General features: G+C 37.6%; 8 protein-coding genes and 1 long non-coding RNA gene across 9 annotated transcripts; 4 read left to right on the top strand and 5 right to left on the bottom strand.

Annotated features, from left to right (window-relative positions):
• Positions 1-24,071: 24,071 nt before the first annotated feature.
• On the bottom strand, positions 24,072-29,672 carry LOC121234248 (PLASMODESMATA CALLOSE-BINDING PROTEIN 3). Its single transcript, XM_041130124.1, has 4 exons — positions 29,422-29,672; positions 28,538-28,777; positions 28,359-28,392; positions 24,072-24,686 (listed from the first exon to the last, which is right to left on the bottom strand). The coding sequence occupies exons 1-4, from the start codon at positions 29,471-29,473 to the stop codon at positions 24,419-24,421; spliced, it is 594 nt and encodes a 197-aa protein (XP_040986058.1). The 5' UTR covers positions 29,474-29,672; the 3' UTR covers positions 24,072-24,418.
• Positions 29,673-47,242: 17,570 nt separating this feature from the next.
• Positions 47,243-91,885, top strand: LOC121234209 (DExH-box ATP-dependent RNA helicase DExH14). Its single transcript, XM_041130060.1, is given in 51 exon segments — positions 47,243-47,517; positions 47,989-48,050; positions 48,172-48,340; positions 48,685-49,058; positions 49,061-49,137; positions 49,249-49,314; positions 49,833-49,937; positions 50,038-50,214; positions 50,217-50,339; positions 51,977-52,093; positions 52,181-52,240; positions 52,752-52,823; positions 52,950-53,066; positions 53,170-53,331; positions 54,137-54,202; positions 54,324-54,476; positions 54,550-54,633; positions 55,124-55,198; positions 55,285-55,416; positions 55,498-55,563; positions 56,384-56,449; positions 56,564-56,686; positions 68,584-68,733; positions 69,240-69,452; positions 69,704-69,859; positions 69,987-70,211; positions 70,296-70,397; positions 70,505-70,585; positions 70,700-70,780; positions 71,273-71,476; positions 71,587-71,703; positions 71,807-71,929; positions 75,992-76,081; positions 76,156-76,281; positions 76,418-76,480; positions 77,935-78,023; positions 78,725-78,815; positions 79,954-80,103; positions 80,184-80,375; positions 80,483-80,548; positions 85,921-86,076; positions 86,167-86,310; positions 86,531-86,598; positions 86,703-86,868; positions 86,944-87,006; positions 87,925-88,020; positions 88,123-88,290; positions 88,713-88,883; positions 89,478-89,627; positions 89,692-89,823; positions 91,495-91,885. Coding segments are annotated over 51 exon segments (6,267 nt in total). The 5' UTR covers positions 47,243-47,407; the 3' UTR covers positions 91,573-91,885.
• Positions 91,886-99,396: 7,511 nt separating this feature from the next.
• LOC121235358 lies at positions 99,397-99,876 on the top strand. Its single transcript, XM_041131707.1, has one exon. The coding sequence runs from the start codon at positions 99,397-99,399 to the stop codon at positions 99,874-99,876; it is 480 nt and encodes a 159-aa protein (XP_040987641.1).
• Positions 99,877-101,771: 1,895 nt separating this feature from the next.
• Positions 101,772-104,187, bottom strand: LOC121234234 (pentatricopeptide repeat-containing protein PNM1, mitochondrial-like). The gene is made up of 2 exons (XM_041130105.1): positions 102,892-104,187; positions 101,772-102,221 (listed from the first exon to the last, which is right to left on the bottom strand). Exon 1 carries the CDS (start codon positions 104,170-104,172, stop codon positions 102,970-102,972), a length of 1,203 nt encoding a protein of 400 aa, XP_040986039.1. The 5' UTR covers positions 104,173-104,187; the 3' UTR covers positions 101,772-102,221; positions 102,892-102,969.
• Positions 104,188-106,057: 1,870 nt separating this feature from the next.
• LOC121234243 (protein CANDIDATE G-PROTEIN COUPLED RECEPTOR 2-like) lies at positions 106,058-109,947 on the bottom strand. Its single transcript, XM_041130120.1, has 6 exons — positions 109,370-109,947; positions 108,779-108,970; positions 106,884-107,046; positions 106,694-106,796; positions 106,527-106,608; positions 106,058-106,233 (listed from the first exon to the last, which is right to left on the bottom strand). The coding sequence occupies exons 1-6, from the start codon at positions 109,643-109,645 to the stop codon at positions 106,156-106,158; spliced, it is 894 nt and encodes a 297-aa protein (XP_040986054.1). The 5' UTR covers positions 109,646-109,947; the 3' UTR covers positions 106,058-106,155.
• Positions 109,948-111,785: 1,838 nt separating this feature from the next.
• On the bottom strand, positions 111,786-115,609 carry LOC121234227 (flavonoid 3'-monooxygenase). The gene is made up of 3 exons (XM_041130095.1): positions 115,003-115,609; positions 113,983-114,429; positions 111,786-112,556 (listed from the first exon to the last, which is right to left on the bottom strand). The coding sequence occupies exons 1-3, from the start codon at positions 115,453-115,455 to the stop codon at positions 111,915-111,917; spliced, it is 1,542 nt and encodes a 513-aa protein (XP_040986029.1). The 5' UTR covers positions 115,456-115,609; the 3' UTR covers positions 111,786-111,914.
• Positions 112,823-114,851, top strand: LOC121234258. The gene is made up of 3 exons (XR_005934349.1): positions 112,823-112,863; positions 113,606-113,615; positions 114,726-114,851. It is a non-coding gene; the product is annotated as an uncharacterized LOC121234258 (long non-coding RNA).
• A 664-nt stretch (positions 115,610-116,273) lies between the features above and the next one.
• LOC121235357 lies at positions 116,274-117,167 on the top strand. The gene has a single exon (XM_041131706.1). It carries the CDS (start codon positions 116,274-116,276, stop codon positions 117,165-117,167), a length of 894 nt encoding a protein of 297 aa, XP_040987640.1.
• A 22,374-nt stretch (positions 117,168-139,541) lies between these two features.
• On the bottom strand, positions 139,542-143,904 carry LOC121234217 (chaperone protein ClpB1). The gene is made up of 7 exons (XM_041130074.1): positions 143,662-143,904; positions 141,990-143,175; positions 141,705-141,886; positions 140,981-141,603; positions 140,618-140,897; positions 140,326-140,523; positions 139,542-140,197 (listed from the first exon to the last, which is right to left on the bottom strand). The coding sequence occupies exons 2-7, from the start codon at positions 143,140-143,142 to the stop codon at positions 139,901-139,903; spliced, it is 2,733 nt and encodes a 910-aa protein (XP_040986008.1). The 5' UTR covers positions 143,143-143,175; positions 143,662-143,904; the 3' UTR covers positions 139,542-139,900.
• Positions 143,905-144,179: the final 275 nt, after the last annotated feature.

Below are 144,179 nucleotides of genomic sequence, written 5' to 3'. Positions count from 1 at the left end.
ACGATATAACATTCTGGGAAAAATCAGTACATGCTAATTTGTACCCAACACTTCCTAATATTTGCGTACTTGTAAAAAATGAAGCAAGATTCTCCAACTTCTTTCTCATTGGTTGATGATCACATATTAATAAGCAATCTAGAATATATTAATTAGCAATTTAGCATATAATATAAAATATTATATATAATATACAATATTTATATATATATATATACACAATTCGGTTCAAACCAATTTTCAAAATATGAAAATCAGTTTTGATTCTTTAGAACCGGTACTAGACTGGACCAATTATGAATCAGACCGAATAGGTTCTTAAGGCATTCAACATGTAGTGGAGGAGAGGGTTGACTAGTCTCCCTTCTACCTTCATGAATGGGGGCGACAGATGGAGTCAAGGAATGCCCTGAGGTACCCTCAGAACGAGGGGAATCACGAGATGAGCAATCATGACAAGCGCATCGATCACCATGTTGTCCCACATCTTTCGTTCAAGGTCTTTTTCCCCTTGGGGTGTGAAGGAGTAGGGAAGGCCCGATTGTGCTGGCAAGCATGCTCAAGACTAGCAGACATTGCAGCCCATGATGCGTGATCTATCCAGCATGACCAAGAAATGGTTGTCATTCTCTCGCTTGAGAACCACCTCAGAGTTGGTGGAGTCTGGGTTCTCCTTCACCCATGCATAGACATGGCATATGCACAACAACTCCCCTCTGGTGAGGGGTCACATCAAAGCAGTGACCTTCTAGGATAGAACCCTAAGTAGATCTAACAGGAAACTCTGGATAGGAAGCCTCCCCGAAAGGAAACTCCTAACCCTATTTGAGCATAAAGAAAATTTTGCGATCCCAATTTTTTACATGAGAATATCTAGACCCTAGTTGGATGACTCGATAACTAGTATGTGAATGGAAACTATATTGGTGCCCGCCACGTCTCCTCACACTGTGAACATTAAGAAACTCACGAGCTGTCAAATCCAGATTCTCAACCCCAACAACTTCAAGAGTTTGCCACCACACCACACAACAGGACAACAAGATTATTCAAGCATTAGGTAGAAGCTGAGCAGGAGCCATACATAAGTAATCTAGAATGCCACGGATGGGGTGGCGGAAAGAAAGCCTATATCCCATCAAGAACATTTTGATGTATAATCCTAGATTTCAGCATCCCTTTCAGGGTTTATTATGCTGTTGTGAGAGTCAGGAGGAATCTACTCGATAGAGTCGAGAATTCAAACGACTTCCTAACAGAGTTTGACTCTACCAGAGTGGTAGTCACATACCAGTGGCTCCCCTCAAAGGCAACAGGACAAAAAGGACACTAGCCATCTCTGGTAGAGTTTTTGGGAGCCATGAAGAATGCAGAGTAAGAGGAATGCAAAGACTGGCAGAGAAAGAGCGGAAGTCTATTGCCAAGCACATAAAGACATATAGGCAAAAGAGAGAAGGAGAATTCAGAGTCAGAAGAAGAAGAAGCATCGGTTATAGGGAGATGGAGTGGCAGTAAATGAAGAGGATGCACCCAAGGAGAAAATGCCACATCTTGGAAATAGGGAAGGCATGCCAAACAAAATCCCGAATTTCGTGATGCACAATGCGAAGGATACTAAAGGTGTCAGAGTGCATTCGGGAAATCAGCAGCGCATGTAGGGAGAATGACGCGTGTTTGTGAAGGAGTTTGGTGAATTCAAAAAGGAAAAAAGAATTTTAATGATACAATCCTCCCAGCACATGTGTGGCAAAAATATGTGGGATAATTGTTGGCTATAATACACAGGGAAGGCGAGAAAAACATTATGGGTGACAAATTATAAGGTCCACATGACAAGGCCAGGAAAGGATAAAGACAAAATGAAATGCATGATTTGGAACCACATGGTTTTGCACTGCACGAGGTGACGAAAGCTAAAGGTGTTAGACGAATAGCTGGACAGGTTACACTGTCAAGGAAATCAAGAATGCATGCGGGGAGAATGGTTCATGTCCAAGCAAGAGTATGGTGAATTCAAAAATGAAAAAAGAATTTTGATGACGCAAAATTCCACTGGCTCACATGTGGCGACAATGTGGGGGATAAATGCCGGCCATCAATATACAGGGAAGCTGAGAAGATAATAATGTGTGATGAATTATAAGGTCCATACAATAAGGCGATGAAATCATAAAGATGGAATGCATCATTTGGGATTGTACGATAAGGTCATCGAAACCAGCAAGAAACCTCAATTGAAGTCCCTATGATGCTTGTTTCAAGGTGAGCACAGTTGTGCGCTGTTATCTTCAGTAGGAGTGCTCGCTTGGGGATTTGCGGGTAATTGCCACCCATTAACACATGGAGAAGGAGAGTAAAAGAATAATGGGTGGCAAATTATAAGGTCTATTTGATAAAGCGATCAAAGGATAAAGATAAGACGAAACCCATCATTTGGAGCCATATAATAAGGTCCATAAGGATCCATTGGGGTAACTGTTAGCCATTAATACACATGAGAGGAAAGGAAATGATGACGGGCAGCAAATGGTAGGTCCATATGATAAGGCGAGGAAATGACAGAATGAAACACATTGTTTGGGACCATATGATAAGGTACCTAAGGATCTATCATAACCAGCAAAGAACCTCAACTGAAGTCCCCAGAATGCTCGTTTGGTGGGTAGCAAATTTGCTCATCATCATGTTCGGCAGGGATGATCGATTAGGTGCTCACTTGGGGGACAAGCACCTTTGCTTGCCTAATTGCTCATTTGCAGGGTAAGCACTATTGTTCTACTTGATGCTTACCCGAATGGCAAGTACTGTTGTATATCCATCCGTGATGAACGTCCCATTGGCGACCACTTTTGTTCTCATTGGTGCACCCTTGGGTGTTGGACCAAACAGAGAAGAAGCAAGAGAGGGATAGAGATTTTTTTCCAAAATGAAATGCATCGTTTGAGAATATATGATAAGGTTCCCAAGGATCCATTGTAACCAGCAAGGAACCTCAATTGATGTCCCCGCAATGCTCATTTGGTGGCGAGCACATTTGTTTGCCGTCATGTCACTTAAGTGCTTGATTGGACAACAAGCACCTTTGCTCACATGTAAGTTCATTTTCAGGGCAAGGACTATTGCTCCACTTGATTCTGGACTTATGGTGATGACTTTTGTTCGCATTGGTGCTTGCATGGGTGAAGGACTTTTGCTCTATTTGCAGTATGTGGTTACTACTCTATTTGAGTGAGGTGTCTATATAAATTTAGCACCAAATAGAGACGAATCAAGAGAGGGATCGTGATTTTTGTAAAGGACCATAAAACAATTTTTATGGGAGGCTCATCACGAACTCACAAGGGGTAAATAAAGGTAGATGAACATATGCATCTCCAGTAATGTGAGCACTCTTTTTGTTGCCAAGAAGGTTAAATTCAAACTTGCAAAAAATGTGACCTTATATTTAATATTGAACAGAGGAAGTTAACCGAAATGTTTACATATTTTGAAAATCTCATTGATTTTGAGTAGCCCAAACCAAAAGTCATATAACCTATTTTACTCTCCATGGTGCCCGCCTCGGGGAGAGCACCTTTGCCCCGTATGGGATAGTTCTTACATTTAACTTTTATTACTCCATACATATTAAACTCTAAAATAGAACACAATGTTTGCTGATACTATAAGTTTTATCATCCTTCACGGTGCTCACCTGGGGGTGAGTACTTCTGCTTTCCTTGGTTCTCTCCTTGGACCAAGTAGTATCAGCACTTCTCCAATGCTATGAGCTTCATCATTCTGCACCGCACTTGCTTGAAGGTGAGTACTTTTTCTCTCCTTGGTTCTCTCCTCAAACTAAGAAGGATCTGTGGTTCTCTGATGTTATGAGCTTTATGATCCTTCATGGAGCTTGCCACCCATGCAAGCACCACAGGGAACAAGGGTGCTCGCCACCTTGGCAAGCAACACGAAGGAGCATGAAGCTCGTCATCTTCATATCATAGGAAGGATCAATAGATGGACGATTGTCATAGGTAGCTGTAATGGAAGTCAACATAGATAGGAATTGAAAAACCCTCAATCAAGGAATTCATGTAGTTTGGTGGTTGTCCCATTGCGGCAAATAAGGATGTGCTTCTCTCTAAGGAGGCAAAGGCATGACTTATTCTTCATATTTATCAATATCTACTTTTTTTATTCTCCAACATGCCGCGTTTGTCCAAGAGAAAAAGACATGAGGCCAAACTTCTTGTTAACAAAAAGAAATATGAGATTACCTGTTGACGAAAATCGGCCCCCACTTTTTGTTTTATGGATGAGCATTGCATGTTAGATATTAAAAAATTGGAAACCAATAAATTTGAAGAACAAGACAAGCCTTCGCCCCCAAGCGAGCACCGCGGGCTTATTTGCCACATCTAGACAACCGCCGAACTACACGAATTCCTCGATTAAAGGTATCCGATTCCTACTTAAGTTGACTTTCAGCGCAGCCACCTGTGACAATCTTCCATTTATTGATCCCTCATGCAATCCAAAGATGGCGAGCTTCATGCTCCTTCACGTTGCTTGCTAAGGTGGCAAGCACATTTGCTCCTCGTGTTGCTTGATTGGGTGGCGAGCGTTGTGAAGGGTAATGAAACCCATAGCATTGGAGAATCATAGATACTGTTCGGTCTGAGGAGAGGAAACATATTTTTATATAGCCTGATGGACATGATCGAGGTTGGAAAATTTGACATCGAGATGGAATGAAGATACATGATGAGATTTGTTGTCTGAATAGTTATATGTCTGATGCATGATTGTTCAAATGGCACAAAGTAGACCATTAGGTCGGAATAGGACAATTATAAACTGTTGATTCGAATGACAATTACAACATGTTAAAGTTGTGTTTAATAGAAGTGGCTAGGCATAATGTGTTGTTTTTTACGGACTAGCATAGATCTTTTCTTGGTCTTGGGCTCATAATGGGATGGGCCAAAATATTAATATATGAGCAAGCCCTTTCTCTCACCCAGGGTCGGCTCAATAGATTTTGAGGCCTAAGGCAATAAATTAAAACGTGCCATTTTTCTTATATCAAATTAATTAAGTTATATCTAAATATATTTTAATTTAAAAATTATTCTTCTTGCTTTTTGAGATGCAAAATTACTAATTAAATTTTTATATTAAAGTTTTTCTAATATCTCATTCTCAATTGATAATATGACTAGTCCATTCAATCTTTCCTGCGACATTGTGGATCTTAGATAAGATTTTATCAATTTTAATTTTGAAAAACTTCTTTTTGCAGAAACAACATTAATAGGTATTGTCAATAAAATTCTGTAAGCGATACATGCATTTGGAAAAGAATCAAGTTTTTTTATATAATTTAATATATCAATAGCAGTACTTTCTACTACTTGTAAAATTTCTTTTAAAACTTTTAGTTCAGAAAATAAATCTAAACCATCAATATCATATTTCAAAAAGCTTTCAAGACTAAGACAATTTTTTTGAAACTACCATCGTCAAGTGATTTCAATTTCTTGATATTAAATAGAAAACCGAAAATATTTTCATATATTTGAAATTGTTCAAACCTATTTTGATATGAAGAAATTGCTTGATCTACTATAAATAAGAAATAATTAACTCTAAAAGATTCTTTAGCAGATTGTGTTGTCTCTTCATTGACATTTTCATCAAACTATTTTTTTCTATGAATTATTCGTTTTGCTTTAAATACAGGTTCTATTTCCATACTAATTGCAATCTCTTTCGATGAAATCATAGCATATTTAAATCCATTTTCTCTATAATCTTGAAAAAAAGAAATAAGACCTTTTAACTGATCAATGGCAACATCTGTATGCATATCTTTGGATTGCAGACTTTTACTTATAGTATTGACCGCAAAAATATATCATACCATATGGTCATGCCTAATATGAATTCAAAGTTCTCAATTTCATATGCTACTAAACAATTAGCTTCACTTTTTATTGTAGGATCTTCAATTATTTTTGCTAGTTGCAATAAAGCTTCTCTTATTTGTGGAGTTTGGAATTTTATTACTTTGATACTTTCAATTCGACTTTCCCAACATATTTGTGAGAATGGCTTAAGAGTTAGAATTGACACATTATCTTGTAAAATTTTCCATCGCTTTGTTGATGAAGAAAACAAAGAATAAATACGTTGGACTAGTCCAAAAAATGATATAGCTTTAGGATAAGAATTAGCCATGTCACATATAACAAGATTAAGATTATGACAAGCACATGGCGTGTAAAATGCTTTGGGGTTTATATCAAGCAATCTTCTTTGCACACCTTACTCTTTTCCTTTCATATTAGACCCATTATCATAACCTCGTCCTCGAACATTATTAATATCAAGTTCAAGACTTTTTATTGCATCTAATAATTCATTGAGAATACATTTTTCCACTTGTATCATCTACTTTAATAAATTCTAAAAAATGTTCATCTATTTTTATTGGGCTTGATGAAATACTAACACATCTTAGCATGAGAGACATTTGTTCTTGATGACTTGCATCTGGGGTACAATCAAGTATAATTGAAAAATATTTTGCTTTCTTTATTTTTGTAATAATATGGTTTTTAATTTAAGTTGCTAGCAAGTGTATTAATTCATTTTGTATATTATGCTCAAGATAATGATTATGAATTTCACCATCTTGAATACGTCAAATGTGTTCTTGCATTACTAGATCAAACTCAGAAATCATTTCAGTTAGACTTAAAAAATTTCAATTATTTTCTTGGTAGATCTTTTCATTTTTTCCTCGAAATGGTAAATTATTTTTACCAAGGGTTTTTACTACAACAACAATTCTCAGTAACACTTTTTTCCAAATGATCTTTTTCTTTGTTCATTTGTTTTTTGAATTTTTTGTCAATTTTTTTTATTTCTTAACAATCTCATTTCTAAATCAAGCCAAGCAATGTTAGTAATATGCTCGTTAGTTGTTTCATGGCTTTTAAGCTTAGCACTAATATTTTTCCAGTCGTTGGTTCATTCATTAGCTAGTTGGCTTATACTAAGTTTTGAATTAAAAAACTTGCAACAAAAACAGAATACTCTATTCAAGTCTTTTGAATACACTAGCCATTTCTATCATGCTTCTCCCCATTTAATAAGTTTCATATATAATATGTAGTAGAAAAATGTCTAGAGTTCTCATCTTTAGGAAAGTTTATATTGCTATATCTAATTGGATCTTTTTTTACTAATAAATCTCTTAATTTTATATCAACATATTTTCATTGAGCTGGGTCATAAATATTTGAAGGAATAGAATCAGATATGTCCTCAGTATTTTTATTTTCTTTTGTACTTTTCCCAAATTCTCCATCAATAATTGTAGCAGTACATGCTTGAGCACTATCCTCAGATCCCTTTTGTTGAGTTTGTTGTGTTGTTTCATTATCTCTATATCCCTTTTGTTGTATTTCTTGATTTATTTTGTTATCTTGTGGTCCTATTTGGTGTGTTTCTTGATCATCTACAAATGTTTCACCTAAATTTTCTACTATATTTTGTTTATTGGTAGTAACAAATTTATTTAAAGATCTTTTTTGGGATTCAATCAATTTTTCTATTCTTCTATTTTTTTTAAGTTTCTCATATCCATATGCATATTTTCTATTAGACATATTTTCTAGTAGAAAAGAACAATATCCACTATATAAAATCTTACTATGGTTATGAATATTCTAGAAAAAAATAAATATTAATATAAAATAATAGAATCTAATTTAGCAAATGAGATCCACTTTTATATAACTAATGACCTTCACTTTTACATAAAATTGTTAATCTGCACAATAAAATAAAATATCTTAATGTTAATATCCAAAATCAAAAAATAAATTATAGATTAGAAAGAATTAAAAGAGAAAGAATAAAAGTTTGAAAAATAGTTCACAGATGCCATGGCCCATGGGCGACGTAAATTGTGAAAGCATCGATTAAGTCTTGAAGAGGAAAAGAAAAAAAATAACCAAGGGACATGGTCCCATGGATGTTCTGGAAAAGTCTTCCAAGCAGTAACGACGTGGCTCTTTTATTGCCACATACCTTCACAGTTCACCGTATATATATAAAACAAAAACTTCACTTTATATACAAACATGAAACGGCAGCTCAAGCCTAAGATTAATTAGTGATTCAGCTTCATTTACCTTCCAAAACACAGGCTACACAACAAAACTGCTCAACGTTTGACGATGCGATTGGAGACAATGGAGAGGCTGCCAAAGCATACGAGCAAGATGGGCATGGATGCAAGAGAGAGATCAGAGAATGGATAATGGAATACAAAAGCTATGAAATAAGATTTGTTGACTTCAGGTATAAAAGTAGAGTTTTTGAGATGTTCCGTTGGATTTTTTTGGATTTCGTAGAGGTAGATTGAAACCATTAAATTATAGTCATTATTGTGAGTTTTGGCTTTCCTAAAGGAAGTTGCAGAGTCTGTAATCAAATAAAAATTTATATTTTCTTTTTATAATTGTTAGCATTTTTTTTTACCGTTGGCTTGTTTATTTTAGACATGAGTTTTTAATTTCTTTGTTTAGTATAGATAATTTTCTTTTAAAAAAAAATTTACTTAATTATTTTTTAATATTTTCTAAGGCCTTTTTCCATTGTGGGGCCTTAGGAAACCGCCTAACTCGCCTTATGGGAGAGCCGGCCCTGCTCTCACCCTATGTATAATAGAGTTAGCCCATTAGATTTTATTATGGTGTGTGGTTAGGGCTAAAGGGAAGTTTTTCCTCTCTTTAAAGTTTCAGTCATCACTACAGTGCCGCCACTACAGTGAAAAATGGATATTACACCATTTTCCCACAATTGGTATTAGAGTCTCGGTTTTAGATCGTTGTGGAAATGAAGTTTTTTGTTTATAAAATATCATTTTGGATTTGTTGTATTTTCACCATTCAAAACCCTTTTTGGTTCAATTTTGAGTGTTATGGGGTGACTAGAAACTTCCTCTCGGTCTGCTGTGGTGGTCGCCTATGTTTGGTTCACCAGATCTCTCCAAAATCGCCACTTAAGGTGGCCAAAATATTTTTTTTAGGTTTTTCAGCTTTATATTAAAAATATACATATATATGGCTACCAGAGGCACAAGAGGACGTTGAAATGTCCTCATCAGTGTCCCCTCATCCAAATATACTGAAAAATGGTGTTTGGTCAGCCAGAATAATGGCCGGAACAATGACTGAAATAATAACGACAGAGGTTGCTGCTTATGCTACAGGAAGTCGGATTACAACATTATAGAAACTGAGTCGTGGGTCTTTTTATAGTTCTGCTAGGTTTCTTCCTTGATGGAAATTGGACTTAAGCCTTCTTGGAAGGCTTGGACTTGTTGCTTGTAATTGGCCCAATTTTAAACCCAACCCTTCAATATGGTATTAAGTTGAGCTTGAGGCTTGGGTTATTTGTTTTTGGACTTTGAGCTTGTAGATATGATCTCATCCATTGTTGGGTCTAGCACAACCCTTTTGGGTTTAAGTTCATTGGGCTGAATCAGGTTTTATACCAAACCCACTACCATGGGTAGTCCCTGACCTGTTTGACTGTTGATTTTGACCTGTTAACCTGACTCGTTTGATCAACCCAGTTGATTGGGTCGTCCAGTTGAACCGGATCCAGATTCTGACCCGGATCCGACAAAATAAAATAATAAAATTTCTTATTTTAATAATTTTTTATTTAAAAAAAATTTGCAATCATCCTTATTTTCCAATAAATAATTGAATAAATGCATATTTACAATATTGTGCATGCTTGCATGCATTCTCTTTAAGATTTGTACATGTTTGCATACATAAACAATGAAAGATGGACAAAATCAACAATTCTGATTGGTTATGTTTTCATTGGTCGAGAAACAAATTGTGATGAATAATTGAATTTTGTTTTTTGTTTATAATTGGATATTAAAAGAATGAAAATGAAACTTTTCAGTGAATACCTGTTGTTTTCTAATATCCATATGAATAATTACTTTCATCTTGTCGGTGAATAATTATTTGGAATGATGTTTATAACGATAAAGAAAATTATTAAGTACATTGCATTTGATGACTCATATATATCCTATCGATAAAGGGGTCAGCTTAAGTCGTCGTATTTTTTTTTTTTTTTTGCTTTATCATGCGTAGGAGTCCATTATGTTTTTTGAACTCTAGCATAAATTAAGGCATGATTATGTGTAAGAATCTATTTTGTGTTTTGGATTATACCATATGTTTGAAATGAGGATTATATTTTCATTATGAGGATATTTATTGGTGTAGGTCTTGCGTATGCATAATTAATTTTGTGTTATCCTCACCTTTTGGGAATTACGTATGAAATGAAAATTATATTTTCATTATAAGGATATTTATGGGTGCATACTTCTTGTGTATGTATAATATATTTTGCGCTATCCTCAGCTTTTGGGATTTATGTTTGAAATGAAAATTATATTTTCATTACGAGGATATTTATGGGTGCGTACTTCTTGTGTATGCATAATAAATCTTGTGTTATCCTTAGCTTTTGGCAACCTTACTATGCTTTTATAATTATCTGCCATCAAAACGCTAACCGAAACCAAGCATGAAGATTGGTACAAGTCTCTCACTATCAATTTAGTTGTCATGAACTTGGATTTAGCTTTGAGGGTAGATACGCTTGCTCAACTCATTGAACAAGGCTATACTATGGAGAAACTTTTTATATGAGCATTACTAATGAACATTCTCAAGGGGGTTCAAACATTACTGCATATAACACCATTTTACTAAGTGTTTGTCATCATAAAAAAGGGAGGAGATTGTTGATATTTCAAGCAATATATAATTTCATATCTACTTATAGATTTTGATGACAACAAACGAGATGGAACATATGGTGTGCAAACTAAAAATGCCATTTTTATGGGCTTAAACGAACATCAAGATAGTGGTACTTGAAGTTTGATAAGATAGTCAACTTTTGTGTGTGTTTTTTTAAAGTGAATGTTGTTGATCAAAGTATATATTTGATGCTTAGTGAGAGTAAATATGTTTTTTCTCGTGCTATATATATATATATATGATACATTACTTGCGAAAAATGACACTGAGCTCTTGTTTGAGACAAAGCATATGTTGTCTTCTCATTTTGACACGAAGGATCTTAGTGAAGTATTTATGTATTAGGTATACAAATTAGTTGTGAGAGATTTAGTGGCACTCTTGGAATGTCTTTTCAATAGGTTTAATATACAGGATTGTTCTCCAGAGAAAGCATCTATTATGAAAGGTGATAGACTAGCTGAATCTCAATACCCTCAAAATGATAATGAGAGAAATCAGATGCAAGTTATTCCATATTCCTCATTTATTGGAAGTTTGATGTATGAATAAGCATGTACACATTTTGATATCGCCTATATTGTTAGTTTAGTTGAGAGATCTTGAGTGATCATGGTTTGAATCTCTAGAAACTTGCAAAAAGGTTACTGGGGTACTTACAGGGCACTAAAGATTTTTTGCTAACATATTTGGTGATTCAACATTCTAGATATAGTTGGATAGTCTGATGTCGATTGTGCAGGTTTTCCAGATGACATAAGATCAACTTAGGAGTATGTGTTCATGTGGTAGGAGGGGTTATTTTTATGCAAGTGTTAAAGAGACACTTACAACTTCCTCAACTATGGAGGTGGGGTAAGTTGCTTATTATGAGACTATATGCCAGGCTATATGGTAGTTGCTTGTTATGAGACTACATGCCAGATTATATGATAGTTGCTTGTTATGAGACCCTTAAAGATAATTTGTGATAATTTTGCAGCAGTTTCTTTCTCTCAAAATTCTAGGAGCTCTTCACACTCCAAGCATATCGACATTAAATATTTGTTTGTTAAAGAGAGTGGTTGAGTCTCACATTTGTTGTTGAGCATGTTTCCACATAACAGATGTTGGCTAATCCACTAACAAAAGGCTTGGCTCCAAAAATATTTCAGGAGCATGTGACCAATATGGGTTTGTTTGAACCTTCTGTTATATTTAGTTAGTGGGAGTTCTATATGTATGTGTGAATTGTGAATTTTGACTATGTTGTCATATGTTATTGTGTGCACATGCTATTTATGGAATTAACATACTCATCACACAAGACATTCAGATTTAGTCTTGTTGGGCTTCTTATGAAAGTGAGTGTTGACCACTATCTCATATTATTTCTCCATCACACTTGCATCTCACCTATCCAAGTCACGTGATTGTGAGTTCCTGTTAAGCTTCATACATCCTGTCAGTGTATGGTTAGCGTAACTAAATACTTGCAAACACATTTTGGACTTGTTATGTTATGAAGATGCTTGGTTGGTTTTCACATTGTGGTTGAATGATTTATGTTGTCCAAGTAGGAGATTGTTGTATTTTTTATGAACTAGCATAGATCTTATATTGGTCTTGGGCTCATAATGGGATCGGCAAAAAAATATTACTATACGAGGAAGCCCCTTCTCTCACCCTATGTATGATAGACTTAGCCCATTGGATTCTATTATGGTGTGTGGTTAGGGCTAAAGGGAAGTTCTTCCTCTCACTAAAGTTTTAGTTGTTGCTACAATGTCGCTGTTATAGTGAAAAACGAATGTGTGGTTCTTCAACTACGAAAGTAATCTCTCAACCCATTACACCATTTTCCAACATAATGGGGATAAAAAAAAAAAAAAATGCCCGTCTAACACTTATCGAGCTGTAGAAGCTACCTGGCTGCTTAATACTGTTAAAACATTCCAAAGCATACCACTAAAGCCAAGATAGCTATCGTGTCAGTGAAGTGTGAACACATTCTTCTCCTTCTCTCTCATTTTGAAAAGTTCTCTCAAAACTCATCCACTAAGATCCTCCCTCTGCCGTCCAAAGGGGGGTGGGAGCTTTGGCTCTCCCTCCCCTCTCTCCTTTCAATACTTTCTGACACTGTCCACCGGCTTTTGTCCTGTTTAACATTTGTTTTTCCTAAAATAGCATGGAGATAGGCCGATCTACTGCTTTCCAACCACCTTCGACCGTCACACGCAACTCCACAAGACTCCCTAGCTGCCGATCTATTGGCTACTGGAAGAACCGCATCCATTCGAGTAGTGTGTGAGATCCATGTGCCGCAGCGTCAAGATGTGTGTTTTGCCGCCATGCACTGTAGAAACGGGATCAACGGCCTTGGATCTTGCAGATCCAACATACCTCTTCTCACCAACAGTGGCATGTGATTCCCATGAGCCTTCACAGCCACTGACGACTATTTGTCGGTGTATCGAACCATCTACTGGATGCTATTTTCTTATGGTACTGCTTATCCTAACCAAAGATTGTAAGGAAAAGGAAGTGGGCATTTCTTTCAATCAAACTGGACTAGTAAAGAGCAGCACAACACAATCCACTGCAACTTTTAGTCGTCATTGTGCTGCATTCCGTTTATCAAAATACAAAAAAACCGTTTTAAGATGCATCCTCATGTGGGAAATGGGTAGGAACCATTGGTTTCAAAATCCTTTTTTTTTTTTTTTTTTTCTCATGTTGTATTAGCTGGTTTGGGGGTGATTGTTGGGGCCTCTCACCTTTTAACTCTTGTATCTTGTATTTGTTCAATATATATATATGAAGCTTGATTAAAAAATAGAAGCCGAGATAGATATTTACTACTATGAGGAATGTTACATACAATCGTGGAGTGCGCAATTGCAGTGCAATCATTTTGAAAAAGAGTGGGGGTCTGCTATTAAAAAATTAGTTTTTTTTTTTTCATTTGGATCTCATATTTTCTCTTTTTTTAAAGGGATTGCGCGACGTTTGTGTACTTCACGACTGTAAATATCATTTCTCTACGACTATTGATGCTAAGGGCAAAAATGACATGTCTCTTTTTATATAAGGAGTAGATATCTACTTCAACCAGATTCACCAAAAAAGAAACAGAAAAATATACTTCTACCATTGTCAAGAAGACTTGAACCAATAAATACCCAAATAAACATTTCACATAAAATGGCACTACTAAATCAGGTCATGGAGAAAGAAAGACAAAATAGAATAAGACAATGACATTGCTATAATAGTACAAGAGTGGTGTTACTTACAAGCCTATGCATAAATACATTGCTTTTTGTGAAATCATATTGGTCGTAGAAAATTCAAAACATAAATGATTTTCATACTAACTAATATTTTCATACTTTAATATTAATGATGTATTTAGTGTGTCAATAAAAAAAGTATAAAAATAAAAATTTCCGCAACATAATTATTAACTAGAAAGGGAAAGAAGTCTTTTTTTAACCAAAAAAAAAAAAAAAATTACAGTAGACAAGCACATAAACAATTATTATATAAGGGGGTTAGCAAGTAAATGCAGCCCACATTTTGTAGCTAAGGAAACAGAACTAGAGGGTTGAGACTCTGAGTCAGTATTTAGGAAAACTTAATTCCATGTGGGTGCCTATTGATCTTCCAATTGCTAAATATTTTGAGAAATGATAGTTGCAATCGTAAGTATATAAGTGACGTATAATTATTTAAAAAAAATTAAATAAATAAAGAATTCACATAAAAAAAAATTTTTAATTTTAAATCTTACTATTTTTTAAAATGATTATATGACGTTAGTGTATTTTACGATTACATGTAATATTATTCAAATATTTAATAGAACTCTTGTCCACCGCATTAGGTTAGGTTTGGTTAATTGGTCTAGTTATGGAAGTGATGACTGTGTCTTTTGAAAAGTTACAATGAGAATGACATCTCCAAGTCAGATTCCTCGGACACGTGCATGACACAGCCACCAAACGTGGCCTCCCACTCCACTAAATTAAGCTAACAACTATTTGGGAGAGAGAAGGTTTACTGTCTTTCATGGAAATGCTATCTTTTTTAGTTTTAGATAATGTTATCATGTAATTATTTTAAAAAAAGAGTGATATTTATTATTAAAAAATTATTATTTTTTTAAGTAGATTCTATATTTATTTATTTTTTTCAAAATAATTATATAACATTTACATACTCATCATTTTTCTTTAATTTTTGTTAGTCTTTCATGTGGAATCTCTCTGGTGCTCCTCTCGCCTATGTGGCCCAAAACATTTGTAATTAAACATCAATTTTAATCCTTATAACATCCTATGACAAGTTGAGAATACCACATGTTAATTGGTAGCAACCTAGGCTTGCAATTTATTAAGTTGCTACATGCTTAGTGATTTCCAAAATCATGTAGTTATGGCGATGGATTGCAATCAACTTTTTTTATGGCTTTAGGAGAATATTTCTTGTGGAGTGAACTGTCACGCACACGTGTTAGGTAGTAGATGTGTCAGATTGGTTTTAGTGGCTAATTAGAATAAAACGTGATAGATACATCCTCTGCCGATCTGACAAATTATCACCACCAATGTCAAGACAAAGCAAGTGACAAAAAGCTCACATGCCTCACATTTTATCCTTGACAAAGCAGCTTCCCCACCTCTAATCCAACCCAAAATGACCGATACCAACCGAGATAACTCAGTTTCACATCCATGATCCAACTCTTTCACAGCAAGGTAATATTTTAGCTGCTGTTAGGACTTTAGGTTGCTGTAACAATTGCTGCCAAGTTGTTTACAATCCACTAGAATTTGGAACAATTTCAATCAACAATATGATGTAACCAGGCCTCTAAAGTGTCTAAATCCTTACCCTCGTAGATCTATTATGGTACACAGCATAATCCCAGATCCTAAGATAACACAGAATTGTTCACAATGACATGCTTGGTTGCAATTAAATTAAGTACGGTCATGAAATGAAACTTTCTGGAGGAGTTAATATTAGTTTGGCCCAAACTGGGGGCCAAAGGTCCATCACCCCTAAAGGGCTCAAATGAGTCATGTGACTAAACGAAGACCTAGTTGCCGATCTATTAGGAATGGATAAATCTCACATTATGGATATGGACCACATGTGATTAGGCGATTCTGATACATCAGGGATAAATCTTTTGATGGCTGAGCATAGTACAAAGTTAATCAGTTTATAATACTCATCTTACATTCTCCATGCCTATATATAGGAGTCACAGTTAACCCTTGACCTCTCTGATTTTATGCATTCTAGAATTATTATTTCTCGTTACTGACTTAAGTATTAAAAAGGTCAATGGCACACTGTGCCGCCCACTCAACGATTTGCAGGTAAGCGATCACGACAGGTGATGGGACACGTCCTTTATAGTGGTGTCGTCTGTGGGATCCTGTAATCTATGATTTCAATTTTTCATTGGACTTCAACGTGGTTCCCCCATTCTCAGGCAACTCGTGAACCGGAAGTAGCACCTGCAGACATGGAAACACGGTTAGCAGCAACTGAAGAAAGCTAAAAATGGCGTTAGACGCCATGGAAAACCTAAGGAAAGAGAACAAGGAACTAAAGCGCCGCAACATTGAGCTCGGTGATGCTACCATACCCAACCACAGCAAACAGGGAGAAGGAGAATCACATAGCAACAGGGTAGTGAACGCAGAAGATGTGGAAAAAAAGAAGCTGCATGATGAGCTACATAGTCTCGCTGACAAATATGAGAAGATGGTGAAGAAAATGGGAGGATCTTCCTCGATGGAACAACTGCTGAGCCGCACAGATTTGCCTTATAGTGCGGAATTAATGGTTGTGCCGCTCCCGCCGAAGTTTAAAGTGCCCCAGAAGAGATGTATAATGGGTCCAAGGACCCAGTAGATCACCTGGAGAACTTCAAGGCACATAGAACACTCCACAGTTTTCCTAGGTGAAATCACATATGCCGATCTTTTTCCTTAACTTTGAGGGGAGTGGTGAGAGGATGGTTTGGAACGCTCCACCTAGGATCGCAGAGGCTACAAACAAAGCATTGTTAGGAATCTAGCAGAAGACGCAGGCGCCCAGCAGCGTACCTCCTGACCGTCAAGTAAATGGAAGAAGAAAGCCTAAAGGCATACCTTACCCACTTTAATAAAGAAAGGTTGACAATAGACGACCAAGATGAGAAGATAACTCTGGCCGCCTTGTTAGGTGGAATCTGGCCATGCAGCCCGTTCATGGCTGAATTGGCAAGAAAGACTCCCTCGACCCTGAGGGAGTTCATGGATAGGGGGGATGACTTCATCAACGCCGAAGATACATTGCAGGAGAAAATGGGAGCTGAAGGTGGAACGCAAAAGCAATATGGGAGACAAAAAAACTGCATTGAACCACCAAGAGAGGAGGCATGAAAAGCGACAAGAGCATAGTACCTGACTCATCCCCAATACTTTGAGTGTACAAGAAAAAGAGGAGTCAGAAAGAGAACACCACCAGCCTAGAACCGGCGGTGCTATTGCAAATTCCATCAAACAAGCTCACACTGGACAGAGGACTGCGCAACCATGACCAAAATAGTGATCGAATTGGCGGGCATGGGGAAGCTTGAGCGAGTGGTTGTGGAGCGAGTAAAATCCAAACAACGATTTGAGAGAGGATAAAATCCCAGAAGAAGCAACAGGCCAGATAGATCGTGCCCAACAAGGGAGGACGCCCGTAATAACGAAAGGGACAGAGCGGCTCAGAATAATGATAGGGACAGGGCCCCCCTAGGCTTTCGTAAAAATGGGTATAGACGCTACTAAGCTAAGACCCTCGCTGACACCATTGAAGGGCTTCTCTAGAGATCTGATCCAACCGGTGGGCGTCATTACCCTCCTCGTCACTACAGAAAAAGGGACGCGTACTGCAACCACCATGACCGATTTCTTAGTTGTGAAGGTGCCCTCATCATATAATGCTATACTAGGGCGACCAACATTGAACAGTCTCAAGGTAGTTACATCGACTTACCATCTCAAGCTGAAGTTTCCAACTGAAGGCGGAGTGGGGGAAGCTCGAGGAGAACAAGCCCTAGCACGAGAGTGTTATGTGCAAGAACTGAGGAGCAAAGGGGAAAAAGTATGCACTATTGGAGGCGGCGACAACCAGGCATTCCAAGAGGAAAATCAGAGCACGTTGCCCCCACCCCCCATAGTCCTTTTGGACAGGAGCATAAAGGTGAGGGATGAGCAAAACCTACAGCAAGCAGAGGCAAATGAGCCCTTGAGATCATAACGTTGTACCCAAATCGCCTCAACGCAACAACACAAATTGGAACTAGGATCCCCCAGTAGACCGAGAGGCCCTAAAGCAACTGTTAGTAAATCACTGAGATGTGTTCACTGGAGCCATGAAGATATGCCCAGAATTGACAACTGCGTTATCAAGCACCGACTGTGCGTGGATCCCATGCACAAGAAGGTACGTAAAAAAGAAAAGATCGTTCAACACAGAGAAATACACAGCCATAACTGAGGAAGTAGAACGCCTGCTCGCCGCGGGGTTCATCAAGGAAGCCTTTTACCCTGAATAATTGTCCAATGTTGTCCTGATAAAAAAAAACAAACAAGAAGTGGAGAATGTGCGTAAACTTCACCGACCTAAATAAAGCCTACCCAAAAGACAATTTTCGTATACCATGAAATCGATGTCATCGTAGATGCCACTGCAAGGCACAAGATGTTAATCTTGATGGACGCCTACTCAGGCCATGAGTTGTATTGCTACCAAGTCATGCCATTTGGCCTGAAGAACGCAGGGGCAACCTACCAGAGGCTAGTCAACCGGATGTTTAAAAACCAAATAGGGCAAACCATGGAGGTTTACGTGGATGATTTGTTAGTTAAAAGCAAAGAGCCTGCCCAACATCTGGCTGACCTAAAGGAAGCTACTACGATAGTATAAAATGAAGCTGAGCACATCAAAGTGTGCATTTGGAGTAGGATTGAGCAAGTTTCTGAGATTCATAGTGTCGGAGAGATGAATTGAAGCCTCCCCAAAAAAGACTAAAGTAATCATGAACATGAAGCTGCCAAAGAGCCTAAATGACATGCAATGGCTAGAGGGGAGAATAGCATACTTGAACGGGTTCATATTTAAATCCACACACATATGCCTCCCCTTCATTAGGGTATTGCGAAAAGTATACCCCTAGGTTGAGGAGTGTACCAAGTAAAAAGGGCGTAGAGGTCATCATACCATGCCGCCTTTAAACATCAATGACAACTGCAAAGACTCACAGTGCCAAGTAAAAAGGGCTCAGTGGTCATCAGACCAAGCCGCCCTTAAACACCAATGACGAGTAATAAACCTCGCGATGTCAAGTAAAAAAGGTGCGGAGGTCATCATACCACGCCACTAGGGGTGTAAGAAAAAATTGAAAAATCGGATGAACCGGTCTGGTGCGGTACCGGCTCTTAAAAAAGAAAATTGGTCCTAAACCGGTATGGTATCAGTTTTCATATTTTGAAAACCGGTTTAAATCGAACCAGACCGATACATATATATTTTTAATTTTTTATATTATATATGATTTTATATTATTATTATATATATTATATGCAACACTTCTAATTAATATAATATGAAATTCTAATTTTATTATTCAAGTATATATACTAATATAATTAGACACTAATTATACTATTTTAATCTTATTATTCAAGTTTATTAATCTCATTAATAAGTTAGACACTACTTATATTATACTACTATAATTGAACATTAAAGAATTAGTACTTATTAATAATAAATATTAAATTCTCACAATTAAGTTTATTATTAAAAAAAATATAATACTAAACATATATAGTGTCACATGTGTAAATGGTAAACCGAAAAATCGGATCTGACTGGACCGAAACTGGAAAAATCGAAAGTTTTGATTTTGGTGATGAATCGATCTATGTATCGGTTCTTAAATTTCCAAAACCGGTATATATTAGTTCGGTTTCAAAATTTCTCCAAAACTGGACCCAACCGAACTGGTTACATCCCTACACGCTGCCCTTAAACACCAATGACAAGTGCAAACACTCGCGGTGCCAAGTAAAAAGGACGCAGAAGTCATCAGACCACGCCGCCCATAAACACCAATGACAAGTACAAACACTCGCGGTGCCAGGTAAAAAGGGCGCAGAGATCATCAGACCATGCCACCCTCAAACATCAACATCGAGTACAAAGATGTGCAGTTCAAAGGAAAACGGTGTGAAGGACGACAATAACGAAATATAACAAGAAGCCACACAGAGAGTAGAAAGAAAGAGCCTTGTGAAATAAAAGCAAAAGGAAGCACGAAAAGGTCAAAACTGCCATAATGTTCCCAATGTACACGACTACAAAAGGGAAATATAAGAATTTGTATATTGTTTACAAAAAGTTGTTACAAGTGTAGCAAAGAGATAATCATTTATAGAAAGCTAAGTACTAGGATCGCCAGAAGGTGGAGGTGGATGAGGATGGTCGAAGGCATCGAGCATGGTATCCCGACCAAAGGCGTCAACCAATTGACGCAAGGCTGCATCAGGTTTGAACATCCCCAAATCTAAACGCCTCAAGTCAGTATGAGCATTGGCCAACAAATGCGATCTAAGTCGAAGCACGCTGACCCCATATCATAACCAAAAGCATGATACCTAATGCCAGGCGCTGACACCATCTGAGGATGAAGGTGGACAACTTCTTCTCTCGTAGCCGCCAAGTCAGATTCCAACATCTTCACCAGCTAGGTCTTTTCTTTCAGTCGTTTATCCTTGTTAATAAGCGTTTCGTTAAGCTTCTTTTGTTGTTCGTCTGCGTCAGCGCGAACTTTCTTGTACTGCTCGTGCCGTTTGATCAACTCTTCTAGAGCGTCACGCGCCTTAGAGAGGTCAAGATTAACTAGCCGCTTGCTATTCAGAGGCCGCCAAATGCTCCCCGAGTTCAATGCAGTGCCGCTAAGAACTAGATAACTCTTGGCGGACAGAATTGAGTTCCTCCTAGAGGGCGGATAGGTCAAAGCGAGCACGACCATGCTTCGACTCTAACTCACCCCGGGCACGGGAAAGCTGAGCTTTAACGGAATCATGTTCTAACTCCAACTGTCCTAATAAGAAGTTGTCTCAGACCCTCACCTGCATGGTGCGACGGAGTTCATCGCAAAGGTGAAAAACCTCGTCGCGAAGAATGTCCAAGTCATAGCGATCCGCTTGCTCAAGTAGGATCTCCAACTCCGCCCTTTCACCTTTCCATCTCTCAATTTCTTTTTTGGCGTAAAAAGAGAAGAAACGCCTAGAGCGGACTTCATCCTCGAAATCAGCACGATACGCCATGATCCAGACCGCCAAATCATCGACACCTTACAAAGATAAAACCCAAGACTGTTAAACAATCTTCTTGGAAAAATGGTGAAGAGAAATTAAAGGAGTAGAGTTGGAGATATCCCAGAAAGAAAATTCCTTAGCCGATTAGCTATGTTGCTAACAGCCTCATCTTTAGCATGACCAGAGGAGGTGGAAGTTAACTCCCCCGCCCCCCCCCCCCCCTCCTAATTGTACCTTACCTCAAACCTATAGTAAGGACCAAGGGGGAAAGCCTTAAGCCTTAGAAAGCACCCCCTATGAGTCTGCTCCAATCTTAGGGGCCTTACCCAAATCTCCCGTCGGGGAAACATTGTGGGTGTAAGCAAGTTCAACCTCTCCAAGACTGATGTCCTCACTCACGAGATCACCCAAAGGAACACCTTCCTCTAAGGGAGAATACCCATTGTCATCTCCAAAAGAGGAAGAAGAGGGAAAGGGAATAGAAACGTGGTCGCCACTAGCCCCCAGGTCGAGTGGAGGGGTTTCTCCCCCCAAGATGGTAGTAGGCAAAGAGTAGGGTGTTAAACCTTTGCCTTCACTTTCTTCTTCCACTTCTTCACAAACAAGAACGTCGCCGCCCTTCTCGCCTCCCTAGACACCACGGTCACCTAGGGCACCATCTCCACTACCCTGATTTCCCTCATGGGTGGTCAGCAAGACTCAATAAGAAGGCGGCGTCCATATCAACGTTGACCTCACCACCCTCCCTGGGAAAATAAGATGTTTCAAATGTAAGGAATTCGAAGGTGGGGCTAGACTCTGAATAAAATTATTGGGAAGGAAGATCAATGTCAAACTCGGTTGCCAAGTTAGAAAGAGCTTGACCCATCAAACCCTCGACATCATCAAGACTTGGAGAAGGCGTGTGTGTGTTGGTGAGTGATTGGGGGTAGAAGGAGAATATCTTAAGGTCGGTTAAACACGAGGGAGGCATCGTCGTTTGTGCATGCAGCCCCCTCTTTGCTACGGGAGAAGGTTTATCCGAAGTAGGTTGGCAAAAACGTTTCCTCGAAGCCTTTGGAGTAGACTCTAAGAGAGACTTGGTGGGAGAGATGGCGCCATGGCCTTGCTTAGGAAAGGCAACCTTTGCCCTTCGAGCAGTCAGACATCATCAAGAAACGATCAATATTGGCAGGCGTAAGGAAATACTCAGTCCAAAGGTCATCTTCATGATCATTCGCCCAAGCGGCAACCATGTCAACACGAGATTATTCCCATTCAGATAGGGGTTCCAAAGCCAACATTAGGCCTTTGTTGTCAGGAATTTTACCCCAGGTAGCCCTAATTGGAAATTCCCGAAGCATAACTTCTGAATGGGGAAATTCTCAATCGGCGCTCAAGACCAATAAAAACTTTATCGTCCATTGTTTGGCATTTGAGTGAGGACTTTCAAAACGGGCCAACTTCTGTTTCCTAATCTGAAAGCTGCAAATGTTACCCAAAGAGCTTCTCAAAGAATAAATCGCCGAGAATTCTTAGGCAGTTAAATCTGGGTATTCTTCCCTAGCAAGTTCCAAAACCAAACAAAACGCAATACAAGAACAAAGAAAAACCTGCCACACATGAGAATGAAGATGCACAGGGGTCAGCCTAAGAAGATCAAGAACGTCGTGTATTGGACGACAAAAATGAAATTGCAAACTATGGGTTAGGGCACAGATGAGAAGAGCAACCTTCTCGACGAACCCTTCTTCATCGACGCATCTGCGGCGAGGGAGTTCTAGGAGTATGGAGTCTGGGATCTCGTAGGTGTTGCGTAGACTCGACAAGTCTTTGGCAGTGAGGGTGGAGCGACACTCGAAATCTTTGAAGTATGGAATGCCTTTAGTGGAAGAAGATTCTGGGACAGCAGGGATTCGAGATGTATTTCATTGGGCCATGAGGGTAACAAAGAAGTAGATGAAAAGGAAAAATGTAGAAGATTAGGGTCGCAGGTAAAGAAGTCGAGACAATGAAGTTTTAAGAACATAAATAAGAAATGAAGAAATCAAGAAGAAGATGAAAAATGAGAGAGTAGAGAAATGAAAGTAATAAATATAAATCATCATTACCTACCTCTAAGTGAAATGATTGAAGAACATGGTGACGGTTACTAGGTAACATACGCAAGTTCCCTCAAGTTTAAAATTCCTGCCTCTTGTTATGCGGAAACGAAGTAAAATAATAAATGGACCAGCAGGGTAGCCCATAAGTTGTCCCAAATTACCAGCGGGATGGTCTAGGATCTCAAGCGTCCACAATAGAGTGAAGCAAAATATTTATAATTCATTTATTATGAATTCACCATGCTTATATGCAAAATGAATTAGTGGGATAATTAGAAGAGTTAATATTGATTTGGCCCAAACTGGGAGCCCAAAGCCCATCACTCCTAAAAGGTTCAAAGGAATCGTGTGACTTAGCAAAGACTCATCCACCGATCTATTAGTAGGAAGGGATATAAATTCTCACGTTATGGATTTGGACCACGTCTGATTAGGTGATTCCAATACATCAGGGATAAATTTTATGATGGTTGAGCATAGTACAAAGTTAATCAGTTTATAATATTCATCATATATTCTCCATGTCTATATAAAGGAACAAGAAGTAACCCTTAACCTCTCTGATTTTATGCATTCTAGAATTATTACTTCTCATTACTGACTTAAAGTATCGTAGAGGTCACAGGCACACCATGCCGTCCACTCAATGATTTCCAGGTGAGCAATCACAACGGGTGATGGGACACGTCCTTTACACTTTCAATATGAAAGTTGAATGCTCTTCACAATGAGGCATCCAGGATAACAGGCATGACAACGATTTAGAAAAGAAATAAAAGTGAAATGAACACTCCATAGTGATATTTTACAGAGTTTTCCAGTACCAAATAGAAACATGGGTTGCCCAATTCTCATCAAATTAATAAATTACCAACCCTCTAGATGTACAGAGAGAGAGAGAGTCCCATTGTCCCACTAGCAACACGATAATACCACCAAAGGAATCAAAAGCCCACCCTTTGCCCCCAGGAAGAAGAAAAAAAACAGAACCTAGCAAGATTGTCTTTAGATGAACAGCTACAAAACAACAGCAGAATCACATGCATACCCACCTCTGGACACTGAAATCCAGCATCATCTCTGACCACCCTGCCCCACCACCATCACGGTTCCTCTCTCTTCAACCCCACCAAACCATGCAGCCTGTGAAAAAGAGGGTCATAGAGAAAGAGAAGAAAGTAGTGTCTAAGAGTGTAAGCCCACCATGACTTTCATCTGTATTAATGCCAGCTCCTGACGGCCCTACACCAGTACCAATCCCTCCTAGCACTCCAGTGGAAGGCGTTGTTGTGTATGGACTGGTGGTTGTGGGCGTGGCGGTTGTAGTTGTGGGTGTGGTGGTGGATGATGGCGTTGTTGTCGTTGGGGTTGTACTGGTGCTTGCAGCACTGAGTTAAGAAAATAAAGCAAGGTTTACTAACTCAACCTTAATAACCAGAAATTCATAAGCAAGCACGTCTTTGAAACTTCAAAACATAGATTGATTTGATAAACATTGAAGAAAAGAAAATATAGAATCTTAAGTTTGTTCAAAATCTAAGGATTCTCTGCTAGTTTCAGATTTACACGAATTTCATGATTTTCCATCCATTGCTTGCAAAAAGACCAAGCAGCATAGTTACGGGTACCTGCATTGTCTGACAAGTAACATGATAATAGTAGAATTTCCATCATTTCCCAAATAAGCTTTAAACGATTTTGAAATGGAAACTGTACGTTACTTTGTATATATTGTTCTTTTATTCTTTAGGTCTTCTGATATGACATGAGATCTACTCTATCCTCACGTTGTAAAGCAAAACCAAGTTAATCAAACATAAAGATCGTGATAAAATAGGTTTTTACTTCATTTTGGAATTTATACGATTTATAACTACTAAATGCCAGTGATGCTCACTCACACAGCTACTAAACAAGAACAACATGGAGAGTTTGAAATTTGAAATTTTTTTGTCTTCATAAGTATTTTAACTTTTAGTTTATAGCTTTATATTGGATCAAATGCAAGTGAAATGTCCCTTTCTAAGAGAAGACCATGGCAACCTGATATATATCTCAACACTTCATACGGTATGATTTCACTTCTCACAGAATCATCTGCTATATATTTCTAAAATTCTAAAAAAGTGGCAGCTGTGTATTAGGTAATTTAAGGGAGCTCCTAGTGTCGAATCAAACTCAAGATATCTAAGTCTGCAGCTCATCCTAAATTGTGCATTATGAGGGTTATTTTCTTCTATTTATATGCATTACGTGATTTCTTTTAAATTGTGGAAGGGTGGACAATACAGCTGGTCTGCATGTGGCTTTGCCTGCACCATGGTAGAAGCCATCAAAGATTCATGATGAGATAATCAGCAATAAAGTTATTAATACGTTAATAAATTCAACGTCAAAGCAATAATTTGCAATGATATTTCATTTATTAGTTAAAAAGATCGTTAGATATCATAGTCGTTCAACAAGAAGTTGACAATGTTTGACAATGAACAAAAATATTTTTTTATTTTTTTTTCATTCATTTTTTTTTATATTCTTAAACATTTCTTTTTTAAAAAAATAATTACAACATCACTAAAAAATACTTCTTTAATCACTAAATAAAAAATAAAAAATAAAAAAATTGTCGGGACCCAACATTCGGTGACCCTAGCATCAGACTGCAAAAATGTTAAAGAAATTTTCTTAAAGATACATGACTAGAGGTATGCTTGGTTCAGAAAATTTTAGACAATGTTGGTTTTAGAATTTTTTTAGAGGTATTGTTTACTGGATTTTGTGAAAGTAGACAGAAAAACTAGAATATGTTCTTAAAAAATGTTGTGTATTGGGATTTGAGAACGTAAATAAGTAAAATTGAAAAGTTGTATGATTATAATTTTCTGTGGCATTTTTTGTTTTGATTTTTATGTTTTTTACTTTTCACTTAAATCCAACAAGTTAATAGATTTTTTCTTTTTTTTTTTTTTTAACAAATTGAAAGGCGTTTTGATTGAAGTTAGAATAGTCATTGAATATTGTGCACAATTGGTGCATAGAAGGATGGACCCCCTATCTTCTAGCCTCTAGGCCATGTGTGGATAACAGAAACATTTTCCTCTATCAAAGAAAATTGTTTAAAGAGTTTTTTTCCTGAGAAATATTTTTGGAAAGAGAAAACATTTAGGAAAGTGTTTTTTTTCCTTTTTTTTTAATGCTCGTGAAAGTTATAGGGTAGGTTGAAAAGGGAAAAAAGTTATTTGATATGAAAAGGCTTTTAGAAGTGTTGTTTCTAAAAGAACTGTCTGGATTTTTTTGTTATGGAACAAAGTCTAATAAAAGGGTAAAATTATTTTTGAAAAACATGCTATTTTTTTTTTTCTTGCTGTTGATAAAAAAAAAAAAAAAAAAAAAAAAAAAACCTTTACCGAACGAGGTCAAATTCTCTATTTTTCCATGAATTCCTCTGTAAAAAAGGCAAACAACTTAAAAGGATAAGACATGCACAATACACGAGACCTCTCAAATTTCAAAGGTTGGCTCAAATCTCAAAAACTTTTGTCCATCCCAAACCCTACTATTACGACAGAAGCACTTAAAATCGAACAAATTGGTTTGGCCCACCATCAAAGTGGGGAAGAATGACTTTTTATCAGGATTCAATGTGGGCAGTTTCTCTAATAAGCTGTCCCGCCCTCACTTCAATTTTTTCTTTTTTTTTTTTAACGGTTAGAGACATAAAAAATAAATAAAAAATAAAAAAATTACACAAAATAAATTCACCAATTAATATAACTTCATAAAATTTATTAAATTTACTTTATAATAAAAATAACTTTATAATATAATATATTATATTAAATTATATCAGTTTATAAATTTATTTTTATATAATTAGTTAAAATATATTTTTTTATTTTTTTGGACCACTTTCCACTGTACTCTGCATCTAAACCCTATATGTTATGGTTTCTTAGCCTTCTCAGAGGTCACAAAACAAAAGTGCTGACACAGATGAGATATGGACAATTTTGTCTTTCCATACAGCTTTTTACACTGTTTGGATTAACCTTTGGTAAAAGGCATTGGATCCCAATCATAGCATAATGTTGTATTTAAATGCCTACAGTGCTACCAAACCAATAAATGAGCACCCAGTCAGCAACATCATCATGCAATCTTGAATATTGGTCAAAATGACAGAAAGAAGGCATTTTTATTGGGTGAAACGAGTAAAGGAGAGAATGGAAAAGAAGGGTCTAGATTCAATTTCTCCAAAAATTATAGCATTTTATAAGGGTATAAAGAGAGAGAATGATGTAGGACTTGAAATCTTTCTTTCACCCGGCTATACTTTTCAAAATACAAAAAAGAGAGGCATTTATTCCCCATGAAAAAATGTGAAGGAGAAAAGGAAGGGATTATAGCAGCCAAAAAAAGCATCCAGCATTAGTGCAGAGAGATTTTCTGTATGCAAATGTAATAGAACTCGCTTAAGTCCAAGCTCACAAAGATTGTGAACAAACTAGCCAATAAAATTCAAGCATGGAGTGGAATGTGTAATGGCAAAGAATTGGTGCAACTTTCCTCTGCCTTCTCAACGCAAGAGCTTAGAGCTAGTAATTCCCACAAAAATGGCTATTGGGCGTTTGCACTTTGCAGGATGAAAGAAGTAGAAGTAGATCTGCCAAAGAATAGAGCCAGTGGTCTAAAAATGCCTATATTTATCTTGTCAGTGTAACTTTACTGGCACTCAAGTTCCCTGAGTATGAGAAGTTAAACGAAGATCAAGGTAATGCTACACTCTCCATGACATTTTCTAAGGTAAAACAGTATTGCCTCACATTGACCAGCCATGCACAAAGAATTCACTGCCCTGATACAGGGATGACGCCCTATTGGATTTTTAATGGTCGTAAATGTTAAGGGACCTTCATTTTCTAAGAAATTAAAGGACCCACCACTACATCCTGACAAGAAAATTGAAAAGATGCAACAAATATGATTTTTTTAACTGCGTGTTTAAGTTTATGGAAAATAAGTAAATAGCTGAAAAAAGAAAAGAGCAAGGAAAATTATACCTGGCGCTGGAAGGGTAAACACAACCAGTAACGCCTGTAAATCACCAAGAGAAAAAAGAAGAAGTAGCCATGAGCTCTCTGATCTTAAAAAGTTTTGTTTTTTCTTTCTATTTTTCCCTAATCGTATCTGTGTAAAAAAGAAAGAAAAATTAGAATGTTAAGAAAGGCATGCAACTCACTAGGGTCAGTAGTAGAAATGGAGGCGGTGCCAGAAAAATCACAGGAGCCCTGAGCTTGACCCTTTTTTTGGAAGTAGCTGTTAACAGCATAGGTGCAATGAGCCCTAACAGAGTTGGGTTGGTAACAGGCTCCATTTACATGGATAGGGTTACAGTCAGCCCCAGCTCCACAGGCGTAGTCCAATGACTTCTGTAGGGCTGCGTCACCCAACCCATCCTTGCAAACACACCAGGTAGCACCTGATTACCACAATCCCCCCACCCCAAAAGAAAAAGCAGATCAGCTCTGGACGGGTAGAGAGAGAGAGAGTTGCTAGCAAGATTTTCACTCAAAAAAAAAAAAAAAAAAAGGCAACCGAGAGAAGCAAAGTCCTTTGATTTGTTTTACAAAAGCATAAGAATGTTTGTTTTGTAGAGAATGGATTATTTTATAGAGAAAAATGAGAATGTTTGTTCAGAACAAAAGAAAAGAAAGAAAGAAAGAAACTTGTTTTGAGAAATGTTAGGGAAAAAAGAGGGGGTGGTTATATCCTCCATCACAAGCATTTCTAGCCCATATAAGAGCTTTACAAACTGAGCAGAAGATAAAAGTCTATCAAGAGACGAAAACCAGTAACTAGCAACATGTGACGAAAGGGAAACACTAATACTGTATAACACCAACATAATATGTGAAAAAAGAAAATGATGGTAATGTACAAAATATGGATTATACAACAATTTCTACCAACAAATATGAACCATTTTTTATCAGAACATTGAATCTGAATGCACCCTCATAAAGAAACTAAGAAACGAACATGAGAGAGAGAGAGAGAGGCTTTAGTTTTGGGTGGGGGGGAAGAAAGAAAGAAACGAAGAAAAGAAAAATGCTACGAGCTTACTTGAATGGCCAGTCATGGCCAAGAAGAGCACTAGAAAAGCCAAGACAGCCATGATCTGAGAAGGAATGGTTACTGCTTAGAAGAGGTAGCAATGGCGCTCCTCTGAGACAGCCTGTCCGGTTATTGCAGGCTCTGAGAGAGAGAGAGATGGCCTTATTAATATGGGTGTGTCATGTGTGAACAATGGAGGAGGGGGAATCCGAATATCTCTTAAAAAAAAAAAAAAAAAAAAAACAGAGCACTGACATGTAAAGTGAATGTAGACACGTGGAGCGTGGGATGACAGATGAAGCGCTGTTTGTGTTTGGTGTCCGCTTGTCACTTGCGAGTGCTCTTTTCTGTATTTTCTTTACAAAATTAAACATTCACATTTTATTTTATTTCATTTCATTTTATATAATTATTATAATTTTTTTAAATTTTTAATAAAATTATAATAAATAATTTAATTTTTTTAATTATAAAATAAAAATAATGTTAAAATTTTATATTATAATAATATTTTATTTATATAATTATTATAATTTTTTTAAATTTTTAATAAAATTATAATAAATAATTTAATTTTTTTTAATTATAAAATAAAAATAATGTTAAAATTTTATATTATAATAATATTTTATTTAATTTTTAACAAAATATTACTTCTCATTTTATCTAAATTACGTAACTAATTTAACCAAACCATTGGTTAGTTCCATGTATTCATCCGTTGATTCACCCTTTTAGGCTTTAACCTTTCTTTTCCCTTTATCGAGGGGGAAAAACAGTTCCAATGGGACATACGCCTTAAACCTGGGTAGCTTTTTGGTCTCTGACATTGTAAACTGTGATCCACGGCGAGAAAAATGGATGTAAGCTTTTTTGTTTTTTCATTTTGTTCTTGAAAAATAAAAGTATTAAACAAATTTGTACACAGATGTAATTTAATTTAGCTCTCATTTGAATGATTTCAAAACTGAATAGAAATGAGATAAATTTTTATGAATAATAATAAATTAAGGTAGAGTAAATTTTGTAAAATTTACTTAAAATAAATTTAGATGTCTAAATATTATGATGAGTTTAGATGTATTTATGAGAAATTAAAAAATGTTACGGATCTCGCATGTAAAGAGGTGTTGAGTTGAAAAAAATTGTAAATCTCACGGATAAAAGGAGTTGAGTTTAGTTATTTGAGAATTGTGTATTTAGATGTTAGATTTAGTTTAAAATTAGATTGAACTGAGTTGAGTCCAAATTTCAAATGAAGCCTTAAGAAGTTATTTTAATTTTATAATAAAAAAATTATGATATAATAGGTTGCATTAAATCACATTAATATATAAATTTTATTATGTAAGATTAATGCGTAGACATTTCTCTTTTGAAACAAATCATTCTTATATTAATAAATCTCAACTCTCATAAGCATTTTGATATTTTTTTTTGGAGAAATGTTATTGTTATAAGGAAATCACGTAAAAGTAAATATAAAAATTGACATGACTTCATATGATCGATTAGATTTATTTTATAATAAAAATAACTTTACAATCTAATGTACTGCATCAAGTCACGTCTAATTTGTGAATTTACTTTTTATATATATGTAATCTCTTTGCAGCTAAAAATTTCTCTTTTTATTCTTAATTTCTAGCATGTTGTATGTTGGAATAGAAAAAGGAGGCCACATAGAGAGAGTGACGATGTTGACTGTAGCATTGGCAACGATTTTCAATAACCTACAATAAGAAAGTAGGTGAGGCTGGGTGTGTCTAGGGACACCTTCAATGCCAAAGTCAGTGTATAATCTGCGAAGTAATTCAAATTTTAGGGAGTTCAGAAATTATCTCAAGTGTGTCTTTTAACCTCTATTTATACAAGTTGGCCGTACGATGGTGAAGTCTTGTCTTCAGGGTACAATTTCCTCTGATCCTTGATGGATCGCAGATCTGTAGGGCTCTTAGCCAGCCGTTACTCTAGGGAATTAATACCCTGCGCGGGTATTATGGGCACATATCACGCGGGAGGTAATCTTGCCCGTTATGACAATTACTAGTGATTGATGGCATGTGGATTTGATTTCCTTGTTGGTGACCGATGGTTATTGACCTCTGATTCTTGTTTTGTAGGCCTCTATCTTCCAGACCATGGGCCCCCAAGTTGTGGGCTCAGCCCACTTTCCATGAGGTTTGTTTGACCCTTCAGTTACTTCGCAAATTCCTGTCATACGAGTGTGGTGGGAATTTTCAATTTTGGCCTTCATTTATTATTCCCTTTGGTTTCAGATGGCTGCTTTGTTGATATGCCTCCCCATGTTTGGTATGACGTGTGGCAGTTCAGCTCTCACATCCTCTCATGCAGCACAAATAACGAGATTTGCCCATTTGGTATCTGCGTTAGTGACACTTATTCTTGTTGGGGTCTTCTAACCTTCACTACTCTTATGTAAACCCATCTTTCATTTTTTTTTTCGTTGTTGTGTTCTTTTCCTGAAACCCTAGTCGATCCTTGTTGTCATATTCTCCTCTAAACCTTAAGTTCTCTTCTACTCTTCACCTATGCCCTTTTCTCTACTTCCAATGGCTCCACGTGATACTTCCCACTTTGGTTCTCATGGCTCGCACTGTTCCCACTCCTAAGTTTCTCCTAAAAAGGTTGGGCTCCTAAGTTTCTCCTAAAAAGGTTGGGGGTGGCAGCTCTTACCGCCCAAGGATGTCTCCGCCCCTTTTCATGGGCAATCTTCATCGCTTCCTAGGGGTAGTAGCTCGATGCCGCCAGACAGTAGTCAACGGTAGGTTCCATTGGCTCCAAAAGGCAATTGGCTTATTCGCCCAATTTCGACTTCTAGTGATCGCTTGGGGGAGATTATAAAGCAAGCCAAAGTTGACTTGGTTTAGTCTTAGAGGCCGAGTATTCTCAGTCAGGTGATTGGGATCAAAGTGGACAAACCCCATCTCCTATCGATGGGACAGTTGAAATCCTTGATCGCTAGGATGAGCAGGAGGAAGATAATGACGTGGAGCTACACCCTACGTTTCTGGAGCTTGTGCCAAAAGGTTTTATTGGTCCTCTCCCTGAGGTGCCCTCTGAGTCCGTGGGTGGTTAGCCTCTAGCCCCAGGAGACTTGGCCGGTATGCAAGAGGTTGGTGATGAAGTGGCTTCTCGGGGCAACCAAGGTGTTTCCACGCCATCTAATCCCTCCACAACTTATGGTGGGAGACTCATATCCTTCCTTTTAATTATCGGGGATTGTCCTTAGATGACCCTTCAAGCGTTGAGTTTAGCGATGGTCGTGTCTCAATTCCTTCTCCAAGTGGACAAGCCTCATCTCCTACCAATGGGACAATTTAAATCCTTAATCTCTAGGATGAGGAGGAGGAAGATATTAAAGCAGAGCTACACCCCGCATTTCTGGAGCCTATGCCGAAAGGTTTTGCCTATCCTCTTCCCGAGGTGCCCTTCGAGTCCATGGGTGGTTAGCCTCTAGCCCAAGGGGACTTGGCCGATATGCAAGAGGTTGGCGATGGAGTGGCTTATCGGGCCGACCAAGGTGTTTCCACGCCATTTGTTCCCTCTACAACTTCTGGCGGGGAGACTCCTATCCTTCCATTTTATTATCGAGGATTGTCCTTAGATGACCTTTCAACCGTTGAGGTTAGCGACGGTCATGCCTCTATTCCTTTTCCGCCTTTCAGTGTCTCCCCGCTTGGCGGGGAAGTTTCCTTGCTAGCTAACTCAGAAAGGGTTCCTTCAATGGGGAAGTTGGATCGATGGGCTCAACTAGTGTGACTTTCAATCCCCATTCGCCCATGGCTTCACCTTCCTGCTATTAAAACCGGCTAGTGGCTTCAGGCCCCCTTTTGTTGGCGGGGGACTACATGGTCCTTCTGGATCCTACTCTTTGGGCCCCACCTTGCAAGCAAACAACCAGGTGGAGGAGGGGGTTCTTATCTTTGGTAAGTTTCTTGATTTTGGTGACTTTATTATTTGTTCCTTATCTTCTTAATATTGATTGGTTTTATGTCTTAAGGGGTCAACAAACTTGTCGAGTGGATTGTGGATCGCCAGCTCTGCCTGGAGGATGAGGTTCTCTCCCTTCGTACCTATGCCAAATAAGCTCGCCAGGTTATCTCCGAGGCAAGGGCGGAGAGAGGAGAGCTGGTGGACCCTCGTTCTTATTGAGTCATATTCCCATATGCTGAAGGAGGACGTCTCCGGCCTCCGAGATGAGGTGGCAAGTCTGTGCCGAGATCTGCAAAAGTTAGAGAAAGAGGTGACGAGGTGCCAATTTGAGGCTAGAGTTTTGGAAGATGAACACAATGCTAGGCAAGCTAGACTTCAATGCTTGGAGCAAGAGTTAGAGGGAGCCAGCAAGCGTGCCTTAGAGTATGCCAACAAGCTGGTCAACTTGTTGAATGCTCGTCGGGAACTCAATGTGACTCTTGATTGCACTCATGGAGAGAGGGCTTAAGGTTTGAGGTAGCCAACAAGGACCTCAATAAGCATAATGAAGAGTTCCTTAAGTTCAACAAGGTCACAGAGATCCATAGGCAGAAATTAAGCGAACTGCAGAAGAAAGTTGCCGAGTTGGAGACTGAGTTGAGGGCTTATAGGGAGAAGGTCGTTCGTCTTTCACCTCTGCTTGCAGTGGCTAGGGGCATCTATGACAGAGTATGAGGGCTAGGCTACAGATATGGTATGCAGAGGCTAAGGTGCTACCTGCTGAGGAATCTAGGTGCAGATTTGCAATCGTTGAATCTGGACTTCATTTATCCCAATTGTGTTGTCTTTCACTTTATTGATTCTTTGGGCCGGGATGTGATTCCTGACGCCTTTCTCCTTCATATCAGAACCCCTAAATACTATTTTCTCTTTTTCTATTTTGATTACTCCTTGGATGTTTACGTGATGTATCTTTTGTAGTTGTACCATTTTGCCTCTAGATTCTTGTTGTGCTTGTTTGGATCTTGATACTCTTTTTTTCTCTTTATTTTGATACTTGTTGTGGAGTTGATGTCTTTTTGCGTATGTTTGAGTACTTACTGTTGTGACTTATTGATTGTCGTGCTAGTGCAAGGGTACTCAGTTTAAGGGGCGAAGGTCGAAGCAGTCAAGGAAATGTCATCACCCAATGATCATCGTGCGAATGTGAGAGCACCTGAATTAAAGGGGTGAAGGTCAAAGTAGTCAAGGGACTGTCATCACCCGTTGAGTGTCGTGCAAATGCGAGAGCACCCGGCTTAAGGGGCAAGGGTGAAAGCAGTTAAGGGATTGTCATCGCTCATTGATCCACATGCAAATGCGAGAGCACTCGGCTTAAAAGGGTGAGGGTTGGACCAGTCAAGTGACTGTCATCGCCCATTAGCCACCATGCAAATGTGAGAGCACTCGGCTTAAAGGGGCGAGAGTCAAAATAGTTAAGGGATTATCATCACCCATTACCCATCGTGCGAATGATAGATCGCTCTGCTTAAGGAGGCAGCGGTCGAAGCAGGCAAGAGACTATCATCACCCGTTAGGCGTCATGCAAATGCAAGAGCCCTTGACTTAAGGGGGAGAGGGTCGAAGCAATCAAGGGGTTGTCATCGCCCATTAGTCGCTATGTGAATGTGAGAACACTCGGCTTAGAGGGTGAGGGTCAAAGTAGTCAAGGGACTGTCATTGCCCGTTGATCGCTATCTAAATGCAAGAGCATTCGTCTTACAAGTTAGGAGAGGAACGCCAAGAAATAATAAACACACAATGTGGAAAGGAGATAATCTTATTCATAACATTCGATATACATGGATACAATTAGGCGAAGTATTTCCTAAAGTGCTCGACATTCCACGGATGCGATAGCTCATTTCCTTGCGCGTCTTTGAGGCAGTACGACCTCGGTCGGTTGTTGGCGACTACTACATGCAATCCTTACCACTAGGGACCAAGTTTCCTTTCTTTTTGTGTAGTAGTTCTTGTTTCCTTTAAGACTAATCCGTCGACTTTGAAGGACATAGTCTTGAATCTCCAGTTGAAGTAGTGCTCCACCTTTCTTTTATTGATCGTCGTTTGGACTTTGGCCTCCTCTCTTCTTTCTCCTAATAAGTCTAGATGCTCTTCCAGCTTCTTATCATTGAAGTCTTGGTCAAAGTGTTGAACCCTAAGTTGGGAATCTCAACTTCCACTGGTACAACCACCTCGCTCCCATAGGTCAGAGCAAAATGGGTTTTCCTCGTTGTTGTCTTCACGGTGGTTCAATTTGCCCACAAAATCCCTAGAAGTTCTTCTGCCTAATTTCCTTTCTTATCGTTTAGCTTCTTCTTCAGAATCCCAAAAAAAAATTTTGTTGGCCCCCTCAACTTGTCCGTTGGCCTGCGGGTGCCCTGTAGATGAATATTTATATTTGATTCCCAACTTTGTGCACTAGTTATGATAGTGGTTAAAGTCAAATTTCCATCCATTGTCTGAGATGATACTTCGATGAATGCCAAATCGACACACGACAGCTTTTTATAGGAATTTGGTGATGTTGTTCATCGTGATTGTAGCTGTTCGTCGTGATTATAGCCAACGCTTCTACATTTACCTACTTGGTAAAGTAATCAAGGCGACAATCACAAACCTTATGCCTCATTTGCTCGAGGCTAAGGGGCTGACTATGTCAACTCCCCATTGTGCGAAAAGCCAAGGTGACGTAATCTACGTCAATTTTTCTAGCGGACAATGCGGTATGGGTGCAAATAACTGACACTTCGTGCACTTTCTGACAAATTCTTCCGCGTCTTTGAAGGCACGGGTCCAGTAATAGCCCGTTCTCATGGATTTTCCCAATAGGGTTCTCCCACCGGAGTGATTCCCACACACTCATTCATGTATATCCGCCAATATATATAATACTTCTTCCAATGACACACACCTCAGGAGGGGGCAGAGAAACCTTGAATGTATAACACCCCATATATAAGAGTAAAGTATGCCTCTTTGTTCTTAACCTTTCTCGCCTCCCATTTTTCATCAGGGAGTTCTCCAGTATCAAGGTACTTAATCACATCTAGTCTCCATTCTGATGTTCTTGATTTCACTTCTGAGACTTCAATCTCAATTGTGGGGGTTTCCAACGTTCTGTCTGCCACTTCCCACTAGAGTGTGGACTCCTCCATGCCCGAGGCAATTTGTGCTAATTTGTTTGCCTGCCAATTTTCTTCTCGTGATATTTGCTTGATACTAAAATATTGGAAGCAGTCGTGCTTCTCTTATACTAGCTGCAGATACTTCTTCAATTTATTGCCCTTCGTCGCGTATTCTCCTGTGACTTGATTGACGACTACTTGGGAATCGGCCCTTGTATCAACTTCCTTTGCTCCTAATGCCTTAGCCACGGTGAGTCTCGCCAGTAATGTTTTGTACTTTGTTTCATTGTCGGTGGTTTTTAAGGTATGCTTTAATAGGGCTAATATTTGCATGGTGCGGGGTAGAGGTGATACCCGCATGGTGCGGGGCCTGCACCCTGCCCCCCCACCATGCGGGGGTTGGGGCTTTTTCCCCACCCCGGCCCCCGCATGGGTGAAGCGGGGTAGCCCACCCGCCTATGCGGGAGCGGGGCGAACAGGACCCCGCTACCCACCTCTAAGCTTTATTGCATAATGATATTTTTCTCCGGAATCAATTGTGATATGCAACCATACTCCTCCGCCACGAGGCAAGATGAGCTGTCAACAAAAACCGGCCAAGGCTTTCCACTCAGTGCAGCCTGGATTTCTTTTGAGTAGTTTGTGAATTCAACTATGAAGTCTGTCAAGCCTTGCCTTTTCACGACTGGAATGTACTCATTGTGGAATTCACCCAGTTCATGAAACGCCTAGAGGAGTCTAGTTTTTGGAGTGATTTCTTCAAATAGGGTCTCTATTAAAACTTTGATCAAGTGAGCTTAGAAATATGACCTTACTTGTTAAGTGGTTGTTACCAGCGAAAAGGCTAGCATGTCCATTCGGGGATAACGTGCCTTAGGTCTTTTGAAGGCTCGTCTTGTGTAGTAAACCGGTCGTTGGCTATCCTTTTCCTCTCTCACCAAACTTGCCAAGATTACATCAAGTGAAATTGATTTATACAAGTATAGGGTCTCCCCTTGTCCCACATGACTAAGGAGTGACGGGTTGGATAGATACTCTTTTAACTTTTCAAACCCTTGTTTCATTCGCCATTCTAGGATTGTGCTTTCCGCAACACCTGGAGACGAACCTGTTGAGCACCGCCACTGGTCTAGTTAGCCTTTGCACCTCGTTTATGTTCTGATGTGGCTTCTTGTCGATTATCACCTTGATCTTTTCTGGGCTGGCTTCTATCCTCCTTTTTGAGACCATAAAGCCCAAAAACTTGCCTAAATTTACACCAAAGGCACATTTCACAAGGCTAAGCTTCATCTTGTATTGCCAATGGACGACGAAAGCTTCTCACATGTTGGCTATATATTGCTCGGGTTCTCTACTATTTACAAGCAGATAGTCTACATAAACCCATATGTTCCAGCCTTTCTACTTCTTGAACATACGATTCACTACTCTTTGATAAGTTGCCCTATCATTCTTCATCCCAAAAGGCATAACTTGATAACAATACAACCCGTGATCAGTTATGAACAACATCTTTTCTTTATAGTCTTGGCTCATCCTGATCTAGTTATATCCTGAATAGGCGTCCATGAAGCTTAGCATGCAATGTCCTGCAGTGGAGTATACTATTAGGTTAATGCGTGGCAAGGGAAACTGTCTTCCAGGCATGTTTTATTCAAGTCGGTAAAGTCAACGCACATCTTCTCCATTTGTTATTTGACTTCTTTACCAGCACTACATTGGACAACATTTCAGGGTAGTGGACTTCTCGAATAAATCATGCCGCTAGCATGTAGTCAACTTCTTCGGCTACGACCATGTACTTTTTTGTGCTGAAGTTCCTTTGTTTTTGTTGAACCTTCTTGGCCTTTGGGCTTACGCAGAGACAATGCTTGATGACTTTGTTGTCTATTTCAAGCATGTCTTCATGATTCTAGACGAACTTTGTGTTCAATCAGGAGATGCTTTAACTACTGGCTTATTTCGGGCCCCACTCTGGTCCCGATCCTTGTGGTAGCTTCAGGATGGTTTGGGTCAAGGACCACTAGCTCTAGAGACTCATTCACCTCTGCTTGCTTTAGGTTCTGCTTGTCCTTAGTTTCCATCTCGTAATCAATGAGCTCCGATGGCAGTGGTGGCACTTCTCCAAAACTTGAGTTTTCTACCATTCGCATGTCTTTCCCTCCATTCTTGAACTCTTGTATATAGCACTCTCGTGCTGGTACTTGTTCGCCACAAACTTCTCCTACACCTACTTTCTTCAGGAATTTAATCGCCAGGTGATAGGTGGAGGTCATGACTTTCAAGTTATTCAAGTTTGAATGTCCTAGAATAGAAGGAAGGAGATTTAACTACCAGAAAATCGATCATAGTGGCGGCGGTGGAATGCCCTTTGCCAGTCCATAAAAGGTTGTAGCGATAATGAACATGTCTTATCCTTGGAACATCAACGAGGTGCAAAAATTGGTTCAACGAGTGGCCGCTCTAAATCAGTTCATCCCACGATTAATGGATAAATGCCTACCGTTCTTCAAGGTTCTGAGGAAAGTGCAAGACTGGAATGACGAATGCAGCTAGGCATTCGAGAAGTTGAAGGAATACCTGACTCATCCATCACTCCTCAATCAAGCAAAAATGGGAGAAGTTTTGCTGGCATACCTATCGGTGTCACTACATGTCATGTCGGCAGTCCTAGTTCAAGAACGGGAAGGCTGACAGTAGCCTGTTTACTATACAAGTCAAGCATTTAGATGCGCCGAGGCGAGGTACCCACGGATGGACATGATGGCTTTTACCTTGGTGGTTACCGCCAGGTGGCTGAGGCCCTACTTCCAAGCTCACCCCATGATGGTGCTCACAGACACTCCTCCCAAGAAGGCCCTACAGATACCAGACACCTCGAGCAGTCTGTTGAACTGGGCTATTGAATTGAGCGATTTCGACATTAAATATTCCTCTCACAAGGCGATAAAGGGGCAAGTGCTGACAGACTTTATAAGTGAGTTCACGGGCTTCCCAGAAGAAGTGCTGATAACACCAGTAGAAAAGCCCTGGCAAGTCTACGTCGATGGCTTGTCCTGTCGGGCTGGCGGGGGGTAGGAATGCACATCTTCACAAAGGCTAGTGAAGAACACAACTATATGATCAAGCTCTCTTTTAAGACAACCAACAATGAAACCGAGTATGAAGCACTGCTAGCTGGACTAGCAATAGCCAAAGCATTGGGAGCGACAGAAGTGGAAGTCAAGGTAGACTCCTAAATAGTCACAGCTAGGAATGAGGCGAGTTCACCACTAAAGTTGTAAAACTGAAAAAATACCTTCAATTGGTGGGAAATGAGAGCGACTTCTTCCGTTACTTCCACATCCAGCAAATACTGAGGGGAGAGAACCGGGGGCCGATAAGCTGGCACAAACGGCCTCATGACAAGAAGATTCAGGCCTATCAGAAAACACAGTAACTCAGACAATGGGCTTACCTGCCATGGGGATTGAGGTCTCAGTCATTGCCCCTGAAACACCAGAGTGGGCATAAGACATAATGAAATACCTCAACATCAATGAGTTGCCAAGCGATCGGGAAGAGGCTCGAAATGTCAAGAATTAAGCGACACGCTTCACAATAATAGATGAAGTCTTATAAAAAAATGGCTTATCTGAATCACTCTTGAGATGCATCTCACAAGTTGAGACCTAGTATATACTGGTCGAAATACACGAAGGAGTCTACAGTAGCCAGGCAAAACGCTAGCCGCAAGGGTAATGAGGGTGGGGTACTACTGGCCCCACGCCCTTAAAGATACCAAAGCATTAGTGAGAATATGCTTGAAGTGCTAGGTGCACGTGCCGGTCTAGCACTATCCAACAGAGGAGCTGACGTCCATCATGTCCCCGTGGCCTTTCACACAGTGGAGATTGGATCTGGTTGGACCACTTTCTCCAGGCAAAGGGAGACTAAGGTTCGTAGTTGTTGCGGTCGACTACGTTACCAAATGGGTATAAGCGGAAACTCTAGCAACTATCATAAGGTTCCTGTGGAAGTTCGTAGTCTGCCGCTTTGGCATCCCTTAAAGCATCATATAAAAAAGGGCCGACAATTAGACTCCTTTCATTACCAAGAATGGTGTGCGGAATTCGGAATCAAGTTCAAATACTTTTCTCCTGGCCATCTGCAATCCAACGGACAAGTCGATACAACCAACAAAACTCTGATGGGAACCCTAAAGAAAAAGATGAAATAAGAAATGGACTTGCTGGAAGAGAGAAGAGAGGAGGACGAGATCCAAACGGAAAGCAACAAGAGGAAAGTTGAGCGATACTTCAACTAGCAGGTCAGGCCTAGATCCTTTGAGGAAGGCGACTTGGTGTTGAAATAAACTGGGGTCACGACGCAAGAAGAAGGGAAGTTGGGACCATGATGGGAGGGACCTTTCATGGTAACAGCTAGCAACTGGCCAGAGTCATACCGCCTGAAAGACAACAAAGGGAAAGAGCTCTCTCACCCGTGGAATGCCGAGCACCTGAAGATTGTAATTCACCAATGCATGTGTAAAAGGAAAATTATTGAAGTGAGTGCAATTGACCAAATTATGAAAGTGAATGCGCATTTCTCTCAAGCTATCCCCCCAAGTAAAATAACTAAGTCGAGTCCCTAGAGATGCTGACCTTCGTGCAAGTAAGCCGAGTCTCTAAACTCGTTGCGAAGTCAGGCCATCCACAAGTCCTCGAACTTGCCCAGATGACTCGCAGGACATAAGTCCTTTGACTTGTTGACCTTCGTACAACCAAGCCGAGTCCATAAATTCGCCCTGAAATCAAGTTGGCACAAGTCCTCGGACTTGCCCAGAAGGCCTGTCGAACAGAAGTTTCGTGACTTGCCAATCAAGCTGAGTCCCTTGATTTGCTGCAAAGTCAGGCTGGGCACACGTCCAAAGACTTGCCTAGACGGCGTCAAGTCCCTCAACTTGCAAACCTTTGTGCAACCAAGCCAAGTCAATGGACTTGTCGTGAAGTCAAGCAGGGCACAAGTCCTCGGATTTGCCCAAACGGCCCGTCAGACACAAGTCCTTTGACTTGCTGATGACCAACGAGGTTCGAATCGGGCACGAGTCACATGACTTTCTAGCCCTCTTGTTCATAAAGCCAAAAATGACCAAACCAACAATCAAATCCATAGCAAAGGTAAATGAGCAAAAAATAAACAAAGAAAGACTAGGGAAAGCTAGAAAACAAGCAATGTACTTATTATTCGGTACAAGTGTTACTTGCAAAAACATTATTATTATTACAAGTATTCGCAAACTGAAAGTAGGGAAGTTACGAGAGGTTCCTAAAACTGAGGGCGCTTAGGGGGATCAAGAAAGGCAGCAAGTACCAAGTCTTTGCCCAGGGTCCTTACAAAGTGAAAAAACTGTAAGTCAAACTTGAGGGAAGCTAGGTCGAGAGCCCTTAGATCAGCTCCTGGGTTTTGCAAAAGGTGGTCTTTCAGCCTCTCAAGGCCCTCCTTATAGGTGTAGCCCCAGGCTAAGTCCCAGACGCCTTTAACATTCTTTAACTGGGAAAAGGTGTCCTCTCATCGAGCCTTTTGGGCTTGGATTTGAAGGTCCCAAGACTGGACTGTGTCACGCGCCATAGCTAGCTCGAACTCCACAATCTTAGTCTGGGCGGCGTGCTTCTTCAGGGCCTCCCTCTTGTTCTGCACCGACTTGATCAGCTCGGTATACCTACTGGTCAGCCTGTTATGCTGCCTGATGTCTGTGTTGTGTTGCTCGACCAATTGTGCCTTTTGCCCGTGAAGGGCATTAAGGGATCCCTTGACTTCCACCATCTCATCTTCGCATTGGTCCATCTAATTCTGAAACTAGTCCCTATCCTCCTTCAAGAACTTGGCCTCTAGAAGAGAATGTACAGCCTCGTCCTGTGACAGCCAAATTATCTGTGAGGAAGGCCACCTCCTGGCGAGCTTTAGCCAACTTACACTTCCGCCGCTTGTAGCTGGCCTCCAGCTCAGTTATATTCTCCACCACGACGTCTTTTTCATGGGACGCTTCATCTGCTTCCCCTTTCGCCTTGAGGACCTCTAGGTGAGCAAAGAGGACGAGAGACCTGAGCACCCGAACCTCTTCCTAGAGCTCCCTCTCCTCCATAATAAGGCCAGCCAACCAGTCAACTCCCTGGAAAACATACAAGGATAAGGACAAAAAGCCAAGGGAAACCAACCGGGAAAGACAGACTAAGTCTTGTGCAAGTACCTGCAAAAACAATCCCCTCAACTTTTTGGCCTCGCGTTGATGGTCTCAACCCAAGCGGCGTCAAAACCTTGGATGGCTCTCCCAAGTGGACATAGACGGGCCAATTCTATCTAACTGCTAGGAAGGGTCAAAAACCTGTGGGGTGGACACCCGGGAAGAGCCGACACCACTAGAACCTCCCGTAGCCTCTTGCCCTCCACCTGAAAGCAAGCCTAAGCTCTGATGTCTCCTTGAATGCCTTCAGAGGATCATCTCAAGAAACTTCCCCTTCTAGGTCCCCGACCTCAGGAATTATAGTCTCCACCAAGGGAGGTTCTAACGTCTCGAGCTAAGTCCCATCGCACTTGGGTCGCACCGGAGATCCCCTCAAGTCAGGAGACTCTTGTGTCATCTCTTACCCGTGCACGACGGTTTCTCCCGCCTCCAAATTGGCCTCTCCCTCCTCGCAATTGAGGGGTGCCTCGAGTGTGGGCTCCTCAATGGCAAAAAATGAGGCAACTCGGGTTCAGAGGTCTGGCTGAAGGGCGAAGAAGGTATGGAAACTCTGTCGTCACTGAGATCGACAACAAGAGGGTGTCTTGGGCTGTCTTCATTATGGCCGGGACTCGCACCCACCGAGTTGAAAGCGACGGCGGCAGAAGCATCAACCAGGAACTTGGTGGGAACAAACATAGATGTCTCGACAACATCTTCGAAGGGCACCACTGATGCCAGAACCCTTTCGAGGCAGGGTTAAGAAATGCCTTGAAGAAAGCCATCCGAAAATCGGCCTCATCTTTGTCCAATTCGCCCCCGAGAGTGACTGGTGGGGTAGGATTTGCGACAATCACCTGAGAAGTCATCGCTTGAGAATTCGGTGGAGTGGAGATAGTTGGGGCCACGAGTTGGTCGAGAAGCTAGCTTGCCATAGTCCTATTACTCGATGCCTTCGAGTGTGGGATTGGGATTTCGTGCTGGGAAGCCTGTTTCTTGGGTTTTGAAGACGTCCCAGTGGTATCGTAGTTGACCCGAGGTCTCCTCCTCCTGCCACCAGTCGCAGAAGGACTAGAAGGCCTTTTCTGGCCTTGAAAAGTGGTGGGTTCCCACAGAAAGCGTCGAACAAGGACATAATACCGGTCCAAGGTAAAGAGGTGGCGACGGATGTTAGCGTTGGTCAGCACGAAGTCTGACATCAAGTCATCAAGATGAGCCTGCCCAGGACAGGATGACCTCTAGTCTAGCCTCCTCCCATTCAGATAAAGCGATGAAGATGGACTTGTTGTCCGGTACAATAGTCCAAACAACCCGGATGGGAAACTCCTGGTGGATAGCCTCCCTCTTGGGATATTCCCAACCCATGCCTGACAAGAAGAAAACCTCCTAGTCTAATCCTTGATATGGAAAAAGCATTTCTCTAGGCCGACGATTCGTTTTTGACCAAGTGCCTTGAAACTGCACAACTACCCATCAAGACGCAGCACCCGTTACACGGAAAGGAACTCCTTCACTGTCAGATTGGGATATTCCTAAATCCTAGAGTTTAACGCCAAACTATTAAATCACACAACTTGCGACCAAGAGCAGCCACGCATTCGGATGGAGCTGAGCAGGAGCCAAGCCAAGGTAGTAAAAAACATCGCGAACAAGTCAGAAAAACAATAGTCGTAGCCCGTTTACGATCATCATAGGGAAGAGGGCCACCTTTATTGCCAAACCAGCGTCGTCAACGACATCGTTACGACCGCCTAGGACCTCTAAAACTGCCGAGTCAGGCACATCCAACATCCACCATAACACACGAAGGAAGGCTATCGATTCCCATTTTTTACCTTTAAAGGACAAGGATTGCTCTACAACGGCCGAATTCTTTCAAGGCCACCAGGAGTTCCCTTAGGGCGTATGGAATGGTCTTTCATGGGGCCATGAAGAGGACTATTCTTGGGAGTCATCTGACATGAGGAAATGGTGGAAGTTGAGGATGGTTAACAAAGAAGAATGAAGGAACTCGAAGAAGAAGGCAAGGAGAACATGGAGACAACATACACTCAAGAAGGAAGTAAAGGGAAGTGGGAAATGAGGGGGAAACGAGATTTAAATAGAGACTCGTGCCAGTTGGGGTACCCAACGCATGAAATGACAGGAGCCATCAGAGACGAAAAGCCAGGAGCAAATCCCGAGATTCATGCTGTGCACAACGATGAAGAAAATAAACCGTTGCGCATGCCCCGAGCACAAAAAAAGAAGGGATTGCGTGGGTGGGGAACATTGACTAACTGGTATTAGTGTGGAAGGCAAGCCACCTCCTCACACGTGGCAACATGGTCGTAACCCGCAGTAATGGGCAAGTGAGTCACACTAAACATAACGAGCAGTTTTTGAATTCTCACCGCACGTGCGCGGTGGGAATTCGCTGGGTACTGAGAATGGAGTTTACTTCCTTCTCTTTGGGCCATGTTGGGCTTATTCCCCTCAAGGCCTAAATCGGTTAGCAGATAACCCAGCACAAGGACGAGCTGGGCCCAAAAGAGCCCATCAGATATAATAACCAATCACTTCACCTGCTCTGGTTAACAACCCATACCATCGAACAACGAGCACACCACATTAAATGGCCTGAGGGGCCAGCACACAAGGTCAGAACCCAAAATTCACTCACCTTTGCAACCATGGCAGTGCGCGCACTTCCCCCTTACTTGCAACAAGAAACAAACTGTAAACCAACGAACAATATGGCAAGACAACGATTGACATGACAAAGGGGAATCCTGCTGCCAGTAAAGTGCCCAGTACACTTTTGCACGATCTATTAGTAGAGGGTGGGGACCACCACGACCAGGTATATATGCACGTCCCGAGCTCAGGTAAAGGGATTAGAATACTTTCTCCTTGCACTTTCCACACAAAAAGATAATCCTAACTTAGGCATCAAATGCGTCCATCACCACCCCAAGCTCTCGTCTCATTGGGTCTTGTAGGTCTTAGAGAGGAATCATCGAGTTGCCCAAGCCACAAAACACAATGTCAACAATAAACTTTCTCTTTTTAATATATTTTTATGAATCTAACCTTTCACATATGGCGTAGAGATGCTCACAATTATCTAATATAAATTTATGATAGGTGCAACTTTGGTCCAGATGTGTTGAGGTTGCTTTTAGACCCTTTGAATCACATTCTATCCCATGGTGATTCTACCAATTATATAACAAACCAAATCACACCGAGTTAATTTCCTAAAACCCTAAGATATTAACCCTAAACTTTTAAAACTTGAATATTAATTATCTTTAAGATAACTTCAAATCACTATTTCGACTGCCATCATGAGAGTCTCTTAAGAGTTGACTGAAAGTTAAGATCGAAATATCGGGATGATCTAATTTTCAGTGATTAAAAATGGTGGCTAATTTTCGTTGACGCTAGGCAGCCAACATGAATTAAGAAAAAAAAGTAATTAGAAATTTTAATTACGTATAGATAGATGTATTTTAGTTGTGACGAAAAAATTGATATTAATTATACTACAACATCTAATCTATGAGATCTATCTAATTTTAAGGAAAAATAAATCTAAAAATTGAGTAAATATAAGATTTGTATAAAAAATTATTTTTTTAATGGACGTCACCGAGACGACCCCTACATTGTGTCTAGTGCAAATTTCGCTCTTTTTTTTTTTCCAAACTTCTTTTAAATTCCTTTAAACATTTAAAAAAAAAAATCACACTCATTAAAAAATATCTCCTTCACCATAAAGTTTTTTAAAAAATAAAATGAGAGTTTCTCTCAATAGCTTCTATTGTCAAGAGAAGTATTTTCCTTTTTTAATAGTAGACTCTACATTTTTCTAAAAGAAATACGTAAAATTTGCACATTTCATAATTTTCTAAAAGTTTGGCAGGTTTGGAGGGTGAGATGAGAATTTTGGTCTCGTTTAAATTCTAAACTCACCTCAACTCATCTCAACTCATCTCATCATCTCATTATTATAAAATTTTCAAATTCTCATACAAAATATAATAAACAATTCAACTTTTTCAAATTTCAAAACAATTTTTCTAAATTCTCACACAAAATATAATAAACAATTTAACTTTCATATTTGAAGATTTAAAATATTATGTTTTAATATTATTATTATTTTGAGATGTGAAAAATTTGAATTGTTTATTATATTTTATTAAAGATTTGAAAAATGTGTAATAATGAGATGAGATGATAATTTTGTATTTTGTCTTGTGTCCTAAATTAGTTAATGAGATGCCGTTTAGATAGTGAGTTGAAATGAGATGAAAGTTAAAAATTAAATAAAATATTATTAAAATATTATTTTTATTTTAAAATTTAAAAAAATTAAATTATTTATTATATTTTATATAAAAATTAAAAATATTATAATAATGAGATGAGATTACGTTAAACACTTTCGTTGTTCAAACCGGTCGTAAATCTGCCTCGCTGTTAATGGTGTGAGCGCATGCCACGAGTGTATTGGGTCTCTATATATTTCACTTCGCTTGCAGCCCAAGAACAAGCATCAGACCGCCAACTTGTTCAACCGCTCGCTCCGGTCTGGAGTCTTCATTGTCGTCGTCATTGCTCAAAGAGGCTTTTGATATTTCCGACTTTTCGGGATTTTCGACACTGCTGTTGTCATCATCATCATCGACGAAAATCGTCAATAATGTTGGTTCAGCTTCCTCGCTTGACCAACACTCTGAGAGACCCCTTCGACGTCGATCAGGCCTATCTCCAACGGAAATTAATCCTCCAAAACTACAATAGGCCTCGCAAGTAATCATTTTCTCTCATTCGATTCCTCTTATATTTTCTTGTCATTTGCTGAGAAATCTTATTTTTGTATAGGAAATTCGACTCCTGAATCTTAGAACTTTGAATGGTTAGTCGAAATTAGTGGAACATATTAACGGTATGATTTTCGGCGTTGAACTGACAAACAAAAGTTCTCATCTGAAGTGGGGTTGATACAATTTGTCTTAGTTAAACCGACCTTTTTCTTTGGATGATATAATCAAGTTAAGTTAAGGCCCGACATTTAATTATTTTTCCCTTATTAGCAACCAAATCAGAGAAGTGAGCTTTATAAGGATTATGAAATCTGTGATAGGTCCCATTGCTTGTGGCCTTTATAGGATTTATGACATTTGTGCTGGGTCCATTGCAAGCATTTTATTTCCAAATTGCTTTCTTTTCTGCTAAATAATATGGTAATAATTATTTGAATTTTTGAACCGTGTTATTTAGTTCTGCGAGCTCACTTGATGAGTCAGAGCTTGCCCGGAAGATTGTACACCGGTGGGAAGAAGGTACTCTAATGTTGTACCTGCTTACTATATTGTAATTATGCACTAAAAACACACACGCACACACTCTTGTTTCATGGAACTTGTCTTACTGTTTCTGTGTTAATGGGATTTTGAGGTGCAGCCTCTTTTGAAGTTCGACAAGCATACAAGCAGTTTATTGCGGCAGTAGTGGAGTTGATTGATGGTGAAATGCCCTCAGAAGAGTTTCACGAGGTGGCAGTTGCCGTATACCGTCTTTTTGGCATGCCAGTGGAGGAGGACAGTGTTGATAGAAACATTGCCGAGAAGAAGTAAAAATTTGCTCTTCCAATGTTTATGTTATTTCTGTTAATATGGAAGATAAAATGACCGAGGAATTGAATTTTGCTATTTCCTAGGCTGCATCTTTTTTCTAACTTATGATATTCATGAATTGTATTAGCGAGAAATTCTGCATTAATAAGATAAAAATGTGTAATATATTGGTGACATGATAGCCTAAAAACCAAAATTAGAAAAACCATATATGACTTACCAAATACAGACACTGTGGTGCTTGAATAACGTCACTCTCTTGGTTCATCTGTTAAATGTAGATGAGTGTGTAATTTGAACTTACAAATACGTTATTGAACTTAGTGCTACTGATATGCAGGTTAGAATTGCAAAAACTTCTTGGTCACATGGTTACTGATGCTAATCTGGAGAGAGTTGCCTCTGTATCTCAAAATCTTTTTGGGTTGGTATCAACTGACCATGGGTCTCTACATGATTTGGAGACGCATGTAAATGGGAGTTCTAATGATTTAGAATTTGGTGCTGACCTTATTTTTCAAGCACCAACAAGGTTTCTGTTGGATGTTTCTTTGGAGGATGGAGAATTACCGGGTGAGGAAAGCTTTGCTCCTTATTCTTCGTTTCATGAAGGCTGGTTTGAACATGATGACTCTCAACATAATCCTTGTGCTTCTAATGGGGGAAACTTTAATTTGAGTTGGTTAAGAGATGCATGCGATCGGATAGTTAAGGATGTACCTCACAGCTTTCCAGGGATGAACTAGCGATGGCAATTTGTCGGGTTCTTGATTCAGACAACCTGGTGAGAGAGGTATGGGTAGGCTTTTTTGTTCATGTTTTACAAGTGTTGCTATTGAGCATGTATTTCATGACAACTAAGTTCCTGGTCATTTAAAAATATATTTTTTAATTGTTTTGGAAGATTGCTGGTGATTTGTTGGATCTTGTTGGTGATGGTGCATTTGAGACTGTTGAAGACGTTTTGTCGGTAAGCCTGTGAACTTTTCTTGGTGTCTTTATGAATTTAAACCCCCCCCCCCCCCCCCCCCCCCCCCCCCCAAAATAAAAAGAAGAAATAGTTTATTGATTTAGTTGCCTTTGGAGCCTTCTTCCAAACTTGCCAACTGGTGTTTGTAAAAGTAAATTACTTTCTATGCTCCTTCCCAGATGTGATGTATGATCTATTTTTGAGGAATAAGAACTCTTTGGGTTTAAATGTCTTGCTTTTGAAAGGCATTGCTTAAATTTCTTTATTAGAACTGTGCAACAAGTTTTGTGCTGTCTTGTTAACACCTTCAAGCATCACGGTAGACTAGTTTATTCTTTAAAAGGAGGCTTGTTGGACCTATTGGGTTGAAATTTAATTTAATAAAGACTACGTACTACTTTTCCACATTGTCCTAATGTGACAGTTTTGAACATTATATTGTCTATTGTTGCAGTAGTCTAATCTGAGAATTTTCTGAATATGGATGAAGATTCCTTTCCTTTTTTCAATTTCTGCAGCACCGAAAGGAACTTGTTGATGCTATCCATCATGGATTTCTGGTACTGAAATCTGAAAAAACGGCTTCAAATGCTCAATCACGTATGCCGAGTTATGGTACTCAGGTATCATCTGTCTTTTGTGTGAAAAATTTTTCTTACTAACTTATAATTCATTAAAATTTTAGATTCTTCATCAAGTTGTCTCTTGCCAATCCTGTTTTAGGTTACAGTTCAAACAGAGTCAGAAAAGCAAATTGATAAACTTCGGCGCAAGGAGGAAAAAAGACATAGAAGAGGAACAGAATATGGAGCTGAGAATGACTTGTCTGCTGCTGATTTTTCTTCTTTACTTCAAGCGAGTGAAACAAAAAATCTTCTTGATGATCTGGTTGGATCTGGCCCAGGGCCCAGTCCCTAGCGGTTACTGCTCTCCCTCAAGGAACCATCAGGAAGCATTATAAGGGATATGAGGAGGTCATTATCCCCCCAACACCAACCGCTCAAATGAAACCTGGAGAGAGACTGGTACCCCCCCCCCTCCTCTCTCACTCTTCCCTCCCTCAGTGTTTGTGATATAGATTCATATTGGTCATGATAAATTATCACTCGTATTCTATTGATTGATTGTTCACCTGTTGCGCTTAAGATTGACAACTTTGAGATTTGTGGATTGTTTAGTGTGCAAGATCACAGGGAAAAGAAAAAACATACGACTTATGTCACAACGGAGGATATGATCATATGTGGCTAATGAGTTATTTGTGTAGCAGATTACTGAGAGTTGGACTTATAAAAAGGAAAAATTTCTGAGATTTGAACAAAACTTGTATGTTAAAATATGGCGTCTAAAATCCCCCCCTAATGCCGTTCTGTATGGTATTTTCACCTCTCCCTGTGTCTCTCCCTGCCCCTCCCCATCCTTTTGAGTGCTTCAATGATTTTGAGATTCTGGATTTCTAGTTGGTTGCAAACAGATCACAGGGAAAAGAAAAAACATACAATGACTTATGTCACAACGGAGGATATGATCATATGTGGCTAATGAGTTATTTGTGTAGCAGATTACTGAGAGTTGGACTTATAAAAAGGAAAAATTTCTGAGATTTGGAACAAAACTTGTATGTTAAAATATGGCGTCTAAAATCCCCCCCTAATGCCATTCTGTATGGTATTTTCACCTCTCCCTGTGTCTCTCCCTGCCCCTCCCCATCCTTTTGAGTGCTTCAATGATTTTGAGATTCTGGATTTCTAGTCGATGCGTTTGCAACCACGTGCACTTGAGTTAATGTAATGATATGTGAGATGTAAAAGTTTTGTTATTGATTTGTGACGTTGAAAATAAATATAGGCTTGCCACTATGTACTAGGCGGTTTGATAGTTATGATAAAACACGCCAATCATTTAATGTTCTGTGCAAGACTGTAGCCTCCTATATATTTCTGACTTTTGTACTAGTTGTGCATTATATTTTCCATGTGGATGGGTGCTTGCAAAAGCATGCTAGGGGAGGTATTATCAGAGGTTACAATGAAATCTTTATACGCTCTAGATAGTCATTATGTTGGATGATTCTTAAAGATTCAGAATCTTGACCAACGCCAAGTGGTATCAGTGTTAGTACCCTTTTATTTTGAGCATCATATTTCAATTTCCCTATGAATATGCAGATTATGTTACTTATAAAAAAAAAAAATATGCAGATTATGTGGTACGGGTTGGCACCAAGAAGTGAAGTCTACAGAAAAAATTACTGTGCAGTGTTTGCATCAATTAATCAAAATAAAAAGAAACCAGCTGTTGCCATTTCCCAGATTACTAAAATATTCTGTTCTAACTTGCTTCACAATATATAGAAACTTACCCTTGTCTTTTATCTTTGACACTAGCTTGAAGTTAAATGATAATTTAGTCTATTCGTCATTCATAAGCTTTTAGATAGTAATCTCTTTGGAAAACTTAATGTCTTTGCAGCCTTTGATGATTATATGATCATATCTCTTTGTTACATGGAAATTTTGCCAAACTAGATTTGACTTGCCTATGATTTCTGTATCAAATTGTACCATTAATTAGTATTGCTTGGTTAATTAATGATTTTAGGAGTCAATTGTTCATATTGGTCCTTATTACTTTTTTCTTTTCAAACTATTGTTGTTGTCAGATTGAGATAAAGGAGTTAGATGACTTTGCTCAAGCTGCTTTTCGTGGCTACAAATCTCTGAACCGCATTCAGAGTCGGATATTTCAAACAGTTTATCACACTAATGAGAATATACTAGTGAGTTGTCTGTTTTTAAATATGAGGATATCATTGAAGTAAAAGTTTTGCTTTTAATATTTCTGAAGTGTTTTTGTACATTTGCAGGTTTGTGCTCCGACAGGAGCTGGCAAAACAAATATTGCTATGATTTCTATTCTCCATGAGGTGCGCAATCACTTAGCCGTACCTTGGTTCCTCTGTTATTTTGGGGTTTAAATTTTCTTCTTATTCTATAAATTTTGAGGTGGAAGTGAAAAATTTCACAATTTGGTTCTGTGAGAATGTGAATCCCTTGAGCACGATGTGCATTTAAATTTTCCATATGGAAGAGGTTATATGATGTTGAAGGACCTGGAGAGATTATTACATCCGATATTGTATGGACATCTCCTCTGTTGTTTATTTTCTTTATTGATATACAAATAGCTTTGCTAATTCATATGCATATATAGGTTCTATGCATTCTCTCTCTCTGAATCTTACTGGATCAAACAAGAATGGAATTAATATATTTATCGATAAAAAAATGATATTCACTGTACTTTTAGTTGTGATAACATTTTCAAACTGCAATTTAACCTGATTGTGCAACTTGAATTAAGAAAATGATACTGGCAGTGCTTGTTATTGGTTCTGATATTAAGATGTATGAGGTGAGTGATATGTCTTATGGCAGATTGGACAGCACTTCAAGGATGGTTACTTGCATAAAGATGAGTTTAAGATAGTTTATGTTGCTCCCATGAAGGTAAAACTAACAAATACTCTATCCCTTTTTTATTTTTTGTGTTATATACTCCATGTATTTGAGGCGTGGGAGTAGGCAACATCAGCAATGCAATTGATATGATATTTCTGGTAATGACCTGTCTAGGCATTAGCTGCGGAGGTAACATCAACATTTAGCCATCGCTTATCTCCTTTGAACATGACTGTGAGAGAACTTACTGGAGACATGCAACTTTCTAAGAATGAACTTGAAGAAACTCAGGTTGACTCTTTTATTTTATTTTATTTAAATTAGACATTCTTGGTTGCTATGGCAATATCTATGGAGGAAGCTGTGGCTAATTTTCTTAGTGCTTGTCAATCAGATGATAGTGACAACACCTGAGAAATGGGATGTCATTACCCGCAAGAGCAGTGACATGTCACTTTCAATGCTGGTGAAGCTCTTAATTATTGATGAAGTGCATCTCTTGAATGACGATAGAGGCCCTGTAATAGAGGCACTTGTTGCTCGGACCCTCCGTCAGGTAAAGATTTAGTGGATCATCATTTCTTCTTATGAAATTTATACTTTAATCATCATAAGATAATTGGTATTTTCAATTGCGACTATGCTTGTGAAGTTGGCTGAATTCTGTCACTTGTTCTTACTCTTAGTTTTCAGCTTTTGATGTCTGTCTGACATTAAATTATAATCTTTATGACCCTATCCTACAGGTACAACACTTGAATCAAAAGAGGACCTCTCCTTTAACCAGTGTTGCTTATGCTAGCTTAGAAAGTTCAGATTTTGTTTGTGTATTAGGACAATTTGATTAAACATTATATCCTTCTTTCCTTTCCTTTCGTTTTCGTTTGTTGGTTATCCAGTTTGCTCCTGCAGACAGGCATGGCTCTATTTGTTTTTTTTCGTTTGTTTTTCTTTTCTGTTGTTCCAAATTGGCTTTTCACTCTGCTGGTCTTGAGTATGTAGGTTTAAGTGATGACAATTTGGGTTTGAGTTTTTTATTATAAAAAAATGAGGCATAAAGAATATAATTGGGACTCCTTATTAATGATGGGTAGCCTTCATGGTGGCTAATTTTGGTTATTAAATTACTTACCAAAATTTTATTGTTATTAAATCATTAATGATTTTTTGGGGTACTACTTGGCTATTGTTAGTGTGTCCTAGGGTTTTCGCAATTGGGGTGCTATTGTATGTAGATTGTTATGTTGATGTTACCGAAGTGTTTGTTTGGGCCATTGATACTTTAGCATTGCATCTGTTGTAGCCAATGGATAAGTGGTTGTACAATGTACTTCATTGTAATTCTTTTCTTTCTTTTACAGGTGGAGTCAACACAAACAATGATACGCATCGTGGGGCTTTCGGCCACTCTACCTAATTATTTGGAGGTATTTTTGGCCATATTGTTGCTTATAATTACCTTCTCATTATTCTCTAGATGCCAAATTTGAAGCCTCTTTTGCATTTCAACTTTTAATGTGAATTCCATCTATTTCATGAACACCTAAGGTCGCGCAATTTTTGAGAGTGAATCCAGAGATGGGACTCTTCTTCTTTGATTCTAGCTATCGTCCTGTTCCTCTTGCTCAACAGTATATTGGAATTAGTGAGCAGAACTTTGCAGCTCGCAATGAATTGTTGAATGAAATATGCTATAAAAAGGTTTCTGCTTTCCACATTGGCTCACATGCATGTAATTTGCTGGAGTGGCAATTAAAAGCTCTTTGTGTGCCAGGTGGTTGATTCATTAAGGCAAGGTCATCAGGCAATGGTGTTTGTTCATTCACGAAAGGACACTGCAAAAACAGCCCAGAAATTGGTATATTCTCCTACTTTCGATCAGAATGTAAATAGTTTGGATGTGTTATTTGCCTTGAAATCCTTGAGTACTAGTTCGAATTAGTTATCATCCAAAAATGTGGCTTATTATTCAATGAAGCTTTGGATGGTTGTGAAAGCTATTGAATCAGCTATAGCAATATAGCGTTATGCACCTTTTCAACTCGTAACAACTGTTCAGTTCATGGATATATGTTACTAAATCTTCTTATTCGCCTGGGATTTTGTTTTGGTATATAAAGCTGATGTTAATGTTACCTTTTGCCCAAAAGAAAAAAGAGATGCATTCTGAAATGCATGACATCTTGTTGATTTTGGGAAATGGCAATGTATATGATTATGGGTGGGTGTTATGCATGTCTATTAGTGGGCAATCTTATTTGAATCTTATCAGTTCACACTTTGCTTTCACTGATTCTTATCAGTGCATGCTTTGGTTTCACTAATATTATTTAGGGCATGTTAAACAGGTTGAACTTGGCCGAAAATATGATGATCTGGAGGTCTTCAAGAATGATACACATCCACAATTTAACTTAATAAAGGCAAGGAACTAAAAGCTTCATTTTTATTCTGTTCTTCATGATTATGTCACTCCTTTTATTCATTGATATCACTTTACTGTTTTCAGAGGGAAGTTGTTAAGTCCAGAAATAAAGATCTTGTTGAGCTTTTTGAATATGGAATTGGTGTTCATCATGCTGGGATGCTTCGTGCAGATAGAGGTCTTACTGAGCGTCTTTTCTCTGATGGACTCTTGAAGGTTAAACTCATTCAATTTTCAGTCTTAGCTTGGTACTTTTGGATTTTGCTGAGGTTTTTGTGCATTAATCTGCTTCTTTAGGTACTGGTTTGCACAGCAACATTGGCATGGGGTGTAAATCTGCCGGCTCACACTGTTGTGATTAAGGTTTGTGCTTTTAATATTATTTACTGTATATGCTTGAATAACTGCAAATTATAGAGTTGTCAAACTCCATAACCTAAGATATTTTATAATGGACTAGTGGGGTAATATCTTAAATTATCCTCAAATCAAATTCTTTGCTTCTAAATCTCTCTATTTTATGCTTCTAAATCTCTCTAGTGAGGTCAAACATAATACCTTCACTTCTTTGACAGTTGACTTGTTTATAGAATCTCTTGTACCTTTTCTTTAAACAATAGATAGTTGGTAGTGGTTGTAGTCATTTTTAACCCTCATCTGCCAAAAGGTTTAGATGGATGCTGTAATGTAACTTTTTCTTTTTGAGTACACTTTTTTAAAACTTTGACTTGCTGCTTGTAGTAAGCAAATGATCTACTGTCTGGTGGGGTGGTGACACCAAAATTTACACTTGCCAGTCATGGTTGGTTGTTTGCTACCAAGACAATCTGTTTTCGGTCTTCTTTTTTATTTAGCCGATCTGAACAAGAGGGCCTTTCTGCATGGCCTTATTAATTGATAGCTTGAATCAAAAGTTGGAATGTCAATAGCAATATCATAGCCAGAATCTGTGCATCTGTGTTGTTCGCTCAGTTAAGTGCTCTGCTTTCTTCATGTTTACAGTTTGATTGCAGAAATATTGTGTGTACTCATGACTCATGATTGTTATGTGCTCTGCTTTATTATTGGTTGCAACCTGATTGCATCATTATTGTAGTGATGAATATATTAGCTTTTGTAGTGCAGTAAGTCTCTTATAGCCTTTCCACTTACATTTTTTTTTTCCTGCATGGTCATCCTTCAGGGTACACAATTATATGATCCAAAGGCTGGTGGGTGGCGAGACCTAGGCATGCTTGATGTTATGCAGGCAAGACCTTAAGATTTCCTCTTACAAATACGTTAGAAGTTGATTTACTAGATACCTGTACTTTTTATTCACTGTCCAGCTGTTTTTTCTGTTCACATTCATGCCTCTATTTAGATCTTTGGAAGGGCTGGTAGACCTCAGTTTGACAAAAGTGGTGAAGGTATAATAATCACGTCTCACGAGAAATTAGCCTACTATCTGCGATTGCTGACGAGTCAACTCCCCATTGAAAGTCAGGTACTTGTATATGGCATTTGGTTGATTGTGGGAACTTGAAATATTTTGTTTGAGATGTATGTTTTGTGTTTCTAATGTGCATTTGACGTGGTCAACAGAGAAAGAATTAGCTCTAAAACCATATCCCAAGGCCCTGATCAAATTCAAAGTCTATCCTAGGGTGCGTAGAATATGGATGCATTATGTTATTCAAAAGTCTATCCTTGTTTTTTTTTTTTCCTGCTATTACAGATAGTTTTTAGTTGATGTGTCCATTTTCTCTCCGTACAACCAAAATCAGACGATGAAAAATGACAGTATTTTTTTCTCCGATGATGCTTGGTGATCTGTGACGGCGGGATTACGGTTGAGTATCGTGGTACTTGGTGTGCTTAGGATGGGATTTACAAAAGATTTAGTGATAGAGTCAAAAGTTTTTTCATTAGAGAAGGATGGCAACTTCTTGCTTATTACAAAGAGAAGTTGGAAGGTGATGAATAGGCTGACATTGGGGTCATCCTCGGTGCGGTGGTTGGCTAAAGCATTGGAGGATTGTTTGGAGGGAGAAAAGAAAGATTTTTACATGACGGTTAGGGAGAGCAATCGTAGCTTCATAGCGCAGTGGTGCTCGAATGCTCGAAGCCGATACATGGCATTGGTGGAATATGGTGGTGGTGGCAGGCGTAGTTTTATTTTTGTACTTGAAGAGAAGGAAGGCAATGGATGGAGGAGGATGGGGGAGGAGGCACTGTGGGAGTTTGTAGACGAAGGGAGAAGCAACTACAGAGGAGCACTGATTAGACCATCAGCGGTGGTGTTTTAGTTGCAAAAACTTTCTTACAGGGAGGCTCTAGCACCTCTGCACGAAACTAGAAAAGGGGAAGGTGGCAGCATGGAAGCTCAGAGGGGTGTCTACGCAAGAAAGGGCAATGGGCACGATATTGGTAGAGCTCCTCGTATTGCACAGTGGAAGGGGTGGCGGTGACAGGCCTGTTGTTGGCTTGGTAGAGGGAGACGTACTTGGTACATTGCTAGACGTGAAGACATAGCTGGGGATGCTGGATAAAGTAGAATGGATGATACGGTGCATAGAGTTTAAAGGAGTATCGGTTGAGAGCTTGGAAATAAGTGGGCTTGGTTTAGGCTTGGGTGGGGAGGAAGCTGGAGCTAAAGGGGCGTGGGCCCAGATGGTGCAGGACCCAGCAGTGTTGTGGTGAGTCAAGGCACCTCGTGTGGACCCAGCAAGGTGGGCCATCCTGTTGGGCCTCAGCCCGTGGGAAACAACAGGGGAACTGAGAGGCATGAGACCCAGCCCATATGGAGAATCTGAAAAGGGGAGTGAGCCTCAACCCCTTACCAGCGGGAGCCTCGCAGACTCGTCAGAGAGGTTTGCGGGAGCATCACGACCAATCGAGTTCCAACTGCTAACAAGGGCCCAGAGGGCGATGACGATGGTAGTGGAGCCGACGACAGTAGTTTTAGAACGGGATCTGGACCTTTCTCCACCACAGTGCATCGAATCTCTGGCGTATCCTGGCCAGACAGCGCCAACGAACAGTAAGGAGGTTATATCTCCTCTGGCAGTGGCTCTAAAATAGCTTGAGGTTCTATCTCCTCCGACGGAGGCTCTGCAGCAGCTGGAACAATATAATGAGACACGAGAAGTAGGGGAATCTCTTGCTGATGCTTAGTCTGATGCTCTCTCCCTCTTTGGCAGTGACGAGGAAAATGTTCATGGGCTCGCAAAAATGAGTATTCCGACGCATGGAGCCTCGAATTGGGAATGTAGGAATCTCTTCACAAAGGGGGTGATGGGGATGCCAGTGGTATCGCAATGGGTTCTAGAGAGGGGAGCCCATACCCCTGAACTGTATGTTACCCAACAAGGCTAGTGTGTCTAATTGGGTTTTACTTAAGGTGAAGGAAATTGAACATTGTGTGGGGATGGATTGTGAGGGCTTCGAGGAACAATTTATGGATTTACTTACTGCCATTGAAGTGGGTCATACTCAGCTTAAGAAATCTGGGTCTGAAAAACTGAGGGAGCTAAAGAGACTTTCGTGGTCTTTGAATTGTGAGGGTAGCTCAAGTCGAGATAGATCCAAAGGGAAGGGGATAGTATTTCCTATATGAAGCCCAAAATTATATCTTGGAATATCCACGAGCTTAACAAGGCAAGCAAGCGTCTTTGTATAAAAAATTTGCTTCGTAAGTGGAAGACGGACATAGTATGCTTACAAGAAACCAAGCTGAAATTTATTCCAAGAAGAATAGTGCGAAGCATTTGGAGCTGTCGATATGTGGATTGGGCGTATCTTGCATTGAATTGGGCTTCGGGAGGAGTATTAGTGATGTGGGATAGAAGGGTGGTGGAAAAAATAGAAGACTTCATAGGGGAGTATACAGTGGCATGTTCCTTTAAGAGTGTGGAAGATAATTTCTTGTGGGCTTTTGCACGTATCTATGGGCCGAACTCAGACAGTACCAAAAGATTATTATGGAAAGAATTAGCGGGAGTATAGCTGGTGGAAACTTCCTTGGTGCATAGATAGTGATTTTAATTTTACAAGGTTCCCAAGTGAACGTTCTGGAGACAGTAGGCTGCGTCCAACAATGATAGAATTCTCAGAGTATATTTTCGACTAGAATCTAGTGGACCTTCCTCTCATAGGGGGTACTTTCACATGGTCTAATACTCAGACGTGGTCCCGATTAGATAGATTTTTAGTCTCACCAGAATTGGAAAATGCATTATCCGGATGTTTGCCAAAAGAGATTGCCTCGCATTTGTTCGTCCCATTTTCCCATCTTGCTAGATTGTGGTGGTATCCAAAGTGGGCGTCGATATTTTAAGTTCAAAAACATGTGGTTGAAAACTGAAGGCTTTGTGGATAGAGTAAGGCAATGGTGGTCCTCATATCAGTTTCAGGGCACCCCCAGTCTCATTCTTGCAGGTAAACTAAAAGCTCTAAATAATGATTTAAAGTTTTGGAATACTCAATCCTTTGGAGAATGTAGGGCAACGCAAGAAAACCTTGTTGGAGGAGTTACAGGAGTTAGAGAGGATACACGAGGAAATGGTTCTTTCTCCAGAAGAGATATCTTGAAAGGCAAAGTTGGTTTCGGAATTAGAGAGGGTAATCTCTCTAGAGGAGATCTCATGATGCCAAAAATCAAGAGCCTTGTGGTTGAAAGAAGGGGACCGAAGTTTGAAGTTCTTTCATAGAGTAGCTAATTCTCATAGGAGAACCAATACCATTGAGATGCTAAATATTGATGGTGTGGATTGTATGGAAGCTCTCGTGATTGGGGAACGTTACTAATTTTTTTGAACATTTACTTACAGAGCAAGTGGGGTGGAGGCCAAAGCTTGATGAACTAGGTTTTGAGTCTATTGAGCTGCATAATGCCTCTTGGTTAGAGAGGACTTTTGAGAAGGCGGAGGTTTATGGTGTAGTAAGAAAAATGATCAAAGACAGCACCCAGTCCGGACGGTTTTTCTATGGGATTCTTTCAAACATGTTGGGAGGTAGTGAATGAGGAACTAATGAAGGTGTTCCATGAACTATTCTCTTCTGGAAAATTTGAGAAAATGCTAAATGCCACGTTTATTGCATTGATTCCTAAGAAGATTGGGGCATCGGAGGTAAATGATTTTAGGCCCATTAGCCTTGTCAATGGGGTATACAAGATCATCTCCCAGGTGCTTGCAAATCACTTAGGGGAGGTCTTGGGGAAGATCATTACGAAACCACAAAATGCATTTGTAAGGGGCAGACAAATTCTAGACTCAGTTTTTATCGCCAATGAATGTTTGGATATTAGATTAAAATCTGGCATTACAGGGATCCTATGTAAGTTGGATATGGAGAAGGCCTATGATCATGTAAACTGGGACTTCGTACTTTACTTACTAGGGAGGTGTGGATTTGGGGAGAGATAATGTTCATGAATCAGATGGCGCATTTCAACGGCGAGATTTTCAGTTTTGATAAATGGCAGTCCAGTTAATTTCTTTAGCAGTTCTGAGGCCTAAGACAAGGGAATCCGTTGTCCCCACTCCTCTTTGTCATTAGTATGGAAGTGCCTAGCAGGATGATATCGGCTTTGGTCATGAATGGCTGTGGCTGGCTTCTCGATTGGTGATCCCAATAGGGGTTTTATTAACATTTCTCACTTATTGTTTGCAGATGACACACTAGTAATTTGTGAGGCAGACCAAAACCAGCTACGGGCATTGAAGGCATTTCTACTCTGTTTTGAAGTAGCGTCCGGTTTGAGAGTGGACTTTGATAAATCAGAGTTAGTGCCAGTCGGAAGGGTTAACAACATTTGGCAATTGGCTAGCACGCTTGGATGTAAGGTTTCCTCTCTTCCCATGAATTACCTTGGACTTCCATTGGGAGCTGCCTCAAGGGCTATATCAATTTGGGATACAGTGATCGAGAAGATAGAACAAAGATTGGCTGGGTGGAAGAGGTTGTACTTGTCAAAAGGTGGCTGGATTACCTTAATTAAAAGTACTCTTTCTAATTTACCAACATATTTTTTTTGTCTCTATTCCTTATTCTAGCTAACGTGGCGGCCCAGATTGAAAAACTTCACCGTAATTTCTTATGAAGTGGTGTGGGGGATGAATTCAAATTCCATCTAGTCAATTGGGATAAGGTATGCACTCCAATCTCCTCTGGTAGGTTGGGAATTAGAAATATGAAAATTTTCAATCGAGCCTTACTTGGAAAATGGTTATGAGGATATAATATGGAACCGAACGGCCTATGGAAGTCGGTGGTTGATTGCAAATATGGAAGTCTTTTTTTTTTTGGGAGGGGGGGGGGGTGGTGTACTAGAGGGGTGAGTGGGGCTTATGGAGTGGGAGTTTGGAAGCACATCAAATGAGGGTGGGGGGTTTTTACTCGCCACACTAAACTTGTGCTGGGAGCTGGCTCTAGAATAAAATTTTGGAGCGATATATGGTGTGGAAATAATGTCCTAAAGGACTCATTTCTTTCAGTTTTTTGGGTTGCAGGTGACCAAGAAGCTTCAATGGTGGATCTCATGGTGTTTTTAGGGGATCAAGTCCAATGGAACATCACTTTCAGTAGGGCGGCACAAGATTGGGAAGTTAGCATCTTCGAGGACTTTTTTAGCCTATTGTACTCCACGAAACGGAATAGACAATTAGTTGACACATTGTGGTGGGTACCTGCAGGTAAAGACATATTCTCAGTTCGATTCTTCTACAAGTCCCTCACACACTCATCGAATAATCAATTTCCATGGAGAAGGATTTGGTGGAATAAAATGCCTCCTAAAGCGGCATTCTTTATTTGGACAGCTTCTTTGGATAAGATTTTGACAACAGATAATCTGAGAAAGCGTAAGGTGATTATACTAGATTGGTGTTGCATGTGCAAGAAATCCGGCGAGACTGTGGATCATCTCTTACTACATTGTGAGGCTGCTAGAGCGTTGTGGAATGAGTGTTTGGCCGAGTAGAGGTAGCTTGGGTTATGCCCGCCACAGTGGTTGACTTTTTGGCCAGCTGGGCACATCTAGGAGGAATTCCACAAATCAAAATTGTGTGGAAGATGGTACCTATCTGTATTATGTGGTGCTTGTGGCAGGAGCGTAACGACCGGACATTTGAAGATAAGGAGTGGTCAATAGAGGAACTTAGATCTTTCTTTTTTAGAACTTTATGCCTATGGGCCATAACCATAAACTTTAATGGTCTAGATTTTCATGATTTTCTTGTTTCCGTTGCTTCGACCTAGATAGGTCTTATCTCTTGTATACCTTCTTGTGTACTTGGGGCTATGCCTATCATCAATACAATCGTTTACTTATATAAAAAAAAAGATTAAGCGCAGGTTGGCAAGTTGGAAGAGGATGTATATGTTGAAAAGTGGTAGACTCACCTTAATTAAGGGCACTCTTTCTAATTTGCATGAATATTTCTCATCCTTGTTTCCAAAACCCTCTGGTGTGGCTAATCATACTGAGAAGTTCCAATGCTACTTTTTGTGGGGTGGATAGGTTAAGAGTTCAAAATTTACCCACTTAATTTGGATAGGGATTGAAATCTCAAAACTTGCTTGTGTTCATCACAACTATGGAAGTGGTTGTGGCAAAATCAATAAGAGAGGGAGTCTTTGTAGAAATTTTAATAGATTTTAAGTTTGGTGGTGTTTGGGGTGTGGTGCTCAAATGAGGTACATGGACCGTATAGGGTGGGGTTTTGGAAAAATATCAAATGGCGTATTCTTTAGGCACACTAGACTTGAGGTGGGTGCAAAGATAGGGCCTCCAGGGAAGCTTTCTCAATAGTTTATAGGATTGCACATTAGCAAGAGGTTTCAGTGGCCTATTTATTGGAAGTCTTCGGTGGCTCTTCACATGGAATATCAATTTCCTCATTTAGGCTTAGGATTAGGAGGTTGGTGCTCTCAAAGAATTCTTCAATTTATTGTACTCTATTGGATTAAGCGCTGGAGCTATAGACAAGATTCTTTGGAGCCCTTCAAAGAAAGGGAAGTTCACTATATGTTCATTCTGTGAGGTCTTCACTACTCAAGGGAGCATTCACTTTCCTTGGAGAAGCATGTGGAGAAGTAAGGCACCACTAAAAGCTGCTTTGCCTAGACGATGTTCCTTGGGAAGATTGTTGCAATGGAAAACCAAAGGAAGTGGCGAATATTATGGTTGATTGGTGTTATATTTTTTACAATAGAGCATAATTGATAGATCGTCTGCTACTTCATTGCAAGGTTGCTAGAGGCCTGTGGAACGAGCTCTTTGGTAGAATGGTGTTAGTTTGGGTTATGCTTAGAAGGTTTGTAGACCTTTGTGGAAGTTGGAGAGGTTTATATGGAAATCCACAAATTTTAGCAGTGTAGAAGACGACTATCATATGCTTGTTGTGTTGTATTTAGAGGGAAAATAATGATTGAAATCTTGAATATCATGAATGGACAATGGGTGAACTTAGACGTCTCTTCTTCAATACTTTGTTCCTTTAGGTGATAGATGGGGATTAAGGCTATGTTTGGGCACTTAGATGATCTCATCTCAAAAATTTTCATAATTTCCTTTCCATACATTATTCAAACACAAAACACTTTTTCAATTTCAAATTTTCAATTTTTTCATCTAATAATTACCTAATCATTACAACTTTCCCAAACTTCCAAACAAAACACAAAAAACAATAAAACTTTTTCAAATTTCAAAACAAAAATAATATTAAAAAATTATATTCGAACAATATTTTAATTTTATAATATTTTTATTCAACTTTTTCTCTCTCCTTTCCCAAAAACTAATAAAACATCTTAACTCAAACTATTTCACTATTATTCACAAATTATTTTACTACTATTCTCAAGATTCTCATCTCATCTCATTACCAAAGCATGCCCTTTTCCATGATTTACTTGTATCTACTTATATTTCTTAATTAGGTGTTTTCTCTTGTATGCATTCTATGTAGTCAATTTCCTATTGTTCTTATTAATGAAATTTTTTAAAACTTAAAAAGGAATAGTTGAAAGTCTAATGGATAAAACTTTTGGGACACATTTATGCAAACTTCAAACATATAATTTCCTGTTACAGTACATTATTTTGTTATGGTTCATAGTCCTTATAAGGAAAAGCGTTTTTTGAGTTTGAAGTAGTGGGGATTATGATCATTCATTGTGATACCCATAGTGACTTATGAGTGTAGGTGGTGTATGAGATTCAACATTGCTTGGGAGGGAGATTGTGATACCATATTGATTGATGAGTGTAGGTGGTGTATGTGATCCCCTAATGCTTTGGCGGGAGAAGTTCTTGCTCTTTATAAGGGCTTGAGACTCCAATTGTACCATTGACTAATCCTTTTGGAGTAGGTTCTATACGTGGCTTGGGCCTCCCTTGGGCCGTTACATTCATATCACCAAAAGAAGTTTTTTTTTTTTTTTTTTTTTTTTGGGGGGGGGGGTTGCCAATCAATGTCATTGGGGAAGATGTATATCGTGGCTATACCAAAGTCGTTCTCTTTCCCTATTCATCCTGATCCTTGTTCTTGGTCTCTATGAAAAGTCCATTTGATGGAAAGGAGTCCATGTTCAAGCCTTTTTTTTTTTTTTGGGTAAGAATAAAATAAATAGGAAGAACAATACAAAATCACTAGGGCATACCCCATGCAACAACTGACATCACAGAGAGGCCATGACCAACATCACCTGAGTAGGGAAAAGGAAATGAACAAGAACTACAATCTATAAGAAGTACAAGAAAGATCCCAAGAGCTAAGAAGGCAGCTATTTTCCATGGTGGGATGGAGCCCACGAAGGGAATTTGCAAAGCAAGGTGGTGAAAACTTCTCGAGTGGAAAACATAACATTTCGTGTGCAGCATCACTCGAACACCTTTGGTCGTATTCTAGCTCTTGTAGAGTATTGGTGCAATGCCCCAAGGGAAGACCCAAACTACATCTGAGCCTGTACTCCAAAAGAACTAGTCATAGTACAATTGGAGCTCCATTAGGTCTTTGATGGCTGCAATATTAACTAGGAGCAATCTAGGCAGTAGAAGTAATGAGCAAAGGGAATGCCCTTGGCATTTTGGTCTTAGTGAGAAACCAACGTGGTTTTTTAAAGGAGGTTAAACTTGCTTTAGAAAGAATGGAATTGGGCAGGAAGTGTTATGGGCCAATGGACCTCCAAAAGACCAAGAGTAATGCTACATACAGTCGTGGAGTGCGCAAGTGCCGTGTAGTCGCTTTGAAAAAGAGTGAAGTTCACTATTAAAAAATTAATTTTTTTTCATGTGGATCTCATATTTATTTTTTTTTCAAAGTGATTGCACAGCGCTTGCACACTCACGACTGCAACTATCATTTCTCAAAGACAAAATACCCATCCCATATACTTAGGAAAGCTCCAATGGATGGATTGCCTGTGCCATGGGCTACAACTTACAAGACTTCAATCCATCCTGTCAAGATTTGACTTAGATTTAAGTAAGCTGGATCATGGCAGCATGGGCCCTGCGAGTAGCTTTGGACCTAGAGACTTATTCCATAATGGGCTAGACTCAAGAGCCCAATCAAAGAAGATAAGGGTGAGCACGTAGAGGGGTTTTGCTCATGTGGGATAAGAGCATCACTGAAAAAACTGAGGATATATACATAGTAGCATGCAGCTTAAACATGTTGATGACAATCTTTTTATGGGCTTTTGTAGGTGTTTATCGTCCTAATAATGATTATGATAGACAATTCTTTTGGAATGAGCTGGTGGAACTTACCATGGGTTTGATCGCTATTTTGTCTCATCTTCTCTTTGCTAATGATACCTTGAATTTTTTTGAGGTCTACTCGGATCATCTTTGCACTTGTGTTGTTTGTTCTTGTGCTTTGAATATGTTTTTGGGCTGAGAATTAATCTAGCCAAATCAGAGTTCGACCTTGGTTGGAACAGTTGTTGATGTAGAAGGACTGACGCATCTATTGGATGTAGGGTGTCTTCTATGCCTATGAAGTATTTGGGTCTTCTGTTTGGGGCTTCATTTAGGGTAAAATCTATCTGGGATGACATTATCGAGGAGTTGAAACGTTGTTTGGCTAGGTGAAAATTCTAATTATTGAAGGGTGGATGGATAAATCTGATAGCGAGTTCTCTTTCAAATTTGCCAACTTACTTTTGCCTCTTATCTCCATATCTATTGTGGTAGCCCATTGTCTTGAAAAACTTCCATAGGATTTATTATGGGTATGTTGTTATGGTTTTATGCCATGAATGAGATGAATTGTGGGGAGCTGTAATAAAATAAAATGTAGCAGTATGTGGGTATTCATATGATGTTAGTGGGTCTTTTGAGGTGGGGGTGTGGAAAAACATCATAATACGGTTGGGGGATTTCTCTCATTGTCTTTGGTTTGAGATGGGGATGGGCCTAATATCATATTTCGACACGATGCATGGTGTGCGGCCCAGCCTTTTTAGAATTTCCCACTGCAGGGAACCGTCGGTAGTAGAACTTATGCAGATTGAGAATGGACGCTGATGGAGTGGTACTTTTATTAGAGCAAGCTGAGAGGAGGTGGAGCTGATAAGATATGCTAGATTCTTCCAAAGACGAATCTTTGAGTTAAAGTCTTTATGCCATGTGTTTTCCTTTGGAAGAATATTTGGAGAGAGGCATCATCAAGGGTAACATTCTTTGTTTGGTTGGCAATGCGAAGGAAGATATTAATTGTAGATAACTTGAGAAAGAGGAACTGCGTAGTACTGGACTGGTGTTGTATGTTATTGGCAAGGTGGAGAAAGCATTGGTCATCTTATGCTTTGCTGAAAGGTGGCTTGGGATCTATGGGAATCAATATTTCATACCTTTGGGATTGAATGGATTATGCTCTAGTAGATTTTATGGCTTGTTGGCATACACCCCATTTGGATAGTGAAAGTGTCTTGTCTCATCTTATCATTATAACTTTCCCAAATTCTCACATAAAATATAATAAATAATTCAACTTTTTCAATTCCCAAAACAATAATAATATTAAAAAAAAATATTCTAACAATATTTTATTCAACTTTTATCTCATCTCAAGTCACTATCCAAACGGCACCATAGTCGTGTTAGTAGCCATTGCAATTTAAATGTTTGGAGAGTGGTCCCCTTGTGTTTGATGTGGTGTATTTGGTAGGAAGGCAATGCTTAACTTTGGAAGATTGTGACAGGATAGTGCTAGAATCAAGAATCATTGTGTTCAATGCCCTTTATTTGTGGATGTGGCATGTAATAGTTTCGGTGCTTATAGCTTTCTAGACTTCATGGAGTTGTGTTTCTTTTCTTAATCTGTACAGCTAGGTGTTTCCTATTGTATGCTTCCTTTGTACTTGGGTTGTGCCCCTTTGTTCCTTTGAATAAAATTTACCTTATCAAGGGTTTCTGTTTACTGTGACTCTAAGTCTACAAGGCTTGTTTGTGAAAGTGGGCTCACAGCTAACTTTATGTAAGCATTTTCATTTTTTCTTAGCAAGGGTTGCCGTTTGTATTTGTCTTTTGTTAGCTGGTGGGTAGAATATATAAATGGAAATTTGTAGAAGTTCACAGCAATTAAAACTCATATTGATTGAAGTACTGTAATTGGTCCAAATTTTGTTAATGCTGCAAGTTTTGGTCACTTTAGAGGTAGAATAAATTTTTGGTAGGTTTGTGGAAGTGTACACAGAATTATGGCACTTTATTTTTTGATTGGTATCATATATCAAGAAATACATCCACTGCAATGAAACTTAACTGCATGCCATCCATGTGGGTATAAATTTCCCTGACAGTGCCTGATAAAGAGAAGAGAAAAAAACAAGAAAAGATACGAAAGAAAAAATTGTTTTGTTAAAATTTACTCCTGTGGTTTATTAACTATTAAACAGCTTGTATTAACAATTGGACATTTTTGCTTATATTGTACTTGAATTGGTTGGAAACACAACAACAGCCACTTTGATAGAAATTAGTGGATTGAGAATGCTGTTTATGATTCAAGCGACTGGATTGACACCAAACAAAATATACATGATATAAGAGTAATCTTTATGCTGACTATTATTCAAGTTAACAAGGGTAATTGGACTGGAAAATTCAAATTCCATTCAAACTGTATTTATCATGAGCCCCTATATTTTTCTGAGCTAGTGCAAATTAACAAGTTAAGTACCTGGGTTGTTTGTCAAAGCAGGAATTAAAAAGAGAGATAATATACAGTGTGTTGTGTGGTTTAGGGTCATTGATATAGTGATGCTGCTATTCATGTGTTCTTCCTAAAGTGCAAATCTTTGCTCATCATGCAATAAATGTTGGGATATCTTGTTAGTAATTGGCTTACTTTTCATGTTTCGTGATTTCTCTCTTCATATGTGCAGTTTATTAGCTCCTTGAAAGATAATTTAAACGCAGAAGTAGCGTTGGGTACAGTAACTAATGTTAAGGAAGCTTGCGCATGGCTTGGATATACATATCTTTTTATAAGGATGAGGTTGAATCCTCTGGCATATGGTATTGGATGGGATGAGGTATGGTGTGTCTGTTCATGTAAATCAATATCAATTTATATACACATGTATATTGTATGTATATATAGTTATTTATTCCTGATTGAAATGTGATGTTAAGATCTGATATAGCCTATTTCCTTATAAAGTCTCGTTTGAGAATTAAAGATAGAAACATGTGGTTGAACATTTTTTATCACTGTTTTGGATTCTACTTTTATTTATTTATTTAACTTCCTCCCAACCCCCCCCCCCCCCCCCCAAAAAAAAAAAAAAAAACAAAAAAACAAAAATTAGTCATAGGCTGCATAATTCTTGATTGGTATATTCATGTGGCAGCTTCGTCTTTACAGTTTTTTGCTCTCCCCTCTTTGGCGGAACATCTTGATAATGCATATACTATGAACATTTGTTTAGGAAGTCTTGTCTGACATGTTGCCTTCCCATTTCACTTGTTGAACATATTTTTGGGTTTTTCTTCCTGGTTTTGGTTCTTAAATAAGTTGCTTCTCGACTTGTTTTGGCAGGTTGTCGCAGATCCTTCGTTAAGTTTAAAGCAAAGATCTCTTGTAACAGATGCTGCACGTGCACTTGATAAAGCAAAGATGATGCGCTTTGATGAGAAAAGTGGCAATTTTTACTGTACTGAGCTTGGTCGCATTGCAAGCCACTTTTATATTCAATACTCTAGTGTTGAAACTTACAATGAAATGTTGAGACGCCACATGAATGATAGCGAGGTTGTTTGTTGTGACCTGTTGCATTTGCTACATGTTTCTGTCTGTGTCTTGATGTTCCCTTTTTTGTTACTTTTTACTATACTGTTTAACTTTTATTTAAAGAAAAACATAGAGGCAACCACAATAATATAGTGTACAAGTGTCATTCTCCAATTTTTGCGTGATTATTCTTCTTCTGTTTTGTGGTTGCTTTATTTACTTAAAGAAACATTATCATTCTTGTAAGTGGTACCTATTTGTTGCTGCTGTAGGTAATTGACATGGTGGCCCACTCTTCTGAATTTGAAAACATTGCTGTTCGAGAAGAGGAACAGAATGAGTTAGAGACATTGGTGCGGACATCATGCCCGTTAGAAGTTAAAGGTGGTCCTTCAAATAAGCATGGCAAAATTTCCATTCTCATTCAGGTTACCTTTTTCCTTTTGGTTTTGTTTTGTTTGTTTCTTTTTTTAGGATATTGACAATGTTTGCTAGCTACAAAGTGAAAGAAAAGGAGATATTTAATGAATAATATATTGTTTATTTTATTTGCAGTTGTACATATCTCGAGGCTCAATTGATACCTTCTCATTGGTTTCTGATGCTGCATATATAAGCGCAAGCTTGGCTCGTATTATGAGAGCTTTATTTGAAATTTGTTTGCGAAGAGGCTGGTGTGAGATGTCTTTGTTCATGTTGGAATATTGCAAGGCTGTGGATCGGAAAATTTGGCCCCATCTACATCCCCTTAGACAATTTGAAAAGGATATTTCATCAGAAGTTTGTCCCATAGACCTTTTTCCTACTATCTGCTCAAAACGTTCTTTTGTTGCCTTGTATAGTTATGTTTCTCGGTTGGTCCAGATACTTCGGAAGCTTGAAGAGCGAGGGGCTGACTTGGATCGCCTGCAGGAGATGCAGGAAAAGGACATTGGAGCATTGATTCGTTATGCAAATGGAGGAAAGGTACGCTCATTTTGTGGACTGATGCTCTAATATCTTGAAGCTATTGGATTATATAAGAATTAGATCCTAATTAACCTTCTTTCTTTCTTTTCTTTGTGACATGGCAGTTAGTTAAGCAATGTTTAGGATATTTCCCATGGATTCAGTTATCAGCAACTGTAAGTCCGATCACCAGAACTGTTTTGAAGGTAACTTTATGGAGAATGTTTTTCTTTTTTTCAAACTTTTTGACACCAGAACTTTCCACCTAGTCGTGTGAAATTAAAAGTGTCATTTTTTATGGGATCAATATAAATTCTCAGGTGGATCTCCATATAATGCCAGAGTTTATATGGAAAGATCGTTTCCATGGTGTTACTGAGCGTTGGTGGATTCTGGTTGAGGTGAAGACTCACTCTTTCTTTAATTATAATTTAAGTGAATGACTCCTTAAGATAAGTTACCAAGAAGGTAAAGTGTAAAAGCCTCTCTTTTATGGGCTTGAAAAATATCTTTATAAGGTACTCAATTTTTGAAATCTTAAAGGTTGATGAATTTAGATTCTCAAAAACCTCTGCCATTTCTAAATTTTATAATGGTGATTAGTAATATAAGACTAAACTGTTTGTACAAGCTTAATTTTGGAAAAATTTCATGCATGTTTTCAACAAATTGGTCATAATAATCCTAGCTTCATTTAAAACTGATCTAATTTCTTGCCCCAATTTTTTTATTGTTTGTTCTCTTTCTTCCGTTGGAAAATATGCTCTTACTAAGTTTTAATGTTACTTCCCCATGGGTCATGGCTTCACCTATTTTCATATTCTACATGGTAATAACTATATTTCATATTTTGCTACGTCTACATTGAATACCAAAATGAATCTTTTAAACAGGACTCAGAGAACGATCATATCTACTACTCAGAACTTTTCACTCTGACAAAGCGGATGGCCAGAGGCGAACCTCAGAAGCTGTCCTTCACTGTGCCAATATTTGAACCACATCCACCCCAATATTATATCCGTGCTGTTTCTGATTCTTGGTTGCATGCTGAGGCTTTCTACACCATTTCTTTCCATAATCTAGCGCTGCCAGAGGTATTGATTTTTTATTTTCTAAACTTAAGGCACATTCACATTATAGCAGCATTGTGTCCAAATTTCTCCTGCCAAGGCACTGTCTCATATGAAGATTATTCTTTGTTCAGGCTTGTACTTCACACACAGAACTTCTAGATTTAAAACCTCTCCCCGTGACTTCACTGGGCAACAGTACTTATGAAGCCTTGTACAAGTTTTCACATTTTAATCCTATACAAACACAGGTTTGGTTGAAAATTTACACTGCAGGTTTTGTTATTTAATACTTATTGGTTTCAGATTAGTAACAGTTTGAATTTGTATTATTATGTTGCTGTTATTGGGCAGAGTTTCCATGTCCTTTATCACACTGACAACAATGTGCTGTTAGGAGCTCCCACTGGAAGTGGGAAAACCATATCTGCTGAGCTTGCCATGCTTCACCTCTTTAATACTCAGCCTGACATGAAGGTATGCCTTCAAGTTTTCTTCATGCATAGTATAGAAGAGGATTGCTTTTGATATTAGTTTTTTCTTTTTCTTTTTCCAGCTTTCCATTGTTCTTTCTTTTTTTCCGTAGCTCTAATAGATTCCTGTGTACTGGGGCTATGCCCTTTTGTTTGCTTCCATATTTTAATTTTTTTTTTTTAGTTACTTTTGTTTGTATTTTGAAGTATACAAGAGATGAACCTAATTACAAAATAAGTGCTGTGAAAAGCAGCATAAAAGTCATGAAAACTAATCCCATTCAATACAATAGCCGAAGCCCAAAGTAACAATGCATGAAAGAAAAAGTCCCTGAACTCTCCCATCGAACGTTCCCTATTATAAAAGCAGCAACCATTCCTTTCGTTCCAAGTACACCACATTAAGCATGGAGGCACCATCTTCCAAACAGCTGCGATTTGACGATTGCCCTGAATTCCTCTCCAACATGACAAAAAGTCGACCACCCTCCTAGGCATGACCCAAGCAATCCCAAGCCTAGTAAAGATTTCATCCCATAAAGCCTTAATCACATCACAATATAGAAGAAGATGATCCGTTGTTTCTCCATTTCTTTTACACATAAAGCACCAATCCATTATCAAAAGACTGCTTTCTCAGCTTATCAATAGTCAAAATTTTCCCATGAGAGGCCAGCCAGCCAAAGAAAGCAACCTTAAGTGGAGCGTTACTCCTCCAAATGCTCTTCTAAGGGAAAACGATGGAAGAATGGGCTGATAAAAGGACTTGACTGAGATGTTACTCCTCCAAATGCTCCTTGAATGAATCAGAGCAACCTGTCCTCCCGTTTGGCTTGTAAAATTCTGTGATATCTCCAACCTTCCAATCTTGGACAGCTCTAATAAACCTCATGGACCATTGAAGAGAACCAGCAGAAATGTCCATGTTATCAACCACTGAAGCATCCTTATCCAACGCAATCCTATAAAGAGAAGGGAAAACATTCTTCAAGGCAACATCACCACACCAAATATCGTGCCAGAATCTGATTCGTGTTCCCCTTCCCACCTCAAATCTGAAATTGCTGAAGAAATCTTCCCATCCATTCCGAATAAATTTCCAAACTCCCACTCCATGTGCCCCTCTTACTTTATTTAAGCACCATCCTCCCCAAATACTCCCATATTTGACATCAATAACATTCTTCCAAAGAGCATTCCCTTCCCGATGATACCGCCATAGCCATTTCCCTAAAAGTGCATTATTGAAGGTTCTCAACTTTCTGATCCCCAAACCACCACAAGATAAAGGGGTGCAGATCTTATCCCACTTAATCAAGAGGAATTTTTTCTCATCCTCTAAGCCTCCCCACAAGAAATTACGAAAAATCTTCTCCAATCTATTCGCCACCCTTGCAAGCAAAGGGAATAAAGATAAAAAAAAAATATGTTGGGAGATTAGATAATGTGCTCTCGATTCTACCACCTTTGGACAAATAGATCATCTTCCAACTCACCAGTCTACATTCAATCTTTTCAACAATCACATCCCACATTACCTTGGATTTATGAGGAGCTCCCAAGGGAAGACCAAGATACTTCATAGGCAAGGATGACACCTTGCAGACCAAGATAGTAGCCATTTCACCTAAGTTATCAACCAAGCCAACAAGAACCATTTTAGATTTAGATAGATTCACCTCAAGGCCAGAGGCAGCTTCAAAACAAAGCAATAGTGCCCCCAAGGAGCAAATCTGGTCGGGATTTGACTCACAGAGAATTAGCGTGTTGTCAGCAAAGAGGAGGTGAGAGACATTTAAGCAAACCCGAGATAAAGTCCTTATCTGTCGCCGCCTTCAACATTCTGTTCAACACATCCATTACTAAAACAAACAAGAAATGGGACAGAGGGTTCCCTTTTCTCAAACCCTGAGAACAATTAAAGAAACCTTCAGGGGAGCCATTTTCCAAAATCGAGAATCTAACAGTTGTGATGCAATATTTCAATCATTGACACCATCTCTCCCCAAAACCATATCTACCAAGAATATACACCAAAAAGTTCCAATTAACATAATCAAATGCCTTCTCCATATCCAATTTACAAACAATACCCAGGGTGCTGGCTCTGACTCTATTGTCCAAGCATTCATTGGCAATGAGTACGGAGTCAAGAATCTGTCTTCTCTTGACAAAGGCGTTTTGTGACTTCGAGATTATCTTCCCCATGACTTCACTCATCTGACTAGCTAGAACTTTTGAAATGATCTTGTATACCCCATTCACCAGACTTATGGGGCGGAAATCTTTCACCTCCACTGACCTTGTCCTTTTTGGAATAAGGGCAATGAATGAAGCGTTAAAACTTTTCTCAAATTTCATTGACGTGTGAAATTCGAGAAAAACCTTCATGATGTCCTCCCAAAAAATATCCCAACAAGCTTGAAAGAAAGCTGTTGAGAAACCATCTGGACCCGGTGCTTTGTCTTTGTCCATCCCTCTTAACACACTAAGTTCCTCATCCTCTTCCTCTTAACACACTAAGTTCCTCATCCTCTTCCTCTTAACGCACAAAGTACCTCATCCTCATTCTTCTGAGCAGGATTGGGACTTGATAAAAATTGAATGGGTAGTGGAATTTGTTAAGTAGGTGGCACGGGAGTTTAACCACATGAAAAAGGAACATTGGGAAAGTAGGGGGGAGACTCAACAAATGTGACATCGGTTGAAGAGCAGGATTGTAGCAATGATCCTTTTGGGTTGTAGAGTAACCAAGAAAGACACATTTAGTCACACGAGGATGAGTAGCAGTAAGCAAGAGTAACCAACGATATCTCTCTTGACCATTGATGACCAGGCTCTCCCATCATCAGGATGGGGAGGCTTTGTGGAGAGATGATATTGACTCCAAGTATGGAGGTGCTTGGTGAGGTTAGTATTCCAATGAAGCACAAGGGGAGGAGGGGGAGGCTTTGTGGAGAGATTTGATTGATTCCAAGTATGGAGGGATGCCTGGGGATGTTTGTATTCCAATGAAGCACTAGGAGCCCATGGAGTGGGGTTGTGGAAGAGTATCAGAAGAGTGGGGGGGGGGGGGGGGGGGGGGGATTCTCTAGACATACCAGATATGTGGTGGGTGATGGCTTTGGGATCAGATTTTAGTAGGATAGGTGGTACGGAGACATGGCCCTCGAGAATGCTTTCCCTACAGTTTTTAGGATTGTGCATGAGCAAGAGGCTTCGGCAGCTGAGTTAATGGAGTCACTTGTGGTTCATTATAGTGGAATGTTAGCTTCCTTAGAGCAACCCAAGATTGGGAAGTTGGTGCCTTCACTAAATTTTCATTTTGCTTTACTCTACGGAGTAAGCAACAAGGAAGTAGATAAGATGCATTGTACCCCCTCTAAGAAAGGGAACTTCTTTGTATGCTCTTTTTATGAGGCTATGACTGTTTAGTGAGGAATATTTGGATGAGTAATGCACCTCTGAAGGCTGCGTTCTTTGTTTGGACAGTTTCCCTTAGGAAGATCTTGACCATTGATTATATAAGAAAACATTTTATTATTCTAACCGATTGGTGTTGCATGTGTCAAAGGAGTGGTGAAACGTTGGATTACTTGCTACTTCATTGTGATGTTGCTTGGGCTCCATGGGATGACTTCTAAGTAGAGTTGGTCTTGCATGGGTGATGCCTTGAGAGGGTGGTAATCTTCTAGCTAGCTATAGAGTATTTATGTCTTTTGTGGTGCTTTTGGAGGGAAAGGAATCACAGGAGCTTTGAAGATCGGGAATGCTCATTAGAAGAACTCAGAAGTCTATTTTTAGAAACATTATTTCTTTGCGCTGAGTTAGTTTTCATGAGTTCCTTGTATCCATCACTTCTCCTAATTTGGTGTTTTCTCTTGTATACTTGTGTATTGGGGCTACGCCTCTTTCTATGTTTCAATAAAATCTGGTTCTTACATATCGAATAGAGAAGGGTTCCATATAGTAGAATAACCAAACTACCCCAGTAGAATAACCAAACTACCCCTGTATGTTGCTATACTATAGGTTGCAATATGCTTAAATTGCTGCCTGAATTCAGGTTATTTATATCGCACCATTGAAGGCTATCGTTCGGGAAAGAATGAATGATTGGAAAAAGCGACTTGTCTCTCAGCTTGGGAAGGAGATGGTGACTGCATTTATTTATTAGTCATTGATATGTTTTAACATATGGTGCCTGTATTAACAAGATGTTTGTATCAGGTTGAAATGACTGGAGATTATACTCCAGATTTGATGGCCCTCTTGTCAGCTGATATCATAATATCTACTCCTGAGAAGTGGGATGGTATCAGTCGTAATTGGCATAGTCGAAGCTACGTCAAAAAGGTCCATCTATTAATCATTATTGTTCATAATGGGATTTGTTTTCCTTTTATTATATATATATATATATATTTTTTATATTACAATACTTAATTGGTGGATGGCTGCTAGACATTAATGCGTACGATCTGCTCAATAGGTTGGGCTTATGATTTTGGATGAGATTCACTTATTGGGAGCTGATCGTGGCCCAATCCTTGAGGTATTACTTACCAATTGCTGTGGCATTTTCTTGAGTGATGCTTTTAATCTATAACATATAATATTAAAACAAAGGCTAGGGTGAATTTTGATCAGTTCAAATTTTTTTGAACCGTCAGTTTGGTCTTAGAAGTTTGACTTTGAGAAGTTAAAAACTCAGAAAATTTGTTTTTGTTGTCAATGTAGTCCACAGTCAGGATCTGTTGAAAGACAGGTAAGTGTACAAAACAGTGATTTTTTTGTAAACTTTCCAAGTTTTGGATCAAATAAATTGAACAGTCGCCCCACAGAAATGATGTTGTTATGGCAGAGGTATGGAGGTGAGGGTGTTTTGGCGGTGTTAAGGGGTTTTAGGTGTTTCCAACAGGGCTTTTGTGTCTGTTTAGGTTGTTTATGGATATTTCTGGTGGTTGGTGGGTTGTGTTTGATGGAGAGGCTTTCTGATTTTGGGAAATTTGATCAGTGGTGGTGGCTCTTTGATTGGGTTTTCTTTCCTTTTTTTGATATGTTTATGTTGGTGATGTTTGGTAGTGGTTTTGGGTAGTTTCTGTGACATCTGTGGGTGTTTGGTGAGTTTTTTGGTGTGGTGGCCAATGATCTTGGGGTTGGAGGTCGGAAGTCATTTGCCAGGTTCTTTCAGCAGCCACAACTCTATTTTAAACGTCATTTCAGTGGAGCGTGGCCATGTTTTATGTGCCTTTATAAAATCATGGAAAATCATAGTTACCAAAATTTTCCGGAGATAATTACACTTTGCACCCTCGAACTACCCCTCCTTTTGCAATGTGCAACGTAAAACTACTAATAGGTTTCATTCTGCGTCTTCCGTTAAGGTCTATCATTAAGATTATGCCCTGTGGCTTTTTTCATCTTAGGGTAAGATATTAACTGAGGGTGTATATTGCAAAATGTAATTTCCCAACTTTCATCGTTTTTTTTGTTTTTATTTTATTTTATTTTTATATCGCATCATTTTATATACTTAGAAGGCATAGAATTTGATGGATCAAATGGAAGGGCTACATTGACAGCAAAGCCATAGGCTAATGTGTTGATGCTTAAATTGAAACCTTGGGAATCAAATTGAAAGCATCAAATTGAAAGCTACACAAAAGTTGAAGAGACTCGAATGTGTTTTAGAAGCCCCTGCTCTAGTATGTCTCTTGATGCAGAGAGTTGCTAGATTTGGTAGTTACAATGGCTTACTTTGATGTTACTGTGCCAAGGAAATAAATTTATCCGTTTCTTTTGAAGAGTAGATAATGTTAGCTGGCAAAATGGTAAATTTTCCAAATTTCTTAATGGAGGGGACAAAAATGTCCAGCAGAAAATAGCATAGAAATCTCTCAGTTCATTTGATTTGATATTTTGTTTCTTTTCTTCTTTCATTAGTCGACAAACCTTATTCTATTCGCTTTAATTCTCATGCTCAATTTCATAACTAAATGTTTCCAGGTTATTGTTTCAAGGATGAGATACATATCATCACAAACAGAGCGTGCAGTACGATTTGTAGGCCTGTCTACTGCTTTAGCAAATGCGGGGTATGGTTGTGCTTATTTTGATAGTTTCTCTAAATCAACAGAATGCTCTTGCTTCTTCTATCAGATCTCGCTTCCCTGTCTATCTTATGAAACCTTCAATAACATCCAGAAGTCAAGCTCAAGTATTAATACTATCAATTTACTTATAAAAAAGTACTAATCAATTTAAATTTTTAATTTTTTGGTGTAGAGTTACCATTAATATGCTTGTCTTTCATCCTCAATTATTTGGTCTTCAGTGAGAATAGTTTTCCCCCTATTTCTGTCTACATTTGAAACTTTTTAATAGCATTAAATTCTGTATAAAAAATTGGTCCGAGCTACTTTCAAAGAATTACATTACTGAGTTAATGGTGGCTTGGGAGGGTCACTGGGGCAAAAATGGGTAAAGATGTTGAGAGGATGGGCCCTTTGTACGTAGGGCCAGTAATTTAGAAAACAATTATGCTTAATTCTTTGCACAAATGGGCTACAGTCCACAACAACATGCGATTTGCATCCTCTGTGAATTTTACCAGTTCATGCTATGTGCTCCTTAAGATATTCATTCCCTTTTGTATACCCCAATTTACTTGGGGTGCGGCCACTGTGATTTTAATAAAAAACCGTACCTTTACTTATTATAAAAAGGAACATGTTTCTGACCCTCTAGGCTCAATGACTTCACTTTGTAATTTTCTGATGTACTTCTTTTAATCTAGCGATTTAGCTGATTGGTTGGGTGTTGGGGAAACCGGACTTTTCAACTTCAAGCCAAGTGTGAGGCCTGTACCTCTTGAAGTTCATATACAGGCGAGTTGAAGTAGTGCTTCTCATTGGTTGTCATTCTTTATTATCATAATGTCTGATATTTCTTGATCCATTCTTCAATTATATTTACTATTTTATGATATAACTCCCTCCATCCTCAAAAGCATGTGCTTTGGAAAAAGGCACTATTTTTATGGGGGAAAATAATGTTTTGACAATTCATAATTCAGTTATGATCCTCCAGAATTGCCCTCTTTCAAAAGTAATGCTTTGACTTTTTTGAGATGTACATAGTAGGACCAAAAGAAAAAAAAAATGGAGTAAGACCCATATGGGATGTTGAGAGTATCTGAATTTTTATCAATGGTTATCTAGCAAGTATTGGGCTTTTATTTTCCCTTTGAAGTACATGCAAGAAGATATGGCTTGCTTTTCCAGGATTTGGAACTACAGAATAGAGTGGTATAATATGTATTCTTTCTTATAAAGCGAATCATAGCTTATGTATATCTCATTTTTATTGTCTTAATGGGTGTTATAAATTACAAACATGTCAAGCATATATGCTTGCAAAGACGTATTTGTGAGTCTTCCATGGTACTTCACTATGTCTGATTCACTCTTATAATGAAGTGAGTAATAATTTAATGCATGTTTAAGTGTTGCCTTATTTTACACTTGATACACAATTATGATAAGAACCGTTGATCAAGTTCTATAGTTGAGAGATAAACATCCTATCATGTTGGTACTAATAGTTGTTGAAAGTATATTACAGAACATGACCTGCCTTATTACCCTGATTAACAGCAACCATTCGGCATTTAATTTGTTAGAATAGACGAGAAAAAACGGAGGATATATTCTCCTGCCTATAATATGGAATCTTCATAAGCTTATCTGGAAAAAACTTTTAACAATAACTACTACCATAAAATTGAGATTCTTTCATCAATAAAATTCTTGCTTACGTATCAAAAAAAAAAAAATATATTGAGGATCTTTTGCTCTGGATTTGTGCGGGTGAACTTGTTCAAACCATAATGCTAGTTTTGATGCCCAAATGAGGTAGTGACTGATAACCCTCGTTTATGATCCTTTCTTATGGTTGATATAAAAATTGATTGAGGGCTTTAACATTTGCATGCTACAATTTTAATGCCTCTGTTTCTGTGAACAGGGATATCCTGGAAAGTTCTACTGCCCAAGGATGAATAGCATGAATAAACCAGCATATGCTGCTATATGCACCCATTCACCTACAAAACCAGTTCTGATATTTGTTTCATCTCGTCGTCAGACAAGGCTAACTGCTTTGGACCTCATTCAGGTGAGATCCATTTCATGCCTTGAATATGGATTATTAGATTTCCAGTACCATTTAATTGTTCTGTTTTTGTATTACTGAAGTTTGCAGCTTCAGACGAACAACCAAGGCAGTTTATTAATATTCTAGAAGAAGCACTTCAGATGGTTCTTTCTCAGATCACTGATCAGAACCTGAGGCACACCTTACAATTTGGCATCGGGTTACACCATGCAGGTCTGAATGACAAGGATAGATCGCTTGTAGAGGAACTTTTTGCAAACAACAAGATTCAGGCACTACTCTGTCACATGAATATTCTTTCATTATTGTTCTGGTCGGGGCAAAAAAGGATGAATAAGTTTTAACTCTTCGTTCTGATGAGGTACATCATACAATGCAGGTATTGGTTTGTACCAGCACATTGGCATGGGGTGTGAACCTTCCCGCTCATCTGGTCATTATCAAGGTGAGGAAAATTAAATATGGTGTTTGTCTATTGGTTTGATGGTCTAAGAACTTGTCATAAATATAATTTGACTTGCCAGAATTTTGCAGTGGGTGTTTTTTGGAAGTTTGACCTTTTCTATGTTACACATTTTTTCCTTTAAAAGTATGGTAAGGATTAAAAAGTAACTAAGTGTTAGTCTGAGATATATATCCAGAAAAAGCCCCTATGGGTTGGCTCAAGTGCTAAGGACCTTGGTCTTGTTGGTATACTCCCTCCTGGTCTAAGATTCAATTCTTAGGTGCAAACAATTTCAAGGGGCCATTAGATTGAGGGAATTTCCCCTTGAATTACCCTAGATGCACTTTTGGAAAACTCCTTACGGAGGGCCCATGCACCCCTGGAATTAGTCGGCACTTTGTTCCCAGCATCCAATCCAATAAAAAAAATATTTATCCAGAAAATTATTCTGTGTCGGATTTACAAGTTTAGTGCCCTTTGCTCTTCATAGGCCAGTTCAAGCACCCTATCAATATGCTCAAAAATGTTCCTTCTTCTCAAATTAAGTTCACTTGTTTTGTGAGCCTGCCTGAATTGATATAGACAGATTTGGGCTGTCGTAACATTGTATTGGATTTCCAATGGAATTTCAAAATCCAATACAATGTTTTAACCTCCAAAATGTTTCAAATTTTCTTCTTTCAGTAAGTCTGTAAAAAACAAACGAAATCCTAACATTTTTTAACATGTTTCAAATTTTGATTAGAGATATGCTTAAAAAAAGGTAGGTTTCAATTTTTTTTCTTCAAGTTACTTCATCATTTTGTCACTTGAACATTTGCAGAATCATATCACGTTGAAGGTGAGAGATAGTTGTGCTTTTTCTTTCACATGCAAGAGATATTCATGGTTGATTCCAAGTCTTCCTCTCTTATCTCTGTTATGTGATATGTTTCAACTGTGAAAGTTCCTAGCTTGTACAGATGATGTCATATGTAGGGGGGAAAAATCGACTGGCCATTTTAGTGGCCCAAACCGACTGAACCAACCAAAATGAGGGTAGAGAAGTGTCCAGGCTGCTGTTGGTTCATCGGTTTGGGCCTTTTTTGTCTCTGTCTTGAGTATTTTGGGGCCCAATTAAAGTCCTAATTTAATGTAGTGTCATTTTAAAGGCCAGTTTTAATATTTAAGTTCCATTTTAATTTTTGAACTCCATTTTTAATGTTAGGTTAATAAAAAAAATTACAAATAGTAAATACATACTAGATAAATAATTCAAAAAAAAAAAAAAAAAAAAAAAAGGTAACAACAACAACACCATGATACCATCCACCACTTCAGCCACCATCCACCCCTTCAAAGTTCAAACTCCGCTAGATGTATAATACATGTTACAAACCAAGAACTTATCAAAAGAAAGGTTACAAACCAAATTATCAAGTCTCAAATTCACTCACAAATAGAAAAAATAAAAATTGTGAACTAAATAAAAGTTTTACAACTACAGACCCATAAGATGAATATATATTCTTGAGTCTTCACTCATGATGCTTCAATCTTCATCAATGATTGTGACATTTGATTGTGTGCCCAACTCTATATAGAAACATATATAAAAAGAAAACATCAAATATTAGTGAATTATGATGTTGGAAAATATTAAAAATAAATTCTAAAAGCAAATGAATATTGAATTAATATCGTAACATTACCCCGATTCCATCATGAAGCTCTCCACATTATCCATGGACTCTCAAATATCAATGCAACGGATGTTTCAACCAATTTTGAGCACAAATAAAGGCCTCCAAACTCCGAAAAGGATCAAACGCACGTACTCCCTTACCAAATGCTGACTTGGATGCAATGGTGGAAACAAGCATGGCCAACAAGTCTCGTGCAATCCTTGCAAGTATAGGATATTTAGCCTCATTAAGTTTCCACCAAATCAACAAGTCAAAAGGGGTCCGGGCGTCACAACCATCTGATAATTACTGATCCACCTCTATTTTGGCAGAGGTAGATCCCAAAGTGGAGAATGCTTGATCCCACTCATCATACTATCGTGTCTCAGCATCGCCTACCATCAACTATGATTGTAGAGTTCGGAAGGGGCTCATTCTATCGGCTAGTTGTGGTAGACCTGAATATCGCATTATACTCTTCATACAAATCCACTAATGACTATCTCATACTTGACACCAACCCTTCAGCCCGAGTCTCATCATGAATTTTCTCAAGTGGAAATTAAGAATCCCTAACTTGCTACATGGATCGAGCACAATTGCAATCAACATTAACAACTTGCTTGGCCATTGCTCCTCATGTGTGGTGGGTCAATCTTCTCGTTTCCTTCCCAGCTGAACAATGAACCTCGGCGCGGTCTGCAGCCAATATTTATCATATTTCCTTGTCATGCTTGTGGCCATGCTCGTCAAACAATGATTATCACTCTGGATCAGCCTAATCAATTCTTTTTGGAGTTTTCAAATCTCTTGAAAACTCATGTTGGCCATGACATACAAAGAACTAGATAATCTCGTAGTTGCATCATAGAACATTTTTAAAAATCTTACAAACATCCACACTGCCTCTCACTCCTCAGCTCTAGGTGGACCCATGTGTCCATCAACAAAGTAAGAGGAAATTATAATCCTCACTCTCCATGCACCTAAAAGCCTTCTCAAACTTCTCAGTTGATTCCAACATCATGTATGTTAAGTTTCATTGAGTGGCACATCAAGGGACAACATTTTCTTACAATCAATCTTCTATTTTTCTGCATATCTCTTAAACTTATCTAATATTGCGGGGGAGGAACTCACGTATCTAACTGCATTATGAACCGTTGTGATGGCATCATTACACTCCCTCAAACCCTCATTCATAATCAGGTTCAAAATATGAGCACATCTCATGTGAATGTATTCCCCCCCCCCCCCCCCCCCCCCCCCCCCAAAAAAAAAAAAAAAAAACACATTACTTGTCAAAAGCTGCCTCAATTATTCAATTGCAAGGTCATTTGAGCTTTCATTATTCAATAGTCAAGTGAATATCCTCTCAATGCCCCATTCAAGGAGGCACGATTCCACATACCTCCCACTAGTTTCCCTAGACACATATAATTAGGATTTTGTACCGATCTCCATGTATCGATAGTCAATAAAATCTTCATGCCACCATCTTTAAACAAATTTTTATGCTTTCCTTTTTCCAATGCAAACAACTTCATGCAATTTCTTACATCCGTACGTGACATGGCACTTTAAACCTAGGTTCAAGAGACCAACACACCTTCCTAAACCATCTAGACCGACACAACTCTAAATGGAAACTAATTTACAATTACCATATCTGCAATCACCAACCTTATAGCCTCTTCACTATACTTGTGGGTTACAAGGGTCCTACTCATACTCTCAACACTATCTTCAACCCCATCCTCGGGAGTTGCCTCACCCATTAATATTTTTTGATACCTATCCATGACCCACGTTTATGAGGGTTTTTGGGACATGTAGGCAAATGATTTTGCATGGTTGAAGTCTTGTTTCTCTTTTACACTTGCCACAATAGTTAACACTTGACTTTAGGCTCATCCATGTGACAACCCTCTACCTTCTTAAAATGGTCCCAAACAAACGACGGATCCTTCCCCTTTTAGGAAGTGGACAAGTACTATGAGTAGGGCCACTAAGGAGTCCTAATGTTTGGAGATTTCTCAAATCATCTCCCAAGTTTGTGGACGGTTCATTTAAGTCAATATCAATTGGAGTTGACGAAAAATTCATCTAACATGTGAAAGAAAAAAAACAATTACAAAACACAAAAACAAAAAAAAAAAGCCCCAAACACGAAAATAAAAACCACAATTACACAACAAGAAGTTTGTAACATGGCAAACATCACAAGTTTAAGGTCTCGTTTGTTTACACAGATGAGATGAGATGAGATGAAAGTTGAATAAAATATTGTTAGAATATAATTTTTTAATTTTTGTTTTGGTATTTGAAAAAGTTGAATTGTTTATTGTATTTTGTGTGAGAGTTTGGAAAAGTTATAATGATTAGATGAAATGGTTTGTGAAAACAAACGAGATACTCTAAATTTGGTTATAGTTCACTCATCTTTCCCCAATTCACATCACAATAACATCACATATTCACAACAATATATCCAATGAACAACATTCTAATTTTTACATTTTTCATGCAAAAAATTACACCAAATCAAACATGTAATTACTCACATCAAGAAATAGGGTCACGTTTACTGTTCACCCCTAATCCAAAGGATTCAAAAATTTGGTCCAAAATTTTGAAATGCCTATACATAGATAGATAAACAAGTTAGACACCAAATAATTGGAAAGAATCACAAATTAAATGGGAGCCGAAAAGATTATACTTTAATATGCAAACTTCCCACGACGGTTGACGGCGGGATGCGAGGAGCAACTTTTGGGACCGCCGATCTGCGGTTCTGGGCCACAAGTGGAACGCCGGATCGGGTGGAGGGAGTGCCAAGAGGATTCGGTCAAAGAATGGAGAAGGGGGGATTAGGGCATCAGCCCAAACCAAAACGATGTCGTTTGGCTTATTAAGTCAAACGGCGTTGTTTTACCTTTTTTTTATTTATTATTTTACTCTTTTACTGAAACAACGCCATTTAACTTACTTAAGTTATGTGGCCTCGTTTTATGTAAGTATAAAAATTATATATATAAATATATATAGATATATATAATCTGTCGGTTCACCGGTTTGAACCCTATGCAAACCGAGAACTGAACTAATTCTTATCGGTTTCCACCTCGTTGGACTGCTGACCGACCGGTTCTCCACTAGTTCTGGCATCCAGCAGCCTATTCTGGTCGATTCTGTCTGATTGTATCGGTTACTGTTCACCCTTAGTCATATGTATAAGGTTTGGGACAAGCCCAGCAATACTTTTATACCCCCAATCCTTGGGAAAAATTTCACTTGGTGTTCTGGTTTTTTTCTTATCTCCCTAATCAAAGTCTAGATTGAAATCTTTTGTTAATTGTTTCTCATGCTAGTAGTGTTGCCATATATTTCCACAACATTCATGAAATTTGGAACTTCACTTCTAAATTTTGATACGTGCCTTGTGTTGGTTTTAAAGTTGATTCTTTGCATAACTTTTACAAAGCCATGAGATATTTTAAGTGGCAAATTGTGCTCATCATGCTTATGATAAATTAGTGTTTTATTAAAATGTATTTTCTGTTGTACATTGCCCTTTGCCATACAAAATTGCCTTTCAATTTTTGGCATTCTTTTAGCTCAGAATGATTCTCTTTTCCCATGGTAAGATCCTTTTTCCATTCCATGCATGCCTTATTTTGGAAGAGAACTGCGTTTTCGTTGCAGGGAACAGAATATTATGATGGAAAGGCAAAGAGATATGTTGATTTTCCAATCACGGATATCTTGCAAATGATGGGTCGTGCTGGCCGCCCACAATTTGATCAACATGGGAAAGCAGTCATTCTTGTACATGAACCCAAAAAGAGCTTCTATAAAAAGGTTAACTCAATGTAGTGACTGTATATGTTGTCACTTAAATTGTCTAGTTTCTGGGAAACTAGAATAATTTTGGCGTTTATATATATGCAGTTTTTGTACGAACCATTTCCAGTTGAGAGTAGTCTGAAAGAGCAGTTGCATGAGCACATCAATGCGGAGATCATTTCTGGCACTATTTGCCATAAGGAGGATGCAGTCCATTACCTTACCTGGACTTACTTATTCCGTAGACTGGTATAATTTTGGTGATTACAGAAAATAAATATATGGTAACACTATATGTAGAGGTTAAAAGTGTATTTTATGATAGTATTGAAAAGTTGTGACTGATGCTCTTGAATGTCTGAAAATGATCAAAACTTCTTTCATGCAATATCCAGAACATGACTAACTAATAAAGAAAAAAGATATTATTGTGCAGATAAAAATTTTCTTAACATCTATTTTGCTACAGACAGTTAATCCAGCTTACTATGGATTGGAGAATACAGGTCCTGAAATTCTAAGCTCATATTTATCTAGGTAAATTAATTACCTGATCTCATGGATTTTTTTTTTCTTTTTTTTTGCAACTCAACAAATACGTGTGACACTGCTATGATGGGTAACTATTTTATTTTTGGCAGCCTAGTGCAAAACACGTTTGAGGATCTGGAAGACAGTGGATGCATCAAGATGAGTGATGACAGCGTGGAGCCTATGATGTTGGGTTCAATAGCATCTCAGTATTACCTTAGCTACATGACTGTATCTATGTTTGGTTCAAATATAGGTCCAGATACATCACTTGAAGTAAGCTGTGCTTCCAATGTTTTTGCTTTTACTTCCATTATTAATCATGGCTCTTAGAAAGGCTCTTCATTATAGGTGTTCCTGCATATACTCTCTGCTGCCTCTGAGTATGATGAACTTCCTGTGCGCCATAATGAGGTACTTCTGACTACGAGGAGCCCAAACTTGACCCCCGACTGTCTTTTTATATGAAATAATAGTGACAAGCATGGAAGGAATAAGTCATGCATCTGAGTCTTTGCCCATATTATATAGTAACCTCATGTGTTGCTTTAAGAGTAAGACACTTTTTAAAGAATGGCCAAGTGTTGTAGAGTAAGACACTTTTTAAAGAATGGCCAAGTGTTGTGCTTTTGCATTTAAAAAAATAAACACTAATTTCTGTTAAGGTTTTAGAAACTGTTTGCGATGGATGCCTGCTGGTTGGAACTTTGGAAAGAGGTAACAAAAGCTAGAAGCCCACTAGGGAGTGCTTTGAGAAATATGTAGAGAATTTAGATTTTCTTTTCCTTTTTTTGTTTTTTCTAATGTTTTCAAATAATCTACACAACTGATTTAGATGTCAAGAAATGGTGAGCATCTCCAAACTTTCTTATGGTTCGCTCTTTGCCGAATTTTAAGAAACAACCACCTTGTGAAGTTATATAGCACTTGGTTCTTTGTTCACTAGTAAGCCAATCAGAAGCAGGGGTGGGGGAAAAGAAGTATACGAATTATGTTAGTTTGTTTAAGTTTTTACTTCCACTTTTAGTTCTATATCTACTTTTTTTTATAGGTAGTTCTATATCTACTTGAGATAGTATCTCTATGGTATGCTAAGTTCTTATCCTGATCATGATTTAAAGGTTCAGAACAAAAAAAACCAGATAAATTTTATTTTTTATTGAGTTTCAATACGGTCTTTCCATCATAAGTGATTAATTGTAGAATGTTCATGAACTTTTACATGATGTCTCAAGTTTTGGACCCTTTAATTCTAAGATTCATGCCATCCATTGCTTGCTTACCCACAGCTTAATTGTTCTTTTAAGGGGTACGTATTAACTTTTGTATTAGGAAAATTACAATGAAGCATTGTCCAAGAGAGTGAGATATATGGTGGATAGGAATCGGCTGGATGATCCACATGTCAAAGCAAATCTGCTCTTTCAGGTTGGAGTTGTCTTTGACTTCAATTTTAGAACATCTGTACCTATCTAATTTCTGGTTTTCCAGTTTTGCTATTTACTTACACTACGTTTCTGTGGGATTTAGGCACATTTTTCTCAGTTAGAACTACCAATCAGTGACTATGTCACTGACTTAAAGTCGGTGTTGGATCAAAGTATACGGATCATCCAGGCCATGATAGATATATGTGCAAACAGTGGATGGCTTTTGAGCGCAATGACTTGCATGCATCTTTTGCAAATGGTCATGCAGGTATCCTCCAAATCAGTTGCATATCTAAGTATTTTCAGTAAATGAAAGATTTAACAAACCTATAGGGATCATCCAAGGATATTAATCATGGCTATTTCCTCCAACGCTCTAATGACATCAGTTACTGCCTGTTTCTTTACAGTATTTTGCATGTGTTATTGTGATGAAAGCTCCTTTTTTTTGTTTTAATAATTTATTCCCTATGTAAATTCCAAAATATAGATAGATGTCACCAGCCAGCTGAAGGCTCACATGCATATTCTCGGTATTAGGGGTGAATATACCCCAATTGTTTTCAGCGTGCACACACATAAATTGCCGAAATTCTAATTTGTGGGATTTATTTTGCTCATTTTGTTTGATTTTATAGAAATATCACTTTCCCTTCAATGCCTCTAAATGTTTTTTTCAACTGTTTTCAGGGATTATGGTTTGATAAGGACTCCAGCTTATGGATGTTGCCATCCATGAGTGACGATCTTGCGAGTCTGTTAAACAAAAGAGGAATTTCCAAAGTGCAGCAGCTGTTGGATCTTCCCAAGGCGACTTTGCAGACTCAAGTTGGAAACTTTCCTGCTTCAAGATTATATCAGGTACGGAGTGCCCTTTTTAAGTGGTGGTGTGTTGTTATGCTTCTAATAAATTTTTGACTTTTTTTTTTTTTTTTTTTGGGGGGGGGGGGGGGGGGAGGATATGAAGTATGTGTACAAGCGTTTTGTTTTTCTTTTCTTAGTTTTGTTTTGCCGGTGAACATTCAATTTTATCCTTTATCTGTAAAGATTACTACCCCTATGACCTTGGAAACACATTAATTGTCTGCATGTGTTTGAAAGATCATGAGAGCCAGTCTAGCGGATAAGAACGGCGGTAGCAGTAAGTGCTATCATTTTGAAAGAGTAGGAGGAAGTGTGTGAAGGAATCCATCTCCATTTGTCCACCGATCTGACTCCACTTCCATTTTGTTTGTTTTTATTAGAAAACAGCCCAAATTTGTTGCAAGTAGAATTCCTATTCTGGGTGCTATTTTCTTTTGTGTTGGGGTTAGCATTGACTTGAGCTATATAAAAGGTGACACCTGGGTAGCATTGACATCATTGCTTCTTTTCTGCTGGCGAGAATATCAATAAATTTATTTTTCGGTCAATTGATTTCAGTAGTTCCCAATCTATCATATCTTGTTTTACCAGGATTTACAACATTTTCCACGTGTTCAAGTGAGATTAAAACTTCAAAGAAATGGCAGTGATGATGCAAAGGCTCCCACTTTGAACATCAAATTGGAGAAGATCAATTCCAAGCGGAACGCATCGAGAGCGTTTGCCCCTCGATTTCCAAAGGTAAATTTCACCTCATTATAACAATGGTTAGTCACACAAATTGAGCTTGGAATCACTTTCACAGGTAAAAGATGAAGCATGGTGGTTGGTTCTGGGTAACACCTTCACGTCCGAATTATATGCTCTGAAGAGAGTCTCTTTCTCTGATCGGATGGTCACACACATGGAGTTGCCATCGACTTCGACTGGTCTTCAGGTCAAATTTGATTGCCTTTACGCAGATCAGTCCTCCACCCCCTTCTTTTATATTAATGTACTGAATATTGTTTTTCCATGCAAAGTTGGGAAGCAATGGGTTTGGTTTGGGACCTGAAAACCCAGCCAAAAGCCAATGCCAGGTAGAATATCGAATCCTGAAATCTGTCTCAAATCAGATTGGATTTAGGATCTAAATCCCAAACATGCCCATCTGAATAGCAAAACACCTTATACCTAACTCATCAAACGTGTGACAAACATTTTCTGCCAATAACACATCGGAGTGGAAAGAGAGATTATTCCTTAACAATCAATTTAATTCCTTTGAATTGCTTAAAAGAAATTAATTTATTAATATGGAACCTCAAAAAATCCTGCAAGATCAGAATGAAAGGGAAAAAAAATAGGGGTGTAAGAAAAAACCAACTGAATCGAACTGGACTGGTTCAGTCGGTTTCGGTTCCTAGAAACCAAAACCATTTAAAAATCGGTTTGTAGCGGTTTTCAAGATTTGAAAATAAATTGGACCAAACCGAACCGAAATATATATATTTAATTTTTTATATTATATATATATTGTAATATTTTAAATTTTTATGCTATATATATTACACATATTGTAAAATTAATATAACATGAAGTTTTAATCTTATTGTTTATGCTTCCTTGATATAAACTTACTCTTATATATGAATATTAATATTAAGTTTTTAACATGTTATCATTTATCTTTATATATTAAGTTACATACTTGCATATATGATAGGGTTATCAGTATAAGAGTACATTTTATATATATATATATATATATATATATATATATATATATATATATATATATATACGCACGTAATTGTTATTTTTTTTAAGCTAAGTAGTCGGTAATGAGTTATTCTATAATTTTTTTATATACTTTGGAGTCGAACCTTTTACTTTGGTGGTTGCATTTGCAATTGTTTGTGTATTTTTATTTTTTTTTTTAAGATTTTGTTTATTTGGTTAATTAGTTATATGCCTGGTGTTTTTTAAAATAATGTTTTGCATGTTTGGCGTAAAAAAAGTTTTTCATTTAGGTCAAAAAAACCAACTAGCCCAACAAAAAAGCCCAAAACCGAATTATACCTGTAAACCGAACCGAACCGAAATCGAAAAAAGTGAAAGTTTCAGTTTTTTGGATGAATCGGTCTGTATCGGTTCTCAAAATCCCAAAACCAACTTAGACTGGTTCAGTTTCAAAATATGTCTAAAACCAGATCGAACCAAACTGATTACACCCCAAAAAATGAAACAAAAGTGAGAGCTCTGGGATATGGGATAAAGGGTTGTACGTATCTATCAGCCTTGGTAAGTTTGCTGCTTCAGTTCGATCCCAAGAATGCAACTCGTCTGGATCCCCATCTGTTTTAAACAGGAAATGTCGGGTACCTGAAGCTCATTTGCCATCCATTTTCATAATAGGAGCGTTCCATATTGTTTTCATATTATTGCTGCTTCTTGATACAAGTAAAGGAATTATCGGTTAGACAGGAAAGGAAATTTGAATTATATTAAGGGAGTGAGATGCATGGGTGAATTGTGTTTGTGGGTTGAATTGAGTTGAAAGTAAGTTTCAAGTACTAATTCTGTGTTGGTAATAATTCTCCGCTGATCGGGTGTTGTCTGTTTCCAGGGTATGAAATTGATTGTAGTGTCAGACTGTTATATTGGTTTTGAACAAGAACACTCCATCGACCACCTTACTTACTGAAGGTCAGCAACTATAGACGGAATGTGAATAGTGGATGTTTTGGATCCAAGTTTTGTGAAAGCTATCACAAAAGGGTGTCTTGCTGATTCAACATCCAAAGAAAGTGGAGTAAGAAATATCACTTTGGTTAGTTCTTTTTCATTTTTTTTTTTTTTTCAAGAACAAGATTCTACTTTTCATTTAATTCAGCCCTGAAAACTAGAGCGCAAAATTCCTTTCATAAAGTTACAGCTTGACTCATTAAGTTATTACCTTATTCTTCGCAATTTTTTTTTTCAATAATTTAAAAATTAAAAGAAAATTACGTACCAAATATGTTCTTACTGATTAATCTATCATCTCGATTGATACATCCTACATTTAAAAAAATAAACATGCTGCATATTTTTATAGAGAAATGATTTGTACAACCGTCAAATAAACAAGTTGCATACAAGCTCTCGTGAAAAAGTGTATCCCATCTAAAAAAGTGTAAAACAAACTGTTCTTTATTAGTGAGATTCATTTTTTTACAAATGGCATGTATGAGGCTTGTCTATTTGAAACTTGTACCTAACATTACTCATTTTTATAACAATTCTGAATTTCATAAACAGATATTATTATTCAACATGGCGTTGCTATGCTAACGTGGGTAGAACCTAATGAATATTCTTTTATCAGTATGCAAACCTTAAAAAAAATCAATTACAGTTATCCAACAAAAATGATAATCTTATTTGAATGTTGCGAGATTTTAGTAAATTAGTTCATATTTTTCAAGTATTACCTAATATAACAAGTTAAAAAACTTAGCTCATCTCAGTTTAGCTCAACATCTAAACGCAGCCTTAATATAGCGAAATAAAAATTAGATAGCAGTGTAGTTTGTAGCATTACTTGTTAAAATATAGATCAGTTTACAATAAGATTGAAAGGCTTGCCACACTTGTAACATAGGTAGTCCATAAGATACGAAAAATAGTTGTTTACATTAGTTTATTATTCGCAGTATTCAAAACATGATTCTTATCACTATGAGTTTCACTAAGCCATTATAAGTATTTGTGCCATCTTGCTGAAACTTATTTTTATTACTTCGAGAGTAATTATTACTTAGTCTTGAAGTATGGACACATAATATTTCACAAAGAAAATTAATGGATGTATCTTGCCATGTAAATAAATTAAGGGTAACAATATGTGACACGACTAATGAATTTAATACGAACACGATACAAAATTAGTAAGTTTGGATTTGATGTTAATGGGTTCGGGTTAATAACGCGTCAACCTGCTTAATCCAAAATCAACATGTTCTGACTCGTTTAGATTTTATTTCAAAATCACAAGTTGATTATTGTTCAGTTGTAATATTAGTATTTCTTAGTATGCTTATATTTTTATTGTTGGGATTGTAATTTTGGACCTACGCTTATATTTGTTATTGTAGGGTTTAATTTGTAATATTGGTTTATTACATGTTAAAACTTGAAAAATACTGATATTTTTTATTAGTAGGTATTCTTATTTTTTTTTTTAAGATATTGTGGCTTGTACAAATCATTTCTCATAATAAATATAGATTTTAACTTTTATATGAAATTATATTAATCAAATCAAATGGGTTATGTGTGTTAGTTACCCATTTACATGAAATAAATTTAAATGAATTATGTAAATGGGTCAAAACGGGTGACACAACGTGACACGTTATCTAAATGGGTCGGGTTATGATTTAAAAATTTGACACGTTGAGGTTAACAGATTGGGTTCATGTTGATCCATATAATTGAATGTTTAGGACTTGATACGACACGAACACAACCCGAAAACATGAAGTGCCACCCCTAAAATAAATGGGTGAGATTGGTTGAGTTGGATAAATGGATGGATTTAATCTATTCACTTTTGAGAAATGATATCTGCAGTCTTGAAGTACACAAGTACTGCGCAATCTCTTTGAAAAAAGTGAGTAAATACGAAACTCACATAAAAAATAAATAAAAAATAAAAAATAAAAAAAAACTATCATTTTTTTAAATAATAGATCACACTCTTTTTCAAAATGATTGCACGGCGCTTGCGCACTCTACGATTGTATATAGCATTACTCTTCACTTTTTATTCAGAGCATATACCATGACCACCTATGTTAACACCCTAGCCCACCTATGTTAATATGTACTTTTCCATTTCCAAGCAATTAATATATATCTCTATTGATCTTTTGATCAGGAACAATCTCATCAATATGGATGACTTTCACTTCATTTGATTAAGAAAAATGATTTTGAGCTAAATGAAGAGTAGCATTGGAGATTTTTCCTTTCGAACCTAAGCAGGACTTTTGAAATCACTTCGTAGAATCTGAGATTTCCTTCTTTGACTTTTGTTGGTTTTCTTGCCTACGATTAGCCCCTGGCGTCACCCTCCGCCCCTTCTTCCTCGGCGGGGGGCTCATGCACGGGATAGGGGTCCTTTATCGTATGTTCAAGTCGTGTCCAAGAAAGTGGCACAATCGTCTTTTAAGCTTCAGATGCGTTATCCTGTTGATGTTGATGGAGAACCTAGTTTTGTCTTCACAGAGCTGAAGATGTCAAAGGCCGCAAAAGACTTTCGTTTTGCTCATCCTGAAGTTTGTAAGATCTAGGCCACCTATTGATGATATCCGTCAAGCGATCATGAAGTCCTGGGGATTCTTGATATTCCCATTGTTAGTGTGATGGATGAGCATCATGTTTTGGTTTAGATGCAGAGTGAGAGGGACTTTGTGCATGGCTGGGTGTGTTTTTCGGAAGTTTTGCCAAACAAAGGATTTTGATCTATGTAAGGAATCTACGTTAGCCCCACAGTGGATTTTTCTTGCAAGATTGCCAATGCATATGTATCCCACTGATTGTTTGCAGATTCTGGCAACAAGATTTGGACATTTTTTGGGCACTGACAATGCTACGCTGTACAGAACTAAGGCATCGGGGGCTCACATGTGTGTGGAGATTGATCTTACAGATGAATCAATGCAGGGGATTCCTATTGTGGTTGCTGACAAGAAATTCTGGCAGGAAGTTCGGTATGAGAAACATGGTTTTTACTGCTTAAAATGTTGTCGGCAGGGCCATACTTCGGTGGTTTGTTGGGTTGGAGAGGGTGCACAATACCGTGGGAAGGATGATGCTAGGGGGGTGTGAAAAAAGTTTGGCAAGAAAAACAAAAGACAAACAAGGCTTAGGGTGATAATGTCATGATTGATGGGATGACTTTGATGCCTGATAGTGGGATCTTGAAGGATACTATGGCGGAGGAGAAAGGCGAGAGAATGGTGGGGGATGAAGGAATGAGAGTTTTAGTCGTTTCTCTGGAAGGTGATGAAGTAGAGGCATTGGAAGGGTGTGCATGTGAGGAAAATGTTGATGAGCTGTCTTCTATCCAAAAGGTGGTCCCAGTAGATCCTGTAGGAAATGATCAGTTGAGCGAAGGAGTGGAGAAGGTTCCAAATCAGGTTGTGATGGATATCATCTATGTTGAAGGCCCTCATATGACGCCTGGTGGGGAATGTGGTCATTCTGCTATGGTGACAGAAGCTTTAGAAATGGAAAGTAGAATTGTGCTGAAATCGCATTTGGAGGATGAGCCTGTCCAAGCATCGCATAGTTCTGATGGGAGGAGGAGGAAAACCTTGTAGGGTTAGCAAAGCAGAAGGGGTATGACACGGAGAATTATCATGGCTCTGCGTTAAGCTATAAGGAGAAGAATCAGGTTGTACCGTCACTCACAACGGTTGTCTACCCGCACTGCGAAATTAAATTTATGACGGATGCCATTCTTGCTTGGAACATAAGGGGGTTGGGTAGTTCTAGACGTAGGTTGCATAGTTTGGTTACTAAGTATAATGGGGCTATTGTAGCTCTTTTCGAGCCTTTTGCAAGAGAGAATAACTTGTCGTAGTTAGCTAGTTTTTTGGGTTTTAATAGCTACTGTTGTAATGAAGGGATGGGGGGGGGGGGTAAAATATGGTTGTTATGGAGGAATCCTTATGTTTTTGAAGTCTTGAGTTTGTCTAATCAGATGTTGACTGGATGGTTTTTGTTGGCATCTACAAAGACGTTAGTGACTTTTATTTACGTTAAGTGCACTCAGGCAAAACGAAGGGATCTATGGGGGAGTTTGGTGGCTATCCATATGAATGATCACCCTTGGCTTATTGTGGGGGACAAACATAATTAGGGAGGACAATGAAAGAATTGGTGGTTCTCCTAGATCTGCTCAAGCGATGGATGATTTTAATGACTGCATAGATGCTTGTGGCCTTATAGAGTTGAGTTGCCAAGGTAATATCATGTCTTGGTGCAATGGCCAAGAGGGTAATGCTAGAAGATGGGCACGTCTAGATAGGGCGTTGGTCAATATGCATTCTCTTATCAGTTTGAGACAGCAAAATTGGAGTATCTTAAGAGGAAATCTTCAGACCATAGTCCTATGGTGGTTCGATTAGCACGGGTGGTGACAAGGTATGGTCATTCTCCCTTTCGATTTCAAAACATGTGGTGTTCTCGTGTATCATTTCTCAGTCTTGTGAATGAAGTTTAGGAGAAGCCTACTCATGGTTCGAGTCTTGTGAAGTTGGCGACTAAACTGAAAAGAACTAAGACTAAACTTCGTACTTGGAATAAAGTTGTGTTTGGTTGTGTGGATCTAAATATAAAGGAGCTTGAAGAAAGGTTAGAGTAACTTGAGCAACAACTCCAATTTGGTTACTCAAAGGAGACTGAAGTTGATTATCTTGTCACTAAGCTAGAACTTAATGTTTGGGAGAAAAGAGAAGAGATTAGACTAGCCCAATTAGCCAAAAAGAAATGGCTGGGGGGGGGGGGGAGTTCTAAAATTTTTCATGTTGTGGTCAATCAACGACAGAAAGCTTCTGTTATTACACATGCAGCTTGTGGATGGGACTTTGTTGGGATCTCCAGAACAGCTGCACACAGGGGCAGTGGATTACTTTAAACATTTTCTCAGCTACGCAGGATGTAGAGCAAGTTGATCTTTCGTCTTTGTTAAATACTATGGTTTTAGCGAATGCTAACTCAGATTTATGTCAAGTGCTGATGGAGGAAGAGGTTAAGTGTGGGGGTTGACGCACCGATCAGTCCCGTTATGAGGGTTGGGACATGAAACATTGGGGTACACATCCTACATGCATGACATATAAGATGCAATGCACCTAAATACACTAGCAGTATACAATAAAAATCGCATCAAAAAAATAAAAGTCAGATAATCTAAATAATGCGATAAGCAATTGCAAAGCACATGGTACCATTACTAAACAGAATACCCGACATTGTCGTTTTCCCGAAACATGCATCATATATATATAGTTTTCCAAAAGCGTAAAGTATTCTTAATCACCGAAAACACGGGACCTTCTCAAAATGAACCAAGTGTCAAAACTCCAAAACAAGCCTTTCCTCTTAAGGGGAATGGGGTCCCAACTTTTGCATTCTTTTTTCTTTTTCTTTTTTTTTTTTCATCAAAAGGGTTCGGGCTTCACTCGCTTTTTTAAGGTACATCCTTATCCTAATTCTTGAGTCGTTTGAATTTCTCAATAAACTAGAGTATCTCGATGATTGTCTAATCAATAGTCTCTAGGCATTCCAAGATGGAGGGCTCGGGTGAGATCATGACCATCTTAGGTACGATTCTCTCCGGAAGAGGTGTCGTCCTCTTCAAATTGGACCATTTCTAGGAAACCCTAATATGTTTCCCATGAACAAGTGTTGAAATTGTGTGTGTTTCACCATATTCAAACTCCCTTGAGATTCAAATCTCATCTTGAGTTGAAAATGTGATGTGTGTGTAGAAACAAAGAGAGACCGAGTTCTTACTGTGGTTCCTCCTTGTGAATGTCGAAATCTTTCTCTTGAAACAAGCCTCCCTTGCTTGGTTGGAAGAAAAGTGTGAGAAAGTGAGAAATCTTCGAGTGAGAGTGTGGGGAAATATGGAAAAGATAAGAGCTTATGCAAGAATCTAAAAATGGCCAAGAGGAAAATCCCTAGGCGTGTGGTTCTATCCCCTTTATATATAAGTCTCTTCTTCTTCCCATTGGTTGCCTCTAAACCCTAGCATGTGTGACAAGTGGCTTCTTCCTTTCTCTTCCTTCCTTCTAGCCGAAAATGACTATTTAGATTCTCATCATTGGATTGCATTGGGAAGAGGCATGCATGGGTGGTGTGTGGGGCTCCTTTCCCTTTGGCTGAAACTCCTTTTTCCCTCTTATGCCCTTCCCTTCTCTTTAACAAGTGTGTATTCCTCTAGAGTACATGTGTAAAACCACTTCATGCCTCTTCCTTTTCCCGACAAGCAGGTCTTGGCATGAGTAACAAGTGGTAAGTGATGGTTGTGCTTGTGAGTGTAGTAGTCGAAAATATAAGGGTAGGTTACTCTTTGTGCAAAATTATTTTCATCTTATCTTTCATAAGCTTATTGTATGGTTGATATGTGGCAAAATTTAAAGACAACTATGAGTGCAAGCCAAATTTCGAAATCCCCTTGTGTCCCTTCAGTTTCCCCATGCAAATCACTTGGAAACATCTATTTGTCTTCCCTAGGCACCATTTTCCATGAACATCTTTCTTGGAACTTGAAATTGTGTCAAACAAAGAGGTGTAGAGGAGTGTGGGAGGGGCTTGGCCGAATGTCTCTTAGTCTTCCCTAGGTCATCTGGTCATTTGGTTCTTCTAGAAGCCTTATGCATGAATGACAAGTGGCATACCCACTAGGGTAGGCGTGCAAGCCATCTCTTGGCTTCCCAAACACTTCTCTCCCCCCCCCCCCCCCAGCCCACTATCAGAACTAGATACATAGTGCTTCACATGTTTGACACATGGCGCTGGTGACAAGGGTTTGGATCATGGGCTTTGGGCCATTGGGCTTAGGTTTCCTTATAGGGGCCGAATTTCACAAGGCTTTTCTAGGATTAGCTTCACTTGGGCTCAAATTGCTCAATCCAAAACTCTTAAGGCTTCTCCTTGAAACTAGAAATTCTAAGGCCCTTGAACAACTATGGCAACTAAATAGTTTACAAAAATGTCTAGTCAAACTTAGGTCATCACATTAAGGCACCTATGTTTTCCATTCCGAGGCAGAGTAGCCCAGGGCCGGATGCTTTCGGTTCTTCTTTTAATATCTCTTGCTGGGATATTGTGAAAGAGGATGCAGTGGAGGTGGTAAGAGATTTTTTCAATGGATTTGAGTTGCCGAGGTTTTATACTTCTTCATATATTGTCCTTATTCCAAAGGTACTTGATCCTAAGAGTGTTGATAAATTTCGGCCAATTAGTCTTTGCTCGGTTGTGTACAAGATTTTCTTGAAGATCGTAGTGAATAGGTTGATAGGATTATTGCCTCATTTGATCTCTCCTGAGCAATGTGCTTTTATACCTGGGCGTAGTGTTTTTTAAAATATTTCTCTTGCACAAGAGATGGCTCATTCCATTAATAAAAGGGTTCAAGGAGGGAATATTATGGTAAAGATAGATATGGAAAATGCATATGATAGGGTGCATTGAGATTTTCTTTTCACAATCCTTGCAGGTTTTGGTTTTTCTCACAGGTTTTGTAAATTGGTGACGGAGTGTGTGAAGTCTCCATGGTATTATGTGATGATGAACGGTACTTATAAAGGTTTTTTCCAACCTAGAAGAGGGCTTCATCAAGGGGATCTTCTTTCTCCCTATTTGTTTATTTTGATGGAAGAGGTTTTTATCACGTTTACTAAGGAAGCAATTTGAAGAAGGGCGCATTGGGAAATCATATCACCCCACAGGAGCACCTTTGATATCGCATATGCTCTATGCGGATGATATATTGATTTTTCTAAATGGAGAGAAAAGATCATTGAGAAGGCTTGTGAACACTTTGTCTATTTATGAGAAGTGGTTTGGGCAACTGATTAGTAAAGAGAAGTCTGACATATATACTGCCAAGATCATCAGTGCAACTAGGAGACGTGGCCTGGTGAGGATTACTGGTTTTGTGGAGGGTCATTTTCCTGTGATATACTTGGGAGTTCTGTTGGTGAATGGTAAGCTTAAGGCTTGTCATTTGGAGCAGTTGGTTGTTAAAGTTCGATCAAAAGTGGCGGGGTGGAAGGTGAAATTATTGTCGCAAGGTGGGAGGCTCATTTTGCTCAAGCATGTGTTGTCTAGTATGGCTTCTCATTTGCTTGTTGTCATGGATGTGCCAAAGATTGTTATTAAAAAGATTAATGCAGTACTTTCTACATTTTTTGGGGGAGAACAGAGTGGGAAGGCTAAAACTAAATAGTGTGCTTGGTCCTGTATTTGTAAGCCAATAAGTGAAGGCCTGGGGTTGAGGGATTTCTCAAAAATTCAACGTGCTAGGCATATGAAATTGGCTTGGCTTCTTATGTCTCCTTGGCGGCTTGCCCACAAACTAGGTCGAGATTATGGAGGTCAGTGGTCTCGGTCATTTCGGAGGTATGTGAGCATGTAAAAATCAATGTGAGGGAGGGACAAGCTTTGTTCTAGTTCGATAGATGGGGTATTGAATGGCCCTTTATGTGACAGAGTTAATACGGTGGGAAATCCTAACCTGCAAATCAAAGATGTCTGGATTGGAGATGATTGGAACTCGGGGCTTTTAGAGCAATTAGTTTGGGAGGAGACTGTGGAGGAAGTGCAAAGGTGAATTTGTGCAGGTAGGTCAAGGAATGATGTGTTAATATGAAAAAAAAAACAAAGGATGGTCTATTTACATTGGCTAGTGCATGGGAATTAATCTGAGTCAAGGGTGAGATTTCTCCATGGATGGACTGGATTTGGAATCGTTTATTGCCTAAAAAGATCACGATTTGCATGTGGAGAACCTGCTTCAAATGCTTGTCTGTAGATGACAGAGTGCAGTCTCGTGGTATTGTTCTAACTTCTAGGTGTGATTGTTGTCTCTCCTCAAAGGAGAGGCTGGTCCATGTCCTTGCTTCAGGAGATATATTGCATAGAAGGTTTGGCACATGGCAACTGTGGCACTGGGAGCACCATGCATACACTCTGCTATCGTGGAATCACGTAGTAGTATGGATGGCTTGTACGAAAAAAATCTACTAAAAGGGATTTGTTGATTGGGTTGTTGCCAAGCATTCTAACTTGGCGTCTATGGCAGAGACGCTGTAAGGCCAGGACGGAAAGGGTCCATCCATGACAGTGTTGAGGGGGTATGGTTGTCAGTTCATCTATGGCTAGGGAAAGTGGTGAATGGGATTGAAGATAAAAGGGCCTTATTGCCGCTTGATGATCAGATCATGCGAGCTTTGGATATTCAGAATAATTATCGCCCAGTTGAGAAAGCAATTTTAGTGGCATGGACTAAGCCTCAGTACAGCTAGTGGAAGTTTGATGGTAGCTGCAGAGGGAATCCGGGAAGCTGTGGTGGTGGAGTGCTACGGGACCATAGAGGTGAGGTAAAGAGAGCTTTCTCCGCTCACTTTGGTTTCGGTACTTATGAGGCAAAGTTGAAGGCTTTACTGCAAGGGGTGGTTCTTTGTAAGGAGATGGGTTGTCAACAGGTTATTCTTGAATGTGATTCCAAGGTGGAAGTGGATTGGCTTGCTGCCCGTTGGTGCTCTTTGTGATATTTATGGAATTTTTGGGATGAGCTCCTTAGAGAATTGGAAGGGATAAATTATCAGGTGGTGCATCAATTCAGAGAAGGTAACCAAACAATTAATTTTTTGGCTAGAAGGGGTGAGGAAGTCTAAATTATAGGTTTGGTGCTGATGAGAGTCTGCCGAGACTTTCGGATTAGAATGGACAAGTTGGGGCTCGAAGGTAACCAAACAGTTAATTTTTTGGCTAGAAGGGGTGAGGAGGGTCTGAATTATAGGGTTGGTGCTGATGAAAGTCTGCCGAGACTTTTGCAAGAAATCATTATGGAGTTGGGGCTCCCAAGTATTAGATCCTAAGACTCGGGTTCGGTTGTTTTGGGCTATTGCATAGTATTTTTTGTTTTAGCTGCTGTTCTTTATTTTTGTTGTGTCCCACGGTTTTTCCTCCACCTCGTGAGGGCTTTTAATAAATTTAGAGGTGTAGTTCTCTTTTTTTTTTAAATAAAAATAAAAATAAATAAATAAATGATTTTGAGTTTTGAGTTTTGGCCGTTCCATTGGCTGGAGTCACAGTGATCATTAATTATGCAAGCTAAAATGACTAATACAAAAATTCTTCTAATAACATAAATAAAGGCTAATACATCTGTCTATATTAAAACAGACCATAATCATCTGCCAAATGATTCAATTCTGCTCTAGCGAAAACAGTCGTCAAAAGAAACATGCCATCCTGGATCATATAGCAGCAAACAAACAAATAAAGGCACATATCCCGCAGACAGAGAGAGCTGCGATTTTCTTATTGCAGTTGAAAGAATGCCTGAATAACATCGCACAGCATTTCAGGGATGGGAATCTCTGTGGCGTATTTTCACTTCAAATTATTCTGGTCGCTCAAAAGGCCACAAAATCTCTCATCAACTTCAAACTAAGCTCATCACTCCATCTGCTGCTACAATGACCAAAACGGAGATAAACTCCCTTACATTGGATTTTATTCAATCCCCCTTTAAAAGAGAGGCCATCCCGCCCTTGCCAGGAACTTCTATAAATGAAAAATAATTGCTGTCTATTAAAAAAAAACACACACACACAAAGAAAAAGAAAAAGTCCAACCTGAAAAGTGCCAAGTGTAAACTGTTAACAGCATAGCATTCCGAAGGCAGTAATCCTAACGTAAGTCATCAAAAAGGAAACAGACCAATTGTCAGACAAAATGCTTTAACCAGAGATGCCAAAGTCCAAGCAGAAGTACCACAAGTTGAACCTAAATCCAACCTCAAAACAAACAGATTGCCTTCAGGTTGAACCTAAAGAACACATTTCTCAACTAAAACTCGTAGACTGGAAAAATGATGAAAAACAGAACAGACACCCCCCCACCTTCTCTTGAACATGCCATGGAGAAGTACAGCTGAAAAGAAACACCATCCAGTTTCAAAAGCCCAATGCAAAACTTATTACTAACTGCATATAGGATCAACCAAAATATTGCATACACAGGTTACACAGTTCTGGGTTTCTAAGTAGGTTCCATAGATGAAGATAGTTAAAAGAAAGAAAGAACAATTCTAACAAGTTTAGTCTGCTGACAAGAAGAAAAAAAGTATGATTCCTCATGGTGCAAGAACTTTTATTTCTAGTGTCGCAAACCATAAGATTAAAACAGCAAGAGAAAATTAGAACAACGTAATCATCAGCCAAATGATTCAAACCTCGAAAGAAGAAAACCTGATCACCATTTTTATAGCACTTGATAATCCCAACATAGTGTGCCAAAAACACAAATGAGATCAGTAAGCTCGCCGCATCATTCGTTTAGGTTTCTTCACAAAACTCAATCTAATTTGCTTTAGCCGTCTCCTCTTCCTTGCCATCTTCTCCGGCAGTGTCTCCCTCTTCTTCTCACTCTTCACAACCTTCACCTTCTTCTTCACATATCTTGGGTCCACTGCGTATGCCGTAGGCTCCATGGCTATGCCTCTTTTTCTGGCCTCATTAAACAGCGCATTCGCCCTATCGAGACGATTATGAGCACACAATTTACCCATCAACAAATCATAAGTCTTGATCCCGGGTTCGCAGCCTTCCTCCTTCATCTTCTTGAAAACACTCAAAGCATGATCAATCCTCTCAATGCCACACAAAATCTTCAAGAACCCATAATATTCCTTTTTATCAAGTTTGCCACCGTCCCCGGCAGACCTCATTCCATCAATCATTTCATCCCCTTCTCCCACCCTCGCCGCCTGATACAAACTCCTAATCAAAACAAGAAACGTAGTCTCATCCGGATAACAACCCCACTCTCCCATCCTATAAAACAATTTCACGGCGTCCTCGGTCTTCCTAATCTTGCATAAGTTAGTGATCAACACGTTGAAGGTCTCCACATTTCTTGGAACCCCATGAACATCCATTTGGACCAACACCTTCTCGGCCTCCGAATGAAGCCGAAACGGGTCCTTCTCCCTACAAATCTTACAAACACAGTCAAGAATCGCGTTGTACGCCATTGTCCCAATCTCGAACCCTCCCCTATACATCTGCTCAGCCAATCTCTTGGCCTCGTCAAGCTTCCCATCCACGCACCAACCTTTCACCAACAAATTGCAAATTCTCTCGTCGGGAAAAAACTCGTTTGCCAAGTTTTTCACCATTCGCTCGGCGTAACTCGCACACCCATTACCACAAAGCTTTTCAACCACAAGTAAAAGCGATTCTTTGTCTCGCTTGAGCCCGTAATCGACCTCCATCCTCTGGAAAAACGACACCACATCAGTCGGCCGCCCGGCACGGACAAGCCTGTCAATGGCAGATTCCAGGGTTTTAGGCCCAGCGAGTCCAACTCCATTCACGAGGACTTCGTGGATCGCCTTGAAATCCTTGCGTCGGCCGAAGTAATCGACAAAGTAGGACAGAGTTTCATCGGTGTGAGTGAAACTAGGGTTGGAGATGAGCCAGTGATTAAACCCCCAGGACCGTACGGCCGGCATCGGGGGAGAGATTGAGCGTGGAGAGGACCAAGGAAGGTATTGGGTTGATGTGGGAGAAGCTTAGGTGGAGTCTTTGGGAGATTGGAAGTGGTTCTGAGTCAGGGTTTTTGAGGAGCTCGGAGGAGAGGGAGAGGGAAATGGGGTCTGGTTCTTGCGGCGTGGAGGAGGCGGTATTCTTAGAAGCAGCAGCAGCAAAGGTTCTAGAGAGAGACTGAGAACTTTGTGGGCATTGGCAATGGTGGCGGAGATGGGAGAAGAAGGAAGTGATTTTGTTGGGCGATAGATGCTGCTGATAAGAAACCGTCTGCTTAGAGAAACATCGGAGAAAGAGTCCCTGAAGTGGCATTTTTCATACACAAGAAGAAGAAGAAGAACAGAGAGACCCAGTAGGGAGAAGTAACGAGAAAGTGAAAAATTTTCCAGGACAAGCGCAATGGAGAGAGAAGATTTTGGAGTGAAATTCAGTTTTATAATATTTTACATGATTATATTTTTTAAAAATTTATTTTACAACATATATTATAAAATATATTTGTGTGGTATCATGGAGAGGAAATACTTAGGGTGATAACATGTGATACAAATCTTTAGTCCAACATGAACACGATACGAAATTAGTAGATTTGAGTTTGATATTAACTAGTTCGAATCAAAACGGATTAATCCGTTAAGATACGATTTATAAACGTTCAAGATACTTAATACAAAGTCAATCCGTTTTTACTTATTTAGAATTTATTTTAAAATTAAAATTTTATTATTGTTAAGTTGTAAAATTGATATTTATCAGTATACTTATATTTTTATTATTTTTATTGTTGAGATTATAATTTTAAATCTATACTCATATTTGTTTTTATATGGTTTGTAATATTGATTTTATTATATATTAAAATTTGAAAAATATTGATACATATTTTTTAAGATATTGTGATTATTAATAAATATAGATTTTGACTTATATGAAATTATGTTAATCAGGTCAAATGAGTTATGAGTTTTAGTTGAACCTATTTACATAAAACAAACAAGTTGAAATGAGTTGTGTTGTGTTAACATATTTCTAATTAATTATTAAATTGGTGATACAATACGACCAATTATTTAAATAAGTTGGGTTAAAGTTTTAAAAGTTTGACACATTTAACTTAACGGGTTGGATTCGAGTTGACCTATACAATCGAATGTTCATGACTTGACACAACATGAACACGATCCGAAAACACGATTTGTCACAAAAAATTTCATATCTTAAAAAATATCTAATATTTAAGTATTTTTTATGGGGAAAAATACAATAACCCCCAAAAAAAAATATCTTAGAAAAGTGTATCCAAACAACTAATCAATTATAATTTTCCCTTTCACAAGTTTAAATACAAAACATATCAAAAATAAATTATCCTAATAAATAATAAATTTTCATTCTATCTACTTTTACAAATTTTTATATAAATTAAGCCTTCATTTCTTTATTATATCAATAAGAAGATTCAAATCACATTACTTATACTCCAAAATGACTAGTCAATAATATAATTGGAATTTCATTAAAACCTTATAAGGAGTAAGAACTTCTCATTCCTAAATAATATAGAATCTCATATGCCATCTACCATTATTCTTATCATACGGGTATCACATTTATTATAGGTATCGGGCAATTTATACCTTAGTTGATGCACCCTTTTTTTTCAACTATAGTCATTGTAAGAGTAAGAACTAAGTTACAAAACTAAGAAATTTTCTCCAATTGTCTGATCGAGTTGTGTAATTCAATCATAGAGAAAAATAGGCAATATGTGAATCTATAACGTTTAATGTTGTCCGTATAGAGAGGTGTATATGCATAAGAAAGAAACGAATTTCCTTTGTTACATTCAAAGCGCAGAATCCAAGAGAAGCTTCTTTTTTTAAGTTAATTTACAGAGTGTACAACAAAGCCTAAGTCTATATTCTACCTATGCACAAATTGTAAATCGACTAATCCCAATCAGCATCAAAAAACCCAGCATCCTTCATCTCGGAGTAATATGCGTTTTCCAAAAGAAAATCATCCTCCTGTAAACGTCAAAACGTGAACTTGTGTCATATTCTCTTGAAAAATTATATTTGCAGTCATAGAGTGCGCATGTGCTACTCACTCTTTAAAAAAAAAAAAAAAATTAAAAATAGTAAATATAAAATTTACATGAAAAAATTATTTTTTTAATAATAAACCTCACTCTTTTTTAAAAAAAATGCGCGACACTTACATAACCTATAAATGTATCTAGCATTACTCTATTCTCCGTGCACAAAACAAAACAAGAAAACAATATTTCTATGACTACAGTATGTGGTGGAGAAATCACCTGGAAAAAATCAGCTAGAAAAGTTACATAGAGGAAAGGAAGATAGAGCGAGTGATAGCAGAAAACAGTGAGGTTATACAACCTGCATCAAAGGTGAGACAACCAATATCTCAGTGCCAAATTGAATGCAATAAATGAAATTTGACAAACTTGAAATTTAGAGGTACCAAATCCCGAAGCTGGCCCCCATCACGGCAAGCCCACATCCAAATAATGCTACTGCACTAACTGTAAACATTATCACGATGTAATTGTAGAATGCTGGTCTGGCTGCAGAAGATAATGAAACAATTTCACACACAATTAGAATAAATCCTACAAGAACTATGAAGATGACAGAATTTGAAATGAACTCACGATGCAGACTGTCTCTCGATTTTGAGAAATGCACAAACAAAATGTAGCCGTAAGCTGCAGTTAGCAATAGCTTATGCATGATCCATAAACCCCACTTCACCTTATTTGTACTTCCAACACCATCGAGGAACAGAGGAACCCCAAACCCAAATACATAAATTACCTGAAAATGAAGTATCCAATAATGAAAAAGCCAACTATCATTCCAATAGATGTACAAGACAGTAAAGGCACAAGTAAATAAATGATGGGAGACTGGTTTCTAATTTGGATTCCATGCTTATAAAGTAAATAGTAGCTTCAACTACCAAAGGACAGAAATTGAGACAATGGGATATCACATTTAATCGATCAGCACATGACTGGGAATAAGAGCTGCTTTCTTATTCTTCAACCATTTGTACTCAACTAGGTTGAGAGGAGGAGGATAAGATGTGATCAGGCACTCATTTTCCTTGGATAGGTATTAGGTGGAACAAAGCTCCATAGAGTGTGGCCTTCTGTGTGTGGAGTGCCGCATTGGGGAAGACCCTTACTGTGGATAAGTTGAAGAGGAGAGAGTTTTAGTAATGGCTGGATGCTGCATGAGTAAGAAGAGTGGGAATCAATTGGTCATTTGTTGCTGTATCAATGCACATTGTGACTCGCTGTATCACTGCACAATCACCATGTGTGCCCAAAGAAAGGAAAGACCCTCAAGATCATCCTCCTCCCAGAATCTCTTATTTCAACAAAGACATAATTCCAGAAAACTTAAATACAAGCAAATATGCATGTGCATTTTGTCCAGAACTAGACTCGGGTATGTAACGTAAATGAAGTAATACAAGCCCTTCATTGGCTCATCTTCCCAGATATTAATTCACATGAGCAGGAAAAAAAAAAAAAAAAAAAAAGCCTTGTGGTTTCATGGAATACAATGCAGATAATTATGTCACCACTAATATCATCCTTAAATGCGCTCATACATGGGGTAACATTTATCTAAGTTAGCTTAAGCACTCTATAAAAGTTACTAGGTAATTAAAGTGATCGCTACTATACAAATTAGTAACAATATTATTGCATTGTTGCAGGTAGATTCCACTTTTCTACTTTTTAGGTTTTTCTTTTCACTATGATTGGAAGCATATATCATAGGCACACGCTTAATCACTAGTCACATGTTAACGCAACTAATAATACACAAGACTTATAGATAAACCAACTATTTCCAACCATATCAATTATACAACAGTCCAATACCAGCCCCACATCCAAATTTTAACATATACATCATATCCCACTCCAAAATTACTAGAAGAGCTTGGACACACCTGGACTTCTGTTTTTCATGGTTTGTACAATACCAAAATTATGATGGATACATTAACAAAGTAGACAATATAAAACTTTCAAGGTTTTTGCTAACAGTAGACATCATAAAACTCAACTCCAGCACGCATGCAATTTTTTCATATCATGCTAGTGCAAAGCCATGAGTTGCACGCAACAATGCCTTAAATAGATTTCACTGAAGGAAAGATTCTCACCTAAAAACACTCCAGAACTCTTGCTTTCTTTGCCAGTATAAACTAGTGCTTTGCCAACAGCACAACTTAGTCAACTTAAATAGATCTCATTTAGCTATTAGTACTTGAATGAAAGAGCAGGCAAGAGATTACAAAACAGTAAAAAGGTTATGTTTGAGTAAATAAGATAATATTTGCATGGCAATTCCACAGCGAGGATTATAACAATAAATTAGATCACAAGTAAGCAAGGGAACAGGACTTACAAACCCTCAACATAGATATCAAACAGGCGACAGTGAAAAATTAAAACCATCATAATTGGAAAAGACTGCACGATGAGGCCATAACATAGCACCGCTTTAAGCAGAAGCGAAATGTTACCTTAAGAAGCATATCCATCCCTACAATGATCCCTGAGACAGCGAAGTTATGTGCTAAAGCATCCAACCCACTAGCATAATCGTCCTGAAGTAAGAAAGCCAACAAGCTAATCTCCAAACAAAGCATCCCAGATGTTGTGAATAACGAAAGGAGATTCCACCCCACCTCCTTCCCCGGAGAGCATTGCCATGTCTGTTTCATCAAAATCAAGTTTCAACCAATTAGGTCCTAAATAAATAGTTTCTTGCCCCAAGATTAAGGCCCTACCACTCTCCACCACTCGACCAATAGTATATAAATATAATATATATATATATAAGTAATAATTCTTCATTAATAAGCGACTCGACCAATAGTATTTTGATCACCATTATCGCATCCTTCATTCCATTCAAAACAAAAACAAACAAATCTACCGGCGCTAATACTACGATTATTGCAAAAAAAAAAATCTTCTGTGCAAAGAGCTCGCCGGTCCGGATCAACTTTAAAGTTTGAATTGAAGTTAATCAACCACACAAGACAAGCACAGAAAACGTACAAATAATAAAGAAAAAGTGAGTTCGAAACAAAGGGAGGGAGGGGGAGCACCTGGAGAGACGACCAACCGAGGTTGAGAGCGGTAACGAGCCAGAGGAGGGCATAATAGGAAATCGTAACGTAGGAGCGACGGGTGTAGAGCTTCTTCAGGTTCTTCTTGGCATGGGCGGCAAGGTAGACCACGAAGAGGACGGAGAAGACGACCAGAACGGCGACGAACCAGGGTGCTTGGCACTCGGAGTCGAGCAAATTATGGCCATTGGTTTTAGCAGGAAGGCTCGGGGTAGAGAGGGAAGAGTTGGTGCTGACTTGGAGACTTGCGGACATCTTTCTTTCCAGAAGGAGAGGGAGAGTCGAACGAAGAATAGAGGGTAGTAGTAATGGAAACCCTAATTTGTACGGTTGAGAATTGAGATTGAGAGGGGGACAGAAAACATTGTTTGGTTGGTGAGAAAAAAAAAAGAAAAGAAAATAGAAAGGGAAAAAGGAAAAGAAAACGAAAGTTAGTTGGTTCCGTTGGATTGAGGCTTTGAATCGATAATGCAATGGAGACGGGCGGAGGCTTTGAATCGATAATGTAATGGAGACTTCAATTTTTGCTGAATTTGCAATTTTACGATTTTGCTCGGCCACACCACTTTTTTTTTTTTTTTTAATCAAATATTTATATTTTTTAAGAATATTTTGATGGGACGTGTTATAAAGAAATTACATATTTTTAAATGATTGGTTTATATTTAAAATTTTTTTTATTTCAATTATTATTTTATATTTAAATTAACGTAACTTTAAATAATACATTAAATTTATTATACAATATAACGTATTATATAAAATTATATTAATCTGTAAAATAAAATTTTTTTATAATTAAAATTATTTTCTTTAGTTTATAATTATTAATATTTTTTTAAAAATATTTTATTATTTTCTGGATTATGAATATTTTTTTTCATTTTAACCTAAGTGGCGGTCTGACCACCTCAAGAGGGTTGGTTGTCCACTCCATTTGGCCACCACCCCAATCCCGGAGCGATAAGATCCGTTCTAAAGCAAGGTGATTCATCTCTGCCCAAAGACAAATAAAAATGCTAGTTGAACTAATAAAAGTGATCATAAAAGTAACTGATTGAATTTTTTATTTTTTATTTTTTTCTATTTAATGATTAAGGGAGTGAATATTAGTGAATTGATATTTTTTAAAAAAATATATATTTAAAATTGTGTAAAAAATGATTAAAAAAAATACATTTACACTCATTGGTACACTTCCTTCGATTAAATATTGGTCCCATTAGCACTGTCCCAAAGATAAATGCACTCTATGCTTCTAATATATTTTTCTTAAGTAATCTTTTGTTTTAAATGTATTCTAAAAAAGTCATTGCCCATGCATGCATTTAAAATGCTATACAATCCTTATGTGTATTTTATTAGAGGGTTTTACACATCATACTTCTCTAAAAAGTGCATGAAATAATTTGATTTTAAGACAAATCACAAAGACCAACTTTATTTTATTTATTTGGAAATTATTTTTTTTTTTTTTTTTGGTAAAAGACTTTGTGTTTCTTTTAATATGCAAGTAAAATTGAAAGAAAAATTATGTTATAAATTTAGAATAAATGTCAAAAAAAAAAATTATATTAACAGTGTAAATATTCGTTTTTGGTATTTTACATATGAAATCATTGAAACTTATTAATTGTTGATGAGTGTGATTAAAAAAAAAACTTTTAATTAAAATTGATATTGATATTTATCAATTATAAAGAGATAATTTATTTGTTTGTTTTTCTTTAGGCATCGATTGAAAATTATTTGATAGTGCTTTTTATTTTTATTTTTTTAAGTTTTAATTTTCATTCATTTTGTGATGGATGTCTTTCTCACTTTTAGCGAAAATATGAATCGCGAGATAGGTAGATAAATTTTGTGGGTTCTGCACTATTTAATATTATCTGTAGACGATATTAAATATTGTAAAATGAAATGTAGAGTATACACTCACACTATTAACATGACAAGATTTAATTTGTAAAGATTATTTAATTTTAAACTTCTTTAGAGAATAAAATCTTGTTACGTCATCATCAGTATGAAAAGTGCGTCTTTCACACCGACTTATAAATAATATAAATGTTGTGGAATACACGTGCAATATTAAATACCAAACTAAATATGGTTTGACAAAGATACCGCATGCTAAATAGAGAAATTCTTTTCATTAATCACTATTTATCATTTTACACTCCACATCTTATAAAAAATAATTTCATATCTTATGAAAAATACATCTGCACCAATGAAAAAATTATAAATATAGAGTGTAGAAGTGAATAGTGACTGATACATAACATTAAATATTGCCAACTAGTTTAGTACTACTGGTTCAACTAGTTTCCTTGTAGAGGATTTTTTTCATGTGCATTCTTCATATAAACCGTATCAAAGACTCATGCAAGAGTAAGATAAACACGTCTTGGTGCCTGGTGGCACCATTTATGCTAATTCATCACCAACTTATCCAAATGGTAGATAGCATTACTCAAAAGCGTACAAACTATAATCCTTTTGTTCTTAACCCTTTTCGAGATTATGCTCGATAAGCTTGCGGGGACAGCCTCGGTCGAGGGTGCACCACTAAGGGCGCGGCGCGTTGCAGGGTCAGCCCATATGCTTCATCCATGTTCAGCTTCTCAGGCCTCAATCCGTCGGCCAATTCCCAATCAAATGCATGAACTAGGGTTGCTGCTAGGAGCTGAACCATTCGCAACCCCAAGCTCATCCCAGCACATATTCTACGCCCAGCACCAAATGGTATGACTTCAAAATCATTTCCTCTAACATCAACATGGGCCTTGCTACTACCGGGAAGGAATCGCTCGGGCCTAAACTCTAGCGGGCTTTCCCATTGCTCTGGATCCCGAGATATGGCCCATACATTGACCAAAAGGGTGGATCCCTTGGGGATGTGGTAGCCGTTGATTTCACAGTCTTCGGACGCCATCCGTGGCAGAGATAGGGGAGTCGATGGGTGGAGCCGGAAGGTCTCCTTAATGACGGCCTGGAAGTAGGTGAGTTGGGGTAGGTCCAACTCGCTTACGAGCCGATCTCGACCCACAACGGAGTCAAGCTCCCGTTGGACACTGGCCAAGATCTTGGGGTGCCGGACGAGTTCTGCTATGGCCCATTCCACCGTACTAGATGAGGTGTCAGTGCCTGCTGTGAACATATTCTGCAACCATGAATCAATTTCCTACTACTTCAGATCACAACCCAACAAACAACATTAAATAAATTTGTATAAAAATAAAAATTAAAAAAATTAATAAAGAGTACTGTTAGGTTCACAAAAAAATTTTATAAAAATAATTTTATAAATTAATGTGATTTTATCTATTCATTAGATTTATTTTATAATAAAAATAATTTTATAATTAAACAAATTATATAAAATAATATTAATTTATAAATAATTTTATAATTAAATTAATCACATTAAATTATATTAATTTATAAAATTATTTTTATATAATTATTTTGTCGCTTTGATAAATAGTTAGCAGAAAAGCGACTGTTCTGTGGACCCGTGACAGCCGTTTCGTTAGGCTTTCAGATCGACTACCCGACAACTTTGTTGACATGAGAAAAGCGATTATTCTGTGGACTCGTGACAGCCCTTTCCTTGTGTGTTAGAGTTAGGTTTAGTTTGGATTTTTAATTCCTTACGATTTATCTCAACTAATTTTAATAATTTTTTTAAATTTTAATACAAGATATAATAAATAATTTAATTTTTTTAAAATTTAAAATAATAATAATATTAAAAAATAATATTCTAACAATATTTTATCATTTCAACTCAACTCAACTCACTTTAATATCTAAATACACTCTTACATGAGCATTGATTTTATCATGTCCACTCATTAAAAAATGAGTCATTCCAGGTCGAATCTCTAACTCCACACACCGCATATAATTCGTTATTTCACATGAGTCTCGTGAGTAGAATCATTATTGATATGTTACACACTATATATTATATATAAAAAAATTTTTATTTTTATTAAACTAAATAAATTCTTCTACTTATCATGATAAGGAAAAAAATATATATATATATAATTCATATGTAATGTGTAGATAATGAGTAAAATTTTTCTTAAAAAAAAATCTGATTCACAAAACAATTAACAAAATATAAAAAATAGTTTGTGAATATTAATAAAATAATTTGAGTTAAGATGTTTTATTGAGTTTTGAAAATGAAAAGTGAAAAAGTTGAATAAAAGTATTACAAGGTTAAAATATTTATTGTTTTTATTTTAAAATTTGAAAAATAATATTATTTTTTGTATTTTGTTTAAAAGTTTAAAAAAGTTGTAACTATTAATTAAAATTAAAAAATATTTTGTGTACATATAGAGAGAGCAGTTACATTTGTTTTTTTTTTTCAGATAAGATGAGATGAGTTACAATTAAAGTTAAAAGTTAAATAAAATATTATTAAAATATCTTTTTTAATATTATTTTTATTTTAAAATTTAAAAACGTTAAATTGTTTATTTTATTTTTTATAAAAATTTAAAAAATTTATAATAATTAATTAAAATAAAATAAAATGAATTGAAAGAAGTTACGAAGAGAAACGAAATTACCAAAAGTAAGGCTTTGATCTGTGTGTCTGTGAGCTTCCCCCCCTCACCATCATCAGACTTCTCCTTCAAAGAAATCAAAGTGCTCAACATGTCCACGTGCTGCCCAGCAGCGCTCCTTTTGTGCTCCTCAACGATGGCTGTCAAAAACGTGTCGAACCTCTTGTGGAGCTTCTTCATCTTACCTGCCACCCCCTGTAAGTCTAGCCACTCCAGTGCCGGTATAAAGTCACCGACGTTGAAAACTCCGGCCAGCACCATCACCTCCACCACCATTGATTTGAACTCGTCCGCCTTCTCATCACCGCCGCCGCTACCATCTCCGAACATTCTCCGGCCTAGCATCACCCTCCCTAGTGCGTTTACAGTGCAAACATTGAGCAATTGTGCCAAGTTCACTGGCTTGGAGTCTGCTTTTGCTAGGGCTCTTGCTAGCACTGCCACTTCTTCCTGATCATCATTATCAATATTCACTATACTGAATTAATATTTAATAAAGTGTACCCTCCAAAAATAATTTATAATTCTTAATAATTATAACAAAAAATAAAAAAGGTAATACGTTAAAGAATCCAACATACTTAATACAGTGGTACAATCACAAAAATATTATATCACAAATTAACGTGTTTTTATGTAATTTATTAGATCTGTTTTACAATAAGAATAATTTTATAATATAAAAAATCACATCAAACTACATTAATTTATAAAATTAATTTTATGTAATTACTTTATAGTTAAAGTATTTCTCTACTTAATAATTGTTTAATTTGAAATATTTCAAATTATTATTATTTTTTTTAATCCTACTTGCAAGGCATTAATTTAGGACACACTTTCTACATGTTTCTGATCCATGCATATGCCAGTTTGCAAATACAATTTTCATGAACATGAAAAATACTTGTCATGTCATATTTTATATACTATAATCAAATATTATATATATATATATATGTATGTATGTTTAATGTATGCATGCTTGACGTCACTCGAAAGCAGCTGGGGAATGAGTCAAACCTGGCGGACATGCCTGAAATCATCCAAGGCCTTTCCGGAGAAGAGGTGGACGGAGCTAATCTTCCGGAGCATGCGCCACCGGGGGCCGTAGGGGGCGAAGACGAGGTCCTGGTAATTGTAAGCAATATACTTGGCACCGGAGTTAGGCGGCCGGCTGGAGAAATTTGCGTCATGGGTCTTCAAGAACTGGGAGGCTACGGACGCCGACGCAACAACGATGACATCTACGAATCCGAGACGGAGGTGCATGAGAGGGCCGTAGGTGCGTGCGAGGGCGGCGAGGGAGTGGTGGGGCACGGGGCCCATGTGGGGCAAGTTTCCGATGATCGGCCATGGCTTTGGGCCAGGAGGGAGGGGGGGAAGGTGGCCGGGGCGGCGAGTGGTAAGCTTGAGGAGGTAAAAGAGGAAGATAGCGAAGAAAATGGTGGCGAGAATGAGAGATGAAGGAGACATGGCGAGCTTTAATTTTGTCTGTGCTGTGAAGCTTTGGGCAGAGAGGTACTGGAGTTAAGGGGCAGGGGAGGGGAAGATATATGGGGCTGAGTAAGTGATATTCACGAGTTGGTTGAAACGTGTGCATGCATGTGCGGGTTAGCTAGGTTGGTTTTGACTGTTAGCTTCAATCTATTTTTCGACACTGTCCTCTGTACTCCGTTGATCATTTTTTGGACTTTTTCTCGAGGATTGTGACATTATAATTGTTTGACCCAGTGAAAATATATTATAAATATATATATATATATATATATATTGTAATGAATAAATATATTTCTAAGTTTATTATCGACATTCTAAATATATGGTTATGATGAAACTGCATGGACCCAAGATGCCAACGGTTCCTCTCGATAAAGATATAACAGTGAAATGAGGAATATAATTTTGTTAGAGGCTGTGACCTGTCAATCTATTCTTTTATTCATTTTATTATTTATTACAATTTGTAATATATAAATAGCGATACACATCTATAAATGAGATATAGAATACAATTCAATTATTCACCAACTTTGGCACTCTGTTACGTTCATCTTCTCCAGAACCTCTTCACTACATTTCTTTCTCTGTGCCACTATTAACATGGTACCAAAGCCATGACAGACACCTCACCTCCAAACACTAAAACCAATGATTCCCATATGTCTTCCAATCCTGAAACCAATCCACACCATCCCCCTAATCCCTATTACATCTAGCCTGGTGAATGAGTTTCTTCTCCACTGGTTCCAGATTTACTCATCACTAAGTACTATGTGACTTGGGCAAGAATCATGCGTTGGGCTCTCACTATCAAAAACAAACTTAGATTTATCAATGGGAAAATTCTCAAACCTTCCACTACTGCAGATCCTCTGTATGCCCCTTGGGAACGCTGCAATAATATGGTGATTGCTTGGATACAACAGTTAGTCAACTTTGAACATCAATCGAGCATCGCGCATGCAGAAACTGCTGCTAGTTTGTGGAATGATCTTTGTGAACGATTCTCAATCCAAAATGCTCCCAGAATTTTTCAACTCACCAAATCTATCTCCTCACTCACACAGGATGATGATTCGGTAAGTCAGTATTACAACAAACTTAAGAGTTTTTGGGATGAACTTGAAATATATGAGCCTATACCATCATGTACATGCGGAGCAGTAAAAACACTAATGGATTATACTCATAGAAGCAAGGTCATGCAGTTCCTCATGGGACTAAATGACTCTTATGATTCGATCCGAGCTCAGATTCTGCTCAATGATCTTCTCCTTGCCTTAAATCGTGTTCTATCTCTTGTTCAACAAAAGGAGAGGCACAGACAACTACACTCCTCACCAGCACCTATTGCAATGGCTGCCAAGGGACCAGATCAATGCAGTCCATCTGCTTATCATAGAGATCGATTATTTTACTCTCATTGCAACATCTCCAGACATTCGTTGGAGCAATGTTTCAAAGCAAACCCAAATTTACCTGTGTGTTCTCATTGCCGTATACCGAGACACACCAAAGAAAGTGCTACAAGCTCAATGGATTTCCTCCCGGGCACAAAAGTAATGCCAAATATAAATCATGATCTCCCGGCTGTGCATCTCTCTGAGGATCACCCGGGCCTGGAACATGTCCACGAAGACGCAGTCTCGAGTGTCCCGTGCTGCGTGAGAGGGTGGTGCTGCTGATCGGTCTCATTGGCTCCCGTTTACGCTCTACAACATCAGGCACGACACCGGTAAATAGTAGAAATCGGGTGATCAGGATCCCGAATGGCAGTATATCCTTCCAAATGTACCAGGACTCTGATCAAATCCTATTGAATATATACCCCACCAGGTCAATAGGAATATCACGAGCGACCCGTATCATAAATTTCTTCAGGTCAATGCAACCTCTGTCTTGTGCTACCGAAGGTCAATATTGTTGGCAATTATCAAATTCAGGATCTTGAAGAAAGAAGATAGATCTGCCTTCTATGCTCTTCGTCTCGTCATACGGGGGAGCATCTGGACCAACAATCAAATCCCTCACCTCATGATCTGCAAGGGTATCGACCTCATCTGTATAAACTGGTGCCTCTTCCTCAGCTGTCTCTGCCCCAGCTGAAGGATCAGACTCTCTAGGTACCACGTTCGGATATGCATCTGGTAGCCTAGGAATACCGAGATGCTCAGCGAGTCCATCCTGTGAAAATACAATTGAAACTCCTCGGACAGAAATATTGTATGCCCCTCTGTCATCTGGGCTGCACCACCGAGCTTTCTATAGAACTCAGAAACAATGTCAATATAGGAGATGGTCCCCCATGATATATTCGTCTCATCTAAGATAGGTCCCCAACCATGATCTCTGAAGACTGATGGTAAGGAATGACCCTCCCAAACAAGACTTTGGAAGTCAGAAAACTTCACTTGTCGCTCTACTAAAACAGCCCTCTCCCTCCTGGACTGATACTAGTCTCAGCTGGATTGCGTCACTTACATCCCGCACTAGAAGGAGACATTTTAATCAACCTAAAATTTACAATTAAAGAGTTTATCAATACAACATCAACGATAAAAATATAATAAATAACTAATCACTAAATTACATACAAATAGTAATTTAATAAAATATAATTAGATTAATATTAATAGAAATTAAATATTTAACAAAATGTGATAAATTTCTATAATAATTTAATTATAATATAATATATATTCTCGTTAAGATTTAATAGAACTATAATATGGAATAAAAACATCGATTCACTAATATTAATAAAATTAATATTTGCGTTCGAACACTTAAATTAGTGTTCGAACGGTATGCAAACCTGTTTGGCTTGTATACCGTTCGAATATATAAACCAACGTTCGAACGGTATACTAAATGTTTGGTTGGTACCGTTCGAACGCATTAACCAGCGTCCGAACGCTATACGAATTTAACCTAGCGCCTATGTTGAGTCGACTCAGCCATTGAAATTCATAGAATCCTTTGATTCCATCGATTTTTCAACAAACAAATACAAAGAGACTTAAATAAACCTTCTTACAATGGATTTAAGCAAATCTATGCTGAGTATTGATTGATAAATTGTTTTATCCTAATTTAAACAAAGAATCCATCAAAAACCTAAATTTAAACGGTAAAATAGTTAGAAAAGTAGCATACCGGTGCTTAGAGGAAGAGACTTCGACTGGGTACTGTTCATGTTGGCGACGGCGACTTTAAACGGCGGAGATGGACGGTTCACTTGGAGAAAACGAAGTTTTGTTAATAGTTCGAACATCCGTGAAAATGACCGTCCGCGAGAACTTATTTATGCAATACCGTTCGAATGTGAACGGTTTACTTAAATATTATACTAATATATTACTATATTATATTTTAGTTATAGTCTAACTAGATGACACTATATATGAGACTATATATATGATATCTATAGTCTAATATATTAAGATGTTAATTAAGTATTTATGGTCTAATTAGATGACACTATATATGCTAGTACTATAGATGCCATTATATATGATACTATATATATGTTATATATATAATCTAATATATTTTAGTTATAATATAATTAGATGACACTATATATATGTTATCTATATAGTCTAATATATTAACATATTGTATTTTAGTTATGGTTTAATTAGAAGACACTATCTATGCTAGTACTATAGATGACACTATATATGCTAGTACTAGATGACATTATATATGATACTATATATATGTTATATATATAGTCTAATATTTTCACATAATATATTTGTGTTATAGTCTAATTAGATGACACTATATATGATACTATATATATGTTATATATATAGTCTAATATATTAACAAAAATTATTTGTGTTATAGTCTAATTAGATGACATTATATATGCTAGTACTATAGATGACATTATATATGAGACTATATATATGTTATATATATAGTCTAATATATTAACATGATATTGCTATGTTACTAAATTATAATATCATCTAATATGTCTATATATATTAATATTGTTCTTTTATTTGAAGGTATGGTGTAAAAAAAAAAATATTAACAAACATTTACCAAAATATTCGAACTGTTAACAATAAACGTTCAAACAGTTAATGTTCGAGCAGGAATGCATCCATTACCATTCGAACATACTATTTATACGTTCGAACATGAAAATTTATGAGGAAATTTTTTCCCGCTACATATTTTCACATTTGAACGGTTAGTAAATAACCGTTCAAACATGAAATCTTCTGCAAATACACGACAGAACCTCACAATCTCGCTCTTCTCCCACGCGCCACTCTTAGTCTCTCACAAAACAGAGACCCTTCACGAGACCAGGTATAATTCTTCCTAAATCTAGCCCCTAAACTCAAAAGAGTTTTCATCTCACTCAATTATTCTCGAATTACTACTTGTTGGGGAGCTCCTTCACACGGCATATAATCTAATCTCCTTGTATTTTCATCTCTAAAAATTCAGGTATGCCTTTTATATTCTCATTTTAGTTTGAATATAATATTTTGCAATATTGGAATTTTGTATGCTCTGGATATTTGTTGTTTGTGTTGCTGTGAGTTCGTGATTAAGGGGTTTTTCGTTGTTGAAGACGATTGAAATTTAGAATGAATCCGTTCGAACGGGTTAGTCTTATCTTTCGAACGTGTATGTTATCTTCGAACATAATTTATCACCGTTCGAACGTAAACAATACATCTATGTATTTACAATGAGAATACAAATATATAAGGATAGTTGTAAATTATATGTACTACTAAATCTTTAAATTAAAATACAAATAGTTAGGATATAATAACACTTAAGTAGTTAATTCTAAATTAATAAGATTTAAGTATTTAAATTAAAATACTATTAAATGTTTAAATTAAAATACAAATAGTTAAGATTTAATAATACTTAAATACTTAATCCTAAATTAATAAAATGAAGTTTGTAAATTAAAATACTACTAAATCTTTAAATTAAAATACAAATAGTTAAGATTTAATAATACTTAAATACTTAATTCTAAATTAATAAAATTAAGTTTGTAAATTAAAATACTACTAAATCTTTAAATTAAAATACAAATAGTTAGGATTTAATAACACTTAAATAGTTAATCCTAAATTAATAAGATTTAAGTATTTAAATTAAAATACTATTAAATCTTTAAATTAAAATACAAATAATTAAGATTTAATAATACTTAAATACCTAATTCTAAATTAATAAAATGAAGTTTGTGAATTAAAATACTACTAAATCTTTAAATTAAAGTACAAATAGTTAGGATTTAATAACACTTAAATAGGTAATTCTAAATTAATAAAATTAATATTTTAATTAAAATACTATTAAATCTTTAAATTAAAATATAAATAGTTAAATTTAATAACACTTAAGTCTTAAATAGTTAATTCTAAATTAATAAAATTAATATTTTAATTAAAATACTATTAAATCTTTAAATAATACCTACTAATTATGTTTTTATTGTATTGTTGTAGAAATAATATGTTGTTATTGTTTGACATATGTTAGCATATCTTGCATTGTTTGTTCATCAAAATAAACCTTAGACCCTTTCGAGAGTTATTAATTCAGATGAATGCTTGATTGATAACTCTTGAATTATCCAGAGTGGACAATTTGGGATTGTAAGATCATTCTCGCAAACTATCGAACTATAACTGTTGTCGTCCAACATTATGATTTTGGTAGATTTATCCTTTGTTTTTTAGATATGCAGTTTCGGTGATGGTGCAAGGACATGTTAATCGTCAGTGCACACAACCAAACGAGCATATTTGGAAAACTATGGGGAGATGCTGCCGAAATTTTATTGGACGTGACAAATAATAGATCATAGGTTGGCGACTATGATCTTACAATCCTGAACGGGATAGTACCAACTACTCGGTGAAAGGTGGCATAATCCTTGATTGATACATGATACATGCTTGTTTGCTGACGCACATGTGATTGTTTGTAATGAATATAATCAGCATAGATAAGAGTTGGATAGTTAGCGATTGATTGGGCCAGAATTACAATGTATATGTTGAAGGTGTTAAGAAATTCTTGGAGTTCGCATTGGGTACATGCGATAGTGATGGGCATATTAGATGCCCATGTAGAGAATGTAGGAATTTGTGATCTCATAAGATAGACTTGGTGAGAGAGCATCTATTTGTCAAAGGTATTGATAAGGGTTATACTGATTGGGTCTTACACGACGAACTATATCTAACTTCATTTGAGGCTCCACATGAAGAAGAAGATATTGATGAAGATGTACAACCAAAAATTATTGGAGATGAATACAATGAGGATATAGAGCAAATGTTAGGTGACATTGGTGCTAGAATGTTTATGGATGAAGGTGAGACAGACACATCAAGCTCAAATGATGGGGGCCATAACACTTTTGCACGATTGTAGAATGATTCATAACGTGCAAGAAAATGGTTCGTCTGCCTACATGCTGATTGAGTGATATACATTGTCAAGGAACGAAAGGGTTACATTTTGTGAGTGGCTAATGAAAATAAAATTATCGGATGGTTATGCCTCAAATCTAACAAGGCGTGTGAGAACAAATGATTGGAAAATAACTGGATTAAAAAGTCATGATTGTCATGTCTTCTTACAGCGTATCTTGCTTATTGGTATCCGTTGGTACTTGACGAGAGATGTGCGCCTAGCTTTAACTGATTTGGGTGCATTTTTCAAAGACTTATATGCTAGGACGTTGAATGTAGAAGCTTTGGATCAAATGGAACGAGAAATTGCCATAATATTGTGTAAGCTAGAAAGTATTTACCCACCGTCATTTTTCGACGTCATAGTTCACCTAGCTGTTCATTTGCCACGCGAGGCTCGACTTGCAGGACCAGTTCAATATAGATGGATGTATCACATTGAACGATTTCTTGGAAAGTTGAAACTTACAGTAGGTAACAAGGCCCGCCCAGAAGGATCAATTGCAGAAGCATATATTGACAATGAGTGGCATACCTTCTGTTCCAAATATTTCCACGAAGTTGACACTTGGTTTGATCGGCCGGAAAGAAACTTTGACGTTGACCGAGTAAGACAACGGAATGTGTTTTCTGTGTTTTCCCAACAAGTACGTCCAATTGATGCAGTGCGTGGTTATGACTTGTGTGGAAGAGAGTTCGAGAAAACTCAGTGGTACATGCTGAACAATTGCCCTGAGATAGAGAACTACTTAAAGTAAGTTATAACTTTTTCTTAATTTAAATTCGCTCATTTACTTTAAAAAAAATCTAAGAATATAAAAGATTTGTGGTAATCATCAATTTCAGTGATCATATTAACGTGCTCAAGAAACTGAGAGTAAATGATATAAACCAGAAATATGAAGAGGAGTTCCCGAGATGGTTTGAAGAACGGGTAATGACATTACATATACGTTACTCAATAACCAATGAAAAAATATTGATTTAAAATTTGATATAATATAGGTTTTACTCAATATGTAGGTTGTGCAAATGCATGCGAATAATCTAAATGATATATCGGATGAACTGTATGCATTGTCGTGTGGCCCATCGAGACGTGTTGCTCAATATTTTGCGTGTATTTATCTAGGAAGTAGGTATCACATAATAGATCGAGATTGTTATAGGAAAAGCCAAAATAGTGGTGTCCTAGCCGAAGGAAGTCATGATGGAGAAAATATTAATTTCTATGAGGTTATTGTCGATATAATTGGAATGAAATATTTGGGAGAGCTTGCGGTGTATCTGTTTAAATGTGATTGGTGGGATTTAAGCAATCATTGTACTAGAGTCCTTGATGATGAATATTTTTTGAGTGTTAATACATCAAAAAAATGGTATAAAGATGATCTTTTTATTTTGGCTTCTCAAGCATCTCAAGTATTTTACTTAGATGACTCAAAGTTAGGAAATCAATGGCGAGTAGTACAAAAAGATTCTCCAAGAAATATATATGATGTTATCCCTCAGGCGGAAGGACAAGATGAAGAAGAAGATGACCCCTCTACTCAAGAATAATACCAAGAGAGTCAACCCGCCTTAAATTTGTTTGTAGATTTGAGCAAGTATGAGATGATTCCATTAAATAAAGAATATATTGAGGCTGAAATTATTGATGCGACAGTTGAGGAAAATATTGAATCATCTAAAGTATCTACAGATGATGAGAGCGAATTGTCAAATGAAATGATACAGATTATGATTGATCAATAATGTGTTAACATTACACTTGATGACAAATATTTTACTTATTGAATGTATCAGTAGTTTGAAATTATGCCGCCAAAGAGGAAGGAAGTTCGCAACCCATCTCCACTTGTTCCTAACTCTCCTTCAGACTCACCATTAGAGATTGACTCTACAGAACAAGGTAAAAATCTAATACTCATAAAAGTTATTAATTAAGGTCATATAATAGACATATAAATGAAATTGATTACAATGTTATATTTTATAGAGTCTACAGTACAATCTTGTCAAGGTCGAGACACCACTAGAGGGGTGACGTTAGAAAAATATCATAAGATGGGTAAGATCAAGGATAACATTCCTGACGAACTTACCGGGGGCGAAAGACAACCAGCAGCTTGGCTTGCATTGTATGTGGGTGCTCTTACACGAACTTACACACCTTTGGCAATGACTTCATGGAAGAAAGTTTCCCAAAATGTTAAAGAGTTTATCAAGAAGCGTTGTTTGGTAATGTTTGAAACATTAATTTAATAAAATAAATTTTTATATTTTACTTAAATTTAGAATATTATAAATGATAATGTGTTTGTGACTATTTTTTTTAATAATGATTTCAAATTAAATTTTGGTCGAAGAGGAGTGTAAGACTGTAGAAGAGCTTATGGGTAATGCATTTCGCAAATATAAGGCGATGATATGTCATGAGCATTATAATAAGTTTGAGAAGAAAGAAGCTGCACGCCAACATCCTTTTCAAGATATCCAACCTTCTGAGTGCGAAAAACTTTGTGACATGTTTGAGGATCCATCATATTAGGTATAATTAAATTTAATTATTTTATTTGTCATACTTGTCATTTCGCTTCATAATATTTTCAATTTCTTTGAAGGAGTGAAGTTCTATAAACAAAACAAATAGATCAAAATTGAAGATTAATCATCATGCAGGCTCAAGATCTTTCCATCGCCTCTCTAAGAAATTGGTATTTCTATTTTTTTTATTGGATATAGTTAATTATTTGGATGAATCATAATGACTTTATATCTTAACACATTTATTGTAGAAAAATTCAGATACCAATTATGATCTGACAAAATTATATGTTGCATCGCACATTGATCGTAATGGAGAGTGAACTCATCCTGATGCCCATGAAAATAATGTAAGTATTATAACCTATTTTAATTAAATATATTAGAGTATTTATAACGATATTAATTCTTTATCTTATATATGTCTAGGATAAAATGGTTGTCCTACGTGCTGAATCTGCGACAGATCAAAATTTCTCAACAAGTGATATTGATATTTTTACACAAGTCCTGGGCCAACGTTCAGGATATTTAAGGGGTTTGGGTCACTGTGTAGAGCCTTCTCCCTCTTCCTCTTCTTCTAGGAATGCATCTATAACTTCTGTAGCGCTAGAGAATGCGAATTCCAGAATCGAAGAAATGACTGTAAGGCAGCATGAGTTAGAGGCTCAATTGGCAAAACAAGCAAATATGAAGATGCGTCTCAAACAACATGAAGAACAACAAGAAGAGTTCAGAAGACAAATGCAACTCCAAATGCAGCAGCTTATGCAACAGTATAGGCATCCAAGCAACTGATGGTTTTTTGCATACAGATTTTGGAATTATCTATTTATATACGAACAATGCCAATCTCACGGTTATTTATTTAGTTCGCACTTATTTTAAAACTTTTGTGAGTGTTAAACAGTTTATAATGTATTTTTTCAAATATTATGAATGTCTATTTAGTTTTTTATTATTGACTATAAATAAAAAAGTTATCGTTCGAACGACAAAATAACATTCGAACGCCAAACGTTAACATAATGTTCGAACGTAATTTATTTTCGTAGAGTTTGAACATCACACAACATTCGAACGTCATTTATTTCTATAGTGTTCGAACATAACTTATATCTTTCGAACTTATATACCGTTCAATCTGACCCTTTAACGTTCGAACGCAAAGCTATTTTACAATCGTTCAAACACGTTACTATTGTTCGAACGTCAAATTGTTTCCGTTCGAACGATATTTTGGGACGACTTTCAACTATGACAAAAGAAATTCCCGTTTGAACGTGTTCGAACGGTTTCCTTCAATTTCGTCCCAAAAGATATTTTTTAAGATGAAATGGTGATTTTCGTTCCAGTATACCTTTTGGCACAGTGTTGTTAGAACGAGCTCAGGAAGGTTTTTTTTCGTCTCAAAAAGATTTTTGGGACAAGATGGCTATCTTTTGGAATTTCGTTCCAAAAGAGCTTTGCTGTTGTAGTGTGAACATCTTCTCTATGCTATGAGACTAGATCATATTAGCTTAGATCAACAAATAGATTGATGCCTACTTCGTTTTCTTGATATGCTTGTTCATTTGCTAGATTATCAACTTCTTCATATGGTTCGTCCGCCTCTGAATATTGTTGTTCGAACTAACAAATCAAAATATTCATTGACATATTCTTCAAATGTAGAGAAGCTCAGAGGGTATTTTCGTAATACAATTCCACTAGTGCGTTAGAATAAAAAAATTTTACGTTCGAATAAACTAACATTTAGAGTATTTGGTGCGAAGTTTTCCTCCAAACACATTCTACGAGATAAATCCGTTCGAATGGGACGTTATTGGGTTCGAACTAATAATAGTATTATTATACTTATAAGTAATTTCGTATAATTTTAATAATCCATTGTATACAATATTTTAATATTATATTGTATATAATATATATATATATACACGATATAGCAACTGTTTTATATTATAATTGATGATATATAATATACTTCTAATAGTTAATATAATACTTATATACTAATTATTAATATATAGTACTTATTAATATATAGTGCTTATTAATATATAGTACTTATAACATAGTTAGTATTATATTATATAACTTATATGAGTATAATTATCATAACTTATTAATATATATAAAGTAACTATATGTCTAATTTTGCACTATATATTATATAACTTGTTACCTTGTTATATAAAATATAATAAGTATAGTTATCATAACTTATAATAGTTATAACTATATAATAACTATATAGTAACTATATAATACTTACATTATAGTAGCTATATAATTAATAAGTACTATATATATATATTAATTATATTAACTTGTATAGTTATCATAACTTATAATAGCTATAGCTATATAGTAACTATATATAATACTTACACTATAGTAGCTATATAATTAATAAGTACTATATATATTAATTATATTAACTTGTACAGTTATCATAACTTATAATAGTAACTAGTAACTATAGTTGTGTTATCATATTATATAAACTATACGAGTATAGTTATCATAACTTTTATGTAGTAGCTATATAATTAAGCCATTGTAATTATACTAAGTACTTAGTATGTTGTAGGTAATAGAATAAATATATTTACAAATAATATACTAAATATATTAAATAAAAGTATTAAATACTATTATTAGTTTTATTTTAATATTTTTGTACTTTGTAATATTAGTATTATTATATATTACTATTAGTAATATAATTAGAAATATATTAGTATAATAACCGTTCGAACAGATATTTATCTAGTTCGAACGAGACGCCATGGTCATTATATACCCAATTCGAATACAATGAAACAAATCACTCTAGTTCGAACTAGCAGCCATCGAGAGCAACGATTTTGCCCCTTATCTCCGCTGCGAAAACCATCACTCAACTGCCGTGGCAACTCTACATTTGAACTTCTAAGAGATACGGGTCAAGTCTCCACATTTATTGTTTGGTTTTATGTTTGAATGTGTTGTGTTTTGGGGGGGTGGGGGGGGGAGGTATGGATTTCGAATCCGAAATCTCCCATTTTGGTATATTCCGTAGAAATAACATCAAAATAATCGATAGAAACGATTGAGCTTCACTCCTTAATTATTTCTACCGATTAAAACAAAAGATAACATCTAGATTGAGTTTTTTCATTCGGGGCTGAGTCGACTCAGCCATGGTTGTTTGGCGTGTTCCCATTCGAATGAACTCTAGTCCGTTCGAACTCTCAGTTGCCAAACATATATATTTCGGTTCGAACAAAATAAATTCGTTTGAATGAACAAAAATTGCCGGTTTGAATGAATAGAACAGTCCATTCGAATAGATTTTACTAGTTCTAACAGAATATGTTACGTTCGAACTAATTATTTCAATTCAGTTCAATATAGTATAATTCTTCAATAATATAATTTAAATATTATGGTTAATTATATTCCTACTTTCATTATGGTTAAACAGTATACTAATGACATCTAGCGGAAAAAACGTTCGAGAGATCAGCCTGACCAAAGTAGTGGAGCAGCTCATGCTCAGGAGACGAGGCCTATACTTGTCAAGCGTGAGATCATTTTGTCTGACCTTTTCGATCTTTCATGGGAGGGACAGAGCATACAGTTTATCTTCACCGAGTAGGGGACTACATATCTAGAGATGGTCGGTGAGTTTTACCGTGCCATGGGAGAGGATAGGGCTGATGCTCTATTCTACACCTTATCGGTCAGAGGAGTGAGTATTACTTTCTCTCCCCGCATTATTGCTGAGTTCCTTGACATCCCGTGCGTGGGCGGCTCATATCCTATAGCGGCTACATGGGGACCAGCGGCTGCACCATCTAATTCCGACACACCGGCCACATCCTCCATGCTAGCTCTGAATGTAGAGTCGGATGCTAGTGAGGATGGTAGTGAGGATGATGATCTACCTGATGATGGTCTCACATACGATCAGGTGCGTCAGCTAGTGCGAGACCCTTTCGCTTCTCCATATGATGGGAGCAAGGTGATCTGACAGGCCGATTGTATAACATTTTTCAGAATACTTAATTTGATTGTTGGCTATAACATAGATATGAAAAAATACAAGACTAATTTCGGGATAGATTAAGCCAGATTTTTGTTGCGGATAGCACGGGGGGCCCATTGATCTGGCATTGTATTTATTCCTCCGCATTTGATCGGAGTCACGTTGTTCCAGTGGAGGTAGTCTACCATTTGCACTGCTGATATCTAACCTCATACTCCGATCAGGGGTTACAGTGTATGTGACTGAACGGAGGTCGCCATAGATGGGGCCCCTTAACATGATCACATTCAGTAAGAGCAAGGGGCACTTGCGAAAAACTGCACCAAAACAGCCTAGTGCCACGCTGACAGATCCAGCTTCTAGAAGTACTCCCACTGCTGAGAGACAGCCTCCTGGAGCTACTTTGGATCAGGTACAAGCTCTGTTTGTAGAGTTCGTTGGGCCTATCATGGAGAAGCTTAGGGATCTGGAAGGACACATTAAAATGTTACAAGTGGATGTTGATCTACTTAGCAAATAGATCGTTTTAGTTATTATTTTACTTTTTTATGTTGTATTGAACATTATATATTTGGAATATAATTAATGCATGATTTTTATTTTTCGTATTTGCTACCTTGTTTATTTTTTTCATTTTACTTGCCATTCATGATAATATAAAAAATGATACTATCTTTAAAGTTATATCTATATAAATTTAACATGAAAGAAATCACTATAAAGTTTTGAAACTAATTTCATAAAATTAATCTATAAATATTTTAACTCACCGCAAATCATAATATATAATATATACACATTTTTATATTTTGAAAATGATAACAAATTAATGAAAAAAAATTTATTACTTTATTGGGAAAAATATATGCACAAATTAATGATGATAAACAAATTAATGGAAAAAATATCCGTTCGAACAAATAAATTTAAGTTCAAATGGTTATTAACTTTTCCTGGAAAAAATAAATTAATTTCCTGCCAATATTATTATTCAAACAGATTATATACTGTTCGAACATATATTGATTCTATGTTCGAATCTATTTTGTTCTGTTCGAACTGTTTTCCCTTTTTGAGACGATTTTATTTGTCATAAAATATTTTGTTCGAATAGATATTTATCCATTCGAACGAATTTAGTAGTGACTTTATAGTCTTTTACAAACTCTATTATTAATCATGATCCACCACTCTCCTTTCCCCATAAAAAATGTAGAGATACAACTAGAAGATAATTCTTAAACGAAATTCTAATAAAATATATTATTTTTCTAAACTTTTTGAGTTTTGTTTACTTTGATGGTTTTTTAAAAATAATATTTTTCTAGAGAGCTACATAACCAAAAAATAAAAAATCTTAAGTTCGTGGACCAAATAAAAAAGAGTAACTCAAGAAGTAAACTTTAAAGCATTTATTGTTTTCCATATAAATATTTCAGACAGTATTAAATTAGTAATAAATATCATAAGGGATAGATTCAATCCAATGGATTAATTAGTAATCAGTCTGAGTATTTTTCATTAATTATATATTGATGTTGAACAACAGAAACTGAACTTTTAATTGCTAGCTAGGGCATCATGTTATAATTTGGTCGATATAATCATAGCTTGGAACATGCAGTAAATTACCTCTAATAATAATACATGCATTAATTAGTGAATGGAACAGGCCTAATTACCTCTAATAATTAAAATAATTAACGTCCAAAACTATACATTAATTCCACACATCTACTTATAATTAGGACCATGCAATATGCTTATATATAAATTAAACCTACCCTCATTAATATATAATTACACTAAGTTGCAGAGTTTTGATTTATTTTTTTATATAGTCTTTTATTTTTTTGGTTATAAGTTGCAATATGGAGGAGGGGAGGGGGCCATTCTAAGGTTAATTTGAGTTGTAGCCAAGTAAGAGGGATTTCTAGGGCTTCTACTGCAGTCATTGCAGATGAGAAGTGTTACATCCATTAAAAAATTCTACAAAAGTAAACTTATAAACTGATGTGGTTAGATGTGATACGTTATATTATAAAATTATTTTTATTGTAAAATAGATCTAACGTTAATGTATCACACAAACTAAGTTTATCAATTTATAGGTTTATTTTTATAAGATCTCTTTGTAGCTAAAATATTTCTCTTGTGATTTGATATCAAATCAAAGTGATTTGATAATTGTGAAAATCAAATCAAATTATTAATTTGATATTATCTTCGACATCCCTCTCAAACTTAAGGTGGAGAACTTTGAAATCTTAAATTTGAAATTTGAAAGTAGCATTCATATTCATTAGTTCTGATGAGATGATGGTGTTGATGAAGTGTCTGGCAACTTGAACATCAAATCTAGAGTTGTGATCAACAATGAGCTATATATGACCTTAGTCAACCATTAGACCAAAATCAAAAGGTCAAAATTGGATCTGAAACTTCAAATAATGCTCACAACAGATCAAAACCCAATAAAAAAATATCTCATAGCTAATAGAGATAATCCAAACGCATTAATTTGAGACAATACATAATTCAGCGGCGATGAAAATTTTGTGAGAGGTAAAGCTAGCAGAAAAATAAATATCCCACGTGATCGATCCTAGCATTATAGTCAAGGGCTATGATACTGTGATTGAAAATAAAATATAATATAAAAGAGGATGAAGAAGAGAGAAAGAGAGAAACAAATTTTGAAGACTACATGCTTATTTTCTCAATTATTACGGAATATAAGACATACACTTCTATTTATAAAAAAATTATATTAAAATAAGATAAGATAAAAATATATTAAATATTATAAAAATCAAATCAAGATAATAACAAACTAAATTATATTCTTCAACAGAAATGACAGCAATATATAGAAGGAGGCTCCTAGAGCCATCAAGGAGTTCCACTGACTGCGTAAGTTTTTTTTTTTTTGAAGCATTTTTTAATGTAATTTTTTTTAAAGTAAAATAAAATAAAATAAAAAACACAATAGAAAAAAAAAGAAAAGAAAAAGTGAATCGGGAGACGGTGGAAAGTGTCGGTGGCTTCAGCATTTTCCGGATGCAGAAATACAGTACTGGTTCGTAAGGAATAATTATAGCAGTTGAGCAATTAGACCTCTTAATTCACAGCCCAAGGGAGTAATCATATAGCCGTGGTACTGTGTAAGTTAAACCCATTTCAGTATGAGTTCATGAGCTGAGGAATGATAATCTATATTTTATATATTTTAAAATTATTTTTTATTATTTTATATATTATTTTATTATTTATTATTGTATTTTTATTAAATTAATTGAATAGTTCTATTTATTATATATACACTACATATTTATTATAAATAAAATAAAATAAAAAATAATGTATGAGAATGATAAATTATTCCTTAATTATTCGCTTTGATAGTAACTGTTCATTATACAGCTACAGCTACCCGGCCTCATCGGATCTGGTGTCCGTCGTGACATGACTTCAGCACTCTGAGAAATATCTCATAGTTCTTTGGTTTTAGATTTCTTTGGTTTTAATTTTAATTTATCTTAATTTATTATTATAATTTTTTAAATTTTAATATAAAATTTAATAAATAATTTAACTTTTTTTAATTTTAAAATAATAATAATATTTTATCATCTTAATTTAATTTAATTCAATTCAATTCAATTCAATTCAACATCTAAACGCAATCTTAAAGAATGCAATAAGAATTTTGCTTGGCTACAATCCAATTTTGACAGTTAGATGTGCTAGCTTGTAGAAAGTCTTTTTTTTTATTATTATTATCTTTTTTTATTTTTTAATATTTTTAAATATTTTTTAAAATAAAAAATATATAAAAAAAAATTTAATATATAAGTGATTAAAATGAAGAAATAAATTCAGACAAAATATTAATATTTTCATTGCAATAAAACAGACAAGTATAATCACAAGTTTGCCACCCAATATGAAAAATTCATAGTTTAAAAGGATTAATGGGGCGGCCAGGTGTTGAATATTTAACACCTAGGAATTCCATCTATAACAAAGCGGTGCGTGTTGTACTAATATCAGAGCCACAAGTGTATGGGGATATGACCGAAAGACGACAAATCAAGCTGATCGAGAGATAACGTACACTCTTTTTATAACTAACCAACTAATTGTCGTGTCCAAACACACATCGCCAATCTGGTGGTTGACCATGCGTACATGCATTCATGGTCCGGTCCGGTAGCACATTAAGTTTTGCAACCAACCAGTCTGGCCACGCACTTACTTAATTCCCCGTTCTGTTCTGGCTTTGAATTTTACTCACATTTTTTCAAGTCTTAGCTTTCTAGAAACTATATATATAAATACATATATATATATATATATATATTGCTTACTAGATTTAGGCTTCGTTAGTTACGTAATTCAGATGAAATGAGATATTTTGTTAAAAGTTAAATAAAATATTATTAAAATATAATTTTTTAATATAATTTTTATTTTGATATTTAAAAATATTAAATTATTTATTATATTTTATGTATGAGTTTAAGAAAATTATAATGATGAAATGAGATGAAACGAGATGATTTTGTATATCCAAACCGGCCTTTAGCCTTTTGACTCCTGGGATCCTGTTTTTTTTTCTAATTTTTTTTTATATCTTAATCTATTAATTGTAACTTATTTCTCTTGTGGCTAGATCTGCTATATGGAAAAAGAAAACATGTGCTTTGTTCATCAAAATAATTATAAGAATTTTAATTTATAAATAGATCGATATATTTTCACTTGATATGTTAAATTGTAAAAATTATTCTATTATTATAAATTAAATTTAACATATCATATCGATTGATCTACGAGCGTCGATAATTTATAAAATATTACATGAGCAGCTACTTGACCTTATAATTTGCATAACTTTTTTTTTTATTTTTTATAATAATAGTACCCATCCGTCCAAATTTGTATTGTTTGAGAAAAGGAAAATAAAAGCTTTCTACTTCGTCAAATGTTGTTATGCTTGAAAGCCCCTATTTATCTAATGTGCTTTTCATATTTTTCTTTGTTAGTAAGCTCTTTTTCACTTTTATTTCTTCTCTCTTTTTTTTTTTTTTTTTTTTTAGTAATACTAGATATAGTGTCGTACACGTATTTCTTTTGAAAATAATAAGATTTATTATTAAAAAATTAATTTTTTCATATAAATTGTAGATTTTTTTTATTTTTTATTTTTTAAATATGCGATGCTCCTGCATAAGTATCATTTTTCTCTTAAAAAAAAAATCTTATATATATATATATATATATATATATATATATATATACATACACACACATGACACGATGACACTTTGAATTTTTGTTTTTTAACATACCAACTACCGAATTACATCGACCACTCATCTTAGGTGTACATTCTAGAAGGGATTCCATTTCAAAGTTTGATGTGTCGTAATCAGTAGCATCCATTTCTGGAACATTGTACCATTTTGTGGCGGCATTAACGTACATTAGGCAGGCTATAAAAAGCATGTTGCTTTTATATAGAAAATAAAAAGAGACTATTTTAGTTTTATCTCTTTTATTATCTTTATCTATTTCTTTTACTTTTGACACCGGGTTTTCGATGAGCTAGACTTAGGGGTTGTTAGCTGGTCGGTCTGGATCGGAGAAATCGACCAGAGCGGATATTGCTAGGCTTGGCTATTTGGGTGTGGGAGGCTTGCATATTGCTACGCTTGGCTATTTGGGTGTGGGAGGCTTGCTTGACCGATATTGTGGTGAAACCATGTGTGAGCTTTGGTCGCCTATTTTGAGACGGGCTTAAGCGCTTGGCTCTAGGGCAACCCAACTATTCTGAGAAATTTTCCCCAAAAACTAAATTGATTAGTGTAAATAATTCAAACCACGAGTTTGAGACTTACAAACTTGAACCAAGGGACTTGACTTTTGGTAATAATTTGATTTCAATAGTGCTCAAGTGTGGCTTGACCCCATTGTTGGGATTTTTCCTCCTATTTTTTTTTTTTTTCTAAAGTGTAGCGAGAGCTCGAGGCACCCAAGTGAGGCTTGAAGGTGAACCTACCTTGGTGATAATGAAGAGTCGTCATACCTGAGCGCGTGCTCTAGAGAGATCTATTATGGTGAAAATAGGGAGCTGAGGTGCCCGAGTGGTGCTCAAGGGTGACTTCGCGGTTGGTGCTCTAGGTCAGGTGGCCTAGTTTCCAAACTTTCAGTTTAACCGGGGTTGATCCCCTTCTGCTGTCCCCTTTATTTCGTTTATTCTCCTTGGGGCTCTTGTTTGGGGTCTAGATTGCCTAAATTATTTTTGACTAAGACTGGAGAGCAAACTGTGTTGCTTTTCCATCTTTGCGTTCCTACTTATTCATTCATTGGGAATCTTGTGGAGATCCACAGAATTTCATAGAAAAAATATTAAAAAATTAGATTTGTTAGTGAAAATAAAATTTAAATAGTGAGTTTGAGGGAAGCAAACTCGAGCCATTTAGTTGTTTCTTTCAGTTTTTACTTGATAGGTATTGTTCTCTGCCAAGTGATTTTTGCTTGATGGAGGTTGTCGGTTTTTGAGTGGTTTTTGCTTCATGGAGGTTGTCTGTCCTTGAGTTATTTTCGTTGTGATTTGTCTCAATCGCCTGCATATCCTCCTTTTTTTTTCTTGCTTGTATCAAGACTCATGGTTGAGCCCAGGATGCCTAAGCCTTGATAATAAATACCAATTAGCAAAGTGTGCCGTTTATCAACTTTTCTATCGTCATATTCCTATTTGTCCATTCTCTTTTGGAGCCTTGTAGAATTTTGAGGAGCTTTATAGGGGAACATTCAAATTCAAATTTGTTAGCTTAAGTAAAATTTAAATTGTAAGTTTGAGGAAAATCACTTGGGCGAGGGTGAGGATCATTGCTTGAGGGCAAGCTTCCTTGCTCGCCCGCGGGCCCCTTTGTCCCTCAACGCGAGCTTTATTGCTCGCCTGGGAGGGATGCTCTTTGCTGACGGGTTTGCAAAGTGCCTGGCTTGCTCGTTACTCGGAGGTGGGCTGCATTGCTCACCACTTGATGTTCCATGTGCAGGTGAGCTAATACCTCGCCACATATGGCGCTCAGTATGAGGTCTGTTGCTCATTGTGAGGGCAGACTGAGAGCCCACAAGCTCCATCGCTCGTCATGGTGTTCCAAGCTATGAGGGATAAGTGAAGGCCAAGCTTGTTGATAATAGCCGAATTGTACATAAGTTTACTACTTTAAATAAAACATTATAACAATTTGTTGATGTCGTGTTTTGCGAGCCTGGACAATTTCACGCCGTTGGTATTCGAGCGATCACCTGCACAGTAGCTAAAGGGGGGACCTCAGGGTCCGTTGATCCTCCGATACTTAAATCAGTAGTGGTGATGGAGATGATAAACAATAATGAAGATGAGATTGTAAGGTGACTGGGATAGATTGACTTATTACCTTGTTTGCTGCTGGCAGTGTCTTATTTATAGTTACCGACCAGGTCCCCACCATAGTGGGGTGTTGCATAGCAGGAGATAATATGTCTGTGTTGTTTATTCACCGAGTTGCTGCTGAGTCGTCACCTTGCCGAGCTGTGAAGGGCTCAAGCTTGCTGTGCATTGCTCAGGCCTTGGGTTGCATTGAATGCCGCATGCCTTCTGTACTGGGCGCATGCTTTTTGCTCTAGGCCACATTGAATGTGGCATACTTTATGTCCCGGGTCCCTTCCATCTTACTGACACTCATGCCTGGTGGTTGTATGCCATGTTCTTTTCTTCTCAAGCCTTGCCTACATCTTCTGTCCCATCGGCATGACCCAACTTGGATCTCCTGCTCAAGTCTTGATCCAGGTATTACTTATTTGACCCAGTCCATGTGATATGGCCGAGCCTTGCCTCTATATCACATGGGCCGTGACCTGGGCCCATGCTTCGGCCCAATATAAGGGATTTTCTCCCTTCACAATACCCTACGAATTTTTAGCACACTTATGGGCTGGAAATTCAGAGAGAGATTTTTTTTTTTTGGCTCTAGTCTGGAAATGTAGAAGGCAAAAGGGCACTTGCCCGTTTGCTGTTGATGTGAACCGATTACTCCGTAATCATTAATGTCGGTGTCATTAATTAAAACTACTTTCTAGCTTGCCAACGTTGTCCGAGATTGGTTCGTTCTATGTACGTGTGCGGAACGTCGCGCCGTTTTCCTGCAGCCGAGGCGTCTCTTTAAATCTTGTGCCGTCGTTTCAGATATGTAACCGTTCCATCATACCGTCCCTATTTATTTATTCTTCCTCATTCCTTCTCCTCTTTCTTTCCTTTCACCTTCGTCTTGCTCTTCTCTTTTTGTTTCTCTGAAGCCCTAAAAGTTTTCCCAATTCTTCCGTCTACTCTCACCATGACTAAGCGAAGTGCGAACGAAGCCCGTTTCAACTATTATGCTAGGAAACGATGGACGTCAGCCATGACTAACAATGAACTTCGTTCGTTCTACAGAGAGTTCTCCATTCCTATTGAGACTGCTCTGGAAATTCCCCAACTTTGTGTCACAATGGTGGACGAGCAGGGCCTGTCGACGAAGGTGGCTCTTTATCCCCATATGTTTTCTATTAGACTGTGTCTGCCCTTCTGTCGTCCTGTGCGCGACATCTTGGACTTCCTGAAACTTGCCTCGGCGCAACTCAATCCGAATGCTTGGTGCTTGGTCTTGGCCAGTTGTGTGGCCTTTCGAATCGTTCTGAGTGGTTCCAAAAATTATCCCGATCTAACTGCTCGAGAGTTTCTAAGTATATACCGAATCAATCGGCTTAATGGGAACATTTGCAGTTTCCAATCCTACTCTGCCTTTTCCAATCCTACTCTGCCTAAAAATGCTTCATGAATTTGGAGAGGCGTTATTCGACAATAAAGAAGTGGCATCGGCGATTCTTTTTTGTTAGGGGCTCTGGTTGAAAATGCCCGGAATGGGAGCGTGAATACAACGAGTTCCCTGTCTGATCCATTTGGAGTAAGGCTCCGACCACCAAATCTCTTGCTATTACATTATTAGAGAGAGAGGAACTCAGAATTGCCTCTGTCATATCCTGGGTAATGGCTCATCTTGACCTAGCCGAATCTAATGCGTTACTAAATGATGATTACATTCGTCGCTAACTTGTTCTCCCGCACTGCGCTCATGTGTTAGGTCGTGACTTTTTTATCAGGTTCATTCTCTCCTTTAAGAGAGAAACGTCGTGCAGCTTTCCCTCCCAAAGGTAACCGTGCCAAGCGGTCCTGTATAAAGGAAGGGACTTCCGCTCCCACCCAGTCGGTGCCTGTCGAAGAGATCCTGGCCACTTCACAATGCCCCACTAAGCCAAATGCCCCTCATAAGAAAAAGAAGGGCTCTCAACAAGTCGCCCCTGTGGATAGTTCTAGCCGAGCTGCTCCAGGGAGTAGCTCCCACCGAGTGGCTTCATAGGGTGTTTCTAACTGAGCTGCTTCGGAGGGTAGCTCCCACCCAGCTACTTCAGAGGGCAATACTCAACAAACTGCAGAGAGTTCCTACCGAGCCGTTCCAGGAAACAACCCCCTTAGAGGTAATTCTTTGAGATCTCTAAATCCCTTCCCTTTGTTACATTCATTTAAGTTGAAGATGATAGCGTCAAGCCTTCTTTCAATGTTATTTCTTGCTTTCATTTATTGGTTATTTAATTCTTTAACTCTCTATTTAATCTTAGAACTCATTTTTCTAAACTAGATTATAATTTATTAAGTTTATATTTGATTAGTTTCCTACGTTTTCATAGGTTCCTATAGATTCAGTCTTCTTCTTGCTAAAATATACTTTGGTACGATTTGTGCACTTGCGAATAAAATTAAAATTTCACAACACCTGTGACTCTAGATGAGCTACAGTGCTTGCCCATTGGGCTGGCAAGATGCTTGCAGGCTGCCTATGACCTAGGATAATTGCTTGCTCGACCCAAGATATTGCTTGCCACATGTGTTGCTTGGGGCGAACATTGCTTATCCGAGCTTTTACAACATGATCCTTCACTATTGCTCAAGGCGAGTATTATTGCTCGCCCCAACCTTCCTTGTTTGCTTGAAACCCTCCATGCCCGATCCTGTTCGGGTGAGCTCCTTTGCTCGCTAGAGGCTCTCCATGTACTGGCGGGCTATGTGCTCACCTTACTTATCCTCTAGCGTGAGCCTTATTGCTTCCCCTTGATGTGCACCATGCAAGTGGACAAAGTGCCTGCCAAGTTTTATTTCCTCAGGAGGCAAGATTACTTAATCGCTTTGTTCATGACATCTACAGTGCTGCAAGTAAGGTGCTCTCGTCTAGCGTGTTTAGCAAGGCAAGCGAGGAGATGCAAGAGGGTTGAGTGCCCGCCAAGTTTGGTGCTTTGGGGCGAGCAATTTTAACTTAATCCTTTTCTTTTATCCATTTCTTTTATTCTTGTTAACAAGCTTCTAATGGATTGGACCAATTCATTTTATATCCAACAAATATTTTAAATATATATTATATATATATACACACGATGACACTGTCATCACTGAATATTTTTTTTAAATTATAAAAGTTTAGATTGTAAAATGAGTTGGTTTGAATATTAACAGAACATCTTCTGTTTTAGTAGCTAGGCATTGACACATGAATTATTTCTTAATAAATTGTAAAAATTCAAACTCTAAGGATTATAAAAGACTGTTTAAAAAAAAATACTAAATTGAATTAAATTGAAATGATAAAATATTATTTTTTAATATTAATATTATTTTAAAATTGAAAAAAAATTAAATTATTTATTATATTTTATGTTAAAATTTAAAAAAATTTTAATAATAAATTAAGATAAATTCATAATCCAAACGTAAATGTAAATAAAAACTGTTTATATAAGTCTATATAATTATGTTTAAAAACAAATTATATTTTTAAAAATAAAATTTAAAAATTACAATAATGCCCCTTTTAAAATAACATTTTTTCTAAAACTGTACGCACAGTCACACTCAAGACTGCAAAATTGCAAATACAATCTCTCATTATAAAACTCTATTTTACAAGCATATGCCATTTTACAAGAAATATATGGTTAGAGCCAGTCAGCTTATTGATAGGATAGCAGCTACTTGGGGACGGCAGGTGTCACATTCCCTCCAAAAAGTGTTCCCTTTTTGCAACATTACAACCAAAACCATCTACTGAATTCAAGAATTTCAGAACAATCCAATCCATGAAAGAGACGAGAGAGAAAAGGGATGAAACTCCCCCATCATTCATTCAACCATACTTCAAACATTCAAGAGAAAAAAGAAAGACGCCAAAAGAAAGACACATGCAGCCGTGGATAATCTCTGGTGTCTGGACAAACAATTTTAGTCGTCCATCTCTTCATCATCATTTATTTCCTCAATCTTCATCTTCTTAACTGCCTGAGCAGCATCATTTCTCGGCCCATTGGGGATCTGAATCAACACATCTGACTTATGACCAGTCACTGCATTAACAAGCCCTCCATTCTTCTCCACTCTATACACCAACTCACTCCCGCTTGGCCCTGCATCTATATAAACAGTTGAGTTTTCATCAATCTCTTCCCTTATAAGCATTCTTGAGAGCTCTGTCACCACTTTCTTCTCTAGCCACCTCCTGATAGGCCTAGCACCATAAACCTGTAAAGAATAGAAAGGATAAGGACAAAGTCTAGAGTATGTATTTTCAAACAAGATAAAGTGACCCAGATTCAAAACTGGAGTATTTTAGGATATATATATATATATATATATATAATGATACTAACCGGATCATAACTCTCTGCCAATACATGGTCTAATGCTGCATCAGTGACAGCAAGGGCAATTCCCCTCTCAGCAAGGCGGACTGCAACATCCTTCATTTGCAACCTTGCAACCTTCCTTAGTTGCTCATGGTTGAGAGGATCAAACACCACAAGCTCATCAAGCCGATTGAGCAACTCGGGCCTGAAGTGCTTTTTCACCTGTCAAGTATCAAGTAAGACATTACCACTTCCAATTTTGATAAAAGACAAACATGTATGGCTCTGTTTAATGCTCGAAACATGATGAAAATACCTCTTGCATTACTCGATCACGAGCAGCTTGCATGGAGACCTTGCCCATTAGTCCAGAAAGGAGGTACTCCGCTCCAAGGTTTGAAGTCATGATAATCACGGTGTTCCTGAAATCAACAGTGCGGCCTTGACCATCGGTTAGCCTTCCATCGTCTAAAACCTGAAGCAGGGTGTTAAATACAGAGACGTGTGCCTTTTCCACTTCATCAAAGAGTACCACACTGTAAGGCCTGCGCCTCACAGCCTCTGTTAGCTGTCCCCCTTCCTCATGTCCAACATAACTGAGAATTGCAACAGAATTGAGTAAGAACCGCCTATCACACATATATGAATAGATCAATTATGCAATTTACGAAGAACTTACCCTGGTGGAGCGCCAATTAAGCGTGAGACCGAGTGTTGTTCCATATACTCGGACATGTCAATCCTCACCAGTAGGTTTTCATCATCAAAGAGTTGCTCAGCAAGAGCCTTTGCAAGCTCAGTCTTACCAACACCAGTAGGACCAAGGAAAAGGAAGGAGCCCGTGGGCTGTTGAGGCCTTCCTAGTCCAGCCCTCGACCTCAGTACTGCCTCAGCAACTGCATTAACTGCTTGATCTTGTCCGACCACTCTCTTGTGCAACCGCTCAGCTAGCCCAACTAACCTCTCTTTATCATTCTGGCCTAGCCTTGTGACAGGGATGCCCGTCCAGCGGCTCACAACCTCAGCAATATGTTCTGGTCCAACAGTCTCTGTTAACATTAAGTTCTCATCAGAGGCTCCTTCAAGCTGTGCTATGGCAGCTTCCACTTCCTGGATTGCCCCATATCTCAAATCAGCAGCTCTAGCCAAATCATATCTTCTTTCAGCCTCCTGTAAAGCAAACAAAAGCTCTTCACGCTTTTGCTTCAGTCTCCGAATCTCATCAATCCTTTCTTTCTCCTTCTTATACTTCATCATCAAAGGTTGAAGCTTGTCCCTCAAATCATCAAGCTCTTTTCTCACCTGTAGATACATTAGATTCCAAATGCAACAAAATTCAGAACAACATTCATATTAAGTAGTTCCCAATCACTCTTTTGAGATATTGAACACATAAAGCTTACTTCAACAAGACGGGCTTTACTAGCTTTGTCCTTCTCCTTTTCCAGAGCATGAAGTTCAATTTCCAGCTGCATCCTCCTCCTTTCAAGCTTATCAATTTCTTCAGGCTGGCTATCGAGTTGGACTCTCACATTTGCGCATGCCTCATCAACCAAATCAATCGCCTTATCAGGGAGATGACGCCCTAAACAAGAAGATAGACAAAGATTTCAATATACAAGAAGAAATTCACATAGCACTGTTGAAATAACCTCTCCAAGCCACAATAAGCAGAGCAAAGTTCATACCTGTAATATATCGGCTGGATAGCTGGGCTGCCACAACAAGAGCCCTGTCCAGAATCCGAACACCATGATGACCTTCATATCTCTCTTTCAATCCTCGAAGAATGCTGATTGTGTCAGGAACACTAGGCTCGGCCACATACACCTGTTGTAATCTTCTCTCAAATGCGGCATCCTTCTCCACATATTTCCTGTACTCCTCGAGCGTGGTTGCTCCGATGCACCGAAGCTGCCCTCTAGCAAGCATGGGTTTGAAGAGATTGGCAGCATCCATGGATCCTTCAGTTCGACCAGCACCAAGGACAAGGTGAATTTCATCAATAAACAGTATAACTTTTCCCTCAGCCTCCTCAACCTCTTTCAATACAGCCTTCAATCGCTCCTCAAACTCTCCTCTGTACTTTGCACCGGCAACCAAAGCACCCATATCCAATGCAACGAGCCTCACATCAGCAAGATTACTCGGGATGTCACCTCTCACAATCCTTTGTGCCAAACCTTCCACCACTGCCGTCTTTCCAACTCCAGGCTCTCCGATGAGAACAGGATTGTTCTTGGTTCTCCTTGACAGAATTCTAATCACTCTCCGTATCTCCTCGTCTCGGCCAATGACGGGGTCAAGCTTCCCCGCCTGCTCAACAAGGTCACGCCCGTAAGTCTTCAGAGCCTGGAACGTTGTATCTGCTGAAGCACTCTCCACCTTTTTCCCTTCCTTCCCACGGAGATTTTCTACATCCGACTTCACTCTCGATGGAGAAACACCAGCTTCTTTCAACAGGCCGGAGATTTGAGAATCTTCCAAGAGACCAAGAATTAGAGAATCAACAGCTAAATGAGTATCCCCACGAGCTTTCTGGGCCGCTTGTGCCCGACGAATGACTTTGATAAGGCTTGTGCTCGCTGGAATCTCATCTGGGGGAGGGGACTGAGATGGGATTTTCTTCAATGCCTGGTTCAACACCCTCTCCACCGACTTCACAGCATCTTCACCGCCACCAGCACTGGCAATAGCTTGGCTGAAAATGCCACCAGGATCAGAGATCAATGCAAGCGCAAGATGGAGAGGAGTGAACTGTGGGTGGCCGGCACTCATCGCCAACTCATGTGCGGCGGCGATAGCCTCGTTAGTCTTGTGGGTGAACTTGTCAGGATTCATCTTTGCTTCTTAATTAGTACCTTGAAACAATCGCTGTTGTAAAAAGAAAATTATCAAACTTCTGAACCGGAAGATCAGAGCCACAAAGAGCAGAATTCTAATGAAAGCTTAAAAAAACGAATCATCGTAACACAAATTAAAAATATATGCATATTTGAAACATTTTCGGAACATGGGCTTCTGACTACCAACATTGTCGTCTAAACAAAAAAGGTTGACACTTGTGAGCAAAAACGCGGAGAAAATGACTAGCGTGTACGAGCAAGAATTTTGTACTTTCAAATCTTGCAGAACAAGAATGAAAGTTTACTCGATATCGCCAGCAGTTAAACAAAAAAATTGTAAAACAAATAAAATAGAGAAATCAACCAAAAGCTCCGAAACAAGCAAAACATTCCCATAGAACCAAAAGAAACGTATAGAAAAGCCTTACGCAGATACCAAAAACAACTTACAGAGAAGATGTAACACGAAGTCATAGACATAGTGGATATTAGAAAGAGATCTTTCCTTACTTACCGTTTCAGAGAGAAGATACTGGCGGGACTATTACGAAAACTTGTTTGACCGCGGGTATTTACAAGTCGCTCGCTCAAGATTTCCGCTATGATTTTGATTGGAAGGAAAGAAAATCTTGCCTTTTCTTTTACAAAAGTGTTTGATGCGTGCGTAGAAAAGAGAGAAGTTCTCAGAGTAGTGAGGAGCAGAGAGGGGAAGGTGCACTTCCTTTTGTGGAGCAAAGAGAGATCTGGAAAGGGATGGAAGCCAGCGAAAGGTGACACTAGAAATTACCAGATTTTTCATGATTTTAGCTATGTGGAAACTTCTGGATTTTTCATGATTTTTTTTTCTTTTTTCTTCCACCGTTAATATAATAATAATAATAATAGGTAATTTTGGAGCTAAAAACTATTTATGTAATCATTAATCATCATGATATATTAGCATCTTATCTTGATATCTTATACAGTAAAACAATTAACAGTGATATTATAATAATAATAATAAAATATAACTTTTATTACCAAGAGATTTAA

The sequence above is a fragment of the Juglans microcarpa x Juglans regia genome, chromosome 6D, assembly GCF_004785595.1.
Source record: "Juglans microcarpa x Juglans regia isolate MS1-56 chromosome 6D, Jm3101_v1.0, whole genome shotgun sequence".
NCBI lineage: Eukaryota > Viridiplantae > Streptophyta > Magnoliopsida > Fagales > Juglandaceae > Juglans > Juglans microcarpa x Juglans regia.
The sequence above is the reverse complement of the archived record's forward strand: the minus strand, read 5'-3'. Positions and strand labels throughout refer to the sequence as shown.

What these genes read in the sequence shown, in the direction of transcription:
- LOC121234248 (XM_041130124.1), bottom strand. Translation starts at nt 29,473, where the DNA reads ATGGCTGTCTTGGCTTTTCTAGTGCTCTTCTTGGCCATGACTGGCCAT. An exon ending in GGCCATGACTGGCCATTCAA is followed by an intron (nt 28,778 to 29,421) that starts GTAAGCTCGTAG and finishes TGTGGTAATCAG; the next exon opens with GTGCTACCTGGTGTGTTTGC. An exon ending in GTTTACCCTTCCAGCGCCAG is followed by an intron (nt 24,687 to 28,358) that starts GTATAATTTTCC and finishes TTCTTAACTCAG; the next exon opens with TGCTGCAAGCACCAGTACAA.
- LOC121235358 (XM_041131707.1), top strand. Translation starts at nt 99,397, where the DNA reads ATGCTCTATGCGGATGATATATTGATTTTTCTAAATGGAGAGAAAAGA.
- LOC121234234 (XM_041130105.1), bottom strand. Translation starts at nt 104,172, where the DNA reads ATGCCGGCCGTACGGTCCTGGGGGTTTAATCACTGGCTCATCTCCAAC.
- LOC121234243 (XM_041130120.1), bottom strand. Translation starts at nt 109,645, where the DNA reads ATGTCCGCAAGTCTCCAAGTCAGCACCAACTCTTCCCTCTCTACCCCG. An exon ending in GGGGCCAGCTTCGGGATTTG is followed by an intron (nt 106,609 to 106,693) that starts GTACCTCTAAAT and finishes CCTTTGATGCAG; the next exon opens with GTTGTATAACCTCACTGTTT. An exon ending in TTCTAGCTGATTTTTTCCAG is followed by an intron (nt 106,234 to 106,526) that starts GTGATTTCTCCA and finishes TGACGTTTACAG; the next exon opens with GAGGATGATTTTCTTTTGGA.
- LOC121234227 (XM_041130095.1), bottom strand. Translation starts at nt 115,455, where the DNA reads ATGTCTCCTTCATCTCTCATTCTCGCCACCATTTTCTTCGCTATCTTC. An exon ending in ATTTCAGGCATGTCCGCCAG is followed by an intron (nt 114,430 to 115,002) that starts GTTTGACTCATT and finishes AATGATGATCAG; the next exon opens with GAAGAAGTGGCAGTGCTAGC. An exon ending in AGATCAAAGCCTTACTTTTG is followed by an intron (nt 112,557 to 113,982) that starts GTAATTTCGTTT and finishes TCATGGTTGCAG; the next exon opens with AATATGTTCACAGCAGGCAC.
- LOC121235357 (XM_041131706.1), top strand. Translation starts at nt 116,274, where the DNA reads ATGCGTTGGGCTCTCACTATCAAAAACAAACTTAGATTTATCAATGGG.
- LOC121234217 (XM_041130074.1), bottom strand. Translation starts at nt 143,142, where the DNA reads ATGAATCCTGACAAGTTCACCCACAAGACTAACGAGGCTATCGCCGCC. An exon ending in ATCCAGCCGATATATTACAG is followed by an intron (nt 141,887 to 141,989) that starts GTATGAACTTTG and finishes CTTCTTGTTTAG; the next exon opens with GGCGTCATCTCCCTGATAAG. An exon ending in GTAAAGCCCGTCTTGTTGAA is followed by an intron (nt 141,604 to 141,704) that starts GTAAGCTTTATG and finishes ATGTATCTACAG; the next exon opens with GTGAGAAAAGAGCTTGATGA.